Here is a 144,179-nt window from a genome sequence, read left to right on the forward strand (position 1 = left end):
TGGGTGTGCAGTGAGGTGTATGGTGTCTGTCTCCGAATAACAAACGGTTAGTACAGCAATTTTGGTGCGGGCAGGCGTGTGACGTTCGGTACGAACGCATTTGTTGGACCCGTGAAGTATTCGTTCCGTGCATAAAATGCGAACAATTAATCCGATAAGCGTAGTCAACATTTTAAATCAAGCAGTGGTGGAAAAATATAGTGTCGTGAGTGAGAATGGGGCAGAAGATAAGACATTTGCAGGTACATTGCTTGTAATGATAGCAAGAAAAATTATGATGGTAAAGTTTCTTTAACACATTAGATGTAGACACTGACAGAGTAAGCATGAAGATTCGACAAACGAAATGGATTTGGAACAGATAACTAGTCCATCAATTAGTGACAGTGAGCCTTCCACGAGCGAGTTTGAGATGTCATATCCAAGTCGGACTAGATCTGTACATGTAACAGAAGCTGTTGTTAACAAATACAAATTCAGGACCACGTTGCATTATTGAAAAAGAATGGGAAACGTAACATTGTTTCACCTGAAGCGAAGAAATTCAAATGCAATACGACGTTTGTGTATAAGGCTTTGAAATTCCATAACAAACCTCCTCGCTCTCATGTCATGTCACTACTAAAATACGAAGTACTAAAGACGTTCAACATTTATCGCACTAAAGGACTTACGGTACATGATTATCATTTAAAAGCGTGGATGTTACTGACAGCAAGAAAATTGAACTGTCCATTCCGTTCTTCTCGTGGTTTCATTAACAAATTTGAAAAAGAGCACAGGTTTCGCACACGATTACTCAATTTGTAACGAAGGAAGATGTTGAAAACGAAGGTGAATTACTTGATAATGCCCAAAATTTTGTGATTAAAATTAATAAAATAATACATGAGAAACCGTACTACAGTGAATGCATCTTTAATAATGATCAGTCTAGGTTTGAGTACGTAATTACCTCTGGTAGAACTCTGTCAGAAATAGGTGAGAAACATACCACAGCAGTCGTACAGTCTTTGGCCTCAGTGTCCCACGCATATACCATCCAAATTCACATTTCCCCAGTACGGCTAGGCACACACATATATGTATGTTTCCAGGAGCCTAAAGGCGTGTTCGGACCCAAAGTGAAACAACAGATAGCTAGATAGACACCTTTCAACATTGTTATTGATGCAAGTAAATCAGCTAAACTCACTCGCGAACACGTCAAGCATTGGCTAAAAGACGTGTTTATTCCTGGTGTGAAAGAGGATTCCCTGCTGTTGCTTGACTCGTAGAGTGAACAGACGGGTAAAGATGTGCGAGAATTGTTACATGGGAAAAATATTCGTGCTGAAGATATAACCCTAAAGACCACCAAATTTATTCAGCCTCTTGATGTATAATTTCTTCGGCAATATAAGCTGGTAATTCGTAGACTTGAGGATTAGTCTTGACATAAATCCATTGCTTATGGTACACCGAACAAGTTATATCACAGAATTTTCATAATGCATTCTGTTATGTATCATCAATTTTGTGCGCCAGTCCTAAAGGACATGCTTGCATATGCCTGCCAGAAATGTGGGTAATAGTTGGTTCATTCACAAATGTTATGGAGACTATGTTGCAAATAGAAAATAAAGTATATGGTCATGAAGATTGTGACTAACAAATATTCTGGAGATTATGTTGCAAGTAGAAAATTGTGTCATGGTCATGAAGATTGTGACGAAAGTGCATTTGTTAAGTGTTTGTACTGCTCCATGATGCTGTGTGCTAATCACTTCGTTATGGATCTCCACAATCACAACTGAAGAGCAAAAGGTAAGTAGGTTAATATTTGCTTATGTGCACCAGTTTATATTATTTTTCTGATAATTGTTCTATTATTTTTCTATTAATTTTCTAATTACTTCAAGACATATCCTTGTAAAGTCATATGTGTCGTTGCACATAACTTATATTACAGCATTTAAATGCTACGCATAATCGCAACACACACAGACTCATATATATAGCGCACTTCGAAATAGGTATAATTTGTTACAGTGCTGCTATTCCATTTTTCACTACAGGCATTTCAATTTAATTAATAATTTCTCTCATTACACTCAAGATCTAATTAGCATAATGGTTATTGTAGATCAAGTGACTACTACTGCATTAGTTAAAACCCTGCATTTGCTCGCACGACCGTGTTTCATAACACAAATTTAACTTGCACAATTTTTATATGTTCCTGTAGGTGAGAGAGCTCTTAACTCTGAAGTGAAAACGGATATTTAAACTTTGGTTACGGGAATGGATTCATGAGTAAATTCCAGTGCTTTTTGATTCCCCACATGACCCCCTTGCAATTTATCATATTTGACCGCGATTCAATATGGCGCCTTTCAAGATGACGATCATGCACTGGAAGTACTCCCGCATGTAGATGCCCTATCCCCGTTTACAATGTTGAAGTCAGATCTACCAAAAGCTTTTTCATTTTTGTGCCAAAAGGGTATTCTTGGAGATTGCCTATTGGATTTCAAGATAGCGTCGGTGTAGCAGCTCAACGAAGCATTTTCGCACCGAGTGACTATTACTACGTTACTTAGCAACTCGAACTGAATCTTGTCACTAATTTCCATCAAAATTCAACTCTCACGGTTTATGGACCTTCCTCGTAAGTGCTGCTCTTCACTCTACTTGCGACCACTACATCATAGTACACAACTGTGGTCTTAAAATAACATTCTACAAGTACTATTTGCATTATTCTATTCAACGTATAGGGTAATGTACATAATCCATAACACCCTCGGGCATATTGGTGTATTCCTTGACATGTAAGCATGCCTATATATTTTTGAGAATCTGCTATAGGTATATGTCCATAAGTATTGTAAATGTCAAAATTGAGTATATCTTCTTTTCCCAAAGGTGAGCATAGCTTCTTGTATGTCAGGTAATCGACTCTTTTCAGTTTTCGTAATCCGATTAATATTTCTCGCATCCAATATAATTTTGAAAGACCCCGATTTCTTTTTGTGTAATAACGGGCTACTGAGATATTTAGTAGGTTTTTAACTATGATTCCTTGAGCCTCCATCTCATCTAGTAACTGGCACATAATCCTTCTTTTTTCTTCTGACAATGGTCTCAATTTCGTTGTAATTGGCTTATCTTCCTTTAGCTGTATCTGATGTTCTATAATATTAGTTACCTTAAGTTCTTCTGAGAAAACGTCTCTATTTTCTATGAGCATTTCAATAACTCGCTGTCTAAAATCTTCATCTATGCCTAATTTATTTATTATCGGCTTAAATTTCCCTCTATTTTTTTATCAAAATCTAAAATTAAATTCTCTGGGAAATCATTATGAAACATACAAATCGGCTGTTCTATTTCCTCGCAATATCATCCTCCTCTAGAAAGATTTATTACAATCCCTACCTTCGAAATAAAATCTCTTCCTACCAGAATTTCTCGCAAAAGTTTTTCGAGAATGATAAATTTGTGTTTAGCAGCGAAATCATAAAATTTTATTGTCGCTGTAATTTCTCCACACGCAACCTTGGTTCTATCGGCTACTCTTAGGGTCAAGGAAATTTCTTTTACTTGCTCCCCATTTTGTCCCAATTTACCTGCGAGTTCTTTAGAACAAACTGAAACACAAGCCCCAGTATCCAGCAACATTTTCGACTTTACGCCAAAGACAGTACAATTGATAATAGGTGCTCTAATCTTACTGAAGACACTTTTTTCTTCCCCTGGCTATCCTCGCCGGCATCGAAAATCCGTTCTTTGAAAACACTATTAATATTTCCTATTTCTCTATGTTAGGATAGAAACATTGTACAACGTTCTTACAGAACTTGGAATACCGAGAAAGCTAATTGGATTAATTAAGTTATGCTTAAGTGAATCCCAAAGTAAAGTCCGGGTAGGAAAATTTTTGTCCACGAGCTTTCACGTCGAAAATGGCCTGAAACAAGGAGATGCGTTGTCGCCATTATTATTTAACTTTGTGCTGGAATACGCTATAAGGAAAATCAAAGATAGCAACCAGGGCCTAGAGTTGAACGGCATTCATCAGGTGATGGCATATGCTGATGATGTAAATTTAATAGGGGATGATAGGAGAACAGTAGAAATAAATGCAGAGATCTTATTAAATGCTTGCAGGGACATGGGTTTAGAAGTAAATGCAGAGAAAACTAAATACATGGAAGTGCGTCGGGACCGTAATACTGCAAATTGTGGAGGCGTTAAAATATTAAATAATACTTTTGATAAAGTGGATACTTTCAAATATTTAGGATCAATATTAACAGACGAAAATCATATTCACGAAGAAATTAAATGCCGACTAAAAGCAGGGAATTCGTGTTACTATTCGATTCAAAATCTCTTGTCGTCGCGAATTCTGTCGAAGAATTTGAAGCTTAAAATATATAAAACGATAATCATGCCTGTTGTTCTGTATGGTTGCGAAACATGGTCACTTACTCTGAGGGAAGAACATAGACTGAAAGTATTTGAGAACAAGATCCTGAGAAGAATATTCGGACCCAAGAGGAACGAGAATGGGGAATGGCGGAAACTTCATAACGAGGAACTACATAGTTTATACGGTTTACCCAACATTGTTAGGGTCGTCAAGTCTAGGAGGCTTAGGTGGGCAGGCCATGTAGCTAGAATGGAAGAAAGTAGAAACGCTTTCAAAGTCTTGACTGGAAGACCCATAGGAAAACGACCATTAGGAAGACCTAGGCGCAGATGGGAGGACAATATTAAGATGGATCTCGCAGAGATAGGAATACAAAGTAGAAACTGGATGCAGTTAGCTAAGGATAGAAGTCAGTGGAGAGCTTTTGTGAACGCGGCATTGAACCTCCGGGTTCCATAGGCCATAGAGTTAGTTAGTTAGTTCTATGTTAGGATAAATGTCGTACTCTGTATCCTCTAAAGTTTTTTCTCTCTTTCAAATTTTCTGTCATTTTTTCCACTTGGAAATTCCTATCCGCTACGCTATTTCTATCTTCTTTTCTTTGGACGCGCCCCACACTGTTTCTATCAACCGGCGTTATCGTTCCGGGAACTTCAGTGGTTTTGTTGATTTCTCGAAGGGAAATTTCCACTTCTCGTCTTCAAATGTGCACGAATTCTGCGAAATTAATAAATCAATCTCATCTCTACCGCCTATCAAGTCATGAGCGAGGTCTCTTGAAACATACAATTTTACACGTGCTTTCCTTCCTTTCATGTAAATGTTAACATACATGACACCTACAGTTTCTGTTTCTCCCTCAGACAACTGTAATTTTATTTTTTTTTCTTTCTTCATCTTTGCCCCTTTCGTTATAAGTTTCTCCACTAGGGATAAATTTATTAATGAAATTTCACTTTTGCTGTCAGCATATAATTCAATACTTTTCCCCCAAATGTTACAGAGAATAAGCGGTTCTTTTACTAGATTATTCTCTTCGTGGGTTTTATTTTCAGAAGAATGTGTTTTCTTGTGAACGACAGAGCTGTCCTTCTTATTTTCTTTTTTCTTTCTACAAAACTTACTAACATGCCACCGTTTGTCACAAAAATCACAAGAAAAAGACTTGCTTTCACGGCTAGAATTTGACATGGTCTCCTTTTGGTCATTCTGACCACGCTTAAAATAAGCAGGATCAAGAACCGAGGATAATAAATTACTTCTCCGCCCCATTTCGGCTCTTTCTAGCGCTGCGATCGGATTGCATGGTTTAGGTGCCTCTCGTTAGGATAGATACAATAATTCACTCAAAAGAAGATTCTGGATCTTCAAACTCTTGTTTTCTAGCTGTTTGAGAGTTAGAATTTCCTTGTTATATAACAGCTGTCTAAATCTGGGGTGAGGACGCTCCATAATGAAATCTACCTGTGATTTCTCATGCGGTGGATTTTCTAAACTGCTGAACATAAGCGCAACATATCTTGTGTACGAAGCTAAAGATTCATCAGCCTTTTGAAAACTATTTTGCAATTTCCCATTACCTGCTTCATAATTGAAACTAAAATATTCTATAGAATTTTTGAATTTCTTGTAACTAGAAAATGGTTATTTAAATGCAAACCAAACTTTCCCGCTCTCCAATGTCGGAGGGACAATTAATTCCAATAGCTGTTCATCGTTTAACTTTTTATTTTCCTTGAATTCTTCTAACTCGTCTACATACGCAAACTGATCCTCTCTAGGAATATCTCCTGTAAACTCGGGGCAGTTTAGCCTAATTTCTTCCACCCATTTACTTTGACTAATATTTGGCTCCATTACTTCATTATCTTCAGCAGAATTACTTCCTTCTTCACACCTGTTCTCTTCTCTTCGTAATTCCTGTATCTTAGAAATTATTTCATCTGCGCTAACTCCTTCTCTATATTCTAGCCCAAGTGCTTCGCAAATAGTTCTTTTATCTAGTCCCGTTGCCATATATAAAAATTTTCCCGAACATAATTTCATAAATTTATTCATCCCTTAAAAAATAAAAGCTCCTCTCAATTAGGGTGGCGAGCACCAAACTTGTATAAATTACTTCTGTAGTAACTGTTACTTCTTTAGTTTGGACTACTTTAGTAAATTACTTCCGTAGCTGTTGGAGAGCTCAATTTCTATTTACTTCTTTAGTTGTAACTAAAATAGTAACGCATTTTTACTAATGAAGTAAGCTATTCACTAATGAAGTAAGCGAAGTATGTACACTGCTGGAACGCGCATTTCCTTTCGTATCGGGGGCTAGAGCTTATCAGAAGATACGCCAATTAAAAAATGGCAGAGAACATGTGGTTTTAGTCAAGAATAGAAAGTTGTTAGAAAAAGCAAACGAGCTTCACTCGTTAAACATGCGTTTAATACGAGTGGAGTATAATGCAAAAATGTTGTTAATTGAAAGACAAAGAGAAATTATGGAAGAAGAACATAACCTTAAAATGGAAGTTATGAACAAGTTCAAGAACGAAATGAAACAAACTTCAGATTCCGGTTCTTCAGGCAAAGTGCTCGAGAAATTTATGTTTTTATAAATGAATATGAATATGTTTTATATGTACAAAACATATTTTATTTGCTTGATATTTTCCCGAATTGTTAATATGTTCTTGTTTTTCACATGATATAATATTTGTGTTTATTATTTCAGCATTAGTACATTTAATTTTTCTAATTGCCACATTCTAATATTTATTTGTATTAGCAAAATCATAAAAGCAGACATCTTGTTTTTCTTAGAAATAATCAAAATATCTTGATTGTATGAAATTGTGTACCAAAGTAAGAAATAAAATGAAAATGCTAATCCTCTAATTGCAAAAAAAAGAAAGATAAACAAAGTAAAGAAAGGAAGGAAAGAAAAGAAAGAAAAAGAGAGAACCACAACTATAAAATTATACTGTACATAAAAATAAAATGGCCCACGTTTCACTACAGAAATGACGATCCAGTGCCTTATTTATTAATTAAGAAGGAAAAGTCTTTACACTAATTTGATATTTTACCAGCAAATTAGGTGTAATTTTAATTAAAATACAGTGTAGTTCCGCTAATCCGAACTAATTGAGACCGAATTCTGTTCTGATTACGTGAGTGTTCGAATTAGCCGGAATAACAGTAAAATCGCTGTTCGAAGCGGATGAACGGGTCTATTGTGTTGCAATACACAGCGTATGGTATTTCAAAACACATTTTCTACAGTTTATGTACTGTACCGAAAAATGTTAAAATATTAAAAATGTTGAAAAAAATTGATGTATTTATTTTTCCACGTATAGTACGTAAAGTACATAATTTTATGTTACAGTACAGTACTTATTCTACAGCATTACTGTATTTCACTCATACTAAACGTATACGTTTCAATATTGTATAGTGCGTACTGTATTCCATTTCAAACTTTGCGTAATTGTCGTAATGTGGCTTAAGGCCTAAATACATTTGTTACAGGAAAAAATATATTTAACGAAAGTTTACTTTGTTTTCTGCGAAACCATGCACACCCATTTTCATCCTTTTAGTTATTAATTTCCTAAAACTGTGGATTTTCGCCACAAATAAATAAACAAGTAAATAAATAAATAAATAAAAATTTCCTCCTGGACCTATTCGGGTGAAGAGGATGTTCAGATTACCGAGACTCCATTGTAATTAAGTATAATAGGTCTTCTGACAGCTTGCCCTACAGCATCTACTTCTTGCTGAAATGCATATTGGTTGATGTCATTTACACCCACAGCACCAAGGTGAAACACACCTCCTATCCCAAATTTGTGCAGAACTGCAGCAGCCATAACATTCCTATACTTGTTTTGTTTATATCGCATTGTTTTAGCGAGAATTTGGAAACATTTCTTCCAAACACCGAATGGACGTTCTATTACACATCTTGTATCAATACGGGCTCTATTGTAGCGCCCTTCGACTCCTGTGTAGAGTCAAAACACAGGAGTCGTAAGATGTTTGGAGAGAGCATATTGTACATTTTCAAGTTCTGCAGCAACTCTCCAATAGTCCCAAATGCGTGTATCATACGTGGAAGCCAGCCAACGGCTTACCACGTTCAAAATCTTTATATTGGCATCACAAATTATTTGTGTATTGATAGAAAAGAAATTCTTGCGATTTTTGTATAGTTCTGCTTGTGTTCCAGAAGGACAAAGTATGGATATATGTACACAATCTATGGCCCCTATGACATTCGGCAATGCACCAATTCGATAGAACTCCCTTTTGTTGCTTGATATATTTTCTTGGTTCTGTGACATAGACACATACAGTGGCTTTATGGCAATTGAACTGTCTATCACACTGTTGAAAGCTCTTCCAGCAGTAGTACGATGGATGTTAGTGAAACCCCCTGCTACGATTTGATAAGCACCAGTGCGAAAGATTCGCAATCCACGAAGAAGTTGCAGCCTAGGAGACAAAGCACTTTTTCTGTCAGAATTATACTGCAGTAACGGATCCAGCATACCAAGCAGCGACTCAAAAGATTCCTTAAGAAATTGAAACCGCTCTTTGAAATCCTTGTTGCTACACATCGCAAATGAATCTCTTCTCTCCATTAAAACCCTCATTCTTGGGATGTCTACCACTTCCTCCATTTTAATATTTTCTTCGTAGTCCAGGTAATCCATAGAATTCGATATTTAACACAGAAAAAACAAAGAATACACCTTACTCTCTAACTTTACTCCTACTACTGCTTAGGAGTAAATTTTGGCCTTATTTAATCCTTAAGTTACTTATGTAGTAGCGTACTTTTTGATGGTGCTCTCCACCTGTTATGGAGTAAATAAATGTACTACGGTAGTACATGATCATTTTACTCCTGTAGTAATTTACTCATTTAGTTCAGTACTCTCGAGTGGAAGTCACCAATTTCCTTCTCTCTTAGTAAGTTACTACTTTAGTTTCACTTACTCTCGGTTGGTGCTCGCCACCCTTAGTCTCTATAGAAATAATTTTCACTCTGGTCCCTGTTCGGGTGCCAATAATGTGTGACGTTTAAATATAATAACACATATATCTCTATAATATATATAGTAGATAAAATATTATATATATACTTTCAAGTGAAAATTTTCAATCTTGCTTCGCTCCTTCCCGGTCTCACCCGGGGTGAGAATTAAAAAATCCTAACGGCTTCCTTAAACAGAGCTACACAAGTAACAGAAAAAATATAGAGACTATTCAATATTTTGGGAAACATTTTTGTATTTGTGAAAATTAAACGAGAAAAAAAATATTTATCCTTGGTATTAAATCTTTAATTAGTCCTCTTAAGTAATTTATACCTTCTATACATTTTATATACAAAATTAATATTCTTGACCTATTAAATTATACTCCTCAACCTAATTTCTTGTATACCGTCATTTCATTCATCCGAGCGGTCAATATCAATTCCGGAAGAGGACTCATTCGATCCCGGACCGAAGCAATCCTAGTATTCTATATTTGTCGCCAGCTCACTCGACAAGAAGACTGTTTTAAAATGGGACCTAGAAGAAGACTCACTCGATCGTCTACAGGTTAAAAATGAAATTTCTCTTCCAGCTCTAAGTCAGCTGTTCCTACCTAAAACTTCTGAAATAATAATAATAAAAAACATCAGCAGCTATGCATCACTCAGATAGCTGGGTTTTAAAAAATCAAACCGAATGCCCCCTCATTCAAGGGACAATCAAAAATGCATATCTAAATGCCCCCTAATTCAAGACACAATCAAAAATATAAGTCTAAATGCTCCTCATTCCAAAGGCAATAAAAACATAGTGAATGCCCCTCATTCAAGAAACAACCACAATATTTAAAAGAAATCTCCGCAGCCTCCGAAAGTGGTTCAAAAAAATTATCTGGTTCGTCGTATAACGACCGCCATCACCTATAATAAAATATAGCTAAAGTTTTTCTCTATCAAACTCCCTTCCAGGGTCACTTATCCCGAAAGAAGAGTTATCATTATTACATTAAAATAAACAGTCTCTATCACTCAAGAGAACTGTCCAATAAAATTTAGCATAATATTTTAATAATACTAGTTCAAAAATAAAAAGTAGGCTCCCTTATAATAGGAATCTAACAAAAATTTCTTATTTTATCCTATCTAAAAATATCCTAAGTTCCTAAGATTTAAAGCAAATGATAGGGTATGCTTCAGAGCCGACTACTCATTCAGTAAGTCCGGATGAGAGGTAAAAGACTTCATCCCTGCGTCCCTTCATTATTGGAGGCGCAAAGGGGGTAAGGATCTCTGGGAGATGTGTAGAGATCAGTGGTCGAGAATGCCTCCCCCACAAACATGGACCGTATTTATACGCTCTGCTTGGCAACTCACAAAGCAGCCAAATGTTCCACAAACATATATATATATATATATATATATATATATATATATATATATATATATATATATATATATATATATATATATATACCATTGTAGTCTTAAAAATAATCTTTGTCTTCCTCTTCTAACTAATGGTAAAAAGCAACTAAAGCGCAAAATATTATTAATAAAATAATTCTTAAATAACACCAAGAAATTAAAATTTCATGTCATTTAATAAAACCCATATACTATCATTAATTATGTAAAAACACAAAAAATGAATTTGTGATTTTACAATCAACATATGTTGCATGTGCAGTACAGCCGATGGACGCCCGAACAATAAATAAGTAAACGATAAGATTAGCATTTGTTTGGATTCAGTTGCAACTTAAACTGTATTATTTCACCGTAATTATTTTAAGTGGATAGTGACGATACTAACGTGAACGTACTTTGGAGGCTATTATTAGAACAAGAGCCGTAATCACATCATACCTAAACATGTATAGAAACCTGAAGATTGTCGTTAGTTTAGTATTATTTGTAACTCAAGGTCTCAAGTGAGTTCCTGGTGTCACATTGTTCGGGAGTAACAAGCTTGCAAACTACTCATTATTAGCACAGTACTTCAAATTTAATTTGTTTAAAAAAATCTCTGTCACAAAGATTAGAAAACTAACAGATAAAAATATTACAATAAAGTAAAAGGCTGTTTGCAGATGGTCCAAGGATAGTAATATTATAGTTTCTCTACTTGTAACATTTCCATTTTCAAATATTGATTCTTTACTCGTTGATTCACGAATCCACTTCCCAATCAATCCTGTTTCTAGTAGTCTTGTAATGATTGTATTTATCCTCGGCAAATAGGGGGAGTGTTTTGGTAGAATAAAAGATGCCTGGAATCTTCCTACAGTTTGTTTGGAAACATGTAACAGATAATACCCCTCTTTCGTCTTATAACGCTGTTGTTGGTGCTTTGAACCAGAGATAAACCCAAATAATATACTATTTCTTTTATATGGTATGTTATCTATCACAGGTATTAATGTGTTTACTGAGATAAAATTGATTTTCAACTTTTTTATGATTGGGGAATCATATGTTTTGAGTAAGGGTAACAACTGTGGGACTATGGTAATTACTTTTTTGACTTTTCTATATCTTCTAAAGTGTTCAACTCTTTCTCATATTGCGTGGTTACCGTATATCCCACTAAAGACTCCTGATACAATGTGCTCATAACAACTACCCCAGCAAGGGACAAGATTAACACAATCTTGAAAGCTCGGTTCCTGGGTATTCTAGAGACACCTCCTTGCAAATATATCGATATTACATACGAGAAAGAACTAACAGCGTTATGTAATGAATACTTCCTTAAAATTAAGAAACGCATAAATAGATCAGATATGTAATTATAAACAACCATACCTGTTATTAAGGACCATAAATTTATGTTAAATGGTAGAAACAAGCACATCCATTGAGATAATTTCTTCGCTCTGGGACAAATGAATCCAAAAGTGTAATAGAAGAATATTTTAGCATAATCAACTACTTGATATCTATGATACAGCATCATTATTATCATGGGACAAATATCTGAGAATGAATAAATGACTTCTCCCAGTGGTCCACTCCATGGCAGACGAATGTTGTGAAATCTTGGTTGGTTTCTTTCCACAAGAACAGAAGTAAAGTTAATAGTGTTAACAATGGATTCCATTATCTTACCACAAACAAGAAAATATTAAATAGTTCCATTTTCGATTTGATTTATCAGCGAATAAGGTTTAACGTTGTACATTCTTATAAGAAATTTGTATCCATAGAAATTTATTACTTCTATATCGATCAAATTAGAGTTTGACTCTATGTTTGAAGCAGAATCTTGCTTCTTTAGAGGCAGCAACCGATACGTTTGTATGAACGGATTATAAGACACGATATATAACGTAGAATCATTAGATATTCCTTTCAAAACAATTTTTACATTCAGGATCTTTTCCGACCAAAACAAATTAAACATAGTTTCTATATTCTTCATCACTATTTAGTCTTTCGTTAACAAGTATAACGAAAATGCTTGCTCTTCCATTCCAATTAAAAAAGTGTTTTAGCCTTAGAAATTGTTTGAGGGAGATTTCTTGAGTCATCTAACAAAAGTAGAAAGTGAGATATTTTTACATATTGATTATTGCTAATAACATATGATGCAGATTCATGGAGGTCTTGAATTATTATTGGTAAAACGCAAATATGAAACAAGTTAAGTACATAAATGTTCACTATATGCTTGTTTAGTGATTCATGTAAAATTGTAAACTGTGTATGTTGTTTGTAGTGGGCACATAAATGATGTGAGATTCCAATATAGTCATTATTAACTGGTATGTTTCTTGTGTAGTACGGAATAAAACATGTTCCTATATGGAGAAGAGTGCAAGGTAGGATACGCCATTGAGCAACCGTTTAATAACTGATCTTGTAACCTATTAGTTACGAGAATACCTGCAAAGAAATTTAATATTTAAATTGTATATTATTGCTACATATACGAGGGCCATCCGGAAAGTGGTACCCGTTTTGCAATAAAGACACAGTAATACATATTAACAAATATACACATTTTATTGGAAAGAGCATACTTTACACTACTTCTCCACATAATCACCAAGCAAATTGAGGCATTTGTCATACCGTGTGACGAGTTTTTGTATTTCAGCGTCATAGTCCTCCGCCGCCAGCGTATTGAGGTATGTAGTCATGCCTCGTTTAAGTTCTTCATCGCTGCTCGAGACACATTAGGAAAATGTTCACAGAGTTCATCAACTCTGACGCGCCGATCGTTTCTCACGCATTCGTCTACTGACCTCAGCAGTTCGTCTGTAATGACAGATGGTCTCCCTGAACGCTCCTCGTCGTGTATACTCCCCCTCCCCAGGTTGAAGTTGCAACACCAGCGCCGAACAGACGATTCGTCCATCACATTGTCTCCATACACCTCCTGTAATTAGCGATGAATTTCACAAGGTCGAACGTTTCGTACATTAAGAAATTTAATCACGGCCCTCACTTCACAACTGGCGGGGTTCTCAACGAGCACAGACACAACACAAGCACTGCTAGCGTCACGCAACCTCGCACAGAGCAGGCAGACAAGGCACTGACGCAGTCTGACCTTGCCCAGTGGCTCCCCGAGTCGTCAGCGCTTCATGCAGCGCAAACGGAAACCATTTTCCGGATGGCCCTCGTACAATTGGACAAACCTAATACAAATGTTAAATACATAAAAAAATATATATACTTAATGGGTATTAGTCCAAATGAACCTTTGCGTATGCTACCTTGCAACCTAGGCCCTCAACCAACTACAGAAGTTTTTAGAGGATTATAGAAATCTGTTTGAAAGAGCACACGTAATTAAAAAAATTTAAAATGCTCTATATCAATAGCTAGCGAGATTTTTGTATGTAGGGTAAGCATAATTATAATTATACACCTTGACTCGAGCTATGTACAATAATAATAATAATAATAATAATAATAATAATAATAATAATAATAATAATAATAATAATAATAATAATATAACAAAATGAATCACGATTATTCTTTTACACTGACAGAAAATTCTGCCACACTAGTATAGTCCCCTTTTCATACATACCTCAGTGGTAGAAACGCAACAGAAACGTTAAAACTGTACAAACATCTGCAATTGCGAGGCTAAACCTTCCTTTTGCATAGCACAAAACAGATAGCAGCGCATGTTCGTCTGTGATTGTTATGTGATAAATTTATACCAACATCATTTCAGCAATATCACTTTCATCAATCACTGGAGAGAAATCTTTAAAGAGATTCACATATTGTTTGTTAGGTAATGCATGTAATGTATAAAGATGGTGTTATTCGGGAAAACTGTACGTGATACGAAAATACAAATCGCAGATTCGTGTTTTCTTGAAAAAAAAATCAATAGAAAAACATGCAGCATTTTACAGCAAAAGAATAAATTTTGTGTTGTACCATCTTATTTCACAGTCACTCTCTTTCATTACCCGCCCGCCTCATTTAGCCTAAAGGTCATAATTGTAGAAAGCTCGAATAAGTAAAAAGTTATAGCAATTCACTAATTAAATTTTTTTTCTAATACGACGGCCATCTTTTTTCAACCTTTGGTTGTTCTTATGCGTGACCAGACAAGCATAAGGGTGCTGACCCGGTTCAGCACACAGGTGAGTAAACATGGCTGCAATCATTGACTCTCCCGCCAAGTGTGAGTTACGATGCGAAGCGTCATTCGTTTTCTACAAGCAGAACGGAATAGTGCAGCAGAAATTCATCGCAAAATGAGCCGTGTTTATGATGCACACTGTATGAGTGAGGCTGTTGCGCTGTCATCTGTAATTGTGTTGATCCATGACAACGTCAAACCGCATACTGCTGCCGTAATCAGGCAGCTGCTTGCTCAGTTTCAGTGGGAAGTGTTCCAGCACAGGGGCGTCATTTCAGACTTCGCTTGAGTAAGGGGGGGCCAAGAGCACCATCGACATTAGACTTTCACGTTTTGTACTAGTATATTAGTAGACATCGATTAAAGTATATGTATTCTTTAAACCCTTTGGGGGAGGGGGGGCAATTGCTTCCTCCTGCTCTTCCAAAATGACTCCCCTGTTCCAGCACCTGGCATACAGCCCAGATCTAGCGCTTAGTGACTTTCATCTTTTTCGGCTGCTGAAAGAACGTCTAGGAGAACAGCACTTTCTCACAAATGGAGAACTTCAAAATGTTGTGAAGACCTATCTCCATACGCTGGTGGCAACCGGTTATGAAGAGGGTATTGGAAAGCTCGTTCATCCATATGCCAAATGCCTTAATCTTTATGCTGACTATGCTGAGAAGTTACTGTAATTGTGCTTGACTTTTGGTAATAAAATGATTTTGTGATTCACATTTTTTTTTTTTTTTTTGTGTTATGCTCTATCGGAGGTAGAAAAAAAGTAGCCCTCGTATTTATAATCTAAATTACCTTTAGTCAGCCCTGTTTGTAGAAATACACTTCGCCATTGCCCATAAGAGTTTTTTCTTTTTAAGTTTAGCCTAATGAAACAATAGTACTCATGATTTGTAATTGCGATCTCCTTATGTAGTTCGCCAAATTTGTCTATTCTAATCCACACGTTGAAACAATGCTAATTGACCGAAGTCGGGAAATCCTTAACATCGTGATGAAGTATGTCTAACACAAGTATAAAATAACAGGAAGTTAAAACAGACAGGCTGAAATAAATATTTATATATAAGGAGAAAATAGGAAAAAAATCAATTGAAATTTCATTTTACTTGTTAATCGTGAATACGAGCACAAAAGTAATACTTGTATTGAAACATTTGAGAAATACCGATCAGATTTGAATACACTTTGAGTGGGAGCTTATATTTGTACTAATTTATGGTTCTCTAGTGCCTATTAGAGATATTTCTTTATTTTCACTTTCGTTTATTTTATTTATTTATTTCTCTCAATAAAGATGCTATTAATCTTACAGTAAGCTAAGCGTACAACTTAAGTTCCTTGACATGCATTAGGTGAGAAAATAATTTTTATGCTGGTTATGGTTACAAATATTCTTAGTCTATAGATATTATATCTATTTATAGAAAATCCTTTATTTGATGATGTAAATAGAAGCTTATGTTTATATTTGTCCATGTAAAAGTATTAAAACAAATAAATATATTCAAACAAACCTTCCATTCAGAAGAAGTATTTATCAATAAATTGTCTTTAGATCCAACATTGTGTCAACTTCGTAACAATGGAACACAAATAATAATTCTCTAACCAGTGTTGCCACAGTCCTAGCTCTGGAGTGGGCTGAAAAATAGTACCAAATTGAAACAAAAAGCGTTGAATTCATTATTTTATGCCAGTGTAATACATAGCTCTATAACACGAAACTAAAAGAGGCAGAGTTCTCCCTCCCTCTTCCAAGAGTCCAAATCAAGAAAGTGCTCTTTCTAAAAAGAAAATTACTTTTTAAAAACATCCAGATCGGAGGACCCCGAACAACCGTAGAAGTAGATGAAACTTTTCTCGCACGTAGAAAGTATAACAGAGGCCACAAATTCAAAGGGAAAACATTTATCATCTTCAGTATGTTTTGTAAAGAAATGAAACGAGCCTCTATTTCAAAGTGACCAGTAAACCAAAACGGTATTATGGCCATATATGAAAAAATATATATAAAATGAGGAACAAATCAATCATCTCCGAGTTCGTGTGTAATCAATGAGTTATAGTAAAATATTAAAATATAAATTATTGCATTTTATTCTCGCTTATTTCACGACCGAAGGAGGATAATAGAGTGTAAGAAGAATAGAAGGTCAGTAAAATAACATTAAAAAAAAAATGTAAAACCGTTCCAGAGACCTAGAACCTTCCCTGAAAGAAAATGAAATGAAATTTTTGAGTTTTACGTTCCACGGTTATGCCAGTTAGGCTAAAGGAGACGGTGATGATGAGAGACGAATGAAATGGTGAATTGAAGTGGGAGGAAACGGGAGAACCCCGAGAAAACCCACGCACACGGTGTTTGTCCACCACAAAGTTCACTTGGCGGGAGCAGGATTTGAGCCCGGGATCCCAAGCACCAGAGGTGAACGCTCTACCACTGAGCCACCGCGGCCCCTTTCCCTGAAAGACATCACAACACATTATTAATAATATTAAGTCACAATGGTATCTATTATTTCTAAGTAGTGCAGCACACGCACACATAATACACATACAGAAACAGAAAACATTTAACATTACACCTTATATGCAGTAAGACAGTATACAAACACAGAACACACATAAAGCAACAGAAACTACATAACATCACATCAAGTCTTACTGGCACTTCTGAAAATGTGACAAGTATTTGTTGAATGGTGCAGAATTGGGTAGAATTGTACCAACTTTTTCACAAAAGAAGCTGAAAATGGTACCAACGGGCCGATGAATGACAAAAAGGGCTGAATTTGGTACAATTGGACCAAGTGTAGCGACACTGTCTCTAACTCATGAAAAACTTCTTTTACGACCGTGAACAACAAATCAATTGTTAACACAATTGTTAAGATTGTTCTTCATTACTGTTGTCAGATTGGGCTACAAGTAGCGGATTGGGTAGGGTGACCAAATCGTCAACTATTAATAGAAAAAACGGAACACCTTTTATTTCTGGATAGGTTGCTCCCCTAAATATACTGTTTAGCCTCTCTCTCTCTCTCTTTTTTTTTTTCGAATCTCACAAAAAAAAAAAGGGGGCAAATTTACACTTTTTCGTTTTAAAACCTATTGAAAAGGTTGTGGAATTAATTAAATAACAACTAACTACCAGAAGCTAACAAAATATGAAATATTTGAAAACATTACTAAAAATATATGAGCGCTCAGGATTTATAATTACTCTCAGCATCGGATTCCACTCCTTTTATTTGCATTTTGTTACTTTTAAACATTATTTCACTTACATCTAGGTTTCTTTTTACTTTCACTTTTATAGTTCTATACCTTTGTAACCCTTTTGTAGTGTGTTACATCTCAGTCAAATCACGAAAACACTGTACTGTACTGATGACAGCGCCTCAATCTTTCACCACCGCCCGAAACAGAGAGTAAAAACAAGTTATATTTGTTCTCCATAAGACTTTCAGCCCCTTGCAGTGTCGTCTGATGAGTGGGAAGGCCTAGGAGGGAAAACAGTGCAACCACTACATCCAATATTGCAAACGTCGTAATGACGTTGCTCAGTAATTAGACATATTCCAATATAATCACATAGCTTAGAAAATAATAATATAAATTAGGAAATTTTAGCGATTCGAAAGTTTTTTTGTACCTAATGTACGTAAATACGGGACATTTTGGCGTCCCGGGAGAAGTTTTCGGCACACCGGGAAAGGTAGTGAAAAAACGGGACACTCACGTTTTTACGGGACGGTTGGTCACCCTAGGATTGGGTGATTTTTAAGTGCCCTCGCTAGCAAAATTTCAAATTGTGCCACACACTACTTTTATTTGTCTGCGGGCTATAACTCTTAAGAATACGCTATTTTCTTATTTTCATATGTGACATCACAAATTATTAGTTTTATATAATTCAATAAAAGTTTTGTTTCTGTAGTATTTTATTCACAATGAACAATAGTTATAGTAGAACTGATATATTCGATCCTAGTTCAATTGTAGTTTTAGTACTTCATAATCTCCAGATCTGACAACACTAGACTTTTGTTGAGTTTGTGCTATTATAGCATCACTGACTGTTGAGTTGAGTTGAGTTTGAGTTTAACGTCCCGTTCAGCAGTGAGGCTATATGAAACGTGGACCTACTGATTAACCTGGAATCCGAATCACATAAGCTGCCGCCGGGAATCGAACCCGGGTCTCCCACGCCAAAGGCGCTTACGCTAACCGCTTAGCCACGGAGGAGCTCCATCACTGACTGTGTTCCTGTCTCAGTTATGCCTAGGCTCATGGTTGTACGGAGCTGTATAGACGTGAACATCGCAAATTTGTGTTACTATAGGTCTATTATCCATATTAGAATAATGAGTAAATGAAGTTGGAATAAAAACATCCAAAATTCATGGCTCCCAGATAAAGAATTTGACAAAGAAGGGACTAAAATAAAAAACCCTGTTAAATGTCGTAAAGTGTATTTCAGAGGCCACAAAACTGACTTAAGGTTGGTTTAAAGGGACAAGTTTTGCCGATAGATGGCACTACAGTCTTCGTATCTCTCCCATGTATTTTTTACCTTTCACGAAAATTCACGATATCTCTTACAAATTTCAACCTAGAGACTCCAAATTTTTGGAGAAGGAACTTCATAACCTATCGAAAGCAATAATCCGTTTCGATTTTTTATTTAGAATTTTCTTCGTTGTTGAAATGGCTTGATTGTTGAAATGGATATTCACACCTTTAACAATGGAACTGCTTCAACAATGAAGAAAATTCTCAATAAAAAATCGGCACTGATTGTTCCCTTTAATAGGTTATGAAGCTTCTTCTCTAAAAATTTGAAGTCTGTAGATTGAAATTTGTAAGATAAATCGCGAATTTTCGTGAAAGGTAAAAAATACATGGGAGAGATACAAAGACTGTAGTGACATCTATCGGCAAAACTTGTCCCTTTACACTAACCTTAAGCAAACACATCTCCTAGAAATCATTGTCTGCACAGTTCGTTGCGCATTATAGTTCTATTGCTCCTGACGAAGTATGGAGTTTGTCCTAACACACCACCTTCAACAGTCCAAAACTGCGGTCGTCGTTTGACTGTTGCCAACCCAGACATCTTATGTATTTTCAAGTCCAGATGCCTCCATTCAATCGATAAGAATAAATCGGTTCGTAAAAGTAAGGCTGCAAAACAATTCACTTTTCGACTTGGGCTACAAATAGTTCAAATCCGCTACTTCGGAGTACCTCCTCGCTATTTTTTAATCTTCAGATCTGGCAACACTGTTCTTCATGCTTAGTGCTTGCTCACTAAACGAGACGAGACATAATTTTTGTGACAAGAAACAAGACAAGACTGAGGCTTTCTAATATAAATAGGCCTACAATTACTTTTCGAGGCGAGACAACTTGAAATCTTTTCTTGTGAGCAACACTGTTCATACTCTTAAATAAACAATTATTAAATTATTGAAACTCAAAGTGGTACAGTGAAACCGGTCTACATTGATCACCATCGGTTCCATTCAAAAGTGGCCAACTTTCAGAAAATAACTGTGATTGGTATATTTTTAGAATAGAATGTCTAGTATAACTTGTTTGTGAAATTTTAATAAGCAACAATATGTCAACTACTTTTAAGAAATAATGTATATATAGAGTAATCATAATAGTATACAGTACCATAAAAGATTACTACAGTATGTTTAATGACATTTTGCTGTCTCTAGAGTAAGAAAATTTAACAGAACTGATTAAAGAGTCAGAAATATTTTCTGTAGAACCTTTCGAAAACTAATCATTTATTAATAAATTAGTTCATTATAGACGTATTTCATTTATTCTTTTTTTTTCTTTTGGCAAATGTGCACATTCTAATTTTGTAGTTACCTACCTCTTGTTAATGAGCAACAAGTGTTTTGAGAAAATCTTAGCTTTAACGTTGAGATTTTTTCGGAATTACTAAAGCTCCCCACTGATGAAAGGAGCCGATATAGCTAGTGGTTTTACCAAAACAGACAAGGTAAACAAATACCTATAACCTTTTCCTGAATCCCTGTACCTACTTTTTGTTATTCACATCTTCCTGCACCACATCTTTATCAGGGTCGTCTTCTGGCTATTGACCTCCAAGAACAAATCGTGGGAATCCATGCTTTCTTGTCTCCAGTCACAAATACAAATACAGTCACGTTCACCTCTGGTGCTTGGGGTCCCGGGTTCGATCCCAGCCCCCGCCAAGAGAACTTTGTGGTGGACAAACACCGTGCGCGGGGGTTTTCTCGGGGTTCTCCCGTTTCCTCCCACTTTCTTCATTCCACCATTTCATTCATTACTCATCATCACCGTCTCCTTTAGCCTAACCGGCATAACCGCGGGACGTAAAACTCAAAGATTTCATTTCATTTTTTCAAATACAGTCACCTGCCTCTCATATGGGAATACGGAAGAGTTAAGCCACATTATCACGTTAGAACTTCTAGCTGTCATAAAAAAAAAAAAAATCTTGAAACCCTACCATATTTCACCCTGTACATATAGTCTTGAAAGGGTCATAAAACATTTTTTCCATGTTGCAAGGAGTTGAATGATGCGCAACTTTCTGGGACGTCTTGCTTGCTACCTGCTATCGTCCTCCCGCTGACATAAAAGATAAAAGAGTTTCGCCGCTTCCGAAACAACGGATTCTTTTGGACAGGGAGGGGAAGTGCGCCAAAATACACGTTTTTAATGAGGAAGTTCACTGTTTGTCCACTATAGTGCAGTGCTGCATGTGTGGAGAAATCTTTCTTGCCTTCAAGAAGTTGTAACATGTAAAGAGTAAATAGAAAGATCGGGTTGAAAGTTTTTTTTTTTTTTTTAATGACAGCTACAAGATTCATTTAACGTGGCAATGTGGCTTTAAGAAAAATAGCAAAATAGTATTTTGTGTTACCAAGATACACAGGTAAATTTATCATTATCATCATAGTATAAACATTGCTTCAATACGGTCAACATCCAAAATAGACAGGTGGCCAAATTAGAGAGATGGCCAAGTTGACAGGTTTTACTGTATTATTATTACTATTATTATTGGCACGTCTGGGACCAATGAGTTTAATTTTTAGATTTTTTTTAAAGTTCGTGTCTGGATGTTTTTCTTGCATGTTTTTCAATCTTCATATTCCTCTTCTACTCCAAATAGTTTTTATCTCTTACATTTCAAATCATAAAACAGCTGTGTTTCATTTGTTCTTAGTGATCTCTTTTCTTTTACGGCGTTATGAATTATAAGACCGATCTAAACTGATCCGCTAAGAGTAAAGTATTCCTTATGGATGTTTCCATGAGAGATCAGTTATGCCATATCTTAGGGATGTTTAGTTATGAAATATCAAAAAAGTCACCTGAGTCGTTTTTGAGAAAATTGCCAAAAGAAGAAAACGAAACTAAACCCAAATGCAAAGTATTATTATTATGTAGAACGATTTCTCTTGTGTTGCAATAAATCATGTTCCAGTATCAGGTCAAAAGAAGTAATCACTCTGTGTTCTTGACACCAATTAAAACTGACAAGTCGCAAATATGAAGATAATAATCCAAAAAACCCATTCTTTGCATGACGAAAGCAGATTAATGGAAAATATGTGAACCTTCTTCCCCTATAGAAAACGCATTTGAATGAATGTAATGACATAAACCCATAAGATATATACAGGATGTCCCATAAAGAACGCGACTTTTAAAAATATCAGCTATTTCTGTTCTAGTAAGTTGGCAGCACTGAACGTTACACGATTTCCATCTATTGTTTTTTTGTGGCTACGCATGATCGTCGTCTGTTTTCTTACAGCAACATTATTACTTACAATGGCGATATTTTCCGCAGAACGACTAACACGAGAACGCCTCGAGGGTTTCATGTCTACAACAAAACCAATTTTCTCAAATTTAGCAATCAATCTCATCACAGTAGAATTATTCGGTGCATTACATCCACCAAACATTCCATGGAGTTTGTGAACAGTTTCTGCATAGCATTCACTACATTTGTTTTCACTATGGCAAAGCTGTTCCGTCGTGAAACGCCCCATTCATACTCGTACAGAGATGGTCATCCTCCCTCATTTTGCCCTCATGAGGGCAGCCCTCACCCTCACCTCACCCTTATTTTAGTAGTTGAGGGTGAGGGCGTTGGAGGGTGAGGGCGATAAAGTAATTGAGGGTGAGTGTGAGGGCGTCAATGGAGGGTGAGTGTGACGACGTCAATGGAGGGTGATGTGTGAGGGAGGGTGAGTGTGAGGACGTCAATGGAGGGTGAGTGTGAGGGAGGGTGAGGGTAGGGCGTCAATGGAGGGTGAGTGTGATAGAGGGTGAGGGGCGTCAATTGAGGGTGAGGGTGAGGGAGGGTTAGGAAAAATGACCATCTCTGTACTCGTACAGAAAACAGATGACGATCATCAGCTATTCGGAGCTCCGTGACTAATAACCACAAAGAAAACAGATTACAATCCAGTGTTACCAGAACAGTCAGTTGGAAAAGCAGGAGATTCCAAGATTAAAAAAAAAAAACAAAAACAAAAAAAAAAAAAAAAAAACAGGAGAAAGCAGTAGACACATACATTGGTGGCGTTTGAATGTAAATCCGGAGAGGAGGGGGAAATAAAATTTGCCATTAAGGGCGCAGTAGTCAAAACAAGCAGTCCAGAATTCATTTCCGATGAACTACGTTGAGCAAATGAAAGGGAAAAGTCCCGATTTATATTAATATTATTTGATACGTGTGTGAAGTAAAACGTAGTGAAAGAGTAAAGTGGACTGGGAAAATGTCTTTTCATGCACGTAGCGATAACGTAGCTATATGGTACAGCCACACGTGATCGTGGCGTAAGACGATTTCTTGCTGACGATCGTGGAGAAATGATATAAGACACTCTTCCAACCCAAGTTCCAATCTAAACAACACTTACTTGTAAATCTTACTGAAACTCAAAAAAAACGCTAACCATAATGCATATAGAAGATGACGTACAGTTGTATTCTTTGGATTCATATTATATACAATAAAACTCTATAACTATTTGCGCCACAGAGCTTTGTGTATTATAACAGAGAAATTTCCTTTTTTTATGTGAGGAAACATTGAAAATTCAATATTAATAATAATATATTTCTTCAACTTCTCGAAGTAAGGAAAAAGCAGGCGATTGTTCACTTTTCATTTTCTCTCGCAGTAGATCAGTAGAACGGAGAAAAAGCAGGAGATCTCCTGTAAAATAAGTAGATCTGGCAACACTGTTACAATCGTGTAACGATCAGTGCTGCCAAGTAAATATTCCAACCTCCCATTCGTCCTTAATATACGCATTTTAATCAAAGCAACGTGATAAAAAGCCGAGTTCGAGATGGATGGTTCATTTTAAACAATTCAACCGTTTTCCCGCGATTCAATTTCATACAAGACCACTTTCATTTTTATACATTAGCTTACGTTGAGTTGAGTTGATTTTTTAGTTTAACGTCCCGTTCAGCAGCGAGGTTAGATGTAACGTGGACCTACTTACTAACGTGGAATCCGAACCAAGCGACCTCCCACCGGGAATCGAGTTCGGGTATTCCGCGCGAAAGGCGAGTACGCTAACCACTTAGACATTAGAATACATGTAAATGTTAACAAAACCCAATGAAGTACAACCTACTTGTATTGGGAATAAATTAGTAACCAAGATATAGGCCTAGCTTTAAGTGCACCAATAAGGAGGTGAATGCGTAATGAAGATACTTCTTAAGACAAGAACCTGAATTGAAATAGTGATGATATAATAATGTTGTTTATGATAAGAAACTATAACGGTAGTTTTAGTGATAAAATGTATTGATTCACAATGAAACTTTAATACATAACAAAGAAATGTACGCTCAAGATATCAAGTAAATTCAGTAATAACATAGTTATGACAAAATTATAAGATAATATAAGTGCAACTGTGTTAATGACAAGCAAAGCTGAGAAAATTAGTCATCATTCTTCTAGAGGTGTTATTTTCTTTCCTTATGCAATTCTATATCCTTATGCAAGTTTCTTCTATAATAATTTGTGATATTTCCACATTTAATTATATGATACCAAAGTAACTGAAGATGTGTAGTTACAACACTGGAAATTGTTTGTTTTAATAGGTGTTATGTTGTGTTATTACGATATCCCAAGTATTCATTCATTAGTACTGTCATCAGAAAGAAAAATGAGAATCACACTTCTACGTGTGGGGGAAATATATATATATATATATATATATATATATATATATATATATATATATATATATATATAAGAGCAGAGAATAGTAATTCCTCAAGGGTAAATCCATAAACGAAATGCAAATCTACTTAAGTATGAACATATATAGTGTATAATGTGCTCTGTTGTAATTGAAACTTTAAATAGCAATAATAAACCTCACTTTCTCATGAACAGCAAACAAATTATCTCGTACGGACATGTTTAAAAGACATAAAAATTCGTTTTACTTGAAGTATTGTTTAACTGTTAGGAGCAGATATGTTATGAAAACACAAACAACAATACTAATGCAGATTCTATTTGTCATTTAACAGTATTTTCTTACGTATACTCCGTATAAACAAACACAGTGGAGTCCCGATAACCCGAACATCCGGTTAATCTGAACAGGTCCAGAAGGAAAATTTTATTTTATTTTTTGTGGGGAAAATATGCAGTTTTTAGGAAATTAATAACTAAAAGAATGAAAATCCGTGCATGTTTTCGTTGAAAACAAAGTAAACTTTTGTTAAATACAGTTTGTTTCTTTAAGGTTGCTGTAAAGGGACAAGTTTTGCCAACAGATGTCACTACAGTCTTCTCTCATGCATTTTTTACCTTTCACGAAAATTTATAATTTCTCTTACAAATTTGAACCTAGATACTTGAAATTTTTGAAGAAGGAACCTGATAACCTATCAAAGACAACGATCCGTACCGATTTCTTATTTTGATTTTCTTCGTTGTTGAAAGAGTTATATTGGTAAGGATTTGGATAACCCTTTCAACAAACAAACCATTTCAATAATGAAGAAAATTCAAAATAAAAAAAATCGGCACAAATTGTTGTCTTCGATAGGTTATGAAGTTCCTTCTCTAAAAATTTGAAATCTCTAGTTTGAAATTTGTAAGAGAAATCGTGAAGTTTCGAGAAAGGTAAAAAATACATGAGAGAGAGATACGAAGACTGTAGTGACATCTATCGGCAAAACTTGTCCCTTTAAACTAACCTTAATGCCTGTATTTAGGCCTTAAGCCAGATTACGACAATTACACAAAGTTTGAAATAGAATACAATACGTACTGTACGATATTGAAACTTATAGGTTTAATATGAGTGAAATACAGTAACGTAGTAGAATAAGTACGTACTGTACTGTAACATAAAACTGAACGTACAATACTGGTAGTGTATAGTACTAGTATCCACCATAGTACCATATTCGCATACTAATATTACTTGCTACAAGACATAAATTCAGTTATTGTCTTTTGTCGAAGCGAAGAGAGTTTATTCGAAAAATAAAGGCATCAAGTTTTGCCAACATTTTAAATATTTTTCCAGTACAGTACATAAACTATAGTCAAAAAACGTGTTTTAGAATACTAGACACTATGTATTACAACATAATATGCTCGTTCGCCCGCTTCAAAGCACGATTTTACTGTTATTCCAGCTAATCCGAGCAATCACGTAATCCGAACAGGGTTCGGTCCCAATTAGTTCGAATTAGCGGGACTCCACTGTACTCTGTTCCTGATGTATGAAAAGAATGTCAGTTACCGAACAACATACATTTTTACTGGCACAAAAAAAATCCTTTTGCTGAACTTCCTCGTAAACTACTCATAAGAATGTATCCTCAAGCGTCTCATTTTCTTTTCGCTGGATGTAATTTATTCTTCGATGTATATCACATCCTTGAACAACATTTTAATTAAATATAATTAAAGTTTAAAAGTTAATGATGTTTAGGGCTACATTTCATTAACAATGTTATGTACCGTCATTTTGCTAGCATCGTGTTAAAGAGGTTGATGATAGCATGTTTTACTATCAATGTCATTTAATTTAGTAGGAATGATTTCAAAGTTTTAACTGGAAATCCAGTCGAAAAACGACCTCTAGGAAGACCTAGGCGCAGATTTGAGATCAATATTAAGATGAATCTCTCAGAAATAAGAATACAAAGTAGAAACTGGATCCAGTTGGTTAAGGATAGAAGTCAATAGAGAGCTTTGGGGAGCTCAGGATTGAATCTCTGGGTTCCATTGGCCATAGAGTATATTAATTTTGTTTACCTAGAATATCCTTAATTTTATAGTTCAGCGTCGATTAAAAGTTACTTTCTTGTGTAAATTTTACTCCCGTCTAAGCACTAGTTTTATTTGCTGAGATTCATATGTATCGCTTTTATCTAAAATGTATCGCTGTACCCTATTTAATCCCATCTAAAATGTTAATATCGCACTTTCCGAAATGACTATGTATTGTGGGTTCCCGTTAATAAATGATTTTATTACAAACATCAATGAAACTAAGTATTAATTTAATTCTTGACTTGAATTATTAAACTGTTACACAATTTTCTTTAAAAATTACAGACAAAATATATGTAAATTAAGAGATACTGTACACAGAGTGTCACAAAAGAAATTTAACCCAAACTTTGATCGCGTATATTTTTTGAAGTAAGAATGCTAGAGACAAAATTTTTGTGACAAAAGCCTACGGAGGTATTTTGAGAATAAAACCAATGAGACAAATCGTAACATTGAATTTTAGTAATTGTTTCAATGACCACAAGTGTGATTTTTTTTTTTAAATGGAAATTGCTTAATTCAATAGCGAGGAATATATATAAAAGAATTAATCGCCGTAATTCTTAATGTAAATGTTTAGTACTTATCAATGTTTATCGATTGGGACACAAACTGCATGTTGTTTTGCAGCGTTGACAGTTGTAAAGGCTATTTTTTACGTATTCGAGAAAACTAAAGTAAAATAGCGCATTCTCGCAACAATATTAACGGATTTTCCGATTATGAAATTGAAAATCTTTCTTCGCTAATTTTGACATTTCTTATGAGTATACACTTCATATACTGAACATTTAACAGGTTTGTTCTTTTGAAACTTTCAACTTTTGATTCTTTTCGAAAGTTTGACCAAGTGCGAACCAGGCCCGTATCCAGGGGGTCTAGGGGGACCGGGTTCCCCCTAAATTTTTACTGGCCCCCTCTAAAATTTTCACGGTAGGTTTGCAAATGAACTATAATATGGGATGAACTAATATTTTTTGGATCGCCCCCCCCCCCTAACTTCCACCGGGCGCCCTCTACATTTTCGGGCTGGGTACGGGCCTGGTCCGAACCCAAAATTTGATAGCTGTAGCTCGAGAACGAAATATTTCCAGAGATCTAAGTCAAATCTAGGCGGTCAAGTTTTATCTTCATGTATTGTGTTAACGAGACGTGAAATGTCTCGTCTCATACGGATTCTTGTCTTAAAAAAAAAAAAAAAGTGGGCGAGATCATTTTCAAATTCGAGACGAAACAAGAAGCATTACAATTCTCGTCTTGTTTTTTGAGACGATAAGCAAAACAAACTGAGAAATTTCTTTCGTCTCGTGGACAACAGTGGTTCACGGCTGCTGTCCTAAGAAGACATTTGAAATATGTAGCTCACCGAGTAGATGCTACAGAAATGAGTGGGAAACGAGCTCGACGTCGGCCAAAGAAGAAGTGAGGACAGGTGTTGCCACAGTTCTAGCTCTGGAGTGGGCTGAAAAAATAGTAGCAAATTGAAACAAAACAGGGCTGAATTCATTTTTGTCAAAAAAGTAAAATATTTTTTGCCCACGTATGAACATCCCTGATCTAACTTTAGGCCTATACATAATGTTTGTTACAACGCGTCGATATAGATCTCTAAAACAGGGTGTCTACTAAAATTCCAAAATGAAATTTCGTCACTTTTTCGTGACCTTTTCTTCACCAAATCATAAAATTTCCTAACATTTTCAAGAGCAAATTTGGGTGCGAATTAGGCCGAATTTTCATCTATGTGATAGAAACGTACTTTGCTTGCTATTTGGTAGCGTCTAAAGTCAACCATAGACATTTTTGGTGATGAATTTTGACATTTTATAGAACGAAATTTTCCAATTTGTACTTACATTTGTACAGTTTTTTAAAAAAATCGTGACCCAAAAGCTAAATTCCGTGACTTTTTCGTGACTTTCATGACTGTTTTCTGATTTCGTGACTTTTTCGTGATATTCGTGACTTTCGTGACCAATAGACACCCTGTAAAACGCAGAAATATTTGGGTATTTTTATATTCGTCAATATGGCGTCAGTAGTAAACAACTTAGCTTGGTAAACCGGCAACTACGTCAATGTATTTTTTCGTGCTATACCATGCCGTTGGGGGAAAAGGACAGGGCGCCTAAGTAAGGGGGCGCAAAATTCGGAAGGAAGAAAAAGAATATATATAATTGAAGGAAAAAGTAAGAAAAAGTGCTCAAAATCGAGGAAAACCAGGGTTTATTTATTTATTTTTTTTAAATATTACCCTTCGCGCAAACCATAGTCTATCGACCACAGTCATATGTACGGGGACGCCATTGTATATTCTCGCCCAGACGCTAATTTTCCACGGTACGGCCCTGGTGCTATTATTGTTTTGATGTAGAATCTTTTCAACAACAAGTAAATTATAGACTTACTTCAGCACCAGCTGGTCTTCTTCAGAATATGCAGCACTTGGTTCAACGTGTGTGTGTATTTTTTTTTTAAAAAAAAGAGAAAAACAAGAAAAGATTTCAAGATAAAATTTCCACCACACTGGTTCTTTCTCGTCTCCTTTCTAATGCGCCCATCTAGCGTCATTTGTTTCCCAGTATAGTTCGAATTACGAATTTTCCACACAAAGTTTTTTTTTTTTTTTTTACCGTTATACGGTGCAACGTCACAGAATGAACGTTCACCAGAATTTCTTAAGAGTCCAACACAGTATGAGTAACGTGAACTTTTGAAAATGTGACAATATTTGTTAAATAGTGCTGAATTGGGTAGAAATATACCAACTTTTTCACAAAAGGGGCTGAAAATGCCAGCGTGGTACCAACGGGACGGTGAATGACAAAGAGAGCTGAATCTGGTATAATTGTACCAAGTGTGGCAACACTGAGTGCGGAGATTATGTTAAGAACGATATGATGCGCAGTGTGGTGTCACAGCGGATATGACACAAGATAATCGCGCCATAGACGCACGCACTTACATGGCCAACATGTATGAAAGGTTTCTTTCATCATGCATCTTGAAAGAATTTTTTGCCCACACACGTACCAACATGCTATCCGACTTACTGAAAGTAGTTTGAGAAATGTGGAGACCATTCATCTTCAACGACCCTGGCATGCGACGGAGGAGAGAGTCACGTGATTTCTTCCGCTGTCGTGATTGGCGGACCTAAATATAAAACAGCCACCTTGCATGAACGAGCCCATACACGGTAAACATGCATGCAGAACGGCAAAAACATCAAGCATGTTTTCAGAAGATTTTGAAAACTTTCAACATGAATGAACGAGGCCATACACGATCAACTTGCCTGTGGTTTTATCATTTTTCATGCAAGTCGGGCTGTTTCTTCAGGCATGTGTTTACGTGTATGGGCCCCTATAGAAACAGGCGGAGGACAGTGGTCTTGGAAAGCTGACCCCAGCTAACTGAAAAGAATGTTTAGAAACAGGGTTGCCAAACTCCAGACTCGCGATGATGCCAAACACAGGTCTTAATTATGCTAGATTTTTGTAAATTATGCCAGATTTTCAAATTATCCTTCCTAACTAATTTTAAAGACCCGCCCCTACTTATCTTCATTATTTTAATGAAGTGTTTCAACTGTATTCATGTACAAAGCTAATATGACGCTGTCAGGAATGATAATGAAATAAATTGGTAAAAATGGTACATTATAGGGGAGGAAGGTTGAATTTATATTTTATGAATGGATAACATTTTAAGAAACATATGCACAATATGCCGCTTCCTACACAGCCCTGAAGCATTTCTTTTATTGTATTACTAGCTGTCCCCCTGATGCTCATATCCCTCCCCTCTCAAGTTTTAAATTGAAAGGGACTGAAACATCCTAAATAATCACACATTCAGGTCTCAGTTTGCAGTAATAAAACTATGGGTAAGTAAGTTTTGTTTTGTATAGTCACGTTTTGCTATTTTTGAACATTTCTCTGAATTCAACAACAAGTTACAATCACGGAAATACTGACTAATTTCATTGCTCCAACCATCGCTTCAACTAAGAAGAATAATTCCAGACAGTTCTTGAACCATCGTTCGTTCTTTTTCTGTTCACCAGAGGGAAGAATGAAATTATGCTAGATTTGGCCAAGATGCTAAAGTCAAGATGTTAGATGCTAAATGCATGTGAATTATGCTAGATCTAGGACCAAGATGCTAGATATTTCTTCACTGTTTAGAAGAAGTATCTTGTTCTTCAGTTGCCAACTCGAAGATTGGTTTGGAGCAGCTCTTGAGGTATCGCGATCTTCTGCCAACCTCTTCCTGGCCAAATAGTTGGGACAGCAAGTCCTCATTCTATAAAGACTATATACATTTATAAACTAATTGTAAAAGCATAATGAAGAGCATTTATCAACACTAAAGAGTACGCAAGTTCTTACGCAATATAGTATACTTTGAAAACAAATGTGGTTTTAAGTGCTTCCTTCGCGGATCTCTCGGTGCAGAATCATTCTGATAACTTCTTGATGAAATAAAGAAAATCAGAGAATAAATTTTGTACCCATACATAATTTTACAAAACAAAGTTGACAAGAAACAAATCTTGGAAATTGAGACGAGACAAGAATTCGTCGAAATTTTCCGAGACAAGACAAGGAACTCTTATTACTTTTCTTGTCTCGTCTCTTAGACAACGCTACCTTTACGCCAAGGTTAGTGAAGATCGGGTAAACTGAATGAAGATTGCATACGAAATAACATGTCCTTGAGATTATTATTACTATTTTAGGAAAAATAATGTATTGAGGACTTTGAATAAGTCCGAACCATTCTCTTGTCGTAGTCTGGAGCTCCTGGGTTTGATTCAATTGACCATTATCTTGACTGACATTTTTCCAGACCCCTTTTAACCCCCAGCACATAACGTGCTTATATCTTTAAATACAGTCCCTGGTCGATACAGTTCTCTCCCTTAAGAGGCCTAAGCACTACAAAATTTAAATACCAGTAATTTTACATTACTTCCTCAAACAGATAAAAGATAATCGAAATGTGGGTCAGAGCGCGCTAGACAATATTATTTTGCATAAGGTACCATTATCACGGGTCCCTCAGTAGCTTTCCGTTTCCAGCCATTTAGAAACGCGGAAATAAATATCGATTTTCTAAATGGCTGGAAGTCGGAAGCAGATAAGTGACTGGTGATAACGGTATCTCATATAAAATAAGCGAGGTCTTGTTCCACTTTTCGATTATCTTTTATCTATTTGAAGATATCACACAATTACTATAAAATTAGCGGTATTTTAATTTCTCCGTAATGGGGCTTGTTAAACACAGTCCTTCTATTTCATTATCATTGATCTCTAAATATTCTATGTGATTTTTTTTTTTCATGCTGCTCCCAATATTTGTTGAATAAATAAATGATGTTCACAACATAGGTGTTTGAAACTAGCGACAATGTTACGAACATCTGCTAATACTCTGTAACCAATAACGAAACAACACTTTATTACATATTGGCACAGATGCAGCATGTGCGAATGTCATTGTAAAAAAAATATTGTCAAAAGAAAATTCTGCAGTCTCTGTAATTATAAGACAATTATCTTCTTTATGTGAAAAATAAGAAATGGAATTGCGGTAAAACGAGGTTTAGCATAGTAACAAGTGTACATAATGCCTATTGATTCAGCAAAGTGCATATTGATTCAGAACTTTTCACACATTTCAATATCTCTACTAATATTTATGATTAACGGACTTGATCAGATGCATTGCATATGTTCTTCACATATTTGTCTTACAGAAATTTAGCTGTCAATAATTCAAAATCATTTATGAGTATGAGATTTCTTATAGCTCTAATACTGTTAGTGCTGAGTGGAAAATCGCAGAAAACTCCTCCAAACAATAATACAAAGCCTATTGTTCATCTGTTTGAATGGAGATGGCAGGACATTGCGGAAGAATGCGAAAGATTTCTGGCACCCTATGACTTTGAAGGTGTGCAGGTAGGACTAAAATAGTTGCCTCTGTAAAGTTAACTTCCAAAAGTTATTTTAGTGACATTTTTCAGTAAAGAAAAGTTTACATGTACATAAACGTTTGCAATAAATAATAATAATAATAATCAATAAGTTATTTGTGGACCTTAAAATCGCAGAAAACTACTACAATATTACTATACTATGAAAGGTAACCAAGAAAGTTCTGTTACTTTTTATGGAGGTCTGTGTTGAATTGGCCCTCACACCGTGAGTTGAATGCGAATGGAGAAAAAGCGAAGGTCAGTTGTTGGTGTGGGCATATTCAACATACTTCCTTGCTGTGGCACTTCAGTTACACCGTGAACTTGCGTAAGGGCAGAGTGAACATGGGTCCTCCACAGAGCGTCAAAAAGGGCATACATGCTGTACGAGTTCATTCTGGAGTCAAACGCAGCTGCAGCGGGGAAGAAGATATGTCTGGCCTTTAATGAGGTGTCGTAACTACGCGGACACTGCAGCGGTGGTTTAATCAAGTTTAAGAACGATGACCAAACACTCGGAAACGCACCGTGTGCCGTAAGAACAACACACACACACACACACACACACACACACACATATATATATATATATATATATATATATATATATATATATATATATATATATATATATATATATATATATATATATATACAAAATGAAGATCTTCAGACAGCAATTGAGGCGAACAGTGGCCAGACATGTGAGAAACTGGAACTACAATTCAGGGTGAGTATAGAAACCATTCGGCAGCATCTCCGTCAACTTGAGAAGTACCACAAGTTGGGTTGATTGGGTTCCACATGATTTGACTTCGGGTTAGAAGGAAACGCGAGCAGATATCTGTATTTCTTTGTTGTCTGTTCTGAGGAAGGAGCTATTTCTGGACAAGGTGTTGACGTGTGATGAGAAATGGGTTTTGTATGCAACTCCACGACGCCTTCATTATTGGTTGGCATTTCATGAACCGGTTCCAAAACAGCCGAAACCAGCACTGCACCAGAAGAAGTTCCTCCTACGTGTTTGGTGGACTGCTCGCGGCATCGTCCATTGGGAACTGTTACCATCTGATCAGAGCATCAATGTAGTTGTATGCTGTCAGAAGTTGAGCCATGTTCAAGAAAAACTCAAAACACTTGGAGCAACACTTCTGAATCGCAAAGGGGTCCTCCTGTTACAGGACGACGCTAAGCCCCACGTGGCTAGGATGACCCGGGACACCATTCTACTCCTTGGATGGGAAACACTATTTCATCCACCATACTCTTCGGACACTGCATCGTCCGATTATCACCTGTTCCATTTCTTGGACAATCACCTTAAAGGACACCAGTTCAAATCCTTAGTAGAGGAGCAATATGAACTTGATACCTTCTTCGCTTCACGGCCCACCAAACTTTACCGCAATGGAATCTAGGACCTTCCAGAACGTTGGCAGAAAGTCGTCGATGCTGATAGGGACTATTTTTTATCTTCCATGTACGTCGTAGATGACATATCGATTTTCGAAGGTGGTGGGTGAAAAAACAATATAATTTTTTTTGATTACCTTTATATGTTAGAAGTTAGCCCTTTCCCCCGGTCTACTGGCTAGCGCAGTGTATCAGGTTGGATTCTCGCGGAAACCTTTAACACGTAATGACGGTCTGGATTCCTTAAAGTACAAGAACACGTTTCATTTAACCTCGGTACTGGAAAGGGACTCTTATTTGAAACTAACCAACGAAACCTTCGTCACAAATTGTTCTAAAACACGAAGAGAGTACTTAGTTCCTTGATTCTAAAGACCAGTAACACTTACTTCATCGGACGACACGCTTCAGCCGGTTGACATCTCTCTGCACTGCATTCAGAAACTGGATGACTGCTCCTTAATCCGATCTGGACGAATTTGGGATAGTGAATGTCATGGTTCAAATCTTATTCCTGCAAAGACAGGAAACGTTTCACAATGATCACTACATTAAATGCTACAAGCATACACATCATTACAACAATGCAATCCTATGTCTTCAACTTGTCCTACTAAGAGTATCGAATGGGTTTTATTTGTTCACTCCTTATACAAAATTTTATAAAGTCAAAATGCACAGAAGAATAACCTTAATACGTAGAACATGTTTAATGCTTTATTTCTTTGTCTTATTTGATATAATGGCCCTTTCTTTGTCACTTCCTCTTACATACTTTGAATTAAAACTATATTGAATCGTTTGGTCTAATTTTTGTTTCGCCAAACCAATTATCACATTTAATTATGACAGATACAGTAACTGGTAAGATTTCAATCTGCTGTTTTAGGCGTAATAAGAAATTTGTTTCACCTGAAATAGTGAATAATAAAAAAATGCATAAATGGACAAAAATTATACTGAAAATGAGTTCGTCGCTTAGCAGTTCTGGCCCTTGTTCCTCGTGATGGTATGCTTAAAGGATGTACACTTTTATGTGCAAAAACTGTTTTCTGTTTTAAGCTGGCTTTAGAAAAAACATTTGACCTGTATGTATCTACGTTTGCGATTATATATCAAGAACCATTTGAGCATATTTTGCTGTAGTTTTCACTAGTATAATAGGCTATTTCCAAAGAAGGTTTTTACGTGCAAAATATTTTTAAAATTTTGATAATTAATTAATTATTACTTGTAATTAGTTGTTTGTTTCAAAGACAGAGTGAACTTGTTCCACTTAAATTCATAATTGATTTACTTGAATAATAATTCAAAGATAAATGATTGATTAGTCAATAATTATTACTGCATTAGAATTATTGTTTATAGTATTATTGTCCACTTGTATAATTATTTGTAATTATTGATTCAATGATTGGTTTATTTGAATAGTAAAAATTCCAATAGTTGTACAATTATTGTAAGAATATTTTTCTTCTTTTCAAACTCTTTCTCTTTACGGAATTCTTACTTCAACAATGTCTGGTTTACGTAAATAATTTATTAAAGGAATTATTGGTTTATTTAAACTATAACTCAAAGAATTATTGACCCATTTCAATAATAATTGGATGCATTGTTGTTTATTTCTATACTAATTCAAATATTTGCTGTATTATATTAAAATTATTCTAATAATTAATTATTTGATAAAGGAATGAATAGTTTGAACCAAGGATATTATAAAATAGAGAATCTGCGTATACAAAAAAAATCGTGAACCCACCCATACTTCACAGTTTCGCCACACCCACTCTATCCGCCAGGCAAACTAAGATCGCAATGTTTTGAGACAACATTCATGGTGGAAACGAGAGTAGCCAATCAGACGTGCCGATTCTCAGTTGGTTTTTGGTTTTATTGAGTTAATAGGATGAAGAATCATATGTGCAGATCCTCTATTTTATAACATCCTTAGTTTGATCACTTTAACCTAATATACTTTTCGTAATAGATGAATGACGAAATTCACAAACTTTATTGATAGAATATTCAAATACGTCATTATTCAAATTTTACCAGAGATGCTTTTAAGAACTTCTTTTTCATTACTTAAAAAGAGGACTATCATACCTAGGTAAACCATAAATGCAAAGCTTGATTTTAGTTATCTCCTTTTTCTTCTGTTACTATTTTGAGTTGAATGAATCTGTGATACAGAAAGTGAATTCCCTGTTCTCGTTTAAAAGTGTCTTTTATTTGGTTAATTTGTTAGGATGTTATTAATAATAGAAAAATATACGTGGTATATGCTCACTTTTGGTTGTAACTGTACAATATATTTTTAAAAAAATCTTTTATGCAGATCTCTCCTCCAAGTGAAAATGTAATCCTTGAAACTAGGCCCTGGTATGAGCGTTATCAACCTATTTCTTATAACTTAGTAACCAGGTCAGGCAATGAGCAAGAATTTCAGGACATGGTGAAAAGGTGCAATGCTGTGGATGTCAGGTAAGTAGTGGTAAAATTTGGGTTGCACAAAAATTATAACATAGAACTTCGAAAGATAATTATTTATTATTTCAAATAAACAAATATTTTTGAATAAACTTTTCTAGAAGAAGAAGTTCATTGACAACTATTGTCTTCAGTGTTCGAGAAATCAGGTTTCTCAGAACATAGTATGAAATCTATGGAATCTATGTCATGCAGTTTGAGACAGTATTGAGATGTTAATACAGATTCATCTAAATATACATGTTTACGAGTTGTGCAGTATCAAGACAAAGTATTGCAGAAGATGAAGTTCATCATCAAACGTATTTCTGTCAATGACGCAACTTACTCCTCTAAAATCCATTGTATTGGTATTATACACAGTAAATATGGTTGTGTTAATTCAACTCAATTTTAACACAGGGCAGTAGTTCCAGCGTGACTACAACTATGCGGTGTTAGTTCAACACAGACCCGTGGTGTTAGTGTTTAACACAGGGGGTGTGTTACGTTTTTAGCACACAACCTGTATTGAGCGGTGTTAAATTCGGATGTGTTAGTATTTTCGGTGTTGATTCGACACCGTGTCAGGGTCGATAGTGTGGGAAAAAGTGTTGAGTGTTACTTGTGGCGGTGTTGCACCAACACGAAGAAAGTAACACAGTGTTTTAATTATTTTGTGTTAATATTACACTATGTCAAATATCAATATAACACAGTCCCTGTGTTACTTCTACATCATTTTCTTATTATTTCAACACAATCTGTGTCATAATTCAAGGTGAAAGTCGTATAAGTAACACCGTTTTGGTGTTAATTCAACACTCCCAGTGTTAAAATTCAAGGTCAGACGATCAGATTAACACTGTTTTTGGCGTTAGTTCGACTCCACTTCTGTGTTACTACGACACCTATTTCGGTGTTGAATAACTCCGTGTGTGGTGTTGATGTAAACCATATGTTGGAAAATGATGTGGTGTGCATGCTTACGCTTACTGAAGATTCTAATTTTAAAATAAGAATTTTAAACTAGAGAACACTTCATATTAAAAATCTTCATGAAAATTTTTGCCGTCCTCTCCAACATTTATTATGAAGTATTTATTTCTTGATGGTGCGAAACACAATCTTCACCAACGTCTTGTTCAAGAATGATAGGAAACTCTTACCTTATAATATGTTTGCCTCTTACTCGTGATCCTACTTGTTTTCCGCCATTTTTGGTGAGCTCTAGTGCAGTGTAGAAGTGACACAGTAATACAACGTTGTTTCTCGCTGTTCACATATTTCTTCAGAGACACTACGTAAAACAATTGAAAAAACATCGCGCGGTTTGCATGTTGAAATTTTGCGTATACCTGGATTTGTTTAAGTATTTCTTTCTACTGTGTTTGTCTGTAGCTTCAATTCATAAGCCTTTATAGTTAGATGCCCAACATATTTGGCAATCACGCAGAAAACAACACCGAAGATTCTACATTTGTGTTAATTTAACATACAGGCTGTGTGTCATTTCAACTATCGGCATTTGGCACTCAACTCCAAATGGAGAGTGAGTTGTTCTAACCACCTGTTTGTGTTAATATTTTAACACAATCGTGTTAACACATAGGCATTTCGTTCGAATAACACAACGATTTTTTACAGTGTACTATTTGCAACTATGGAGATGTAGTTAAAATGTTTACTAATTCGTTTACTATTTCGTTTATATTTTGTTTTTTTTTTCTCGCCGCTAGAGTTAAGTACATTAGTTTTCAAACTTGAGCACATTTCTTTTCGTATTTACACTTTTAAGGTACTTTCAGCAGCTCATAACTCTGAAAGGAGACGTATTCAACTAGTGTTTAAGTCAAACCCTCCTACCTTCAATATGATATACAATATTACTTATAAAAGTGGTGTAGTATTTCTTTCTTGGAGCGTATCCATACCCCAAATGTATTTACATGCAAGGATTGACAAAATTAATGTTTCCTGAATTCTAAATTGTGTTCAGAAAACTTTTTCGTAACTTTAATATTGATTAAATAGATTGTGCTCTTAGTATAAAACAATAAACGGTGAAAGTTAAGTTTTGATTGATCTTTAATTAAAAGATTTACAATCCAGTGTTATAGGTACTACAGGGAATTTTCTGTGATTATTGGTGCATCTTTGACCTAGCTAGTACAAAGAGTTATACATTTTGGATAAATATTAGTATTTACATAAATGACCCGAAATATCACATGAAACTTATGGAAACTGAAATTAATTAAAGTGCATGGAACTGTCAGCGAAAGACCTCCGCATTTTCTGAATTTCTATAACAATATAAAAAATGCTGAACTTTGAAATCTGAATACCATTTCGCTCACTTCCAGCCTGTAGGACCTGTCGACGTCTTTCAGACTGAATGGTTGGCAAGACTAATTGATTTGATGAGACCAAACTGACCAGTGTGTCCAAAGAGATCCGAATCACTAGAATGAACGTTTTGAAGACAGTTTATATACACACATCAGTTTATGTCTTCACCTCTGCATTTTCCTGTTTTCATTTTCTATTTCAATACTTTCACTCTTGTTTATTATTTTAAAATCTCTGTCTTTCTAGGAAGTGAGCTTGGCTATTTTTTCTTTAAATACTAACTAATACTTTTGCAACAAATATTAAAAAGCTTAACATACGTACTTAAATTCGAATATGTGACACAAAGCTTCCACGGGATGCTCATTATTATGATAAGCAAGTCTCTTAAAGTAAGCGACCACCTACTCATAGCGATCACCTACTATTAAAATAGGGACACTATTCGATTAGAAGTTTTATTTTTATTAATTTAAGAAATCCGAAGTTTATTACTGTACTGAAGTAGGTTCGTCTACTTTGAAGTTATCTGAAAAGGAGATTGTATAGATCCTTACCTACTTTGTTGTTGATACTAGAGGTACGCGACGACTTGACGTCATGACAACGCCGAACACTTCAATCCTTCACGAAATATGAAGATGAGAAGACAAAGGAGGTAGGTCCATGTGAACCCTTTCTGAACAAAACCACCGACTCCGAGATCGATGATGAACCACAATTGGGACTTTTGAAGAAGATGCTTCGGGTTACATCGAAGTAGCCATGGCCCAAGAATTCAACACCAAGATATTGTTGTTGAGGCTGACATATTAGGAAACTTTACAGTCAAACCATTTATTAGCTAAATATCATATTCTACCTCGCCAATTTATCTGCTGCACTATCTACCTGTATTTGAAATTACGTTTTGTTAATTTCAACGGCAATTAATGTATAAATTAGGTTAAACCTACATCCATCGTTTAAATTCTTATGTGTTTGTTTTGAGCTTTTGAGTGATGTTTACCGTTCAAATTTCTAGTACATAAATACTAGTGCAGGAGAAAACATCCACTACATTCTTCAGCAACTTATTGTCTATATATTCAGATTACCTATAGTGCTCATGAACGTTATTATGATAGCAACATAACACATAACTCAGTTATGCCAAGCTCCCAATTCTGACCACCGAACCATTCAATATTGTTGGAAGTTTTCGGTCTACAACGTCTCCCTTCTAATGTACAGCACATATCACATGGGCCAAGACATGCAATGCTAAAAATATTTAAACATTTGTAATGAGAAATATTTTCTGCTATAACTTTTGCTGAAAACTTTATAAAAGTAAAAACCAATCTTTTCAATATATTTGGTTAGGCACATTATTGGCGTCAATCGTACAACAATCAATGTTGAAAAGACATTTCGCGTTACAAGCTCTCAGTTCTAATGCTGTTTAAATTAGGGATGGACGTAACCGGTTTTTATAAAAACCGGAAACCGGTTTCTAGAAAAATCGAAACCCGAAAAACCGACATTTCGGTCTTCTCAAAAACCGGTTCCGTTTTTCACCGAAACTGGTTTCAGTTTTCTCCAAAAACGGTTCGGTTTTTAACCGAAACCCGTTTCGTTTTTTCTCCAAAAAGCGGTTCGGTTTTCACCGAAACGATTTTGGTGAAAACTGTTTTGGAAAACACAAAAGAATATGTATGTGAAATCGGAATCGGTTTCTGGAGAACAACGAAACACTATTCTGATCAGAAATAGAACCAGTTTTGGAAAAACTGAAAGTGGTTTTGGAAAAAACTGAAACGGTTTCGTCTAAAAACCGTCTTTTTAGTTTTAGAAACCGGTTTCGGTTTTTCTGGAGACCAGAAACCGAAAAACCAGTTTTGTGGCCACCACTAGTTCAAACATTTTATGTCAGAATATAAGATTAACAGGTTAAGAGATTGAATTAAATTGGTTTCACAACAGACACTTGGGACAGAGAAGATAATGTGTGAAATATTTACTAACTCTCAATACGATAGAGGTAGGTGTCCTTATCTTACATAAGCACTTGCGATGAGATATTATTTGTATACACACACACACACACACACACACATATATATATATATATATATATATATATATATATATATATATATATATATATATATTCATATATACACACACACACACACACACACATATATATATATATATATATATATATATATATATATATATATATATATATATATATATATATATATATATGATTCAGAATTTAGAAACAGCCAATTATGTCTTTTTTCGTTGCTAAATATTTTGCTTTATGTGGCCTGGATTTGATATTTGATTAAAATAGAAACCAGTTGAGAATTCTCCAAGAGCATTCCCTGAACGAACTTAAAAAGAATTATTTTTTTTAATGGACTTTTACAGGTTTTATACCAATTGTTATATGTACTTTATTATTATACTCATTACACAATTCTTGTAATATATCTATCCATTCATAATTTCCTCGAGTACGGTACTAACAAGGGAACCTTCCGAAAATGATAGTTGCTGTGAAAGATATGGCCTATGCCAATTGAAAGAGCTGTAACAGAGATGAGCATTCCCAAAAAATTAGCTGCCCATAGCAATAGGTTCAAGAAATATAAGGGCTGGAAGTTCGAGAAACAGCAAGGTTGGACAAGGAGGAAAAGTGCAAATTCCGCAAAAAAGGGGGGTCACGGCAAAATACAATGCTGGCAAGTGATGTATAGAAAGAGACTTGCCACAATAGGGAACAAATGGAGGCCACCAGTAGGGTTAACAGTGTTGCCAACTGCAATAAAAGAATATGTTTTGCAAACAGCACTATATGAATTGAGTGCAATATTCAGTGTCATGTAGAACATAAGATATGGCGTGTATAATCAGTGGTACAATCTAACAAAAGAAAATAGAAAAAACAGAAGTACGAAAAATACGGAAAAGACGAAGTTGGCCATAATGCGCCACATTTGATCACGAGCTGTGCATATTAGAATGAACAAAACAAGAAGCATCGACTATGCAGGAAACCGACGTACCTAGAGTCGAAAAGAAAAACGAGTTCCAAAGTTGGCAGCACTGACCATGAAAATCCAGACAATTCTAATATAGTTAGGCCACTCGCTTCACAAAAAAAAAAAAAAATTCCGGCAACAGGCATCACTCGGAATGCATCAATGCTAGAGTGATTGAGGCAATGCCAAGTCGGGGAACATGAAATGGTTGGGTTGAGCCAACAACCTATAATAGAAGTAAACATTATGTCATGGTTGGATCGTATGTGGGAATATACAGAGTGTCCCACCAAACTTTGTGACCTGAAAGATTTGAGAAACGAACAAAAATGTGACGGATCCAGTTGTGCAGGAATGTACCTATGTCAGGGGATGATAAAAGTCTGTGAGAAGCAAGTACCCCCAGGATCCCCATCATAGGGCCCCAGGAGCCAACTTCAAACTTTCAAATGGCAATAGCGACCGAGTGGTACCTTTCTCGATAGATCATGGAATGTGCAACACATATAGGAAACATTTGCTATATGAAGCATGTTTTTCAAAATGGCCGCCACAAATATATGTTGTGTCTTAACATGGCATCGAACATTGTGATCTCAAATTGCTGCGAAGCGAAAAGAGATGTTGCAAATCCATTTACACAGGAATGTACTCATGTCGAGGGCCAAGAAAACTTTGTAAGAAACAAGTCCCCAGGGTCCCCATCATAAGGCTCGAGGGGTCAACCGCAACATTTCGAATGGGAACAGGGGGCGGATGATATTTCCCTGGATAGATACAACACCGCCTATAAGAAACATTTGCAATATGAAGCACGGATTTCAAAATGGCCGCCAAAAATGCACGTTGTTCTTGTTACCGAACAGATATTTTTGGCGGCCATTTTGAAATCCCATATAGTAAATATTTCTGATATGCGTTGTTGCATATTCCATGATTTATCGAAAGAAATATAACTCGACCGATGGTGCTATTTGAAAGTTTGAAGTTGGCCCCTGGGACCCTATGATGGGGGACTTGGGGGCACTTGCGTCTCACAGAAGTTTCTCGCCCGCTGACATGGGTACATTCCTGCACAACTGGATGTGTTACATTTTTTTTTCGCTTTGAAACTATTTCAGTCCCAGAGTGAGGTGGGACACACTGAATACATCATATAGGCGGTACTGCAGACAGCAACACACAGCAGATCAAGCCTTTGATTATGTTTACTTTCTACTGGTGTGGATATGTGATAGAAAGACCACCAAAGGTTCCGACACCTCTAGAGTACTGTTTCGAGACATTCACAGGCGATCATTGTACCATGTGTGACGGATTGGCAGTATTCCGCTGTGCCCACTGCAAATGTATCTTCTGTTTGGACCATTGTCTCATCGAACAATTGCACGTACAATGTGGACGAGCATGTACAAATGATGCGAAGGCTAATGCCTCTTGCTGGAATTTTCTTTTTGTGAAGCGAGTGGCCTAACTATATTAGAATTGTCTGGATTTTCATGGTCAGTGCTGCCAACTTTGGAACTCGTTTTTCTTTTCGACTCTAGGTACGTCGATTTCCTGCATAGTTGGTGCTTCTTGTTTTGTTCATTCTAATATGCACAGCTCGTGATCAAATGTGGCGCATTATGGCCAACTTCGTCCTTTCCGTATTTTTCGTACTTCTGTTTTTTTCTATTCTCTTTTGTTAGTTTGTACCACTGATTATACACATCATATCTTATGTTCTACATGACACTGAATATTGCACTCACTACATATAGTGCTCTTTGCAAAACATGTTCTTTTATTGCAGTTGGCAACACTGTTAACTCCACTGGTGGCCTCCATTTATTCCTTATTGTGGCAAGTCTCTTTCTATACATTACTTAGCATTGTATTTTGCCATGTCCCCCTTTTTTGCGGAATTTGCACTTTCCCCCCTTGTCCAACCTTGCTGTTTCCCGAACTTCCACCCCTTATATTTCTTGAACCTATTGCTATGGGCAGCTAATTTTTGGGGGAATGCTCATCTCTGTTACAGCTCTTTTAATTGGCATAGGCCACATCTTTCACTGCAACTATCATTTTCGGAAGGTTCCCTTGTAAGTTTCTTCCACATGTTTTGTTTAAGAGTTCTGTTAAAACGTTCTGCAGTATATTGTTTTACGGACACATGCTCAAAATGGAGGGCTCAAAATTGAAAAAAAAAATCTCAAAATATTATCTCCCTATGACTTATGGTTCCCGAGATATGACTTCTTTAAACTCCCGAAATCCGAACTTTTCTGGCCAATACCGTAAAACGGGGCTACTTTGACAGATTTTGGAGTAGTTTAGATGTGTACACGGGACACTTTCTGCAACCAGTGAATGATACTATTCTCATCATAACAATAGGTATCTAGGCTATCACATCCACTACTAAACCTAAGTCTTTACAAGTAAGTTTTGGCGGGAAGAAATTATGAAATACCAGTCAAAATAGCACCGGGGCTACTTTGACATCTTATGTATTTGTTACATAAGGTCAAAGTTACTCAACGTATGGAGTTATTTTGACATGGAATTTATGTAAATGTATAAAACACTGTTTTGATCATATGTAAGGTACGGTATGCTGTATACTTGATAAACACGAAATCTTTACTGTGTTGTGGTACATTATACATCACTATACAAGTTTTTCTAAAGCTTTACTTTTAATATCTTTTACTTTGGACATACACGATGCTTTACTTTACATTGTTACTTTATTTTTTATTCTACTTTATTTTTTTTACTTTACTTTACTTTTAACATAATTACATATGTAACGGTATGTTATCTTTACATGTAACAATGGAAAGAAAAACCTTAGTCGTCAACATCACAGTCGTAACAAGCATATTGAGGATATCTATGAAAGTATATGCAACAATTCTCATAGGAAGCACGAATTGCTCATCTGTCAAAGTAGCCCCGCTCTATGTCAAAGTAACCCTAAATGTCAAAGTAGCTCCGTTTTACGGTATCTGGGGGGCGGGGAACGATGGCCAGTTCGCCAGTGGCTACCGGTTACTATTTAGTACCAAAATGTTCACTATCCTCTTACGTATTGATCAACACCAATATAATCTCTCTATGACTTACAGTTCCCGAGATATGGATCCTTAAATCTCTCGAAATCGGAACTTTTTTGGCCAATATCTTGGGAGCGGTAAGAGTGACGCGAAGAGTTCTGTAACTTCTTAGAGATAGTTTCCGATGCTCTATCGAAAAAATGAAATGAAATCTTTAAGTTTTACGTCCCACGGTTATGCCGGTTAGGCTAAAGGAGACGGTGATGATGAGAGATGAGTGAAATGGTGGAATGAAGAGTGTGAGGAAACGGGAGAACCCCGAGAAAACCCACGAGCACGGTGTTTGTGCACCACAAAGTTCACTTGGCGGGGGCTGGGATCGAACCCGGGACCCCAAGCACCAGAGGTGAACGCTCTACCACTGAGCCACCGCGCCCCCCTCCGATGCTCTATCGAATAGAGGGCTCAAAACTGAAAAATTCGCAAATAACACACACACACACACAGAATTCAGTACGAACATTTTAAGTTCGTTGATAAATCAAAATCGTTTTTTGGATCTCACTCAACTTCAAGAGCTAAACATAACAATATAGTGTGGAGTTCTTCTGTACTATTCATTGTTGGGGGGAAGTTTTCTTGGCCTATGTTTAGCAGAAGGGGTCCAGCTCTTTTCTCTAAAAAATGTTACAAATTTTGCTAATTTCTGTCCACATTCGGTTAGTTTAGGGTAGGATTGGTTAGTTTAAGTTAGGTTAGGCTAGTTTAGGTTACGTTAGGTTAGTTTAGTTTATGTTATATTAGTGTAGGGGTCCCGCATAATTTTCAAAAAAAAAATCATAGAATTTCGCTTATTTCTACTAATATTACGTTAGTTTAGGTTAGTTCAGGTTAGCTTACGTTAGTTTATGTTATGTTAGGTTAGATTTGGTTATGTTATGTTACGTCTAAGCACTTGCATCACTCATTTCTCCTGTAAATTTTGTGTTTTTTACGTGCTTCTGGACCCCTTGTACTAAACATACCCCGTTTTCTTCTTCTTTTCCTTTTTTTTTCTTTTCTCCACTTCAAAGGATTACATCGAAACGATTACAAAAGTAAAAATAAGCTTTTCATTGTTGCATTGTTATGTTCTCAAAGATTTTGCATCGTTTATATTGGTTGTACAAAATATTAATACAATACGCTAAGCTTCCAGTTAAACAGAATTTTCCAAGAATTGTGTGTGCTATATATTTTAAATTATGCTTTATGCTTTATTTTCTAAAATTATGCTTTATTATGCTTTTAAAATTAGTTTCTTCTTGGCTTTTAGACAACCACAATCATGTTTAACCCTATAACCACACCGTGCTTTTATTAGGACATGTATCACACCGTGGGGTCATATACGACCCCAGTCTGGAGAGTCGTGCTATTAGACTAGATACGGTTATATTATGTTAGATTAGATCATATTAGGTTAGGTTAACTTAGGGTAGATAATGTGTGGATTGTTAGATTATATATGTTTATGTTGGTTATGTATAAATGTGTATATATTTTAGATTATATCTATATGTATTAGATTAGGTTAAGTAAGGTTAAATGAGGTGAGATTAGGTTAGGTTTATTAGGTTATATAATCTTATACATTTCACGTATCACATTTTATATATGTTGACATAATTCGTTTCTTTACCGATTATCCAATTAGTCTAAAATACACGAGTTTTACATTACAACAATATTAAATGTTTTCATTGGGTTTCAATTGTTTGATATTTTCATTGTTTTACATGGACATAAATGAAGCAGTTTTCATTGCTTATCATTGTTTACATTTTGCAATTCTCGCAAATGTTGTGTCGGTGTTCAGCACACACACTTCTCTTACACAAGTAACACACTGCTACTCCTTTTCTGCCTTTCTTCCGGCTACAGAAAGCACATCTACCTGGTCGTCCAACTGGTGTCACACATTGTACCGGTTCCTCTTCGATGCCAAGAACATGACGAATATTGTTCCTTAGCTCTTTTGGCAACCTCTCGTTATTTGCTCTCCTTTTCATGTGTTCTTCACAGAGTGCCAATGCAAGAGCCTTCAAGAAATCAGAACGCTTCTTCACTGTTGAACTAGATCCCGAATTGCACCTGAAGATAACGAAGCTATTTAGTGCCGCTGCATCTAACATACCATAAAAAACTCTGAGTGACCACCTACGTGTCTTCCTGGCAACTGTTTTTCAATGACAGTATTGATCAAATTGATCCACGCATCCTTTAGTTTGGTTGTAGAATAAGATTATTTCTGGTTTCTGCGTCTCATTCTCTATGTTTTCTTGATTATGCATAGACGATATCAGAACTACGCACCTGTTTTTTCTTGGTACAAAGGAGACAGCGGTTTTGTTTTCCTGAAAAAGAAACAATGAGGAATAAATTGGTTTCCCTTTTGTTTCAGTTACACATGGTGGAAGTTCTGGTTTGTTCTTCCTCATAGTGCCAACCATGGTGAGTCCTTTTCCCAAGAGCTTGTCACCTACCTCACAGGAACTAAACCAGTTGTCCATAGTTACATTTCTGTTTGTGTGGATGGATTGTGTGAGATTCAACACATATTCAGTTGGAATTGCAATCTGTGAATCTCTTCTCTCTTTTCCAACATATGGTTTTGCAGCACACATATACGATGTTTTGGCGTCACACATCATAATAACTTTTATCCCATATTTATCGGGCTTGCTGGGAATGTACATTTTGAAAGGGCATGTACCCCTGAAACCCAATAATTGTTCATCTATCGTGACATATTCTGAAGGAGTATAATATTCAGAGCAGTGACGCACAAAGATATCCCACACTTCACGGATGACAGCGAATTTGTCTACAGATTTCCTTTGATCCCTTGTAGCTTTATCATCAAAGCGCAAGTAGTTTATGAGAAATTCAAATCTATTTCTTGACATAGTGCTCCTAAATGCAGGTGGACCAAACGCTTCAGACCACATATCACTTATTGTCAGGTGAGAATTTTTTAGAACACCTGCTACATAAAGCAAACCAAATAAGGCACACAATTCAATTTTGTCAGTGGGGGATACATAACTCTGATCTGATTTGAAGACACACTTTTGACTTTCTATTTCTTCATTGGTAAAAATCACAATTGTGTTCAAAATGTCATCTGGAAAAGACAGTAGCAAAATGTCCTTTGCATCGGTTCTTTGTTTTTCTTCCTTCTTGGTCCCTGGGAGATGAATAACAATGTTTTTTCAACGTTCTAGTGGACTTTTGGTGGAAGGGTTTAGTGTACGACTTACTGCCATTCTTCCCATAAATGACTTTACGTTGTAACAAGTCGGCAACATCATCGTTATCAACATCAGCTTCAAATTCATCCTCCGATTGATCCTCCTGCTCCTCATTATCCTCATTTTCAGTTAACAGTTCATCATCATCTGATTCTTCTAAAATGCGTACAATATCTTCCTGGTTAGAAAACTTCCTTGATGCCGCCATTCGTAAAAAAAAAATGCCCACTAGAAAATGATTTGTTATATGGCTATTCAAAACAAACTACGTTTCATTAATCACACCGTGGGGTCATATATGACCCGAGCACTCAAAATAACACAGAACTTTCCGCACCAACACAACAATGCAACTTGCAGTGTCAACAGCATGCTCCGAACTGAAGCTAGACGAAGTGTTGGGTTTTCCTCTCACAACGGCGCTGGCGCAGAACGCATTTTATATGCACTGGGGTCGCCGGTGACCCCACGGTGTGATTGTAGGGTTAAGATACCTACCATATGTCTAAATTGCTGTTATGCTTTTTATGTTTTTGGGTTGCCCTACTAATAAGAAAAACAATGAAGTGTGAACGCAGAATGGTAAACAATAGTAAACAAAATTATCTGTGTATTATTTTCGGAACGACAAAGCAAAAATATTAGGAATGCGCACGAGACAAGATTTGAGACTGTCTCGTCTCGAAAATGTGCTGTAAAAGTGATGTTTCGGCTTGAAAAATGTATATTTTTCTATTGGAAGAGCTGTGTCTCGACTCGAATTTTGTAAGGAAAATTCTGTCTCGACTCGTCTCGTGCGCATTCCTAAAAATATATTTACTACACCATTACAGAAGAGTGGGATGATCAAACAATCTGGAATGAACATTGCAACTGAAAATAGATATATTTAAGCCTCAAAATATAACAGAAGCACACAATAATTTGCATTTCTGGAAGGGAATCTCATGACGTATGAACATGAAACGTCCTTCAATAAAACTGCAGAGACTGTACATTCTGAAAATGCTACTTTTCAAAAATCGAAAATTTCAATCCCAAATACGGATATCCCCAAAGTTGTTAATTCAGTTAATCACAAATCTTATATATACTATTTTAATTTTAATCTAATGTTCAAACCTTCCAGAATATATGCAGACCTGGTCCTCAACCATATGACTGCTGACCATCCAGTTAATGTAGGTACTGGAGGAAGCACTGCAGATCCACAAAATAGGCAATATCCAGCAGTTCCTTATGGACCTGAGAATTTTCACAGTCGGTCAGATTGCCCAACGGCTAGCGGAGGAATAGAAACTTATGATGATCCTTATCAGGTAAATATTTTACTTAGTAATGCAGGAGATAAAAATTTAAGGTGCCATTAAATATACACATATGAAGTGTTTTGAAGATATTTTGAGTATTACAAGAGACTCTAGCTACTCTATTACTATCTTCTATTACCAATTCTATTACTATCTTTTTAGTAACATATTAGAGCAGAACAACCAACATTTAGACACAAAATATATTTTTAAAAAAATTCCAAATCTTATACATTGTCAAAGTTTAGGAGAGTTGTAAGGACATCAATTGTCAAATCTTTCTAAAAAACTAATTTTTAGATATGTAAGACATAAAGGAAAGGAGCAATATCAAAAATTTAAACATACAACGTATATATATATGTGTGCTAACAAGGAGTACAAAGTGCCATGAGAAAATCACATGCCCGAATGCTCAAAAATTAAATTCTGCTGCATCTGCAAACTAGAGAGACCGCACTACTAGTAATAACAAATATATGCAGTTTGAAATTTGCAGATATTTCTCCCTTACCTGTAATCGTAGATGAATTTAGTTCACTTTGTTATATGTATATAATTCTATATAATAATAAATAGTAAACTGCAATTATTCATTTACTTGAATCTCCGAACGATATTAGTGTCCAACCCCATTAGTTTTAAGTGTCGATTGTATGAATAGTGAAGCTCTCGATCACGTTTGAGTCTAAGTTCAGCCCTTATCGGCGTGGGGATGAGTAGGGATAAAAATTGAAACGTCAAAAATCTAAACTATCTGTTGTTTATGATCGTATCACGGGAAAAACATGGACTTGTTTAAAATGAATTTTGACACATAAGTAGTACCTACTTTGTTACCCTAGGAGTGGGAAGTGATGAGATGTTAATATAATCAAAAACCATCGATATTAGTGTCCGATCCATAGTAGAGAACACTCGGTCGAAAAGGTGTATCAGCTTTCTCAGGCTAGCCATCCTGAGTTGTTTTTCTTTCTAGGTTCATCCACACCAAACAAATGCCGGGATAGCACCTAACATATAGAACCCAAGGCGCTTCCTTTCTTCACCCCTAACCTGTATAGTGTGCTCGCCAAGGGACGTCCCACACGATTAAGGTTATACATGCCAATAATGCCACTATCAATCAATCAATCAATCAATCAATCAATCAATCAATCAATCAATCAATCAATTGATCGATCTATCGATGAATCAATCAATCAATCAGTTTTCGAGGTTGCTGAGATTGAAGAGTTATACTCTATATGCTATTTAAGTCCAAATTTAGTCCCCATCACCATGAGGCATAGGGAGGAATGACATGTAAAGGTAATCGAAAACGACTGATGTTGTCCAGTCAATAGTTTTCGGTTTCGTTTGGATGAATTATGTGGCTTCCCGGCTATTTCTAGCATGTGTGCAAACAGAGGTTTTTCTTCCGAATTACCCTCGTAAAAGAAAATCAAAATTACTTTTAGCTACAAGCCACTGTGGAACTTTAAAATCTATCATAATAACTAAACAAAACAAAATCAACAGTAACTTTCAAGATTTAGTAACAAATCAACAAAGCACAAAATGTCATTTTCTTTTTAGTTTTGTACATGAAACAATTTATGAAACATGCTTCTTTCCCTGGCATTCTCACGGCATCAAGATCCAATAGGTATAGAACATCTTAATACTTCTCTTTCCTTCTTTGGATTTAACAACTTTGCATTTAATTCAGGGATGCTAATAAGTAACAAAATTTTACTAGCCCAAGATAAAAGCTACTAGTCCACATCCCAAAATAGAAATCATTTACTTACCTTTGAAATACAGAATAGTGATATTAAAAACTCGCCTGCACCGATGAACTCCTCATCCCGAGCGAGCGGGCGAGTGGTTATTTGCATTCCTGATTTAATTGGTAGTTTGAGTGATATTTTGGATAGTTTTGGTAATCGCTGATTGGCTATTACTGTAAAATTAGATTCAAGTAAACAATTTGTTCTTGGTTACGTCAAGTCTCAATCCTATCATAAGATCAAATCTTACTGAAGCCTACTAAGCAAATTTTCTGTATTACTCCTTTTTAAAGAATCCATTTCAATTCGAATGATACGTGTAATCTACTATGAAAAATATGAGATAGATAAGTGCTTGTTATTTGGTTGTAGTGTCGTGAATTAGTAAACCAATGTCGTTTGATTCTATGCCCTATAATTGAGGGAAAAAAATTAGTTTTCTTGACTGTATGTGCTTAATTATTTCAAACAGGTTAGAGTGTGTGAGCTTGAGGGCCTTCACGATTTCAATCAAGGAAATGACCATGTCCGACAACAAATAGTTCAATACATGAATAAACTTATCAATTATGGCGTTGCTGGATTTACGCAAGTATTACTATTCCCTTATTTTTTGTCATTAACAGCACCCAAAATTTTAATTCTCAATATTTAACTAAACGTTTTCTTAGACCAAATATTCAAACGTATCTAAATCAGTTTAGTCTAAACTAGCTCAAAATTGGCTAATATAGAACAATGTATGTAAGATGTGTACAAAATAAAAAAGAACAATATATATTCAGTACAATAGAGGGTGCATCATTTATATAATGTCCAACCGTGATAACGGAAAAACTAAAACATGCAGAAAAGAGAAACTTTGCACGAAAGAAGTATAAGGAGAGGGAAATATTTATACGTACTAAACAGAAACACCCAACAAATAGTGTTACCAATCCAATATAAAGTTATGTTTTTTTTTTTTTTTTTTTAAATGGCACTACGTCAGATTATTACATATTTCAAACTAACATTTCCAACAAAAGCATAAAATATCACATTTATAATTCAGTAGTGCAAATCAGGACCGTAGCCAGTCCAAAAATGTAAAGGGGGCCCGGTAGAAGTTAGGGGGGGGGGCGAGTCAACCATATTATAGTTCACCAAATAGTAACGTCAGCAATTCATCATATCTGCTCTTGAATGTTTAAGTATTTTGCATCTACTTAATTCTATTATCCCCTCTACACACACACATTAAGTTAACATTCTGTAATCTACATAAGAAAACGTAAATTTTATTAAAAAGGTATTACTAACTACACGAATTAGAATTAAAACATATATGTTTAAATAGTCCCAAATGTAATACTAACATTAAGATCAAGAACGAGAGATGATCTACTGTGAAATAAGGAAATTCAACTTTACTTAGGCCCTTGTTTAGGATTAACTTGCGAAGTTGCCCTTCCGTTTTTATCAAAATTTTTGAAAATTTACCTAGAAAAAAATGATAATTTGATTGCTTGTGTGCTTGATAACATGTAAGTGAAGTGTAATTTATGTGTAATATCTTTTGATAAGCGGTTATAGACGCAACTAATTCGCAAGTACAGGGAAGTACTTGTCTCTAGGTTCAGAACGGTTGGATTGTGAATAATTTTCGAGTAAACATGCCTGCAAGTATACAGGGTCTTTGCGCTGTATGTGAATTCACAGTACTAACATTTGTAAAGCATGATATTGATAATGAGGTTAATCTTTTGAATATTCATGGCTTAATGAATGAAAGAACAAAGACCACCAACAATCGTTCACGAGTTTCTGCTTGAGATAGGAGAGCTCTACAAACCTAAGTACGTACTAAGGTAAGTGCGAAGTAGACATAACCTAACCTAAAACCTAGTAGTGCGTTATCCCACTTTACTTCGCCTTCTCGCTTCGCTCGTTCTTTCCTCTCAACTCCGTACTTCCATTAACTACCCAGAACCGTGCTCCGCGCGGTCCGCCAGTCTCTCCTTTAGGTTAATAATGGATTTCAATATGTAATTGTGGTTCCTTCCCCGTACTCACACCCTCCACGTAACGTAACAAAACATAAAATAAGTAAAGTTTAAGTAGAAATTGATGCTTATAGATTTTATTGTGATTTTTGTTGACAATTATGTGGACGGGTAACTTTGAAGTAATTCACTTGTTTACAATTACAATTGTATTTTTTTTAATATTTATACTAAGTTCTTGTTTAAAATCTTAAATTAAACTCGTTTGATACAAATGAACCACCTACACACTATACCAAGAAGACACATACCAAAACAACTAAAAAAATACTATGATGTTATTCAAAGTTATACTGAGAAAAAAATGTATGCGGCATACGTAATATCGTATGTTACATTTGTAAATCCTGAAGTTTTTGGACTTAACGTACAGCAAGCGTATAACTGAAAACGCATGTTTTATAATACTTTATGTATAAGTGTTCCATCTGTACGTACTTTCCGTATGAAACAATATAGGGAACAGGATCTCACATACAAATGGGCGTATATAACATATAGCTGACGAAGGTAACATACATATATGTATGTAATATAAGGAAGAATGTTAGACATAAGACATCCTGAACGGCATGATGTAACATCTAAGGGCAGTGCCTATGTAGGATATGGATAACGTATTCTCCGTTCTGATTTTTTTAGTAAGCAAGAGGTTTCCGTATATTTATACAATATACCACTGTCCAGAGAACGGATTTTTCTCAATGTAAGTAAAACGCATCTAGTGTCGAGTAAAAGCATCACTGCTTCTTTCATGTTGAATTACAACATTATTACGCGTACGCAACTAAGAAATAGTTCCAATTTACAACGTTTTTATATGAAAACTAGCTACTTCCACTGGATCTCTTACTCCGAGTACAATACAAAACATTTTGCTACTTAATTTCTCCTCTAAATCTTGCAAATTTTTACTAGTCCTGGCTCCACAACCCGGAATTTAATCCTTAAACTTAAACGTTATATATATTCACTTGCTCAGTTACTCATCCAATTAAGGTAATTTAGTTTAACTTTATTCTTCTACTAGAACAAACATATGAAAGTCTTTGCACCCATTACTTTTTCAGTGAATGTTCCACCACAGTTCTTGTTTTACATATCACACCACAATAATTTACTAGAATCAATCGCCTTTAACGGAACTCGGAGCTCTTAATGCGCTTCACAACTAATTGTTCCACAATTAATCTAAGGATTGCTGTTGACGAGGATTTTGCAATGCATGTATGTACTACAACTACACAATAGAATAACAATAACCTACCGCCGTTACTGCAATCGACAAAAGATAAACGCTTTGTTCCTGCTACTGTTTTTATGATTTGGCTTGCAGTAAGCACTTCACACTTCGTCCCCTACCTCGCAGATCGCTATTACAACTGTGGCATGAAGTATTATGAACATATTGCTTTTTTTCGTAAAAACTTGCTTCAATATGTATTGTGTCATTTCATATCGAGATTCGAGAAGACTGATAAACTTTATTTTACTCCTTTAAAATATGTTTAGAAGTGTTCGTCAAGTAGTTAAAATGGAAAAATTCTTGGAATAATCTCTTTTATATTACATTTTATTCTTAGTGTTTACACATAGAATTAATCGAGATTTTTTTGCAAACCTTCCATGAAAATTTTAGGGGGGGCCAAGAAAAATTTAGGAGAGTCCGGCCCCCTTGCCCCCCGTGGATACGGGCCTGGTGCAAACTAAGGATGTTATAGTATCACAGACATTTAAAGTTTGGAAGCCTCTATCACACATGCAGCACAACAGAGCTGGACAGTATAATACACATCAAAAGTATCTTTGTGTTAGATATCATGGTCATGATATTACTTGTTTCGAATGAATAGAACGAAATTAGAAAGGCTTGAACATTTAATGTTTTTTCCGAAATGTTTTATTTTGAAAACATGGTTAGCAATTCGAACAGAAATCATTTTGCCGTTTACAGCACTTCGATATCTCAAACCGTTTCGGAGATACGGAAACCATTGCTTAAATTTGCAACACTACTTAAATCATTAATTGCCGGAACTTATAATTATAGATACTAAAAACTATTGCTGTAATGCTATAAAAGAGAAGGAAAACAATCATTTAAAAAGAATCACAAATATGCTATTATTAGCCGTGTTGCAAACTTTATCAATATTTATCACAGTGGAACTTAGAATACTATAAGTTCCGCTGGGGTGATTCCAATAATGACGAACAGGAAACTTGAAATGTTCTAAGACCCTCTGAGGTGATTCCAATAATGACGAACAGGAAACTTAAAATATAAGTTTCACTGGGGTGATTCCAATAATGACGAACAGGAAACTAAAAATATTATAAGTCCCACTGACGTGATTCCAACAATGACTAACAGGAAACTTAAAATATTACAAGTTCTACTGCGGTGATTCCAATAATGACGAACACGAAACTTGAAAAGTTGTAAGTCCCTCTGGGGTGATTCCAATAATGACGAACAGGAAACTTAAAATATTATAAGTCCTACTGGCATGATTCCAATAATGAACAGGAAACCTATCCTTCGAAAGTCATTTAATTCCAGAAAACCGCTTCTTGCTATCTATCACCGTTTTTGTTCTATTAGTAATCAACGTTCAGACCGGAAATGGTTTATTTCTACCACTTCTAGTTTGAATAGAGGGATAAGGGAGGAGACGTAATTTTTTCTTGTGGGCACGGTGGTTCAGTGGTACAGCATTTACCTCCCTGGGGTCCCTGGTTCGATCTCTGGCCAACTAAGTTTGTGATGGACAATATCGTGTTTTCTCAGAGTATCTTCATTTCCTCCCACATTCTCATTCCAGCAAATCTTCCATCATTATTCCCTGCCTTTATCATTGTCTCTCTTAGCAAAAAATCTTTCATTTTTACGTCCCACTATTACGCCGGCTAGTCTAAAGGAGACGGTGATGATGAGAAATACATGACATGGTGGAATGAATAAAGTGGGAGGAAACAGGAGAACCACGAGAAATGCCACGCACATGGTGTTTGTCCACCACAAATCTAACTTGGGACGAGCTCAGATCGAACCAAGGACCTCAAACACCAGAAGCAAAAGCTCTACCACTGAGCCACCGTGGTCTTGATCTCTGCTAGATTAGGGGTCCAAAATCATGGCACAATAAAACTGAAAGATTTCATATCATTTAATTTCAAAGAATATTTTCTTGGGACATAGTAGAGACCTGCACGGGCCGGGTCTGGCCCGAGGCCCGAAGCACGGCCCGGCCCGCGGGCCGAAACAGATTTTTTTTTCAGGTCGGGCCGGGCTGGGGCCGATTAATTGAAATTCTTTAATAATTATTTACTTTCGTTAAATGATAATTAGAATAAAGGCAAACGTTGAAGAAGTGTGTCCGTAAAAAATGTTATAAAATGAAACTTTTAAAATTTATCGGGCCCGGGCCGGGCTTGGGCCAAAAATTTTAAAAAATTATCGGGCCGGGCCGGGCTCGGGCCGAAAATCTCCAAAACGTTTCGGGCCCGGGCTGGGCCGGGTCTACGTACATTCGGGCTGGATTGGGCCCGGGCCGAAAAATTCAGCCCGTGCAGGTCTCTAGGGCACAGTTGACTAAAGAAAAGTTTGTGGATATTTCTTTTTTCAATTTTGATCTAGTATGTTTTGTCTAACAGACTGACGGATATATGTAGTTATTTTATAAAAGTGTCAATATTTATGTATCTCATAGTTTGTATAATTAAAAAAAATAATAATAAAAAAAATTAGGTACATACACTGAAATGATCTTAGAGAAAGACGTATAATTTCTTTCTAGGTCTACGTACTGTAATATGAAGGCAATTATCTCTTGGATATTTAATCACATGCTATTGAAATCTTTAATATATGCTTTGATGAATGAACTGGAAACTTTTCTTTTATCTGAAATTTATCACATATACTGTATAATGAAAGTGATTTAATTTTTGTAGAATTGATGCAGCGAACCATATGTGGCCTGAAGATCTGGAAGCCATTTTCAATCAAGTCAACCATCTGTCAACGGAACATGGGTTCACAGCTGGGCAACGACCTCTCATTTACCAGGAAGTGATTGACACAGGTAAAATACATGCTGCTGTGATTGTTGCTTAGAGATCGCGCTTTAAAAATGTTGTTTAACTTCACTTGCGAAAGAGATGTTTTTTTTTCCTCTATGAAATTCCCACTTCATACATACTTTAGGGAAAAATACTGTATGTGTGAGAACGATGTGAGATTTCGTAAGTACACAAGGATTTAGCTAATTCCTTTGTGTGGATGTTAAAAACCTAATTAGGAAGTTATGGAAGCATTCCCTACTACAAGAGATAGTTATATATAAATAAATGTGAGATTATCATGGTAGAGTTCACCAATTATTAGAATCACGCAATCAAAAATTATAATATTGTAGTAGTATGGACCTGACTTGATGGAAGTTTGGACTTTGACCCCAACATTTGTGACGTCATAGGTCAAAGATCAATGACCTTGGCCCGGGATGAATAACCTAGGGGTACTTAGGACCACCCCCCTTAAAATTTGGAAATTGCCAAATCTAAAAATTGGGTATGGTAGCCTAGGACCAGGGTATGTACCTCTATTAGTATTAGGGCACCACCTCGTTCCCTTTCATGGGGAAAAAATTGCCAAAAAGTTAAATTTCGGTTTTTTTTTTACCTAACTTATCCCCTTTGATGAAGTGTTATTACCTTATATAGTTATATGAGCGTATACAGGGGTCCATTCCCTTTCATAAGATAAGGATATATTGGTGCACCCCTTTAAATTTTTGGAAGAGGTACCTTGGCCCACCCCTTAAATTTTGCAAATTGCCCATTTAAACATTTGGTATTATAGCACTCGACCCTAATATGTACTATGATAAATTTGAGTGGTGCACCTCGTTCCCTTTTAGGGGTACAAAATTGCCAAAATATAAACGTAAGCAATATGTTGTGCCACGTGTTTGGTTTTGGCCCAATTTACCCTCTTGAATGAAGTCCTATTACCCTATATGGTTATATGATTATGTATAGGGGTTCATTCCCTATCATAAGACATAGGTACATTGGTGCACCCCTTTAAATTTTTGGGAGGGGTACCTTGGACCTACCCCCTTTAATTTTGGAAGTTGCCCATTTAAATATTTGGTATTATAGTATAGAACTCTAGTATGGATCACTATAAATTTGGGTGGTCCACCTCGTTCCCTTTAGGGATACAAAATTGCCAAAATATAAACGTAACCAATAAGTTGTACCACGTGTTTGGTTTTGGCCCAATTTACCCTATTGGATGAGGTCCTATTACCTAATATGGTTATATGATCATGTATAGGGGTCCATTCCCTATCATAAAACATAGGTACATTGATGCACCCCTTTAAATTTTTGGGAGGGGTGCCATGACCAACCCCTTAAATTTTGGAAATTTTTCAATTTAAGCATTCGGTATCATAATACATGACCTCAACATGTATGATGATAAATTTGGGTGGTCCACCTTGTTCCCTTTCATGGGTAAAAATTGCAAAAATATAAACATAAGCAATATGTTGTACCGCGTGTTTGGTTTTTGGCCCAATTTATCCTCTTTGATGAAGTCTTATTACCTTATATGGTTATATGATCATGTATATAGGTTCATTTCCTATCATAAGACATGGGTACATTGATGCACCGTTTAAAAATTTGGGAGGGGTATCTTGGCTTATCCACTCAATTTTAGAAATTGTTTAATATAAGCATTTGGTATCATAGTACAGGTCTTCAATATGTACTACTATAAATTTGGATGGTCCACCTCTTTCCCTTTCATGGGTAAAGAACTACCAAAAATCAAATTTCGGAGGTTGTTGACCCCCTTTGATAAGGATTTAGCACGTTATATGGGTATGTACAGAGGTTTATTACCTTTATATGTTTATGTTCCCTTTTAAATTTGGGAATTATCAAATAACAAGTTGGTGTCCCTCTTATGGACAAATATTAAAATTTTAAAGGTTATTGACCTATTTTATCTTTCTTGATACGGTTTTATTATTGAATGAGTACAGGATTTATTACTTTTTTCATAAGACACAAGTGTATTTGTGTACCAATCTTAAATTTTGGGAGGTTTTGTTACGATTAATTATTATCATTGTATTGAAATCTATTGGTAAATGAAACCTCCTTTCAATGTTTCCGTAAAAGTAGGTGGCAACCCTGCCTTTTCACGCTACTACGTAGTAGCTCGCTGCCGAGACCGGCTGCGCGAGTGAGTAGCTGACGTCACAGCGATGGCTTCCTCTCCGTGGATGACGAGAGGACCTTCCTGTTGACTGGAAGACTGGTGAGTGTAATGTAGGAGGAAATTAGCTGTATTTAAAAAAGAGAATGGGAACGTGAAATAGTATTATACATTAATAATTTAACAGTTGCATTTTTGTTGTGTTAAACACTATGGGTTTGGAAGAATTAAAATGTTGCAAATGAAGGTAAACATAATATGTAAATTGAAGTAACAGGTATTTGATTTAAATATTTACGAGTAAGTTGTTACCATCTTTGAAAGCCTCATAAGCTTTAACTGGAAATGTTTGATTCACAGAAGAGGTGGGTGAGTTAGTGAAAGGTTCCTCTATGTTAATCCTCTTTTGGTGTTTTGTTTTATTCTAAATTTATAGAGGAGTCAGTCACTCACACTATTCATTATCTTTCTCAAGGTAAGCTTCCTTTTGATTTCAAAAAATTAATGACAAGAAACGAAGAATTTAAATTAAAGCTAAAATTAAATCAGACTTAGAATTTTGAACATAACCCCTCCCTATTTCGGAACTTTGAAGGAGGATTTCATAAAATAAAAGGGAAAGGATTTGTTAAGTATTTTTATGAAAAAAAAAGTATTTTTTATATATGGTTAAAGGAAAATTGAAGTAGCATTTTTATGGAAAGTATCGATTGCTCCATTACACGGAGTGCAAAAGTAAACTTGAGTTTCGGTGAATTTCTCCAGTGATTCCTCCTTTGAAAAAAAAAAGTTTTGAAGGTAGGAGCTAGGGCTGGTCTACCGAGATAGAGGTTTACATGTTGCGCTGAATTATGTATGTTGTGGTTATTCGCAACAGGGCACATTTCTTATTGTCATATCAATAATTGGTAATTCTTCTTAAAATTGGATGGTATCTTATTCATTGGGTAAATCATTGTCAAATATTAGTATGATCACGTTGTCAGTTATTGACCTATGATGGGATTAGGAGTCCAGGACATTGGTACATTGAAACTTTGTAGGATAATTTGAGAATTGTCAAAATGAAATTACGTCATTGGTTTTGATTATTCCTGCCTATGGACCAAATATAAACGTAAGCAATACGATGTACCACGTGATTGACCTTGATGAGGTAGTGTACAGGGATTCATTTCCTTTGTTGTGGTACTTCTTAAGTTTGAGTACACACTTGCAGAAAACAGTTGGTTCTACTCAGGTAAACAATTGACGGACATTATTACCCTTATTGAACATATAATGATGTGATTAATTCTAAGACTTAGGTATATCGAGAGAAGTATTCTTTAAATTTGGGAATTGTGATAAACAGAACTTTAACATAAGGCGCGAAATTTGAAACAATACTTTAAACTTTAGTCACAGTTCATAGTCTAAGATCATTGGTGGTGGTTGATTTGCCCTTGAGCTTTAGAAATCTGATAGCTAACCTTATTGAATCTTATGACCCATAGTGTAAAGACAATACATGCTACAAGACTTTCAAATTTAATCACAAGTTGATGTAATCTGACACTGGCAAAGTTATTGTTGATGCAATTTGATTGGCTGATTACCATCTTTCATGCAATCTGATTGGCTGATCACTATCTTTCGTGCAATCTGATTGGCTGATGATGTTCAAATCTTTGCTCTATTCAGTTTTAAGTTTTGTTTAACATTTAAAAATCTTGGTTTGAACACTTTTGCTCAACATTTTGTACTCACTGATAAATATGATCAAAACCATCTATTTGTTAATCGAATACTTAAAAACCGGATAATGTTTGACGGTTAACCGTGAAACGTGAAATTATTTGAGTTGACATTTTTGGTTTGAAAACTTTTTGTTTGAAATTTTTTTCAAATTTTTGTTTGTATTTTTTTTAAATTTTGTTTGAATTTTTTTGATTTTTTTTTCAAAATAATGTTTTTAAAAATTTTGTGAAAATTTTTCGTTTGAAATTTTTTTGTAATTTTTTCAAAATTTTTTTGAAAATTTTTGTTCGAAATTTTTGTTTGTACATTTTTTTCAAAATTTGTTTAAAAATTTTTTTCTAATTTTTTTTCAAAATTTTTATTTTTTTTCAAAATTTTGTTTATTTTTTCGTTTGAAATTTGTGTGAAATATTTTTTGTTTAAAATTTTTTTCGTTTCAAAAATTTTTTGTTTCAAAATTTTGGTTTCAAAATTTTTGTTTGAAAGTTTTTTGTTTGAAATTTTTGTTTGTAAACTTTTTGTTTGAAATTTTTTGGTGAAAATTTTGGTTTCAAATTTTTAAGATTGTGCACTCATTGATAAAGAACCGGAACTGTTTAGAACAAAAACATCTGGCAATACTGTTTATCATGATGCAATAGTACACGTCAGAACATGGTGTTGTACTTGAAATGAAAAACACAAATCATTGGAATGGGTCATTTTATTACACTGCACATACATCCATACCAGATAAAGGATCTGGATATTGTCGATACAATGTATTTTAACTTCTTGCACTAGTTTGTCTTTAGCGTATAATTGTAATTCCAACTGAAGTCTTTTAAAGTCTATTGCAATGTCAATTGGTGGAAACTCAATGTCCATTTAATCACAAATAAACTGTTTATCAATGCAGGTATGCACCCACGAACGATGTTGACAAACATCACAACATCTAGATACATGTTGTACAATATGCATGACACTTTTCTCAGAACAGTACTTTTTTAGGAATATACTTGTTTTGTTGCACACTTCCACTGAATGTTTAACACACTGGAATACATTGATGAAGTTTTTCCATTCCGTTTGGGTTAGATACACCATATTTCGGGCTTCATGCAATGTACTCTTTTTACATAACAGCACCATCTTCTGTTATGTAAAACTGATGACGTTGCATTATCATGTTCTGACGTGTACTATTGCATCATGATAAACAGTGTTGCCAGGTGTTTTACTTCTAAACAGTTCCGGTTCTTTATCAATGAGTTCACAAACAAAAATTTGAAACCAAAATTTTCCAAACAAAAAGTTTACAAACAAAAATTTCAAACAAAAAATTTTAAACAAAATTTTGAACAGAAAAAGTTTGAAACAAAAAATTCCAAACAAAATTTTCAAACAAAAAATCAAACAAAATTTCGAAACGAAAAAATTTCAAACAAATAATTTTATGTTTCACGGTTACCCGTCAAACTTTATCCGGTTTTTAACTATTCGATTAACAAATGAACGGTTTTGGTCATATTTATCAGTGAGTGCAAAACGTTGAACGAAAATATTCAAACCAAGATTTTTAAACAGTAATCGATAAATGTTAAACAAAACTTAAACCTAAATGCAGCAAAGAATTGAAAATCGTCAACCAATCAGATTGCGTGAAAGATAGTGATCAACCAATCAGATTGCATGAAAGATAGCGATCATCCAATCAAATTGCATCAACAATAACTTTGCCAGTGTCAGATTACATCAACTTGTGATTAAATTTGAAAGTCTTGTAGCATGTATTGTCTTTACACTATGGGTCATAAGATTCAATAAGGTTAGCTATCAGATTTCTAAAGCTCAAGGGCAAATCAACCACCACCAATGATCTTAGACTATGAACTGTGACTAAAGTTTAAAGTATTGTTTCAAATTTCGCGCCTTATGTTAAAGTTCTGTTTATCAGAATTCCCGAAGTGTGTACTCAAACTTAAGAAGTACCACAACAAAGGAAATGAATCCCTGTACACTATCTCATCAAGGTCAATCACGTGGTACATCATATTGCTTACGTTTGTATTTGGTCCATTGGTGGAAATAATCAAAATTAATGACGTAATTTCATTTTGACAATTCTCAAATTATCCTACAAAGTTTCAATGTACCAATGTTCTGGACTCCTAATCCCACCATAGGTCAATAACTGATCACGTGATCATACTAAGATTTGACAATGATTTACCCAAAGAATGAGATACTACGCAATTCTAAGAACAACTGCCAATTATTGATTTAACAATAAGAAATGTACCCCTTCCAAAATTTAAGATTGGTACACAAATACACCTGTGTCGTATGAAAAAGGTAATTAATCCTGACTCATTCAATGATAAAGCCGTATCAAAGAAGATAAAATAGGTCAATTACCTTCGAATTTGAATATTTGGCCATAAGAGAGACACCAACATTTTTCAAAGGGTCCTAGAAAACGTTTACTGAATTTTGTTATTTGATAATTCCCAAATTTAAGGAATGGTTCTATGTACCCCAACAAAATTTGATAGGGAACATAAAAATATAAAGGAAATGACTCCTGTGCACATCCATCCTTATCAAAGGGTTCATTTACATTTTTGACAATATTTTACCCATGGAAGGGAACGAGATTTATAATGGTATTTATTAAGGTACTATACTAGTATACCAAATTTGTCATTTTCCAAATTTTAAGGGGTGAGTCAATGTACCCCTCCTAAATTTTCAATATACCTATATCTTAAGAAAGAAAATAGACCTCTGTACACGTCCATATAATCATATAAGGTATTTAAGATTTTATCAAATGGGGTCAATAACCGAACACATGATCGTACTAATTTTTATCAATTTTCTAACCCTAAAAGGGAACAAGATAGATCACCGAAGTTTATAAGTAGCAATACATATTAAAGTCCTATATTATTATATCAAAGTTTAAATTGGACAATTTCCAAAATTTAAGGGTGTGCCAATGTACCTCTACCAAAAATGTAAAGTGGTGCATCGATGTACCTATATCTCAAGAAATAAAATAGACCCATGTACATGCCCACACAATCACATAAGGTAATAAACATCATCAAAGGGGTCAATAACCTCCGAAATTTAATTTTTGGTAGTTCTTTACCCATGAAAGAGAACGAGGTAAACCGTCCAAATTTATAGTGGTACATATTGAGGTCCTGTACTATGATACCGAATGTTTATATTGAACAATTTCTAAAATTGAGGGAGTAAGCCAAGGTACACCTCCTAAATTTTTAAAGGGGTGCGTCAATGTACCCATGTCTTATGATAGGTAATTAATCCCTATACATGAACATATAACCATATATGGTAATAGGACCTCACCAAAGGGGGATAACTTAGGTCAAAACCGAACACGTTGTACAACTTATTGCTTACGTTTATATTTTGGCAATTTTTTACCCATGAAAGGGAACGAGGTGGACCATCCGAATTTATCATGATACATACTGAGGTCCTGTACTATAATACCAAATGCTTAAATTGGAGAATTTCAAAAATTTAAGGGGTTGGCCAAGGTACCCCTCCCAAAAATTTAAAGAGTACATCAATATACCCATGTCTTATGATAGGAAATGAACCCGTGTATACGCCCGTATAACCATATAAGGTAATTAAACCTCATCAAAGGGGATAAATTGGGCCAAAAAACAAACAAGTTGTTGTACTAAAATTTGGCAATTTTGTACCCTAAATAGGAACTATGTAGACCACCTAAATGTATAGTGATCTATATTAGAGTACCACACTAAAATACCAAAAGCTTAAATTGGGCAATTTCCAAAATTTAAGGGGTGGGTCAATGTACACCTCCCAAATTTTTAAAGAGGTGCACCGATAAACCCATATCTTATGAAAGGGAATGGACCCCTGTATACGCCCATATAACTATATAAGGTAGTAACATCTCATCAAAGGGGATAAATTAGGTCCGAAAAACCCGAAATTTAACTTTTTGGCATTTTTTTTACCCATGAAAGGGAACGAGGTGGACCCCCAATACTAATAGAGGTACATACCCTGGTCCTAGGCTACCACACCCAATTTTTAGATTTGGCAATTTCCAAGTTTTAAGGGGGTGGTTCTATTTACCCCTGCCAAAATTTTAGGGGGTGGGCCAAGGTACCCCTGCCAAAATTTAGAGCGGGTGGTCCTAAGTACCCCTAGGTTATTGATCCCGGGCCAAAGTCATTGACCTTTGACCTATGACGTCACAGATGTCGGGATCAAAGTCCAAACTTCGATCAAGTCAGGCCCATACTACTATTGTCATATTACTACATCTCAACGCCCGTTACTCCTCGTGATAAACCTGAACTAAAGCGAATGTTTCGATTTTTTTTGGTAACCGAGTGGTAAAGCGATTATCTCGGTCGAATTCGTTAATGGTGGCAATCCGTTAACATCCTAACGTATAACGGCGACCTACACCATTCCGTTACCTCACACGTTAACTCTCAAACGAAAGTGAATTTTTGAATTCTGCTGTTTTGGAAAGATAGTAGAAGTTAAGTGGCAGCAAGTATTAATATACAAAGATAGTAGAATACCACCGTTAGGTGCCAGTGAACGTATTTCAACCGGACATCTGTCGGACGAAATTGAAACTTCTAGTATGTGATTCTTGTTTACTGTGTACCAGCGTTTTGTAATATTATGGTTCTCTCAATGTAGACTATAAAGCTGAATATTTCTTTGTCCTTTGTACAAATGTACACCATTGGATTGTTATACTTTTAGATAACTATAAGAAAGATCCCTAGGTTATTCAGGATTTTTATAATGCATATTCTAAAGGAAGCAGGACAGGGTTAGTGAGTACTTATCTACTCGAAGATGACAAAACATGACATACACATATATACAGTGGTGGATCCAGGATATGATCAAGGGAGGGGCTAAACCATAGTTTGTCGCTTTATCCAGTGTAAAGCAGGATTGAAGTCCATTTTATCCAGTGTATATCTGAGCGTCAAGGGAGGGCTATAGCCCCTATAGCCCTCCCCTTGTATCCGCGCCTGCATATATATGTAAACTGAAAGCAGTGGCGGACTTACCTACGGTGTCGCCTCTAGGCACAATTCGGCCGTCCGCCCCTTTGTGTATCACGAATATAGGAAACGTAAATAAAATGAAATGAAATCTTTGAGTTTTACGTCCCACGATATGCCGGAGACGGTCATGATGAGTGATGAATGAAATGGTGTAATGAAGAAAGTGGAAGGAAACGGGAGAACCCCGAGAAAACCCACGCACACGGTGTTTGTCCGCCACAAAGTTCACTGAGATCGAACCCGGGACCCGAAGCACCAGAGGTGAACGCTCTACCACTGAGCCATCGCGGCCCCTGAATATAGGAAACGTCTTAACGTAATAGGCGATATTTAATATTCCGTCATTGGCATGCTTTTATTCATGCATTCATAGGCGTCTCTGGCGGGGGGACGAGGGGGTCGCGTCCCCCCCAATATTTTGAAGTACAAAATATTCAATATTTCATTCTAATTTAATTTATTTACTAACCACAGAATAACAAATAATAGTAATAATAATAATAATAATAATAATAATAATAATAATAATAATAATAATAATAATAATTATTATTATTATTATTATTATTATTATTATTATTATTATTATTATTATTATTATTATTTGGAATATATTATTCAGGCTGTGGAACTATTATAGAAATGTCAGAGTTCTTGATATACCTTATTGGATCCGTGAAGGTAAGCAGAAAGGTAACAAATGGAATCGAAGATAATAAATAGGTTGGGCTAGATAGCACCATTGTAATCACTTTCTTCGATGTCCCCCCCAAATTTTACATGCCAGAGACGCCAGTGCATGCATTTGTCCAAGAAAGGCATAGTGAAATACATTGTTTTGAATTTTTATTAATACGTTTTGAGATGAAAAGATATTTTGCCATTTAAGTGAGATTGAATATGGATCAATTAATCGCTGGACGCAATACCTTTCTTGGCAAAATTCGATTAAAATTTGCTTAGTCTATATTATGTACTATATTTTAATGTAGTATATTATGAAAACATATTCATACCTTCATTTTCACATTCACCAGTGAAGATGATGGAAAATAATATAGCTCAGAAGATTTGTAAGTTTTGTTTACTGCACTGAAATAGTAAACAAAACGCACACAAACGGGAGAAATTCACTTACACTCATATTTTTACTTGTTGACATAATAGTTTATAATGATAAAAATAGTGTAAAAACTATCATTAATATTATTTGTATGTGTAACACATAGTATTGTTTACAAGTTTTACTACCAAAACAAAACTGTTAAGCTGAAAATATATTCTTACATTAAACGTTTACGTGTAATTTATTTTTAAACGCCATTAATTTATTTTAATTTTCCTACACTTCAGGCTCCTATTATTTTCCAAAAATACATGTTTCAAAGAAATAAAATCGTAAAATAATCACAAAACATCGAAAATTGTGCAGTAAGACTTATAAATATTACAACTTTATTGTGCAATCTGCAGACTACAACTATTCTACTTGGTAGTAAGACCATCGGACTATCTACGTCACAAAATGCAACGTTTCCTTGTTCACTTTATGTCTAGGAATTATAAAGAAGGCTATGCTATAGCCTACTATTAGGGCTGTTTCTAATTCCGGAATTCCAGAATTTTTTGGAACGGAAATACCAATTCCTGAATCGGAACACAGTTTCAAGACGTTCCGGAATTCCGGAACATTTTGGAATTTCGGAACATTTCGGAACTTCTTATTGAAAACGTAATTTTTGCTGTTACCCCGAACTGAGAGGTGTGCGCAAAGCTTAGCTTTGAAACTGGATATTGATTCCGCTGTGCTGAAGGAAGGAGCTTTTGGTCCACGGCAACTGATTTGTTTCATTCTCTAGATCCGTTCACTGTGAACGATTGCGCATAAGATTTGGAACTTTGTCTGGTTATCCTTAGTCTCAATCATAAGTGATGCAGTGTAAATCCCGTGATTTTGGTGCAGAAATTGGAACCTAGAAATTCGATCTAGTTCTTCCCTTTTTCAAAAAGTACATTTTTTAAGTAAACGATTTCGTATATTTTTTTCAAATGAATACCGACATTACCTTTTCCATTTATACAAGGGAATCCTAACAAGAAATTGAACTGCATATCCTTTGATGTATGGCCATTGTTAAGTATAAGTACCTGAAGGAGGGGCAGAGAATCATTTAAAAGAAAATACGATTTTCAGTAGCTAAAGGGATAGGATAGTCTGAAATATTTGAAAAAAAATCTGACCACTATTTCTGGTGGCCCCACACCCCTGCTTACTGGGAGGGAAGTTGCCATTATTTGTCAGTAATCTAAAGAGGAAAATGATTCCCAACTCACCGACGTCCGTGCTTTGTTGCTAGATTTTTTTCTTGATCGTTGGTTGATGTCAGCATTTTGATTTGTTATAATCTTCAATACTGCACAGAATATTATTTTGCTAAGTCAGGTGTTTCCGTTTTGTGAACAAATAGATCCTTTCGTTGGCTAAAACTACATGTGTATATGCAACATGACGTAAACACTAGCGTATAGTTTTCGTGGCATTTCAGTATGCCATGGCATAGCATACGCTATGAAGCAGTGTCCTTTTGGAAATAAGACCCTTTTGTATTCAAGAATCTGAAATAATACCCTACAAGAGGTAAAAGCGAATTTACATGAAGTACCCAAAGCATCGAATTTGTCGCGCCAAAATCAAAGCCTGGCTTGTAAACTTGTTTCTAATCTTTGGTAGGCCTCGGTACGTTCCCGAAATGTAGACGCTTACGAGCATATGTGTTCACCACAGGAGTATGGAATTGGGAGACCGTCGTTGGATTGGACCACATCTAGCGTATGAGCAACGTTGTTAATCGTAACGGGGACGTATAGCCTAGTTGCTGACGTCCCCATTACTCCCCCTACTCATACTCACATCTAGCTCATGTGGTTCGGATTCCACGTTAATCAGTAGGTCCACGTCTCATATAGCCTGCTGAACGGGACGCTAAACTAAAATCAACTCAACTCAACTTACATCTAGCATAAGCTATACCCCTATCAACGCCTAACCACAGGCACATGAATGCTTTAGTGATACACAGGAGACTCCTCTGAGTCACCGGTGTCCAACCTGCTTCCAATTTCAACGTTCCTGTAATGAATGCTTTTTATATGGACACGCGCGCTCTCGTACACTATAACAGATTTCAGATGATAAGCGGCATGGCCTTGAGTTGGCTTCACGCGGCGTCCAATTGGCTTTGAGCGGTGTTGACAATTCGCGACAAGCAGTCCGCACGCTGACATCTCGCGCTACTGCGAATCTTGACAATACCAGAGGCGCTTATTAGAAATATTGTGTTAGCACATCAACTGCTCACTTTACGAAGTAGAGAAAAGAATTACGAACACATACGTGAAAACTACATCTTTTTATGTCAACTGGTTGTTATGATACACGCTTTTAAAGGTTTCCATATAAAACAATTAGTAAAACGAGCGATGAGTTCCGCGTCTAATTTCCAGCGGATTTTTCTTCAATTTGGAAATAGAACTCAACTTTTATTACAGAATAATCATGGGTGTAACCAGCAGGTTGTTCTAGGGGAACATTACTTTCAAGGGGAGGAAAGCTTTTTACACATTTAAAAGAGAACAAATGATCTCTTTCAGAATATGAAAGCATTTTAACTCACCATACATACTATACACATGTTATATTTTCACGATGCTACCTTATCAAAAGACGGATGTTGACAGTACTGAGTTGAAAACCGGATTGTAGATGAATCAATAACCTATTCATAAGAAAACAAATGCTGTTTATAGCAGTCTGTTTATCTGACTTTGTATTTATATGGGTTAAAACAGTAAAGAAAAAAAAACTCGAAAAAATATCAACTCAGATATTATTATGCAATAATCTAATAGAGAGTTCATACGGTGTGCTCTCAGTTAGGGAAATGAGAATATAAAGCATATGGTTAATTTTAGTTGTTTTAATTAGGTACAGAAACCGCATTGATGATGTTTGATTTTTTTAAAAAAAATTTCATATTTTATTATAAACGTCCCTCATTTGCATTAACTATTAAATAAGTTATTAAACACATACCACGAACCTCATTTTGGAGTTGGAAATAGTTGGTAAAGACAGGGCCCCCTTTTCCCCCGTGGCTACACGCCTTTGGAATCTGATTCATTTATATATATATAATATGCCTAATATCGTAAGAACAAAGTATGGGAAGTTCGTAATATTGTTTTGATATTTACTTCGGGATAAATTTTTCCTTACTCGACAGAAAAAACGCAGTTTTTTTTCTTCTCGTTTCACTACCTTACATATATGCGACCACTTATTCCCTCTTTCCTCCTCCAGCAGGGATTCAAAAGCACCAGGCGTCTGAATGGTCTCGTAAATTATCGTAACCCAAAACAAACTCGATCATTAAGGAATCAGACGGATTGTTTTTGTGTGACTTAGACCAAGTCCAAGAAAGTTATTTGTTATGAAAACTGAGAAGGAAACAAAGGTGTTAGTTGTGTTGGAACGTAAGTTCTCTTCTAGCATAAACAGAATTCATCAGTGTCTGGGTTACTTTTTTTCGTTGTAGTTCGTTTCTTCTCCAAAATTATAGTTGACAATGTCTTTAAGCAAACCGAGTACAAGTGCTGAGCCTTCTTAAAAAAAATAAATAAAAATAAAAAATAAAGTGCTACGAAATCAGTCTCGAAGAATTATTTTTTGTGTTTACATTTTTTTAGCCCATGATAATAAATTTACAAGACTCAGATTCAGACAATGACGAAATATTAACTGACATAGTGAAAGTACTGTTGAAGACGAGTGTTTAGCATATCCACTGGAAAAGTTAATAGGTAAGTAATTTAATTGCTATATATAATTCTAGGATGCACAGTCAAAATTCTTGAGTTTGCTGGAATAGTATATTTACATTGCGAATAATGTTGCAAATATATGTGTCATAACCTCAACTGGAGGAAGAGCGAGAAGGGAAAGGGGAGTCCATGATCCGGCAACACCGCGCGGAATATCGCGCACCATTGGCTATTGCCCGTGATGCTTTACATCTGAAATACACAGTACTTTCGAAGTACTCAATCCCATCTCTTCCGTTGTTCGGGACTTACCCGAATTCGCAAACTCGTTTCATTGCTCGGTACTGTCCCGAAGTTTAGACTCTGTCGTAGTCTTTCCAGCAGTAATAGATTTTTCACAACGAGTTGGAGGTTTCGTTGAACAGTCAACGAAACAGAAGTGGGAACAAGTCACAATGAAATCTTATATAATACGTGGAAGTACTTTAAACGCATAAAAGGAAAGGACGAAGTACGGTGTACAGTTATTAATTGCTCGGCTGTTGTTTCTATAAAAGGTGGCAGTACAATAGGGCTGTTCCTAATTCCGGAATTTTTCGGAACGGAAATTCCAATTCCGGAATCGGAACACAGTTTCTAGACGTTCTCCAATTCCGGAACATTCCGGAATTAGATGAATTCCGAATTCCGGAATACGAAATCGAATTCCGAACCCCCCTACCTACTATATTAAAAGCTGGCACGGAATGTTTCATTAATGCATTTTTTTCAAAAATAAACTCTCCCAATGAAATTAAATTGAGGGTCACATTATACTATAACAACTATAAGTACAAATGTTCCTATAATTTACCGATAAAAAAAATTCTTCTGGCTGCCGCTCCTCAATGGCTGCGTCCTCATGCACGTGCCTAGTGTGCCTAATGGTAAGTTCGCCACTGACTGAAGGTATTTTAAATTTAATTCGTAAGGTAGAAATTTGCTCTCCTATAAAAAGAGCATGGAACCGATTCTCCTACGGTAGTAAGGTCGAAATTTGCTCTCCTATGAAAAGAGCATGGAACCGATTCTCCTACGGTAGTTAAACATGAAGTTGGTAGACCCGGATGGTGGCATTAGAAAGGTTCAAGTCTCCCGAACAGAGTAATGATGTCCCGAAATTTTGAACACGAGTCCCTTCTACACGTCTCACGAGTTCGTCCACATGGAGTTTTTAGGCACGGGTTGTGGTTCAGGTCTCCTAAACATAGCAATAACGTTAGAAATCGGGCCCTGGTCCCGAGGCCCCAGAAATGAAGTCTTGGGTTTTCGGGCACGGATTCTCTCTATTCGTCCATTAAACATGGAGTTGTAAGACGCAAGTAGTGGGATTGAAAAGTTCTTGCTCCCTTAAGCACAGTGATGATGTCAGAAATCGAGTCCTGGCCGCCCCGAAGTTTTGGGTTCTGTCTTTCATTTTGAGCAATCAAGTATTGAAATTAAGCCACAGCAAAGGTTTGCAACACAACCCGAAACTTCGGGCCCGGACCCTATTTCTGATATCATCGCTGTGCTTAAAGAGCAAAGACCTTTTCAACCTCACCACCCACGTCCACCAACTTCCTGTCTGACACGGTCTATCTATCATAGGAGGATTTTAATGAAATTTTCTCCATGATCTTTAAGCCACACCGTTGTTCGAATAACAAAAAAGCTAGAAAACCTCAAAAATGAATTCCATCACCGGAATGGATGGTTGTAGATTTTTAGTAAGCGAATGTCCACTCTATATAGAACGGATCTGTTTTTCATCCTAGCATCACTCGTTCATGAAAAGACACTTGTCAAAAGTGAATGATGCTTTTGTAAAAATGCTGTCCTTGTAAAAATGCTTTTGGTGTGGGACGGTATGACGAAATTGTTACTCGCAAGTATGTTCATAGTTATGAAATGTGAACTATAGATATTGTTGATCAGAACAATAGCAATCCTCTAAGGTCAACAGCAGGCCTCTGAGGCACTTCATATGCGCACTGGGAGCATTATTACAACAATCTATTCAGAGTCAAAGCTTTGCTACATATTTTCAGACTTTTAAAATTTTCCTAGCAAGTCCAAGGTTTCTTTATTATTTTAGTATTTTCTGTGGTTTCCAAATTCAGGGTTTTCACTGCAGCGAAGTTAAACTACCGCTAATTTTAAAGTTTTTCTGTAATATCTTCAAAACAAATAAAAATATTCGGAAAGCAGAAACATAGTGAACTAGACAATACGATTTTGCATGTGATACTTTTACCACAACTTACCTATTTGCTTTTGGTGTGCCGTTATTTACAGAGCCCACAAAAAATGCTAAATCTGTCTACAGTTGCAAATCGAAAGCTGATAGATGAGTTGTGATAATGGAATTACATACAAAATAATATTGTCTAGTGGACTACGTTTTTTGCTTTTCAAATATTTTTATTTGTTTTGAAGATATTACAGAAAAACTTTAAAATTAGCGGTAGTTTAATTTCGCTGTAGTGAAGATCCTTAATGAGTTTTGTTAGAATTAGCTGCTCCTACCTGCTTCTTGGCAAACAAAGCGAGCTTCAATGAGTCCAGACAGTCGCGTAATACTCACAGAAACTCAATAGTCTCGTTACTTTGCGTCATCTTAGTGGGTGTTAGTGTGATCAATGGTATTGTGAAGATGTCAACTATATCCATAGCTCCTCTCCCAATAGGAATACTAAGTGAGGAAGTTCAGGAGTCTCGAAACAGACTTCAGGAGGTATCGCTAGAAACGGTACCGAAAAAGTCTAGAAAAGATACAAACTTAGATTTCCTACACATATTTTGACATAGTCTGACATGATAATTTCAATATGCCCAAAAAGTATAATATTCCAAACGAAATGTTTCAACTTTTAAATAGCATCAGAAATCTCATGATTGGGTACCAAATTGTTTTGAAGGTGATTAATTTCAAAATCGAATTTTTGTTTTTGTGACTCTCATTGTACTTGATTGGACAACTCTCTATTTTTTTTCAAATATGCGTATTGCGAGATAATTTCGTTTTTGTAAACAATGTCTTACACGGACTGACTTCTGGTTAACTTCATCGTTCGCGTTTTTGCTGGCCAAAAGCATGTTTATTTTGTTTAAAATGACATCTTTGCTATGCAATTTTAATAAGAATAACATTACCACAAGTTCTGAATTATTTATTATTTTTTATACCGACCCATGATGATATTTGTAAACCTATTTTGAAAGCATACTCATTAAAATGTCCACTTTCTTTCGCCGCCTACATAGGCAACCCGCATTACGGCCATAAATGTTAGATTATTGCACACATTACGGCACAACAATCAGCAATAGCCTAATATGTCTTCAAAAAATACCATATTGACAAAAAGCATGCTTTAAATACGCCTGCAAATAGTTTTGCCGCGTTTTCTCGTCATTCCGACCATTGTGCGACATCCTCATACAGAGACATACCTGATCAGAAAACCCTCAAGTTAGACAACTCTAACGTTTTGCAACGTTGTAGATTGTATATAGTTCACCTGGTGAATAGAAAGGACAGGTTTGGTGGTTCTCTATAAAACTTACTAATTAAGACTAGAATTCATTTGGAACCTCCTAAGTATGTATGCCTTCTACTTTGATGGGAAAGAACTTTAAAGGTTATGTCACACATATGAACTAAAATGTAATTTGCACCTGTATAATTTGTTTGTGGAAAATATTGTTTTCATCAATTCTCATCCACGCTCGTGAAAGATTCATTTAAATAATTTTGGAAAGCATTTTCTTTACAGAATCGCGTATGTAATTTTCTCGTTCACTCCTATTATCTATTTCTATTAAAAATAATATCTACTGTAAATGAATATTTTGATTTCTCTTTGGCAACAATAGTATAAAATTAGCTATTTTTGACCTAGACAGGACTTTTTTTCTTTATAAATTAGCAACCCACATTGTGTATATCAGCGAGCATATCCAGAAATTTCTTGAGGTGGCGTAGGTTTGGTTTATATATATATATATATATATATGTGTGTGTGTGTGTGTCTGCGTGTGTGTGCGTGCGGTGGTAGGTGCGTATGCTATTAAAGTTGACATTTCTGCATTATAATTAATCCATTTTTTTAGATCCTTTTATTGTAATGTATTATATATTAACAGACATGTCTAGCTTCTTTATACTCTGAAAGGAGAAGGGAATGAATATACTGAACTGGTGTGTATATATTGTTATTATTTTCAGGTATTGAAGCAATTCACGCTACTGAGTATACCTCATTCGGTAGAGTGACCGAGTTTAGATATGGAATGGAATTAGGAAATGCTTTCCGAGGGAACAATCCAATCAAATGGCTGGAAAATTTCGGTAAGTTTTCATTCTGGATTCATAATAATAATAATAATTTACAGAAGTGGTTCTCAACCTAATTCCTAACACGACCCCCATTCTATCACATCCTCTTGCCAACGCCCTCTTATAATTTCTGATTAGTAATAAGTTTGTGTGGGATTTTTAACATACCCACTGCGGAGATCTCACGATATCCATCTATTTCTATAATAGTAGAATCCATTCTTTGTACATAGTGAATACAGTAACTTTCCTAAAAGCGAATGGATTTAAACTAAATTTGGTCAGTTTTACCTATATTACAAATATCGAATCCGATCCTCTTTCACTTAAATTGATTTTTAAACAATTCTGCACTTGTTAAAATGTTTAGTAGACGTATTTTTGTTGTTCTTAACAATATATGTAAAAATGAAACTATGCCTGTCAGAACAAAATTAAAATAAACTAACATTTTCTGGTATTAGATTCTAATTATATTTATCTCTTCCGGTTTTAGACTTTAATTATATATATTTGAGACCCCCATAGGGATCGCGACGCCCAGGTTGAGAATCCTGATTTACAGTAAAGTTTGCGATATTATTACCCTTGTTTATTAATAGCTTCTATGGTACCTTATACCACAGAAAAAATGAAATAGATAAAGAAACACTTTCTTAATGTGCACTGCAGAAATCTCCTTTTATAGTCTAAAAGGTGAAAGGACCAGGCCCAATCGACGTTCCATAAGGTCACAAAGAGTTGGTGCTGCCGTCTATGTTTGTACGTGGCGACATAGGTTGTCATAGTTATGAGCATGTTTTTATGTTTCACTTGTCTGTAAGTTGTAGGCTCAATGAGGAAAGATCAGATACAAAATTAACTCAACTGAATATCTGTCTGCTACTCATTTGTTTCCTCTATTGTAGCCATCAGTAACTTAAATCGAAGCAATCATGTGTTAGTGTTTTTTCCCGGTTTTTGAACTATAGTATATCCAGTGGCGTATTTACGATTTTGTTTCGGAGAGGGCTTTGCTAACTTTCGGGGAGAAAGTGGGGCTTTGCCTGAAAATGTGAAAATTCTGCAAGATATTTCATATACTTTACTATAGGTAGGGATGCATTCGAGTCGAGTCGAGTCGAGATTTAAGCCTGTCTCGACTCGTCTCGAGAAAATGTTGTCTCGACTCGTGTCTCGACTCGAAAATATGTTTATGTCTCGACTCGTGTCTCGACTCGACAGTCTGTGTCTCGACTCGACTCGAATTCGAGTCGAGACGTCTCGAAATTCGAGTCGAGACAAAAGGTACGAGTTAAAATATACGCACACATCAGCCAGACCATCATGACTACCTACCTAATTGTCAGTATGTCGACTTTTGGCATGGATAAAAACGGCAACACGTCTTGGCATACACGCAATGATCCTTGATAGGTCGCTGGAGAGAGCTGGCACCACATGTGCTCACTCAGGTCACCTAATTCCCGTAAATTCCGGGAAGGGGGGCGATGTGTTCTGACGTCACGTTCAATCACATCCCACAAGGGACATCACTCAAATGTCCGGCTCCAATTTCAATGAAACTTTTTTTGCTGATAGAAGGCATGTATGCATCATTACTTGTGATGAAAAATTTTTGCCATGGTGCATGTTTTCTACTTTTTTTTAAAATAACTTTTAAGAGTTGTGATATGGTTATTAGAGATTACTACAGAAGTCCCTTACTACCCTTTGTAAACGGAGCGTTAATGAAGAAAAGTGAAGAAAAACCATGTGGATACATATAAGTCCTGGGGGGAAGTCGTATGGTAGATATGACCTTGATGGCAGCCATCTTGAAACCCGCCATTTTGAATTAAGATCAAGTTTTCAAAATGGGAATAGGGTAATATGATACATAATTTCGGGCTAGAATTTAATTAGAAAAATAATGGTGAGGTTAGTTTTAAGATACACCCATTTGGGGGAAAGTTACAGGCATATTAATTGTTTTTACTTACTGTGTGCGTAAGTCCCTTCTTACTTTCGTCTCAAGACCTGTAAATCGATCGCAACGGCAGAGCCCGGTTTCGCACTAGTGTTTAGAAATCTTTAAACTCACTTGAGGCAATATTTGTGGATTATTGTATTGTATTTTGCCTTTAATTAAATTTGAACCCACTTCATGATCTTGTGTAAAGTATCACTAAAAGAGAATTTCTGTTTTTATGGAGAACGTAAGCATTGCAATTATAAAAGGTGAGTAAGGTGCGTATGTATTTATAAGAAAGTTTATTTTACGAGTCTTTTGTGGTTCCGCCAACCTATTCTTTAGTTGTTGTTTTTTTTCAAAATACTCATATCTCATAAATAAAAGAGCTATTATAAAATCTCTTACCACTATTCTTTAATACTTATAAATTTTTATTTATTGTAAAAGCACTGGCGAGATATTTCTTATCACCCACTAAAATTATGGTGGAGCTCCTTCGTGGCTAACGGTTAGCATACTTGCATTTGGCGTGGGAAACCTGGGCTTGATTCCCGGTGGGAGTTCATGTGGTTCGGATTCCACGTTAATCAGTAGGTCCACGTCTCACATAGCCTCGCTGCTGAACGGGACGTTAAACTCAGAATCAATTCAACTCAAAATTATGGTTTTGACTTTATTATGATGTTATTAGTTTAAACGCCCAACTGCCCAGTAATTATAAACATTGACTACATTATAAAATTGTAATTTGTAACGACTAAAATATTAGAAATTAAAGATTATTCTTTGGGTTTTGGAACATTTTGAAAAACGTGAAAAACTGGTACTGCACCCATACAACACACCTTTTGGATTTGTCATAACATGTCTTACATAGCTTTGGTTCGATTCTCAACACGGACTGCAACTACCCGTTAAATTGTGCATCCGAAAGGCACTCTTTGTTAAACCTCGCTTATCACCGCTCATCTTAATAATATATATAACTTCACAGCGAAGCAAATGTTGCATTTCTCTCTTTCATCCTAACACAAAACAAAACTAACCACAGCTGTGACACGAAGGAGCTATTTCGAAAAGAAACAAGCTGTGCTTCATAGAGATGTGTACCAAATGATAGAAGTATACCGTATTGTTTTCTTTCCTGTTTATTGATATCAGTTGGTGTTCTTAATGAGTTTACTCTTTAGTTTAGAAAGAGTATATATGGAATTTGGACATATGTTGTACGTATTCTCCTGAGAAATTGATGAGACCAGAAAAGTTATAAGGAGAGATAGAATAGGTTTAAGCGCATCTACGTGACTTCATCAAATATTTATTCTCCATAATGGTACCACGCGGAAAACTTGGTATAGGCCTACTTTTATCTTTGCCTCCCTCTGTTAGCTGTTTCGTATCATATATATCGGATGGTTTTGATATTTCTTCTGATCATTAAAACATCAATGGTACTGTGCGTGCAGAAATGCAAAAGCACAAGGTAACTTCCTATTTGTTTTGGAAACAACAAATCCATTTCACGTGTGCGAGAGAAATTGAGCACAGCAAGATCGGGTGTTTACTCACGGTCAGTTCGCAGCAGGAGTCCATGGTAAAAGATTTGGCTATCTCGAAAACATTCGTAAAACCTTACAAATACAAAAGACTGCGCTTCAAAGAAAGTTTAGACACAGATGTTTCAATTTTCTTTTAGCATCTTTCTTCAGCAAAAGAGTCGGTTCATTGTATTCGAAAAAGGGAAGGGAGAAAGGGTGAACTTATATTTTATGTGGGGGGTAACGTTGTAAGTAGTATAAACAATACATACCGCTTCCGACTCTGTACTGAAGCACTTCCTTTAGCGGTATATCACTAGATCTATCCTGACCCTCATCCCACCTCAAGTTGTAAAGTAGAAAGGGACAGAAGTATTCAACATGACTGCGCACTTGAGTTTCAGTTCACAATACAAAAACCAGTGAGCGAGTAAACAGTCTTTTGTAGGATCGTGTTTTACTTCTTGAATTTATTTTTGAACATTTCTATGAATTCAACAACAGAACGCAGTAGAAATACGGACTAGTTTTTATTCCAACCATTACTTTCGCTCCAACCCAGGGATGCCACATTTATGATTTCGTACTAGGTTTAGTGATTTTACTATTGAACTAGTGATCTAGTACGTACTTTGGGTAAATAGGCACATTCTAGTGATTTTTTTTTTGCATTTTTTCTGATGCAGACAAATGAGAAGGAAATGGTTCTTAAAATAAAAGGAAGAAGTATATTGCAGTTCAAAACAAATGTAGAAACCTTAAATTATTTTTTCTTTTCCCTCTCACTGAATGAAACCCCTGCTGTGTAACGACCTTAGGTAAACAACGGCTATCTTTGGTCCGCTACCTCCTTTTGTTAGCCGACATGAGATGGGTTACTTTTTTTTCTGGAAGAAAGTGAAGAAATAATTATCCAGTACATTTACGTTTTGTCAGGCACACAGGCGCAGTCTGTACTTGTTTCCTAACGAATTTTAGCAACATAACATAAATGAAACATATGTACCAGAAAATAGAGGCAGTACAAACGAAAATTTTCATCTGTGACACATTTGATGAGAAATATAGTTAGATGTCACGTGCAAGCACTCTAAACATGTCCTATCCTGTAATTCTATTCGTATGTTTATGTAGGTGAGACTGAGAAATCAAGAAACAATAATAACTGGTTTTCTTCCAGGGGAAAAATCTAAATGTGAAGGGGTGTTACACTGGGACTTTAATTGCGTCCTTTGTACAAGATTAACAAGTTATAGCATTTTTTTAATATATTTTAGTTCTTGGGGAGAGGAAGATGGAAGCGAACCCTCGCAAGGACCTCTGCAAGGAAACATGAATACTATCCGCCACTGTTAGTTACATTACACAAAATAGTTTTATATATATATTGAGTTTTAGTCAGGGTTTTCATTCTGCAGGAGAGGGGGGATAGTAATACCTGACGAACATTTTCTATTCTCAGAGTATTGCAATGATAGCATTTCCTCCATTATAACTTGGCCAAGGTAGTTGCATTATATGTAAGAATTAAGTTAGCCTAAAAAGCTTAAATTTCTATGGCTGTTTTACTCTGTACCCATGTTTCTCATTTTCGGTCTACGGGACTCTGTGTCCGGAAATTTTCGATGACTCCCAAGTCGGAAAATGAGTGTATCAAAGCCATATATATTATATCTATGGTTATATGAGGCATGGATCTACAGTTTAAAGTGGGATACCGGTAACAACTTCATGAGCTTCCACCGTAAATCGAACCAGAGTCTCCCGCGATCAAGGCGTATGTGTTAACCATACAGCCACGAGGAAATTCACATAAGCACACACACATATATATTGTTGAGTTGATTTTGACTTTACCGTCTCTTTCAGCAGCGAGGATATATGAAATGTAGACCTACTGATTAACGTGGAATTCGAACTACATGAGCTCGCGCCGGGAATTGAACCCGAGTCTTCCACGGCAAAGACGCGTACACTAGCCGCGAAGTTCACACACACACACAGAATCAGAGTCCTCACACACCAAGGGTGAGAGCTGTGCCACTGAGTCACAGCGGCCACGGGGCTAGGTCGAGTCCACTTTACGTTCATAATTTCTTAGTACATAAATGTTACGATTATGAAATAGATTTTCCTTAATGAGCTGCATAAAAACAAAAGCTTTCGAAATGCATTAAACAATTAGCTCGATTTGAGTGTGAACTTAAAGTTATATCAGAGTGTAAATACGGATACGCACCAAAGCTCGAAAACTTAATACACTATTTCTCCTATATAGTCAGCATGTATCAAGCAATCGTTCAGCTTTCATTTGAGAGGATGGAAATCGAAGGCCCCTGAACAACTATGTTACTAATGTGCGGAATGTATTTATCTTACAGTGAACTGCTTTGATGCCAAGTGGCCTAACTCCAAAATTGAAATTTTCCAGGAGTGAAAGTTGAAGTTCAATATCTCATGAACAATCCATATTTCTTTTATGTTGGAAACCAAAACCATAACTACTGTATGTAGTTCATTGTTTTATAACTTAGTGTTTACAAAAATCCTTTAAAAAAATACTTATTCATAGAAGTGAATGGTACTTATCTGTACTAGTTCTTGGCATCCAAGCAGTCCATTTATTGTAATACTAGCTTAATATACCCATTCTTCGCATGGGGGTTGTATTTGGAAGTCAACACCTGTGGAAGTATCACCATTCATTTCAGTGACCGCGAAAACTATGGATTTGACACTAGTATCAATCAATATGGGCTATTTATACATGTCTCGGTATTCCTCACCCGCTGACACCCGGCCCGCATACAGTAGTAGCTGAATTTGCAAGTCATCGCTGATGTAAGTGTCACCATTGATCTCAGCGACCGTGAAAACTATGGATTTGACACTAATGTCGATCAATTTGGATTACTTTTACTACATGTCTCGCTAAACGCGCCCCCTGAGATCCCCTGGTTCCAATTTTGACAAAAACGCTTCGCCTTAGACTGGGACCTGGACCAAGGTATCCGTGACCAAAATTTGGTAACTCTCGGTCAACTTGTCTGGTCCCCAGGTCGGTCCCAGTAAACGTCCCCCCCGAGACCCCCCTGGTTCGAAATAAAAAAAACGCTTCGTCTTGATCTGGGGCCTGGACTAAAGTACCCGTGACCAAATTTTGGGAATTCTCGGTCCAATCGTCTAGTTCCCAGGTCGCACACAGACAGACAGACAAACATACAAACAAACTCTTTATTTTATTTATATTAGATAAGATATACTATGTAAAATAGTCTCGTATCATAATATGTGATTTACAACAAATGTTACAATATATATTATCCGTAGCTCGTGATATGCTGCAACATATTAAAGCCTCAGAATAGTTGGGCAAGCGAATAATCCAGAAGTTACGTAACCCTATTGCGTTCATGGGAACGAAAACACAATAATGATAACTATGCTAAATTACTATAGACTACCAACTGCTCATTCAGAGAATTTATGAAGTTCACTTTATCACACTAGTTTTACACAAACTAGATTTAGACTACGGATAATAGTTTTATACAAACTAGATAATCAATTGTTATTATTATTATCATTATATTTGCAGTACAACCAAATACAACGACATTAACTATTAGTTCTAATTAACTGAATTGAGCTGAAAATTAAATTTTGATCTTTAAAGATTAACTATTAATTTTATGCGTTCTGTACCTTTCTGAAGGAATAAAAGCTGGAATTTGTTTCAAGGCTGTTTCTGAGTGAATACTTTCTTCAAAATAATATTAAAAATTATAGAAAGATTTTCGAGACATTCGAGTCGAGTCGAGATTTTTAAGAGCCGTCTCGACTCGACTCCTGTCTCGACTCGAAAATTCGAGTCGAGAAATACGTTTGCCTCGACTCGTCTCGAATTTTACAAAGTGTGTCTCGACTCGAATCTCGACTCGAATTCGAGTCGAGTCGAGTCGAGATTCGAGACATGTCTCGACTCGAGCGCATCCCTAACTATAGGAAGTAAGATTTCGGGGAGCTTAAGGCCGGAAGCCCTCCCCCTAAATACGCCACTGAGTATATCTAAGTTCGGATATTAATTTACTTGCCTATTTTCATGTCTATGCACACTGCAACTCCTTTCCCGAATACCAGTTGACAGTTAAATGAAAAAAATTCATACAACTGACATCAGGGGCGGATCCAGTGGGCGGGCGATCGGGGCTTACGCCCCCCCAGAAGAGGAAACTTTATTATTTTATATATAAATAAACCCATCCATAAAGAGATTGTAGCTCTTAAAAGTAGCTCTAAGTAGCAGTATTACTACCGACCCCCCAGAAGTCCGTCCTGGATCCGCCCCTGACTGACATTACATCAGAAAGTAGTTTCTGAGTCGTGAAACAAGAGATGCTATTGTATATACCATTAGGCTATGCAACTGGCACATCAGATTTTTCAAGTTTGCTTCTTTTCTTCCGGCAAGTGTATGGTTTATATAATTCTTGTCTTCAGTGATGCCAATTTAATGAAAAATTCGTTAAATTTAGGTAATTTAACTTCCATCATCATAGTTACATGAATCATTTTCCCGATTAATGACTTTCTGGTTGGGAGTTAGAGTTGAAATGATGATTTGACGAATTACAAATCTAGTGACTTTATCCTACAAACAACTTGACTTTCTGTAATGAAGTACAGTTACTGCCCCTTCGCCCCCCAAATTCTGCTTTGTCTTCTGTTATTCTCTAACAGAGAACAATCGAGACGTTCCAGGTACAGTGAAACCTGTCTATGTTGGCCACCATCGATTCCATTGAAAAGTAACCACCTTAGACAGGTGGCAACTTACAGAAAATAAGTGTGATTGGCGTATTTTTAGAATAGAATTTCTATTAGTTGATTGTAACATTTTAGTAAACAATGTCACGACAGCTACTTTTAAATAATATATATACAGGGTATTTCAACATCGACAACGTTTGGGAGCTGATTCTTGACACCGAGCTAAGACAAAAAGTATAGACCAACCTGGGTGTACAAATGCTTCCTTTCGGAGTTATAGGCTGCCGAAAACATGAAAAAATGAACTTTAAAATTCCATAGCTCCAAAACTATGGGAGCTACCGTAGTCGGGTAAAGATTTCACTTAGGAACCAATGTGTGCCTATCCAAAAATACATGTTTCAGAATCCTAAGCTACTCACGCAACAATTATTATAGAGGGAGCTGGGCTATAGGCATATAATCTGAAGTACTCACCAACTACCTTTATAAAAATTGTGGCAGAAATACATCAGGATTCTGAAACCTAGATATTTCAATAGGGCACATACTAGTTCCTAAGTGAAGTCTTGACCCAACTACGGTAGGTCCCATAGTTTTGGAGCTTTGAACCTTTAAGTTTCATTTTTTTCATGTTTTTGGCAGCCTATAACTCCGAAAGGAAGCATTTGTGCACCCCGGTTGGTCTATACTTTTTGCCTTATCTCAGTGTCAGGAATGGCATTCCAAACGTTGTCGGTGTTGTTTTGAAATACCCCGTATAGAATAATCATAACAATACACAATATTTAAAAAACTACTACAGTATGTTTAATATATGTATGTATTTTGTTCTTTTCGACACATACGCACATCCTAATTTTCTAGTTGACTACCTCTTGTTAATGAGCTACAAGTGTCTCCCTCAGAGTGAAAAGATGTTTTGAGAACATCTTAAAGGAATTCATATCTCAAAACCTCAGCTACCCTTTGACAAGTCGCCAGGTGCCAACAGTTGACAATTGAGATGTTTAGCTTTAAGCTTGAGAATTTTTCGGAATTACTAAAGCTTCCCATTGAAGAAAGGAGCTGATATAGCTAATGAGTTTACCAAAACAGACAGGGTAAACAAATACCTACAACCATTTCCTGAATTCCTGTACGTTTGTTTTCTTATTCATATATTCTTATTCCCCTTCGTCAGCGTAGTGTTCTGGCGATTGATCTTCAAAACAAATCGTGGGAATCTATACTTCTTTGTCTCCAGCCACAAATACAGAACATCTGCCTCTCATATGGGAATATGGAAGAGTTAAGAAAAATAACAAAACGGTATTTTGCGAGGCCAAGATACGCAAGTAAATTTATCATTATCATCATAGGGCAAACATTGCTTCAATGCGGCCAACTTCCAAGATAGACAGGTGGTCAACTTACAGGCGAAAATGCTGGTTCAAGAGGAACCAGGCCAAGATGAGCAGGTGTCCAATTTAGAGAAGTTGCCAGTTGATAGGTTTTACTGTAGTAAGATCAAACTCAACATATTCTTTCATTATTATTTACCCAAAGTAATAGCAATAATACAAGAAATTACAACAACCATAATAATAAAACTAATTGATGGAGGAACGTTTTGTTGAGTTTGACCTAATGAAGAAAGTTTAAAATGCATTTTCCGTAAAATAATAATAATAATAATAATAATAATTCTTTTTTCTTGCTTTCTACCCGGAACGTCTCTATCCAAACCTACAATCTCTAGTTAGCACAACTTTCTTTAAAAGATGACATTTAAAACAGCATTACAGACAACAGTAAACCAACTAGCTTTAGAAGGGCGAGGGAAGGAGTGGATGTTAAATTTTTATTAACTTTCTTTTCTTTTTTTTACTTTATGGATTTAATTTTTATACATTTTTAGAAATCATACCATAATTGTTTTATAGTGTTAATTGTGCCGAAGTATTACAGGTACGAGACGAGTCGAGACAGGATTTTCCTGACAAAATTCGAGTTCGAGACGGCTCTTCCAATAGAGAAATATATATTTTTCAAGTCGAGATATCACTTTTACAGCACATTTTCGAGACGAGACAACCACAAATCTTGTCTCGTGCGCATCCCTAATTACAGGTTCACTTTTTATCGACTTTTCACTCAAAATAACAGTATTTATTTCATGTACCGGTATTCTTTAACGATATTTTGAGTCAAGGTTTGGGCAAGCCTGTTTTTTATGTGTCCCAGACCTCGCAACATTAACTGATCAAATGAAATAAAATGTAATCTTTAAGTTTTACGTCCCGCCGATGAGAAATGAATGAAATGGTGGAATGAAGAAGGTGGGAGGAAACGAAAGAACCCTGAGAAAACCAAAGCGCACAGTGTTTCTCCACTAAATAGCTCACAAGCTCACTTGGCGCGAGCTGGGATCGAACCAAGGATCCCATGCACTAGAGCTGAACGCTCTATCACTGAGTCTCCGGGGCCCCAACATTAACTGATGTTTAAAGGTTAATTGATTAAATACACTTTCTGCAGTGTGTGTGTGTGTGTGTGTGTGTGTGTTTATTTTTAAGCAAATTTATAGTAATGAAGTATTTTTTATTTTATTTTTGTAAAAGGTGAGGCGTGGAGTATGCATCCGTCTGGCGACGTCGTGGTGTTTATTGACAACCACGACAACCAAAGAGGAAATGGGGCTGGAAGTGCCAGTATTCTAACGTACAAGGATGACAGGTTATACAAGGTAAGATATTTTCATTATTTACTAGTAACACTCACAAAGCCCAGAGCTATAAAGCTATTAAACTAAACTAACCATTGGGATGACAGCCCTTATGGATCCGACTCGCTTTAATGCCATCTGTTAGCGATCGGCTCAACTACGTCTAGCCTAACGACGAGCAGAGGCGTATTGGAAGCTCTCTGTTTTATTTTCTCTAACAGGTTATTAAGAGCTTCCTAGACCTACTGGCTGTAACATCTATTGATGTGACTCCCCAGTTAGCCTCACGACACTGGCAACGAAAATTGGAAAGTACCAGGTGGAAATCGAAGCCAAGACCATGCAGACGTGAGTCAAACGCTCTGACCACTAGAGTACAGTGTCTCTGAGACGTTATGAAACGTTTGTTGGAATCATCTTTAAATATTGTAGTCACACCTTCTTACGGGAATTCTGCTGATAACCATTCAAAGAGTCACAACATCCTGTTTACCTCAATGTTGTGAGAATTGAGTTCTAGCATTCCTGGTATTTTGCCCGCGGAAATATTAATTTATTGCGTATCATGTGGTTGATGAAATATGGTGTTTTTTTAGAGTAGATTCAGTGTCTCATCTGCATATTATCTCTACCCACATCTCTCTATTAAGCTGGAAGTTATAGAAAATTATTACTGCTTCCTGTGTTAATATAGAGCAAAAAGAAAGAGAGAGCGAGAAATAGGTTTTTAGTATGGATTAAAACTGTCAAGAATAACTTTTGTCTCTACCTTTGTTCCTGTATGTGAGCGGAAAGTGGTGGAAATCTACGGTATCTGTCTCAAAAGCTTATCATTATAGTGAAAAAATCGTAACAGATAACGAGAAACAATTATTTGAATTAAATTCAGTAGCGCAAAAACGGATCCCATATCTGAATTTATTCCTCGATTGCAACTGAAAGTGGTACAAAAAGTTATCACTTCAGGCTCAAATATTAATTCACATACAGCGAATGTCGTAATAGGAGGCGCCAAATGCATTCTAGTTTGTATTTCAACTCCAGGAATATATATTGTCTGAGTTTTATTGTTGTATTTATGACGGTCATCCAGAAAGTAAAGAACGTTTTGGCATTGTTAAATAAAAACAAAAGATATCAGCACAAAACTTTATTTACAAAGACACAGGACCTTACTCTACTTTTTTATTTAATCGACACAGTTTTCAACATACTTGTTATAACGTTTGACCAGTTTGTCAATGCCGATGTTATACACATTTGCCACCAAAGATATGAGCAAGGCTGTTACTACTTGCTTGAGTTCCTTATCGTGTGCGAACTGTTTTGCACCCAAAAAAAAATTCTTAAGTTTCAAGAATAAGTGAAAATCACTTGGTGCTAAGTCAGGGCTATAAGCAGAATGACCACTTTAGACGTTGAAGTTCCTGCTGTGTTCGTGTTTATGTACGAGGCCGGGCATTGTCATAGATCAACAACACTTTTGTTCACAGCATTCTACGTCTCTTGTTTTGGATGGCGCGTTGAAAGTCGTTGGAGAGTTTCACAATACGCTTCTCAGTTTATTGTTGCTCCTCTTGGGATGAACTCCGTACTTCACATTTGGCGGGATTTTCAACTGACACCGACATTTTGAATCGCTGCAAAAACAAGTAGCGTCACCGCACAAACTCAGCTCACACTCAGGTGAAGGAAGGTGCTAACTGCCGTGTATGCGATCGCAGTGGTGAGGAGTCGGCACCGCGCGAGATGCGCATCGTTCTGTACTTTCTAGAAAGCCGTCGTAAATATTAGTAGTACGAATTGGTACAAGCGCCGGCTTTAAAAAGGATTTTTATATAATTCCCAAGCCGAGGTGAACCCAACTCAGAAGCAAAGCTGATGACCACATCCTCTGTTGTCGAGCTGAGCCTGTCCTGGGCCAAGCCTGGTCACCAATTATAGGGATCTTTAGTTTCTAAGCGATGTTCTACTTACCCATAACACATACAAGGCAAATCGAGTTTGTTCCTGATCAAGTCCGGCCACAACATATAGCATTTTGCATTCCCTAGGTCATAGGCTATTTGCCCATCAAATTTGGTTCAGATTCAGCCAGCAGTTCCGAGAAATGGAGTCCAATATACAAGGCAAGTTCAGCGGGGCCTGTTTCTGACTCACGAAAGCCACCAAATATAGCATATTAAATTTATTTGGCCATGGGATACTTGAGCACCGAATTTGGTTCAAATCGGTGTCTTCCCGTTCTGCCTAAAGGCCCTCCAGCACTTTGTAGAAAATATTTTAAACTATCTTATCTTTAGACAGAACAGGAACCCTCGTTCTGCCTAATATTTCAAGACCAAAAATTGTGTGCAGGGAGGAATTTTCTAGGGAATTTTCCTTTAGTATACTAATTGTAACAAATTCTGTAAGAAGAATAACTATATTTTCATGTTTCATCACAAATTTTAGATGTTATTCTACTAAAGTTCTGCTATTAGCAGTGTGTTTCTCATCTACTTTAGTAAAGTGGAATGTGATTTTTTTTTCAAATACCGTACCTGCAGGAAAATGGAAAATTGATTGACTCAGTGGCAAGAAAGCCGTTTGACATTGTAACTGAAGCGGACATAAAACAAGCTTACATTGGTCTAATATGAAGTCATTTTACAAAAAAGAAAAAAAAAGTAGTTCCAGTAGTTCATTGCCAATATGCTAATACTAACAGTACGTAAAAGGTGCCACAGTTTAAATATCCTAAAGACATGCTAGTCTTTTATATCACAACTTCATTTTCGGCATTACCTTATCAGCTGATTTGTCTTCTATATAAGATTCTATACTATATGCAATAGTATCATATGTACGTCAATTTTCACACTTGTGTTCATATTTACGTATTTTCATATTGTTGTTAATGTGTTCCATAATTATGAAAAAAATGATAAGTTTCTGGATAGATAATGGTAGATAGTGTCTGTAGTGGAGTACGGTAAGCGTAATCATTATTCTTATTCCATAACCACTCATTTTAGAGATCAGTATGCCAATACAAAATTTTAACCTGCTCATAACAGAGATTTGAAATTAACCCAATACTAGTGAGCAAGGGCGCCCATCAGGGGAGGCAAGGTGGGGTGCTCGCCCCCCTAAGAGGAAATCGTACTTGGGAATATCGAAAACCCAATAGAATTTTTACATTAGTTATAGTAAAATTTGAAACTATATTTGAAACCTCGCTTATATTTGCCCCCCTTGGAAACCACAACATGGGCGCCCTTGCTAGTGAGTAATGATTACAAAACTGAATACTTCTAAATTTAACGGACACTATGCTTAGTGAAACCTCGAATCGCTGCAGAATGTCTTTTGTTAAGCTTCGATTTGTTTTATGTAATTAATGTTTCTCTCTTTTCCAGAGATATGGAATCATTATGACAATGTTAAGGGAAGAACAACTGATGTTGTAGAGGGATGGAACTCTAAATTAAACAGAAAACTGACAAAATAACATCCAAATATTTTGACATTTGTGCAGCTTGTACAAGAACAAAGTGAAAATGAAGTTTCTATGTTAATGTTGGAGGTAGGAAAGAAACTGAAGGAATATATAGAGAGAGACAATTTACAGGAAAGGAAAAAATATATTCTTTTAACTTGGGAAATATGATATACGTCCTTTGATAAATTTAGCATACAATATGATGAATGAAAAAAAAATCTTAAAATGAGGATTAGGAATGAGTCCCTATCACATATATTAACATTTTGAAAGTAGTTATACGAGTCCTCTCTCGTACATTCAGACGAGCTATAATATTATGAATAGTGTCGAAGCACCTTTTCTGATGTCCATGCATTTCACTTTATTACATTTCTTATACACACATAAGATTACGTTTACTAATCGTCATTAGCACATATTATGTCCGTCGAAGTATCTATCGAATATATTTGTCCCATTTCTGGGGTTAAGATATCAAAGTTTTGTCACTGATATGGGAGGTGTAGATGCAAAAGTGGCAATCTCCACTCGGCCGAATTTTTCAAGACGAGCGATTAATTAATATCTCGTAAACCCCATAAGATTTTAACCTACAGATATTTTGGCATAGTATTAGAGGGTTGAACATATATTTTCCCCAGAGAAAGTCCCTCATTTTTTGTAATTACCGTTTCAAAATTGGAGATTTCGTTTTGAAAATGAACGTGGACTAGTGAACTAGTACAGACTTGTTGACACATTAGAAACTAGTGAGCAAATTTGGAACGATTCCAGGCAAGCGACACGGTCGCCATGGCAACGTCTGACGCAAGCGGGCCTCTGATTGGCTGAAGTGTAGATTGTCACTTTTGAACCGCACTGGGTAGTAGAGATTGCAAGTTTTGCAAAAATTGTGATATTCGCCTTCAGTTTTTACTGGAAGGATGTATGTTGTGATCCAAACAGACTTCACCGCTCGGTCGCGGACACTTAAAACAATACAGTCCCACCTCTAATTCAATTTCTCAAAAAATTGGAGATTGCCACTTTTGCATTTACACCCCTCATATCACGTTGACTAATGTTACTTATCCTGTCATTCACTTCCTATTCCATTCATTGACGATCTTTCAGTTAATATCACCTTATACTACCAGATTCACACATTTAACGTGAGATTCACACGATGTATATGTAGGAACGAGAATTTTCCAAGATCAGAAGAACTTTCGTTTGTATTGAGAACACGACTACTGAGGTGGAAACACTGGTCAAGTTTGAGGATTCGTTCAACATTCCCATTTTACATTTATCGGACATCTTGGAACTATAGCAACCAAGGACCGTTCGGGGTAGGTACCAAGACCCTTTATACATATTTATTCAATTCTCCAATCCACACATATTTAGATCTTAATATACATATATTCAATAATCATTTAAACTTTCAAATCAAAAACCCCGACAAATTAAATTTTTAGGTTGCAACACTTCACCTAAGAGAGAATCCGAATATATCGCACATTTACATATAACTAACTGACCGCACATAATAATAAGATTAGTATTCCCAAGCATTTTATTAAGACTGGTAGACATTTAAAACTAAATACATGGAAGTGTGTCGTTACCGTAATACACCAAATTATAGAGGAAAATCATATCCACGAAGAAATTAAATGTCGACTAAAAGCAGGGAATTCGTGTTACTATTCGGTTCAAAATCTCTTGTCGTCGCGGATTCTGTCGAGGAATTTGAAGCTTAAAATGTATAAATCAATAATTATGCCTGTTGTTCTATATGGATGAGAAACATGGTCGCTTACACTGAGGGAAGAACATAGACTGAAAGTATTTGAGAACAAGATCCTGAGACGAATATTCGGACCCAAGAGGAACGGGAATGGGGAATGGCGAAAACTTCATAACGAGGAACTACATAATTTATACGGTTTACCCAACATTGTTAGGATCGTCTGCGCAGGTATTGTAGCTAGAATGGAAGAAAGTAAAAATGCTTTCAAAGTCCTGACTGAAGACCAATCGGAAAACGACCATTAGGAAGACCTAGGCGCAGATGGGAGGACAATATTTAGATGGATCTCGCAGAGATTGGAATACAAAATAGAAACTGGATGCAGTTAGCTAAGGATAGAAGTCAGTGGAGAGCTTTTGTGAATGCGGCGTTGAACCTCCGGGTTCCATAGGCCATAGAATTAGTTAGTTTAGACATTTAATTCGCATGGCAGGGACGTAAACACAGAAATATGTACAGAGGTTGTTCAGCCTAAGTTTGCCCGGAAGTTCCGATCCCGGGCAGAATGGACTCACCCGACCTGGCTCGTGGCATCCTGCAGTGTGTTGTGCAGTGGCTTCCTGGGAATGGAGTTGTTTTTCCGCGCGGACGAAAATAGCGCACAAAACAGGATAATTGTTGTGTGTGTTGTGTTAAATTGGCTTCCATGTGTGTGGGTTTCCGTTCTCTGACCCAAATGCCGCCCAAACTTTTGGGAAGGCTATGTTGCGGCTCCTCATGACGCCCACTTTTCTGTTTCTGTCATTAGAAAACAGTGCAAGAAGAATGGTTAGAACATCAGTTTAAGGGGAATAAAAAATGATATTGAAAAGTACAAGGGCAACGAAGCTCCACCATTTAAATCACGAACGAAGTTGTCTAGGAAGCGGGAATGCACCAAGGTCACCTCCACCATGCAGAGGAAACATCGCAAAATGGCAATGCAAGAAAATCCGCCAACACAAAGGTGTATGGCTAATCGTCTTGACGTGTCTTTGGGGACTGTGAGCCGGACGTTACATCATCAACTCAAGCTGGAAAAAGTCATGAAAGCTAGCGGCCATCTTCTCACGGTTGCCCACAAAAAGGAACGAAAGTGTAACGCCCGGAAGCTGTACGAACGGCATTTGGCAAAACAAAAGTGGATGTACATCGTAACGTTCGATGAACTTTTCCGACTGCGGCAAACCGAAAGCCATCATGTACCGAGAGAAAGGCGCTAAGAACTTCAGAAGATGGGTCCGTGTTTGTAAAGAATTCTTTCCAAAAGGATTCATGGTCGTTATTGGCTACTGTTACCGAGGTAAACTGAATATTTGTAGGGTGGCGAAGAACTGGAAAATAAATTCGCAGTATTTTCAAGAGCAGATTATGCGGTCTACAAGCATGAGGGCTATTGTTAGGAACCAAGGGAAACACATCGAGCACTTACACACTTGGCGCCCTGGATTCTTCTAAATTTTTAGACAAGTCGAAATTGGCCAAATGTAGACTGAACAACTTCTGTTTAACTATACGGTTCTAAAAGGTTAACACTAATTTAACACTAGAACAACTATAACAACATTGACTTTTATGGTTACCAATGGAAACAAAAATAGAAAATAACTGATATTCTAACTCAGAATTCTGAACGGATAATAAAAAGAATAACATTTTATCGTCTACTGAACCATCGCTCACTATCGCAGTCCGTCGAAATATGATTGAGAAACGTTCCCTTAACCTCCCACATCAATGAATAACTCTACGAATAGTGTATCGCGACATCACAATTAGTAAATCAAGTTCAAATGACATATGTTGAATTGACGATATGCGTCAAGTTCAAAACAGGGGGAGGTGAAAATAAGAAAAATCTTGAAGAAGAGAATAGAAGGATATATTGAGAAGAGAAAAGAAAAAGAAAAAACGGCGCTAAGGGAATAAGCTAGGACACTAAAACTACAAAGATAAGTGGTCGAATTTAGACATATGAAATTCACAGCCAAATATACTTTCATATGCCGAAAAAGATGGCCTACTAAAATGCCTGACCCAACGGGGCCTCTGAGTGTCTTGTAGTCAACCATCGCACAAGGAATAAACCCTGTGGAATGATTGATTATTAACCGTTTCCGGTACCAATTCACTCAGATTACGACCGATCCAGCCGGAAGTGTCAGTGTGGTCCCTAATTTAGAATTTCTGAAAAGAATTTTTCCGATCCCTCAGAAACTGAGAAGAGTTCTGAGTATAGTATGGAAACTAGAATAAAGTGGATAAAGTATTCTAACTAGGATTTACCAAAATTAAAAATTTAAATATAATAAATGTTGTACTAGTAAGTTATGTGCAAAATCTTACTAGGAGTTTCCACATCCGCAAGGGCTCCAACCTTGAGGTGTCATTTAATTTCAGTTGCTACCTAGTTTAAAAGTAAGGAAAATGAAAATATTTGGAGGGGGAGGATCGACATCTTGGTACAGATAACGAAATTCCACTGTAAGAAATTTTCTATATTAATCGATCCTATTCACAGCGTCACCTCTGTAAATAGTAGTGAACTTAGCTTAATCAGTTGACGTGAAAAAATTTTCAAAGTTGGAGAGTAGTATCGCAAATGTAAACTGAACGCGTATTTGTTAAATGTTGTCTATTCTGCAAACGGTTATTCTGTTCTGTGATTAAGTGAAAAATGTCTGGAATCCTTTGATATATGACCATTATTCGTATTGTCAGGCCTGTTGATTTGATGGCCTCTATGTTTACTATCAAATGTCAAACCACAAATGAAAATACCAATCATCATTTTTACGTAACACACTATGCTCACACAAATATCCTGGCGTAATGATTAATGTACTAAATGTACTTAATGTACTAAATGTACTTAATGTACTAAATGTACTATTTATCATTATGTAAACACAATCCATATGTCGTAGTAAAATTCACAACCGGGCACATATATACACTGGTGTCCTATTATTTCTTCATACCCTCTATCATACACATTACTCACTTACATATCTATTCATTTCTATAACGTCGATTTATTTTTCAGACATCCTATACTCTATCATTACGCCCAAGTCTGTTCACAGCAGTCTTGTTATATAACTAAAATCAACACATTATTCTAATACGTTCATGAACACGCGTGAGCTTGTGTGGACTGATATCAGATTCTTTCAAAACAAATCATAGTATATTTCACTTTACGGCTTCGGATTATTTTATACGCGATGAAAACTCAATATTCTTAACTACATTCAATTATATATCAGCAAATGTCAACGATGAGATCGTTCAGAGAAAGCAACGGAAAGAGAGAATTTAAAACTGTAGCCTGACAACAAAAATAATGCCATATAGACATACTTCAAGTTAAGGGGAAAAGCAAAATTGACTATTATTAATAATTTGATTACTGGACTGTATAAATGACTGTGCTTTTCAGGAAAGTTAATTGCAATGTAAATTATCTAAATACCTATTCATATGGGCCAGAACAAATATTTACTCATCATTAATTGCAAAAGAAGGGTAATTTTCGTGTTGGCCAGTTTACTAAGTATCAGAGTAACAAAAACCTAGTGGCGGATAATTCAGAACTCAGCACGAGATGTCATTAATAGTACGCAAACTAATTTTGCACTAGTAAATGAAATTTGTACTTTGTCATCGATAACTATGACTAATCTAGGGAGTGATTACGGTACAGTGTTACTATGACTTTGAGATGCGAATTGGTTTATGCGTTTAGATTGACTACAAGAGATGACTAATTAAGCAATACACTGTCCATAAAGAAATAAATAACATTTTCACTTACACATCACTACGTTCAACATACTAAAATTTACACACACATACATGCTACACATATTAAATCATCTTATCACCCAGTTCAACTGCACATAAATCAAACAAATTACTGAAAGTACCATCCTAAACCGTCTCTATGCACTATGATAAAGGAAGGAATAATCAGACCCAAATGGCCTTTCTACTAATCATGGTTTTCCAATTTCTTTCAATCCTCTAGAAACGACATATTGAAACTACTAATAGTAAGGGTCCCTTTCCTGAAAGGAAAATAACCGTTTTTTGACCCTTTATTCGGCCAATAATGTGTTGGACGCCGTGATCAACTCAGGAGTAAGTGAGAGTTCTAGGTCTAACTTACACGGACATTGTGAAATTCAATTTACCTACAACGGAAGCTACACCTACCACCATGTTGCTAATAGAAAAAAAATCACGTATACTACAGATACAGAACTATAAGTGGACTGGCCTATCGTACCCTACGCAAATTTGGAAGGGTAGGAAGGATATTTTTAATATTTAGGTCACTGAAACTTCATTTGAAAATCACTTGCAACTAAGAATTAATACACTACACTGTAAATCTTGTATCCATCACCACCGATATGCACCAACATGGCGTTCCTGACTTAAATTCCTATTTTACGGTTTTCGGACTGTCTAGAATAAAAATTTCAACACTGTGAGACTCCCAAAGGCTTCTTGGATGGTTCATTTCTTAAATAAGACTAATTTTTCCTTGATCTTACTGCTTTTCTATTCCAAACTACTAAATATTTCAGAAGCGAGACTAGCAGGTTGTTCCTCGATGCCTTCCAGTTAGCAAAGTGACAAGAAGCGCACCTTAATACTAGAGCTTCGGAAATTGTCCCAATCAGAACAAAGAGTTTTGGCGGCGGAAAATATAAAGCGAATAGAAAATAATAAAAAAAAACTGGATGAAACCGGATTTGTGGGAGGATACGGACATCTCAGAAGGACGAAGGGGATCTAAATTATTCTGCCAAATATCAGATTGGTGGATAATTTTAAAGAATTTCTATCCAATTGCGAGCCTATGTTTTCGTATAGTATTAAAGTGTATAATTTGAATACTCGTCCATTTGTAATGCCCATATACAAGGTTTACATTAAAATAATGTATAAATAAAGATATCATTCCCCAAAATATAATTCTTGCTATGTTATTCAGTTTCCACATTAATTTTGGTTTGAATAAGAAACAAATGAATATACTACATGGACCGAAGAATATACATATATTGAAAAATCTACAGTATACAGCACGTTCAAAAAATATTTGGCCCCACTAAACAAAAATTTCATTACCCCAACTGTAATGATACAAGCAGGTTCAGCTAGTGTAATATTAAAATCCTAGGTTTATATATTTGTTGGCAATCCTTTCGACAATTGCATCTTACTCGACAATTGGGGCTGCGGTGGCTCAGTGGTAGACCGTTCTCTTCGGGTGTGTGGGGGTCCCTGGTTCGATCTCAGCCCGCGCCATTGGACTTTGTAGTGGACAAACACCTTGTGTGTGAGTTTTCATGAGTTCTCCTGTTTCATCCATATTTCTTCATTCCATCATTTCTTTCATTTCTCATAATCACCGTCTTCTTTAGCCTACTCGGCGTAAACGTGGTACGTAAAACTCAAAGATTTCATTTTTCCTCGACAGTTCCAACTACAACCGATAATAGGATCATATCTCGTAAACAGTGCGAGATATTGGAAAAATAATTTTAAAAAATCCCCTGTATAATACCCCTTGTCGGTTTTCTTCAAGCTAAATACATATATACCTCATTTCATTTCCTACGACAATTCTAAATTTAAAATCGGAAGTAGGATCATGTCTTTCAAGCATTGAGACATATCGAAAAGTAATCAAAAATCTCCCCTTTATGATGTCTATTTCCCTTTTTGTTTTTATCAAATTACATACATGTATCATATTTCACCTACCTACAACAATTCTAACTCCAAAACTGTAAAGCCTTCCCCGCTCGTCTATGGGCTAGCGTGCACGACTTTGGTTTAAAGGGTACTTTTTCGATTCCCAGAGGGAGCATACAGAAAGAATAGTTCAGATTACACTTTAAAGTGTACGTGCACACCTCATATAGCATCTCTACTGCAAACGAGCGGTAAACGATAATCAATTAATCAATAAAAACCGGGAGTAGGATCGAATCTAGGAAACGGTGCCAGATATTGAAAAAATAACACTAGTTAACAAAGGTTTCGTTACATAAAAGGAAATACCTGTTCTTAAAGGAACTTTTTGCGCTGAATTCGAATATGCACTCGGTTTTTCTCCATCACGTACGATTTTCCCTAACAGAGGGATTTTCGGGAAAATCCCTCAAAAATTTCCCTTTTCGTTTATTTTACACCCCAAGATCTTGTCCCCTTGCATATACTAACATAGAAATTATACCTAAGTATACTTCGATTCATATTTAACAAACCCTCCAAGTTTCGTAATAATCGCTTTATTCTTTCTAGAGAAATAAATATGTTTGTATGTATACTGTGTGTACTGTTTATTGCACCTTATAGTAATGCTTTCAGATCTCTTAAGTTGAGGTAAAACGTTTTGCTTTATTACCACAAACACATATATAAAATATAATACAATATAATTTACAAGTGTGACAATTTACAATAAACAATAATACAAATGTACCAAAAGGTCATGAAAAGACAATCAAAACTATCACAATATATGAACTTCCATTGGGTTACAAAAACGTACACTACTTCCTTCTTTTGTAAGAAATGTTGCATTCTCTAACAAGACCCCAACAATAGTCCACCATCATTGAAGGATCCCATCGTCCCTGGTACCTTTTCTCCATTGCCATTATATCTTGGTGGAATCTTTCCCCCTGTTCGTCGCTGAGAGCACCTAGGTTAGCAGGAAAGAAGCTGAGGTGGGAGTGCAAAAAGTGGATTTTTAAAGACATCCTACAACCCAACTCTTTGTATTTCTGTATCATGTCCTGTACGATTTCTGTGTAACTCTCAGCTTTGTTATTGCCCAGAAAGTTGCGCACAACACACTTAAATGCTGTCCAGGCAGCTAGCTCAGCACTGTTTAACTTGCTGTCAAAGCTATCATCAAGCATTAATTTCCTAATTTGGGGACCAATAAACACTCCCGCTGAAATCTTAGCATCACTCAGGTTAGGGAACTTATCTCGCAAATACTTGAAACCTTCACCCGATGTGTCCATGGCTTTGACAAAGTTTTTCATAAGTCCTAACTTGATATGAAGTGGCGGTAGTAATATCTTATTAGGATCTACCAAAGGAGCGTATTTGACGTTGCATTCTCCAGGTACGTAATTCACTCTAGGTTCCCATTCCTTCACTTCATAATGTTTGTCATCAGCTCGGCTATCCCATAAACATAAAAAAAACATTGGTACTTCGCGTAACCGCACTGCAGTCCTAATAAAATACCAACTACCTTGAGATCACAACATATTTGCCAACAATGGTCCTTGTAATTTATAAGATTTAGCAAAGTTGACATGGTGTCATAGGATTCCTTAATCTTCACTGAGTGCGCAAGTGGTATAGAAGGTTTTTTATTTCCATTATGTAAAAGGACAGCTTTAAGGCTGACCTTTGACGCGTCGATAAATAACCTCCATTCTTCTGGAACGTAAGGAATTCCTAACTCCGCCATCAACCCATTTATATCCGTACATACGCACACATTATCTTCCATTGAGAAATAGCTTGAAAATTGAACATGCCTTTTCCTGTACACTGATATGTTCGTTTCTGCATCCAATAAGTTCCACTGCTGGAGCCTTGATCCCAGAAGTTCCGCCTCTTGTTTTGTCAGGTGCAAATCACGGACTAGGTCATTAAGTTCACATTGCCGGATGAAATGTGGCTCGCGAACACAGTCAGGGATGAACGTTGGATCCTTGGATGTACATGTTGATGTCGATGGCTCATCAAGGTCATGATCATCATCAGAGTCTTTTGGCCATATCTCTTCCCAGTTGGTAGGGGGCTCGGGAAGTGGAAGTTCTTTTGCATTCTGTTACATTTGATAACAAATATTGATAACCATTTCATGAACAAAACGAAAAAACTTGGAGAATTGTATATATATGTATTAAGATAAACATATACTGTACGTTTTAAAAAAATATACGTTGGAAGTACATTCTATTTTTATACACGTTTCTAATTTACAGAGAGCAATACAAGTGTGTTGTTGACTATTGTAAATATTCATTTTTATGTCTGTGTAGTAATAAAGCAAATCGTTTTTACCCCAACTCAGGAGATCTGAAAGCATTACTATCAGGTGCAATAAACAGTGCACACAGTATACATACAAATATATTTATTTCTCTAGAAAGAACAAAGCGATTTTTACGAAACTTTTAGGGTTTATTAAATATAAATCAAGGTATACTTAGCTATAATTTCTATGTTACTATATGTAAGGGGACAGGACTTAGGGGAATAAAATATCTGAAAAAGGGAAATATTTGAGGGAATTTCCCGAAAATCCCTCTGTTACGGGAAAACTGTACGTGATGGAGAGAAACCGAGTGCATATTCGAATTCAGCGCAAAAAGTTCCTTTAAGATCAGGTGATTTTTGTCATGTAACAAACAAAAAGTTTAAATTTGTTAACTAGTGTAATTGAAAATATCTCTCCTTTTCACTCCTCTTGCCGATTCTTTTCAAGATACGTACATAGGCCTATACCAAATTTCACGTCCCTACTACAATTATTGTAGCTCCAAAACCGGAAATAGAATCATATCTCGCAAACGGTGCGAGATATTCAAAAAATAATCGATAAAGTCTCTCCTTTATGATACCCCTTTGTAGATATTCATTACAATACATACAGATACCAAATTTAACCCACCTACGACAATTCTAACTCCAATCGGAAGTAGACTTAAACCCTGCAAACGGTGCGAGATATTGAACACATTGTCGAAAAATATATCCTTTTTATGATAATACCCATTGCCAATTTTTATCAAGGGGACTTTCACTTGTGTCTGTAAAGGGACATGTACAGATGTTATGAGGAATGAGAAGGAGATTTATGCTCATATGTGAATGATGCGCTGTGTAGAAAGCGCAGGTTCAGCTAGACTATATATTAAAATGCGAGTTTTATATGTTTGTGGTCAAGAAAAGTTTATATGCATGTGGCCAATACTTTCGACAATGATATCCCGAAAACCACAAGTGTTACAAACGTGTCGTTTTCGCTGCTCGATTCCAAATTTTCGTGTAAATTTAGCAGTCTCATTCATTTATTTTTTTAAGAAAAACTTGTCTTTATTTTTCTAGTCAACGATTTAGGCGTCGCGTCGTTTTGGCCCTCTTAGTTTAAAATATTGCCACCAGGACATTAAGATAGAAACCCTTGTGAAAGGCAACCAGTAGACGAGTTACGTATGGCGGGTTAATCTGAATGACAAAACCTATTGCAAGCTGACAACCTCGAAGGCTTGTGGACCCACAATGAGGCTTACTCGGATATGGAATTATAAGAAAAATATTTGCATTTGGTATAATCTATTACTTATCGAAGTTGGCCACAAACTCACCCCAACCTCCTATTTGTTAAAATACTACATCTATATGTTTGTCTAGCAATTCACTCCCTTTGAGTCCTCCTGTCCTTTACTTGTGCCCGTAAAGGGGCTTGCACAGATATAGTGAGAAATGGGAAGGAGATTTACGCTCATATTAGAACTGTGCGCTGTGTAAATTATGCAGGTTCAACTGTTTACAATTAATATTATAGTATGTATGATGCGTAGTAGTTTGCTACTTTTGTAAGTGAAATATTAAAAATATCTTGTACTTTAAAACCAATCTACCATTTTAATTTTTTCTCTTCTATTTTTTTTAATAGTAGAATCTATCTACGACATTTTCACAATTCTCCATCTTTTTCTCTCTTACTTGCAAGTAATCTGATTTTCACTGAAATTTATTTTGTTCATATAAGTGTAAATTCAGTGAACCAAACTGTTTTTCTATAAAGTCTATATATATATTGACACTTTGACAGTGTTCTGTTTTCTCTCACTCTGCCATCTGGTAATGATGGAATTAACGATTTAAACAAAGAAGTTAAGAGAAGAAACACGCCGTCAAACATTCTATGTATGTGAGTGAGTGTGTGTAAAAGTAGTGTAAACTTCAAACTAGCATAGTAATGGTAATAAGTTCATTTTGACGCATGTATATAAATCTCCACCTCAAAATGAAAAGATTTAAATTTGTAAGAAGTGTTGGAATAAATGTGTTTAGTATGTAAGCTAGAAGTATTCGAAACTGTTGTGTGCCATAAACAAGTTTTCATTTTTGCTAAGTGACGCAATTAACAAAAAGAAAACTATTCTAGAACTTACGGAAAAAATAAGTGACGTGTTAAGAATTTCAATTTTATCGCTTCAGTAAACGCTGAAACACGAAGAAAATAAGATACCTATGCAGTGGACCTGAAAAGGTAGGGAGATGCATGACGTTACGCTTCCCCCGTGCCTATCTTTCCCCATTGTATTTTTAAGAAGTGGAAGGACGCATTAGATATTTTCTAGAAGTGGCGGAACGACGTCCCCCGCGTTCCCCCTCAGTTTTACCCTTGCACTTATGTCGATAATCCCAGTGTAAGAAGACCTAACTTTCTGCTAAGGTACACAGGAAGGAAGATTGGTAAAAAACTTATTTAACAAATGATGGACACTTCGAACAACGCCATCTGGACAATGAGTGATGTGTGTGCAGTTGATGTTGCTTCGAAAGGCATAGTTAATCGTTACGAGTCTTAATTCGTGTCATTTGCCGTATTAAACGTTCGCGATGTCAGCAGAACTAATATAGTGTGGGGCTCATTATGGACTTTGAATAATCATTGTAAGATTAAACCTAAACTAATTTTATAGCATGTAAAATATTATCAGGTATGTTTGTGCTATTATCCAATAAACAGTTGAAGGACTGTACTACTTTTTAATTTAATTTTTCAGTAGTGTCATCTTTAGGGGAAAAGTAGAGTAATCTCATTAACTATTTATCTCCTATAAAACCCTATATCATGTTGCACTAGCAAAGTATCAAAATTTCGCTTTACAGTTTTGGGTTTATTTCTACAGTAAATTGGTAGTTCGGAACTACTATTTTATTTAAACGATCTCGTATACTTTCTCATTGGAAGATGAGGTACAGAGCGGGGCTCCTGAAGTCGAGACGTAGCTTACTTTCGGTCGGATAGAAGTACGTATATTCAATCCTGTAATATTCTCTTGAAGTTCCCGTAGTTGAAGTTTCATAGCTGTGTTCTCTTCGCGGTGCTCTTCTGGTTTCGGGGCCCAAATAAGTTTGTGATATTCTGAGTTATTGAAAATAAAGAATCTGTAACATCACAAGAGGGGAAATTGAATAGCAAGTGCTTGCGCCTCATGACAACGCCTGCTCCTCTAGACTTTTTGTATTTTAATGTTGGTCACGCAATATAAAACTACCCCTTACGGTATACCAAAATTGGTGCCCTTAATTCTTTTCTATTTCTCCGTTTACACCCCCCAGAAATTAAAACTGGCATCGTCACTATTAAGAGTATTCCAGTGAATCCCTGTATCAATTTCATCCGAATTTAAAATACATTTCCCTGAATGTATTTATTACGCGTTAAGAAATAGTTATTGTGACTCAAGCAAGTTTTCTCTGCAATTTGTTTTACTATTGTTGACAGGCTCATAGCCAGAACATGAAGGCGTGGGTGAAGAGGGTGAGATTATTTTAGGAGGGCTAGTAGGGACAGACATACCGGTGATCGTGAATAGCGATTGTCAAATTTGATTTATGACCCTGTTGTGTTTAGATGAAAGGAAGCCGTTCTTTTGTTTAATTAATTGGTTTTTATAACCCTGGCGTGGTTGGACTGGTTCCTGGAAGGTTCATTGTTAGGAGGGTTGAAGTAGTTACTGGAAGGTTGAATGACCTGTATCACGTAATTTCTTTATCAGGATCGTTTCTATAGGAAACTCAGGTTATGTATTAGATCATATCTTTTAATGTCTCGTAATAATTTATACGAACACTGTGTGAACGTATTAAGAATTTGTTGTTAATTATTTATTTTCGTGTAATTTACTCGATGAACACTTAAAGTGTGAACATATTAAAATTAAAATTAATCTTGAACGCAGGTTATTTATCAGATCGATTTTTAATAATTCAATATTATTATTTTTTAAATGGATCGTATTTTTTTATTCTCTCGGAATAATTTACTCGGACACTTAAACTGTAATTATTTGTTCTTTCGCATAGATACGAAGCTCATTTACATAATGTAGAAAAGCTATGCTGTGATCATATTAAACATGAGAGGGAATTAACTTCATTCATGCGGGACATGTTTTTATTCATTCGTAATATATAAAATATTACTTGTTTTACGAGGTACATGTACTTTTCAATTATAGGCTATGCTGGTACATATACAGAGCATGGTCTTCGTGCGTCTTTCTCGGCTGAACTCAGAAGTCTAACTGAGCTTTTCGCGGGCTTTCGGAAACCGGTTGCGTGAAAGTGAAAGTTGGCGTTGTAGGATAATGAGCTTACTGGTGGGTGTTGTAACATGAACACAAATACAAAAGAAGACCGCCACACCGGTGGACGGATATCACAGAATGCCAACGGGAATGCAAAATAAGATTGGGTTAGTGGAATACAAAAGAATGTTGGCATGATGACGGATGAACCTGTTGAAACATGATGCAGTACCGAACGCAAATACAAAGGAAGTTTGACACCATGATGGGTATTGATAATAGAATATTAGTTGTAATGCTTTTATCTGTTCGTAGATGATATGTTTTTACCGCTCTGTAGAAACGCTTACAAAATCCTCTACGTTCAAAAGATATAGGATTCCGAAGTGTTTGGACGTAAGGAGGATAATTCGGATTGTTTGACGAAAGTTTATGTAAATTCCTTCGTGAAAATGAAGCAGGAATCTTCAGGTTTTCCTACCTCGTGTCAAACTAAAGAAGACAAAGAAAAATATCCAAGAGTATTATGACTACGTAGGCATACAGCTAAATCATGACAATATCGGAACGAATCCAGGTTTAAGGAATATTGTTAGAATAGTCCTCAATTCACTTTACGAAACCTACAAAAGGAAATAACGTACAAAAGTACAAAAGGAAATAACGTACTAATCATTGTGGGAAACACTTCATCATTATGTACAAAAACATCGAGAATGAAAACAATCCGTGGAAATTTTAACTGAGCCGAAAGCTTCGGCAGGTATTTTACAATCTTCACAATCTATGAGTGTTCTGAGGTTTCACAGAAAGTGGTTGAGTTAAAATAATAATATGAGATTTTGAAATTTTTAAAAACGAAATGGAAAAGACATTGGTAAGGCTCTGACTTCATGACGTATTGACGACAGATGCATGACTAATGCAGGATTACATGGACAGTATCATATTTGTGTAAGCACGTAATGATAAGCTCAAACTTACAATTGCGTTTTACTTAGGAGAAGTAACTAATGAAGTTCCGGAAGGGTGACATGCTGTCATTTCATTACAAGAATATAATTTCGTTATTACAGATGATACATACGCAGTTATTTAAATGGGATGGAGAGCTCGTTGATATAATTCATATATCTGGTTGTTTCCCCTAAAGTGGTGTACTATACATGGACAAGATTAGTTGAAAATTAACATTTCATGGCTATGCATGTGTGTGTAATGAAAAGTATCAACCTTTACTTCGAGAATTAAGAAATCATTTTGAGGGTAGTCAGGGTGTTATTTTAGCAGGATGTAAATCAGCAACCGATATCACCGATCTTTATCGGGCAGGATTCTTTTGCCTTGGTAAGATAAAGAAGCAGGCTTGCGAAAAATTAAAGCAGTTGGTATTGGCAGGTAAGACAAATGGTTTATTTAATAAGATCGTTATTGAACTATTAGGTGAACTGAGGAGGACCAAGTTCTGAGAGTTCTGGGAAACCTATGAACTTAGCAGGATCAGGTTTTGAGTGTTCTTGGGAAAATGTATTTTACGGGTGTGTCAAAATTTTAAGTCGTGAAGAGAGCATTCCGTAATTATGCGTACTTTGGAATTAAGGGAAAAGAAGCAACCATCATGTGTGTCGGCCTTAATGAAATCGAAGATCCGGAAAACATCTGTTTGATTTCGTATTGGTCCATACATTAAAGGATGCTGATAAATACAGTTTTGTAAGAATGACAATTGAGAGCATTGTGTCTAAGTTAAATAACCCTATCCATATTCCTTGACGCAGAAAATCCTTTTCTTCATAGTAGAAAACATTCTCAATAGTAATGAGGAGTTCCTGAGATGACATCACGTTTAAGGTGCATAGTGTGCATATATATACTATGAATAATATTTTGTAATGAATATAAAATATGAAGTATTTCATTGTTTTACAAGGGTACAATGGACCTACTTGTGAGTAAATTGTAAAACCTAAACAAATAATAAAAATATAAAAGTGAAAGATTTTCTTTCTACAATATTCTCTTCATATATAAAGGCATTTCTAATATATAAAAGTTTATATTATTTATTTGACAGACTTGCTTGCCAGCTGGAACTTACTGCGATGTCATTAGCGGAGACAAACAAAATGGCCAATGCACAGAAAAATATGTCGAAGTAGGGAATGATGGTAAAGCATATATTCAGATTCTCACAAGTGATTTTGATGGTGTTATGGCTATTCATACAGAGGTAAGTGAAAGTTAATCGTGCATAAGTAAGCCTACCTTAAGCGTAAGCATTTGGTAGTTAACATAAAACATCCTAGACCTCACGTGTCTCTGTTGTTTAGTAGAAATTATTTTAATTGCTTTGTTTGTGTTAAACGTATTTAATACGCATAGTGTTGATTGAATAATTCAATAATTTGTTGTTGATTAATTATGCTATTCGCTTGACGTGTTGCACTTGTTGCACTTGGTTATCAATGGACCATTTTCTGGCTAAACGTAGAAATTTTACATGATCTAGTAAACATATCCAATAAGAAAGTACACAGTAAAAAATGATTGTGTTAATTCAACTCAAATTTAACACACGGCAGTGGTTCCAGCAAGACTACCGCTATGGAGTGTTAATTTAACACAGATCCCGCGGTGTTGGCGTTTAACACACGGGATGTGTTACTTTTTAGCACATAACAGGTGTTGAGGAGTGTTAAATTCGGATCTGTGTTAATATTTTCGGTGTTGATTCGACATTATTTATTTATTTATTTATCATTCACCCAAAACAGAGCTATTATTCCTTTTACAATAGGCATTGTAATAATTGAAATAAATATCAATACTCATTAAAAAATGAAAAGGGTAAGAGAAACAACTGTAATATAATCAATCGCAGTCGTCATTATATTATATATAATCAATAATATACTATAATCAAAGCTTTCCAAACTATAGATCCATGACATACTGATTGCCAAACTGTCTTCCTTCTACAACTTTTCCCAGTCAACTTTATCTTGGCTTAGCTCCTATTTATCAAATAGAAAACAAAAAGTTGTCACTAATAACACATGCTCCAATACGAAACTTGTCCCCATGTGGAGTGCCGCAGGGTAGCGTCCTAGGACCTCTTCTGTTTTCCTTATACATCAACGATTTACCTGAACACATCACCCATTGTAAATATCACTTATATGCAGATGATATACAATGCTATTTAACCACTAATCCCCTAAATTTAACGACCGCGATTGATCACTTAAACAGTGACATTGAAAGCATCTGCACATGGGTACGTAACAATGGACTGCAAGTAAACCCAACCAAATCAAAATATATCATGCTTGGTTCTCGTAAACTACTCTCTACAATCAATATTACAAGCCTACCGAATGTTCTTGTAAACAACATAGCAATTCCTGTAAGCGATGGCGTCAATAGCCTAGGACTCCAGATCGATAAATTCTTAAATTGGTCAGACCATATTAATAGAGTATGCAAGAAAGCTTACGGCTCCCTTCATTCTCTTCAGCGTTTAAAAAACCTTCTTCCGGAACCCACTAAAGCGTCCCTAGTTCAATCATTGGTAATCTCTCATTTAGATTATTGTGATGCAGCATATGTTGATTTAACCGAAGATCTGGCAAAACGTTTACAGCGCATTCAGAATGCCTGCGTTCACTTCATATTTAATAAAAAGCGCTTCGACCACATCTCCCATTGTTATCAGCAACTACTGTAGGATGACGCAATCTAAATACCTGCCTCCGCATTCATTCTCTAACATTTTTATATAAAATAATTAATTGTAAAAAAAAAAAAAAAGCTATTTATATATCGTCTAAATTTAAATTTCTCGGCGATACTCATCCACTAAATACCCGTTCTAAAGGAAACACAGCACTCGCCGTTCAAACGCAAAAATCTAATTTCTTTTCCAAATCTTTCACACTATATTTGCTACCAAAGTTTGGAATGACACCCCCAAAAGCATCAGAAACTCTGGTTCAGTGTTGATTTTTAAACGTCGGCTTAAATAATATCTTTCTAATGAAGGTCCTCAGTATAAAAAAAAAAAAAAAAAAAAAAGTTACCCACGAAACTATTCCTTGCGTTATCATGCAGTTGTTCGTTTTTTTTCTTTTTTTCTCTCTTTCTATTTCTTCTTATTTTCTTTTCTATTCCCTTCTGATACATGTGTATGAACGTATACATTATACACAATCACTTAAGTATGTGCATCATTTTATCTATACATAGTCAATCATATGAATGTATTTTATATGTTATATATAATCATGATTGATTTCTTTGTTTCTCCTTTTATAGTGTGACGTGAATAGAGACTAGGATGAAATTCTTTATTGTTTATTAAAACAATTGATTTAAAATATACCTAGAAAGTTGATTCACGGAAATGATCCTCTTATTTGGACAAACAAAGTGAAGTGAAAGGGAAAACAACAACTATTTCTGACCATAGAAAAGTAGACCTGTGACGAGATAGACAAGGACTACCTGATTGACGTCACAGAGAAATAACAATTTTGTGGGTAAGAAAGACCAGAAATAGAGAACAGGAAGATAGAAGAGAATAACAAATTGTGTATAAAAACACTAGTAAAAATTTACTAGGGGTCAGTTGATTATTCTCGGATGAAACTATACTAGTCGCGTTATCCGTACTCAGTACTCGCGTAGACTTTGTCCTGCTCTCCATTCCATTGTTGGATGTTATACTTGGAAACATGTAAGTTGGAATTATTCTTTATTTGTTTCTTAAGATGCATAAGATTACAACCAGAGATAGCATATATCCGAATCATATTCCTCAAGCACCTTAGGCCTATGTGCCAGGACTTGTAATTTGACATTGTACTATTATCTGAATTTGCATATGAAATTGATTCAGGTTTTAAATACGCTTATGTCCAAAACTATTTGATTTAATGGTTTAAATACATGTTATTGATCAAGATAATGGACAGGAGTAATTTATAGCATTCATTGCAAATAATTGTACATCTTTCATGAGTTTGTTGGTCCAAGATATTGTGCCGACATTCGCGTCGTGCTTTTATGTAATGATTAATTTAGTTGTGAGGGCCAACTAAGCTCATCTTTATGATTCATTCAGATTACTGTAAATAAAATGATAGACTAGATTCCTATTGTCATTATTGATCTATTTACCAGTAGTAATAATGAAAATCCCCGTTCTTTCCCGTGACATGGTAGTAACATGGCAATATTGAGGTATTATTTACATATTATAACTATCAATGCCACTATACTATCGTAAGTATGATTAGCTCACTCATATTGAGGGAGTGAATGAACAGGGTACTTATTTCATTATATGTATATCTTATTTTGCTATGCATGTATTTACATCAAGGTAATAAATTCCCCCTTTTATTTGTTAATAGTTTAACATGTCTTCAAGCATTGTCGCTTGTTTATTTTAGTGTTTATTTTATATGTAATAAGTTTCATTTTCACTTTTCATGTTTTATTTTCTGTATTGTTTTGTATGTCGGTAGCTCTTTAACGTACCTAAGTGTATATCCTTTTTATTCTCGTCGTAAAAAAAAAAAAAAAAAAAAAAAAAAACTTTATTATGAGGTCCGATTGTACAAGAAAAATGTAAATGGTTGAGTGGAAGAAAAGGTTATGCCTTAACTCCGCCATTTTAAATAAGAAATAAATAAATAAATCAATAAAGAGAAATGCAGCAAAATTTGTGTCCCCTCCCACACACTCACATGTACTTATATACATATACATACTTGCATAGACATACATTCACGCATACATATACATATACAACTGAAGTATAGCCCTTTACATAAAATCGATATATATATATATATATATATATATAAGAATAGACAAGTAACAAGATACATAGCCTGTAGAATTATTTATCTAAATATATATATATATCGATTGGTCAGGGTCGACTATGTCAGAGTCGATAGGGAAAAAGTGTTGAGTGTTACTTGTAGCAGTGTTGCACCAACACAAAAAGTAACACAATGTGTAGTGTGTTAATAATTTTGTGCTAATATTACACCATGTCAAGTATCAATATAACACAGTCCCTGTGTTATTTCAACATCATTTTCTCATTATTTCAACACACAATCTGTGTCATAATTCAAGGTCAAAGCCGTATATGTAATACCCTTTTGGTGTTAATTCAAGACTCCCTGTATTAAAATTCAAGGTCAGACCACCAGATTACACCGTTTTTGGTGTTAGTTCGACTCTACTTCTGTGTTACTACGACACCTATACCCTATTTCGGTGTTGAAATAACTCCGTGTGCGGTGTTGATGTAACCATTTTTCTGGGTTGGAAAAACTTGTGGTGTGCACGCTTACGATTACCGAAGGTTCTAGTTTTAAAATAAGAATTGTAAACTACAGAACACTTCATTTAATTTTTTTTGTCATTCTCCCCATCATTTATTGTGAAGTATTTCTTGAAGGTGCGAAATTCTACTTTCACCAACGTCTTGTTCAAGCATGATAAGAAACTCTTACCTATATCCTTATAGTATGTTTGCCTCTTAATCATGTTTCTACTTATTTCCCGCGATTTTTGAAACACAGTCCCTGGTGTTGACTGGTGAGCTCTAGTGCAGTGTAGAAGTGACACAGTAATACGGTGTTGTTTCTCGCTGTTGGCATATTCCTTCAGACATTTTAAATAAAACAATTGAGAACACTTCGCGTGGTTTGCACTTGAAAGTTTGCGAATACCTGGTTTTGTTTTAAGTATTTCTTTCTACTTTGTCTGTAGCTTCAATACATAAGTCTTTATAATTAGTTGCCCAACATATTTGACAATCACGCAGAAAACAACACCGAAGTTTCTACACTTGTGTTAATTGAACGTTGTGTCATTTCAACTACCGGCATTTGAGACACAACTCCAAATGGAGAGTGAGTTGTTCTAACCACCTGTTTGTGTTATTATTTAAACACAATCGTGTTAACACATAGGCATGTCGTTGAAATAACACAATGATTTTTTACACTGTAGTTCAGATATAATTTTGGCCAATTCTGCAACACAACGTTGCCAATTTCTAGCCGTTTATGGTTAGTAGTAATTTAACACTGTCGTACATTTTTCACTCTAAAATTATGAAAAAAGAAACTTCTTTAAAATAGAAGTTGATATTTTGTTGTAAGGATTCAATGTTGTATTGTGATATTTATGGCAATGATGTAGATTCTTTTGGAAAATTAGATAATTGTAAATAAATGACAACCCTTTTGTTAGATAATAGTTAGTAATATTGTAGATAGAGTTTAATATTATTGAGGGTTGATGAGGAACCGACAGTTGAAATATAAGTTAAAAATTAGTGAAAGTAAAATCGCAACAAAGCGAATTACGAGAAGTTGACTGTTTTCATTATTATGTATGGTACGAGTTTTGTTCTATTCACTGTGTTAATTGGTCGCAACTGCTAGGAATAGGTCAGAAATGTATCAACACTTAATTTTCTTATGATTACCTCTCATTTAATAATAATCAACAAATACGAAACAAAGTAATTAATTCCGTTAGTAGAAGGTAAAAGATGTGGCATGACAAAATACTAGGCAAGTGACAACATGCTGGGTATCTGTGTAAGAAAGAAGTAAAACATGGTAATCATTAGAGTAACAGAGACAAAATGAAGATACAAAAATTCAGATCTATCAATTAATCAACCTCGGCCTAATTTGATTAGTTAGCTCTCTGCTGTTATCACCAACGAGTCATCAGTAGTCTGAACTGCATGAAACTAACAAGGGACTTTTTTTTTTTTTAGCTGAAACAACAGTAGTGGTAAACAAACCAAGTTCTTTATGGGCGAATATCTAAAGACAAATCTCACCAAGTTAATCTAGCTCCCGTTCTACCATTTTTGGTATGTCCATTAAGTACTCAATACAGTGTCCAATAATTTCAGAAAATGTATGCATGGCTTACTTTAGAAGTACATTAATATAATTTATGACCTTATCCTGTTAATAATGAATGTCATATATTACATTACTGTGTTTTAAATTATTCCATGCAAACATTTTCTGCATGGACTAATCAATACATTAATCCATTCATATAGGATCAATATTAACAGATCAAAATTGTATCCATGAAGAAATAAAATGTTGACTGAAAGCAGGGAATTCGTGTCATTATTCAGCTCAAAATCTATTGTTGTCGCGAATTCTGTCGAGGAATTTGAAGCTTAAAATATATTAAACGAGCCTGTTGTGTTGTATGGTTGCGAAACATGGTCACTTACTCTGAGGAAAGAACGCAGACTGAAGGTATTTCAGAAAAGTGTCCTGAGACGAATATTTGGACGCCAAAAGAAACGGAAATGAGGAATGGCGGAAACTTCGTAAAGAGGAACTACATAATTTATACCGTTTAACAAAAGATTGTTAGGGTCATGAAGTATAGGAGAGACAGATGGGTAGGTCACGTAACCAGAATAGAAGAAAATATGAACACTTTCAAAATTTTTACTGGAAATCCAATCAGAAAACGACCATTAAGAAGACCAAAGCACAGGTGCGAGAATAATGTTAAGATGGATCTCTCAGAAATAGGAGTACAAAGTACAAACTAGATCCAGGTGGCTAAGGATAGAAGTCAGTGGAGAGCTTTTGTGATCGTGGCATTGAACCTTTGAGTTCCATAGGCCATAGTGTTACTTAGTTATGACATCTATTATATTTAACTGGTCGTATATGAAAAATGTATGTAGCTTTAAATGAAAAGTTTTAAGGAGAACTCTAGTGGAAACAATGTAACATTTCAGGCTCGCTTCAAACATATTTTTCATAGTATCTAATACATTATGTATTGCTTTGTGTTTCAGTCCAAGCTTTAGTCTAACAGTAAGGAGAAACATAATACTGCTGACAATAGTTCTGACAACTGATCACAGTAACAATACTCAGCAGTTAATGGAATAGTTTCTTTCGTAAATTGTGTAAGAAAGTTTCGTCTTAAACCTCTGTAAAAACAGTAATAAAATACTTTAAAATACATTAATATTTCATGTTTTCTTATTGCTTTGTAATCTAGTGATTAAGTTGTGTCTTTATCGTTGGTGTACAAAATTTGAGCTCAATTAGTAGTGGGAATACATATTAAAGATTACAATTTTATATCTATCTATCTATTTACATAAATAAATAAAACTGTAAGTGACTACGTTTGTGACTTAACAACTGTTGAACCATCCGACTGATCTCGATCAACACAGATGAGGTTCGGACCTGGAATGTTTTTTATCATTTCACTTTGACTATGCAGCTTAAAGGGAGGGAAAGGGGAGGTATACAAAGACGATAGAAAATAACCGATATTAGTGTCGAGTCCATAGTTTTCGGAGTCAGTGACACTTCCGATACCGTATAAATCCAAATTCAGCCCCGGAACTTGGCGGGAAGGAAGAGAACTTTATAAAAATGGTCGAAAATGACTGATATCAAAGAGCGCTTCAGTAATAGTAAAAAGTGATTGACTAACGGAACATGCTATTAAATTTGCTTTAACCTAGCGAAGCGGTTAATTTTATGTTAGCAATAGTATAAAGTTACGTAAATCATTTCAATGAGCGTATTTATAAATAATAGTTTAGCACGAAGAAAATGGCAGACAACATGAAGAATGGACGACCAATTATGGGAATGCCTAGTACGATCCGATGAGCAGGGCCGGATTTAGCATTTTGGCGCCCCTAGGCCCAATAATTTTTCCGCCCCCTAGTCTGGTTAAAGTTACTTACCTAAAAACCTTTATTAAAAAATTATATCAGGCCTATATGTTAATTGCTTAAACACCACTCCACGATGCAATTTTATCATTGCAAGTTTTTTGAGGAATTTACTTGGTTCTGGGCTTAACAAAATACCGTTAATGTATTAACAAAAGATTGGTGAATAACTTTGGTTTTGTTCAATTTAGCCATTTGGGCAAATAAATAAAAAAAAACTCTAATAAAGAATGCTTTATTAGCCTGATTTTTTAATCAATTCCTATTGGGAAATCCGGCCCTGCCGATGAGTTCTCTTGCACGTTATTTCTAAGAGTCCTTTTATGTGTGGTGTTACCCAAAGAACCGTATGCTATTAAATGTCTCGTCTCTACCATGAAACAGAGCAAGGACAGAGTCGCCATTTCCTGGTGTTCTATGAGTTCTGTGATTATTATTAAAGCCCGAAATTAATGGTGAGATAAAAACCCGAAAATGGCTGGCAAAATTGCAAAATAAACACCCAAAAATGACAGGTAAAATGGAGAAATAAAATAAACAAGCAATCACGAACTTTGTGGAAAAAATAAATACTAAAATATGTAAAATCTATAGTATTAAATATTCGTTTACGGGAATAATTTAGTTTCCGGGGGTGGGGTATAATCAGCAACGAAACATATACAATCTATATATCAATCGATTCAGCTTGACAAAACAAATCGATCGGTACCAAATTTAACTACTTCCGGTTAACCACTTCCGGTTTACTGAGCCCAATTTAGTTTCCGGTGGTGGGGTATAATCAGCAACGAAACATATACAATCTATATATCAATCGATTCAGCTTGACAAAACAAATCAATCGGTACCAAATTTAACTACTTCCGGTAAGCACTTCCGGTTTAATGAGCCCAATTTAGTTTCCGGGGGTGGGGTATAATCAGTAACGAAACATATACAATCTATATATCAATCGATTCAGCTTGACATAACAAATCGATCGGTACCAAATTTAACTACTTCCGGTTAACCACTTCCGGTTTACTGAGCCCAATTTAGTTTCCGGTGGTGGGGTATAATCAGCAACGAAACATATACAATCTATATATCAATCGATTCAGCTTGACAAAACAAATCAATCGGTACCAAATTTAACTACTTCCGGTAAGTACTTCCGGTTTAATGAGCCCAATTTAGTTTCCGGGGGTGGGGTATAATCAGTAACGAAACATATACAATCTATATATCAATCGATTCAGCTTGACAAAACAAATCGATCGGTACCAAATTTAACTACTTCCGGTTAACCACTTCCGGTTTACTGAGCCCAATTTAGTTTCCGGGGGTGGGTTATAATCAGCAACGAAACATATACAATCTACATATCAATCGATTCAGCTTGACAAAACAAATCGATCGGTACCAAATTTAACTACTTCCGGTTAACCACTTCCGGTTTACTGAGCCCAATTTAGTTTCCGGGGGTGAGGTATAATATGCAACGAAACATATACAATCTATATATCAATCGATTCAGCTTGACAAAACAAATCGATGGGTACCAAATTTAACTATTTCCGGTCAACCACTTCCGGTTTACTGAGCCCAATTTAGTTTCCGGGGGGGTATAATCAGCAACGAAACATATACAATCTATATTTCAATCGATTCAGCTTGACAAAACAAATCGATCAGTACCAAATTTAACTACTTCCGGTTAACCACTTCCGGTTTACTGAGCCCAATTTATTTTCCGAAGGTTTGGTATAATCAGCAACGAAACATATACAATCTATATATCAATCGATTCAGCTTGACAAAAAAATCGATCGGTACCAAATTTAACTACTTCCGGTTAACCACTTCCGGTTTACTGAGCCCAATTTAGTTTCCGGGGGTGGGGTATAATCAGCAAGGAAACATATACAATCTATATATCAATCGATTCAGCTTACAAAACAAATCGATCGGTACCAAATTTAACTCCTTCCGGTTAACCACTTCCGGTTTACTGAGCCCAATTTAGTTTCCGGGGGAGGGGTATAATCAGCAACGAAACATATACAATCTAAATATCAATCGATTCAGCTTGACAAAACAAATCGATCGGTACCAAATTTAACTACTTCCGGTCAACCACTTCCGGTTTACTGAGCCCAATTTAGTTTCCAGGGGTGGGGTATAATCAGCAACGAAACATATACAATCTAAATATCAATCGATTCAGCTTGACAAAACAAATCGATCGGTACCAAATTTAACTACTTCCGGTCAACCACTTCCGGTTTACTGAGCCCAATTTAGTTTCCAGGGGTGGGGTATAATCAGCAACGAAACATATACAATCTAAATATCAATCGATTCAGCTTGACAAAACAAATCGATCGGTACCAAATTTAACTACTTCCGGTCAACCACTTCCGGTTTACTGAGCCCAATTTAGTTTCCAGGGGTGGGGTATAATCAGCAAAGAAACATATACAATCTAAATATCAATCGATTCAGCTTGACAAAACAAATCGATCGGTACCAAATTTAACTGCTTCTGGTTAACCACTTCCGGTTTACTGAGCCCAATTTAGTTTCCGGGGGTGGGGTATAATCAGCAACGAAACATACACAATCTATATATCAATCGATTCAGCTTGACAAAACAAATCAATCGATACCAAATTTAAATACTTTCGGTTAACCACTTCCGGTTTATTGAGCCTAATTTATTTTCCGGGAGTGGGGTATAATCAGCAACGAAACATATACAATCTAAATATCAATCGATTCAGCTTGACAAAACAAACCATTCGGTACCAAATTTAACTACTTCCGGTTTACTGAGCCCAATTTAGTTTCCGAAGGTGGGGTATAATCAGCAACGAAACATATACAATCTAAATATCAATCGATTCAGCTTGACAAAACAAATCAATCGGTACCAAACTTAACTACTTCCGGTTAACCAGTTCCGGTTTACTGAGCCCAATTTAGTTTCCGAAGGTGAGGTATAATCAGCAACGAAACATATAAAATCTAAATATCAATCGATTCAGCTTGACAAAACAAATCAATCGGTACAAAACTTAACTACTTCCGGTTAACCAGTTCCGGTTTACTAAGCCCAATTTAGTTTCCGGGGTGGGGTATAATCAGCAACGAAACATATACAATCTAAATATCAATCGATTCAGCTTGACAAAACAAATCAATCGGTACCAAATTTAACTACTTTCGGTTAACCACTTCCGGTTTACTGAGCCCAATTTAGTTTCCGGGGGTGGGGTATAATCAGCAACGAAACATATACAATCTATATTTCAATCGATTCACCTTGACAAAACAAATCGATCGGTACCAAATTTAACTACTTCCGGTTAACCACTTCCGGTTTACTGAGCCCAATTTACTTTCCGGGGGTGGGGTATAATCAGCAACGAAACATATACAATCTACATATCAATCGATTCAGCTTGACAAAACAAATCGATCGGTACCAAATTTAACTACTTCCGGTTAACCACTTCCGGTTTACTGAGCCCAATTTAGTTTCCGGGGGTGGGGTATAATCAGCAACGAAACATATACAATCTATATATCAATCGATTCAGCTTGACAAAACAAATCGATCGGTACCAAATTTAACTACTTCCGGTTAACCACTTCCGGTTTACTGAGCCCAATTTAGTTTCCGGGGGTGGGGTATAATATGCAACGAAACATATACAATCTATATATCAATCGATTCAGCTTGACAAAACAAATCGATCGGTACCAAATTTAACTACTTCCGTTTAACCACTTCTGGTTTACTGAGCCCAATTTAGTTTCCGGGGGTGGGGTATAATCAGCAACGAAACATATACAATCTATATATCAATCGATTCAGCTTGACAAAACAAATCAATCGGTATCAAATTTAATTACATCCGGATAACCACTTCCGGTTGGCTTTGCCTAATTTATTTTTCGGGGGTGGGTTATAATCAGTAACGAGACATATACCAACTGTTAATCGATTAAGCTGAACGAAGGAAATCGAATGAAATCGATTTTAGCCACTTCCGGTTAACCACTTCCCGTTTAGATTTATAGAGCTACGAATATTACGCCATACCTGAGTAGAAAGTGTCAGATGAAAGAACCAGTGTGATACAGCTGTCGATAGTTTCTCTGGTTTCTGAGTTTTCTATAGGTAAGTTTTCAGTGGAGTAAATTTTATTCTTGATGAAGTTCATTTGTTGTCATTTTGCATTCTGAATTTCGGGAAATGTCGATGATCATTTTCGTACAAAGCAGAAAACAGGTGAAGCGTTTTGTACGTTGTTGCTACAACATGTGACATTCCAAGGTGGCGCGAATACTTATATGGAATACCAATGGGGTGATAAACATGGAATAGTAATCCATAATTGTATCTTTCACGATTTTCTTCTATTTTCCTTTTTATTTTGTATCATACAGATATGCCTACATCCAAAAAGAAAGACTGTCATCGGAAACAATGGGCAAGTAGCCATCTTCCAGGTCAGAATAGGCCTAAGAAAATGACATATCTAAAAAGGCGAAGTATTATTATATTCCCAGATCTACTCTATTTAGGCTTCAAATAAAAATCCGGACGTTATACTTCAGGGTGCTGGAAAAACCAAACTTGGACGCAAAACTGTATTACCTACAGAGTTGGAAAATCCGCTAATTAAAATTAGTGAAATATTTATTGCTAATTGAAAGAATATATTAGATATTCACGAAGACTAACGCTAAGAATATGGTAGAAGAAGTCTAAAACTAAATGTCTGATAAGTCCTGAGCAAGTAATACCAGTTCGAAATTCTAGTAAGCAGTTAGGCAGCAGAGGAAGAAAAACAGAAACAGTTGCAGTTTTGACATCTTCACCATATAAAAATGCCCTCCAGCAGAAGGAAAGAAGCCCAACAGACAACAAATAGAAAAAGAAAAAGCAAATAATAAACAATACATGTATAGGACAAGGAAAAAAATACAAATGAGCCCACAGGTACCTCAAGATATCATGAATTAAGTAACACACTTTTAAAACGACACAGGGGAAGTTCTTCCAATCGATCAAAAGAATGTAATATCAATTTCGAAGTCTCATCTTTAGACTTCTTTCAGCCATACGATGAAGTTATCCCAATAGTACTGATGCAGAATGTTTTTTTTTTTTTTGTTTTTGTTTTTTGTTTTTTTGCGGTGGATAATTCCCACAAGATAATCATAGAAAGCAATGAGTGATGTGTTTCATGTGTGAATTACGATGCCACATAGAATGCTTTGGATATGATTGAGGATGTTGTTAGATTGGTGAGTTTTGTAAATAGATTATTACAAGTATTCTATATTTAGACCCATTTACTTAAACATAAAAAAACACATGTTATCAGTAAATCATTGCTATCTATCTTAGTCTCATTCATGTGACGATTGTAACTCCTTAGTGTTGTAGTAAACATTCTACTTTACCTTCTGAAATATATTTTGCTGATATTTTCAGTTTTGGTGACGAGTAATTACTTAATTAGTAAAATGTATTCTATATTTGTATCCTTTCCTTTAATATGCAAAATAGGAGTATATTATTATGTACGTAAATTAACCAAAAATGTAATATGTAAATACATAAATATTGCAGTCTCTATACATAGGATTCAACCTTTTGATTTGTTCTTCTTTAGACCGTGGAAAAACTTTATGAGACATTTTTCTGACATTGTCCTTCTCTACAACCGTAACAGAAATTTACATCTCCGTAATAATATCTTTAAGAACCTATCACCGATTCATAATACTTTTCTCTCCAGATTTGCCAACCTTATTAGGTATGCGTTTCACAAAAGCGGTTATTTGGAAGAAAATTCATCTGCGTTTGAAAATCCCGTAACATTTTGTTTCAAAGATTCTGCAGCATTTTACGATTTGTTTACAGTTATTTCTGTCATAAGCGTACGTGATGTAAACGATGTTTATACATTACACATTTCTTTTGCGGAATATGCTTGCTGTAAAACGCTTTCTTGATAAATTCATAATTATAACAATTGAGGACATATGAAGTTCTGGCGTAGTGAGAGGTGGATGTATCCCAGGGCCGGGGGGCCTGCCCCCCAGTTTTCAGAGTGACGAAAATAATTTAAGCTATTATGTATATATTTTTGAAACTTTATAGTAAACTCATGATATAGTTATCATAGTCTAGGGTCTGGCAGGTTCCCCAGTTTTTACCTTCTGGATCCGCCACTGGGCAAGGGGACTCACTTTAAATATACACACCGACTAGAGAGAGGCGAAATGACTCTCACCCTGAATAGTTAGAGACAGGGGGCTCACTATAAATAAGCGTGTTAGGTGAGACAACAGACATGGCGTCAGTGTTGGAAACTTGAAAAAGCTGTAACTTTGTGGCCTCAATGCAACACAAAGAATGCGATTGGAGGTAAATTTGCGATAGATCTCGAAACGCAAGATATTCCTTGACATGAGTAAGTCATAATATCATATCTTCATGTCGCAAAAAGATTAGATATCTCTATCGTCTAGTGTAGTCCGCCCATTCCTCGGCTGGCCCCAACTTCTCTTTTCATATGAATACCTACTTTGCACATCACAAATAATTTTTACATTTTACTACACTTTTATTTTAAATTAAATTTAAATAACTAAAGGGAAGTTAACATTTACACGATACACACTGATTTGACTGACAGCATAAGTGTTCAGCACTTTTAGAAGTTACACCAACGCTTACTGAGCCCAGTGCCGGCCACTAGTGCTCTGAAACGGGTGAGGTCAGGCTTCATCGGGTCAGGGCTCGAGTCGAACCTCCTTGGGTCACAGGTCGGGTCAGGGCTGCTCTAGCCACGGGTCGGCTCGGGTCAACTTTCTTATGCGTCGTTTCGACTAAAACCTATTTGGGTCATGAGTCAATTCGTCCCGACCCTCTCGACCCGAAGTAGTAGTTAACGTGCTAGTTTTTAACAGCTGCTGTATCACAAACCCCGCAATGTTTTAGGGCCTGATTGTCTCATAGACGGACTTTTCAAGTCGATAAACATGAAAAAGAATGTCTGTTCATGAAAGTTTAGCTTTACGTCTTTTTTATGCAAAACACAAGTTTGCGGGAGTTACCCTGCCATATTTTTTATGCTGGTAGGTTTAATTGAGTACATCTTTTTAAAATTGGTGGAAGGGGCCCACCTGTTTGGGGGGCCCACCCTGCATTTGCAGGGTAGCAGGGTGGGCCAGTCCGCCCCTGGTAATCACCGTATTGGACCCGGCATTTTGAATGTTGTAATTTTGACGTCAGAATCTGCATAAGCTGTTTTAAATCCCCCTGATAGTATGTTTTCTTCTACATTAAATGATTGTTTTCTGTCTATGCTTGAGACAACCCCTACCATTCAAAGGGTGATTCTTACTCTTAAACCAGCACCTTTGCCAAAATAAAAAATACATGTCGATTATTTTTCGATGTTCTACAAGTATGCAAAGTTTCATTCAAATCGGTGAGTGACACTTCCGTAAGTCTCCTTGTAAGTATTCACTCATTACTCTGGAAGATTTAGAATAATACACATTGTTTCTATTTGTAAAGAAAATAACATTTCCTGTTATAATTCGTCATCTGAAATAACCTTGAAAATTGTCTTTATTCTTTAAAATTAATATTAAATATTTAGATGAACAATTCCGCATAGGTTTGCAATATAATATGGCATTCTTGTTGGCAAAAAAGAAGTAAAACAGCACTTAGGGTATTACAATATATGAAACGCGAAAGTTCAGCAGGGACACGATTGTTATCCATTCCTTTGATAATAACTGGAAAGCCGATAACTGCGTCGCCTTTTTAATACTTGCTACGTTGTAGATAGAAAGAAATATGACACCTCAACAATATACTTGTAAAGAACTTTGAACACAAAAGCAATTTCTTTTATTTTTCTCGTCTCGTGTAACAGAATTCATTTGAAATTTGGCGTTCTGAGTAGGCACACTGAGATCGAAAATTGTCTAGTTGTCAGCATAATAGTTTTTGTGTTCATATATTTTGAAGAGTTTACACACATTTCTGTGTTTTCATTTGGTGAATTCGTTAAAGAAATTTGATCGATTGTACTAAAATAAGTCTTTTCATTATGATACTGAAACAGAAAGGACTGTCAAGCAATGAAAGAAGTGTGTGGCATTGGGAATTTGTATTTGAGGGGTTGCACCTAATGAACTTTGAAAGGAAAATTCCAACAGAAAACTTTGCAAAAATAATATGTGAAGAGATTGGAATCATTCCTAGGAGAGGATCGTCTTCAGTGCCTGAATGTCCCAATTGCAACACAAGCAGTCACATGATAGAATGGTCCGAGCCTGCGAAATTACTTGGCTTCCGTTACCATTGTAAACTGTGCAAGCGTAAGTTCAATCCACTTAAGAACACTATATTTGAAGGATCACATGTTACTTTTCTGCAGTTTTTGAAAGTTGTGTTTTGTTTTGTAGTAAAATCCACCAACTCAGAGATCATTAAGTACACCGGACTTTCATCTTCTACTGTGTGTGATTGGTTGAACTTTTGTCGTGATGTGGCCAGTGCTTGTATTTTTAATAGTTATGAAGTTCATGGTCCTATAGGTGGAGATGGAGAAGTTGTTGAAATCGATGAGACTTTCATATGTAGACGAAAAAGAAACAAAGGAGGAAACCGAGGTAGGCTTTCAAAAAGTCAGAAACAAAAGATTTGTTTCTTCGGTGGAGTGCAGCGTAGGAAGAATCCTAAGCAAAAAGGTAGAGCTTTCATTATTAGGGTCAGAAACAGAAAAACCGAAACCTTAGATCCTTTGATTGTAAAGTACATTGCTCCGAGGTCAACAATTTACTCTGATAAAGCTACAGTCTATTCTAAAATTAGTCAACGTTTGTATGAAAAGGAATATAAACATGACACCGTTAACCATTCGAAAGGCGAATGGGTAAGAAAAGAAGTATTTACTAATACTTGCGAGAGTATGTGGCGATATCTGAAGCAAAGCATTCCCCAGCAAGCATTTAAGAACATCAAGATGGTTGACAACTACATAGCTGAATATCTTTACCGAAGACAAATTTTTGTAGATAATAAGTTAGATGATGGTCCTAACTTTCGAATTTTTCTGGACGATATTGTGAAAGTGTATGCTGGTTTCGGAAGAAAGGGATTAAGCCTTGAAAGGCCTTATTCCGATGTAGACGAAGAAGAAGATGTGAGTAAAGATATTACAGTAGGAAGCGATACTGAAGAAAGTGATCAAAGTGATATCTCAAGTGTAAGGTCGTTTCCAGTTCCTGAAATAACTAAAGAAGACATGAGAAAAATAAGTCAATATACGTCAAAAGATGACGAGTATTTAATATACAATGGTAATAGATCGCAATGTTTTGTCAGAGACCTAAAGTTGTTAGAAGACAAATGTTGGTTGAATGATAATGTAATTGAAACTATTCTTTCCTATCGGGAAGAGACGCATGATAATACATATGCTGAAGCTTGTCCTGTGATCGACATGATAACTGGCACTTACGGACCAAACAACTACGAAAGAGTATGGACAAATTTCACTCTAGAACGTGATCTTCTCTCACGGCGTTTTGTCTTCTTTCCGGTAAATGTAAATAGAAACCATTGGGCATTAGTTGTTGTTGACAATGAGGAAAGAACAATTTCGTACTACGACTCTTTAGGTGGACTCGGCAGAAAATATTGCATTGCAGTTAGAAACTATTTACAGTTCATTGTTGAAAAATTGGGAAATACAACTGATATGGCAAGTTATATAATTAATTCACGTATTCGAAACATTCCTAGACAAACAAATGGATATGACTGTGGGATGTTTGTGCTCCTTTACGCCGAGTGCATTATTAAAAACTTTAAATTTACTTTTGACCAGCAACACATGCCTTTGTACAGGAAAATGATTCAAGTAGAACTAATTGCTTTGGATTCTTAGTAACATTAGCTTTCGTGTTTATTGAAGATTAATTTATCATCAGTATTGACAATACAGATTGCCAAGGGAGAATTTTAATTTCAACGTAGTAATAAATAATAAAGTTGTTTCTGAGCTATATGCAAGTAGGAAATAAATTCACCTATAAAATGTTTGAATTAGAATTGGATCGTTGATTATACTCGTATGCTAATTTAATACCGATATAGGGTATTTATTTCAATATAACTAATTGTCTCATATATATTAAAATTAGTTATATTTTAACCTCTTAAATCCAATCCATCAACTATATTTTTCTTCCAAGTGTCAAGTGTTTATTGTTTATCTTGAGTGAGTACGAAATTGACCTTAGTCAGATAGCTGAAGAGAAATCTAAGATTTTGTCAGGCACACGCCAGAAATTCCGCAAAGACAGTTAGCCATTATTCGTGCCAGACGAAACGACTAACAGCCTATGATTTGTACAAATCGTCATCAAATACCAATCTAACACATTTCTATCTTTATATGGAAAACAACAGACACCAAATCAACCATAACTTACCTACAGCGAAGCTAAAGAAGAACAAGCTTGCTAGAGAACTCAGGAATGTAGCCAAAATAAAACATATCAAAGAGAAAGGGATATACTTCAAATTTTTAAAGAGGAGAATTGTCAAGAAATCAGCGATCAAAACGGAAACACAGCGCATATATCGCGAGAACACATTTAACATATTTTATCTAGATGTTAAATTACGAGCGTAGCATCGTAACATGCAATGTATGGATAATTACTAGAGACCGGATTTTTTTAGGAGCACAGTGTGCAAAAAGTGCGTTATTTTATTTTTAAAAAAGGTGCAAAATTTACAGGTAAATATTTATTTTGAAGCAGTGCAGAAGTTAAAGCAATATAGACAAAAACATTCGACACAGGTATAAGATCATCTACGAATTTAACAAAGACTGTCAGCCTCGCGCTTTTGTATTAAAGAAAGCCGACGGAACAATTGCCACTAATGATTGCGGGGGAAGGGAAAGTCACATAGTAGAACCAGATATTCCAGGGTTACACATTCATCTCCTTATCTGGAACAAGGTGGAATTGCCACAATCAGTGCCGGATTTAGGTTTGATGGGGAACTAAGCTAGTAAAATGAGCCCTTTATACGTCAAGCTTTCTTCTTCAGCGACAAAATATCGCCGGTTTTTAGGCTTGAATACGAGTATATGTTTTATTCTAATTTATGGACCAAATGAATATCTAAATACAAGCAGGGCCATTACAAGCAGGGCTGGGAAACAGGATCTCCATTATAAGTGGGGATGGATATCAGGGTCTCATTACAAGTGGTGCTGAGAAATAGAGCCTTATTACTTGCTTCATAAAAGCCTAGTACATAATAATACAAAAAAGCGTTGTTGTATGTGCGTTTTATGTTATTTTCTTTTTCTTGGTATTTGGAAATTTCACTGCAATCAGTTTTTTTCTTTAAATTTTTTGGGCCCCCAAGCGAGTGGGGTCCTAAACTATAACTTGTTTAGCTTATATGTAAATCCGGCACTGGCCACAATCAATCATTGTTCCAATCCGTACGAAAATTGACAAAACTGACTGTAATAACTATCAAGGCATCTCTCTTCTGTCAACATCCTATAAATCCTCTTAAATATTCTGCTTGCAAGATTGATCGAATAAGCAGATGAAGTTATTTGAGCTTATGAGTGCGGATTTAGGCGAAATTGATTAACTATCGACCAGATATTTACCATTTCACAAATACTCGAAAAGAAATGGGATTACTATAATCCAGTTCATCAATCATTTACTGATTTTAGAAAGTCCTACGACTCGGTTAGAAGGGAAATAGCCTACAATGTTCTTAATGAATTTGGCCCACTAAAAAAGTTAAAAATATGTTTAAATGAATTCAAAAGCAAAGTTTCCTATGGAAAATACTTTCCCACGAGCTTCCACGCTAAAAATAGCCTAAAACAATGAGATGTGTTGTCATAATTATTTGACTTCGTTTTGCAATATGCTACTATATGGAAACTCAAAGAGAGCAATCAGGGGTCTAGAACTGAATGTATTAATCAGATTACGGCATATGACGATTATGTAAATCTGGAAGGTGATGATTGAAGAACAGTAGAAAGAAACGCACAGGTAATTTTGTTAAACGCTTGCAGGGACGTGAGTTTAGAAGTAAATGCAGTGAAAAAAGATACATGGAAATCCGCCGAGATCGTAATACTGCAAATTATGGAAATGTCAAAAATCAAAGAGTTCTTTCGACAAAATGGATACTTTCAAATATCTAGGATCAATATTAACAAACCAAAACCATATCTGCGAAGAAATAATACCTCGACTGAAAGCAGGGATTTCGTGTTATTACTCACTTCAAAATCTTTTTTTTTTATCTTCGAGCATTCTGTCCTAGAATTTGAAGCTTAAAAAATCTACAAAACGATAATCATGCCTGTTGTGCCGTGTTTTCGAAACTGATCACTTACTCTGAGAGAAGAACGCAGACTGAGAGTATTTGAGAATAAAATCCCTAGGTGAATATTCGGACCCAAGAACGACAGGAATGGGAAACGGCGGAAACTTCATAACGGAGAACTGCATAATTTACATTGTTTACCAAACATTGTTAAGGTTATGGAATCTAGGTAGCTCAGGTGGGCAGGTCAGGTAGCCAGAATGGAACTAACTAAGGATGATTCCATACCGGGACCAAGTACCTGGGGAAACCTTTATATCGTCTGAAAGTTCTTGACATGAGAAGTACGAAACCGTTTTCAAATCACGGGCAAACCCGGAAACTGACCCTATATGGGGCTAGTTTTTTGCTGTTTGTGACCCTATGTATAGTATATTCAACAGAAATAAAAATGAATATTACGATGCATCACACGTAAGCCCCTAAGCCCATCATGTTCCTGTTTCGCTCACTGCTAGAATGTGACTCGGGTAAGGGTTTGATAATATCACTTTACACCCAAACGTACCCATTTCATCAGTGTTGCCAACGAATTGTAAATACAACGTGACAGATAGTTTCTGTACCACTCGATGTATATCCATGAAAACGCGGCATAAACATCATTCGTCACTAGATAAAATATACTTCGGACATATTCCTCTTCCAACAGTGTTGCTTCCAATTCCGACCCCAGTTTAACAGTGTTGCCAACCAAGTATAAAAATAAGAAATTGTATAACACTTTCCGTACGATGAGACGTTTATACACCAAGCTTTGCAGAAACATCACACTAACTATAGCAAAAAGATGTTGAGTGTGTCCGTCTCTCAACAATTTTGTCAGTGTTGCCAACAAGTGTAAACATCACAATGTTGAAAATGGCGTGAATGTCATTGAACGAATATATGACAAAAGTGATAGAAACAGCATTGAACAATGGAAAAGATAGTGTGAGTGTTCCCATCTCCCAAGCACCTCAGTGTGGCGGATATAATTAGACTGTGGCCCATACTAGGTTTGTTAGTGAACCCACAAGCACCATGTGGCCATGTTTGCCAATGCGGTAGACTTCATAAGAAAATCTTGGATATTCGCATTGGTTGGCAACACTGCCACACTGGGGTGCTTGGGAGACAGGGACATACACTGTTTTCAATTGTCCAATGCTGCTTCTGTCACATTTCTCATATATTATTTCAATGGCAGTCACGCTATTTTCAACATTGAGATGTTTATACTTGTTGGCAACACTGACAACCTAGAATTTTTGGGAGACGGACACACTCAACATCTTTTTGCTATAGTTCGTGTGATGTTTCTGCAAAGCTTGGTGCATAAACGTCTCATCGTACAGAAACTTTCACAATTTTCTATTTTTATACTTAGTTGGCAACACTGATAAATTGGAGTCCTTGAAAGAGGAATATGTCCGAAGTATATTTTATCTAGTGACGAATGATGTTTATGCCGCGTTTTCATGGATGTACATCAAAGGTAAAGAAACCATTTGCCACGTTGTATTTACAATTCGTTGGCAACACTGACGAAATGGGTACGTTTGGGTGCAAAGAGATATTATCAAACCCTTACCCGAGTCACGTTCCAGCAGTGAGCCAAACAGGAATATGATGGGCTCAGGGGCTTACGTGTGATGCATTGTAATATTCATTTTTATTTCTGTAGAATATACCATATATAGGGTCACAAACACCAAGAAACTGGCCCCATATAAGGTCAGTTTCCGGGTTTGCTCGTGATTTGAAAACGGTTTCGTACTTCTCATGGCAAGAACTTTCAGACGATATATAGGTTTTCCCCTGGTACTTGGTCCCGGTATGGTATCATCCCTAGTAAGTAGGATCGCTTTCAAAGTTTTAACTGGAAATCCAATTGGAGGAAGACCAAGGGGCATATGGGAGTACAATATTCAGATGGTTCTAGCAGAAATAGGAATATAAAGTAGAAAGTGGATCCTATTGTCTAAGGACAGAAGTGAATGAAGAGTTTTTATGAACGCAGGACTGAACCTCCAGCATCGATAGGCCACATAGTTAGTTAGTGAGTGAGCAGGCCTTTTTTTAAAAAGAACAAAACAGAAACTAGATGAAAAAGCAATTACATGAACAGAGAACAGCAAGAATTTCTATGTTTTTTCTTTGGTTAGATTGTTACACCTGCGATTACTAGGGTCACCTGTGTGAAGTTGGCCCCCACTATCAAATTTCGATTCGAAACCAAAATCAGTGGTTTGTTATTGATTGTTTTAAAGTAAAACTTGTTTGTTTCAAAAAAGTAATGAGATATTTATCCAATAAGGTTGGGAGGACACTGACAACTTCACACTGTCCTCCCCTACAATTTCAAATTTTGGTTTTAAAGTAAAGCCAATCATTTGCTTTTCGTTTCAAGAAAAATGGCTTGTTTCGAAAATGAAAAAGATATATTTAGAAAAGAAAGTTGGGATGTGGCCAAATTTATCCAGATCCCCCTACTACTAAATTTCGATTGGAAACTAAAATCAATCGTTTGATATGCGATTGTTGATTATTTTGAAGAAAAATAGTTATTTTCGAAACACATAAAAAGTGTTTATAAAAGAAATGGGTGATGAAACTTCACATTGGTCTCACTTTCAAATTTCGAATCAAAACAGAAGCTAACTGTTTGTTATTGGTTATTTTGAAGAGAAAATATTTTTTTCTTTTTCTTTCAGAAATAGAGAGATTTACAAAATAAATTTAGATGGTGGCCTTCTCATCAAGTTTAAAATCAATCGTTTAATATGGGTACCTAGTTGATTTTTTTGAAAAAAGTAATTTGCTTCGAGAAACATAAGTATATATTTACGAAAGAAAGTTGATGAAGGTGGTTTACTTCTCGTTTGTTGTTGATTGTTTGAAGGGCAAAAAAAAGTCACTTTTCGAAATACAAAAAGATATATTTGAGGATACATTTGGTGGTAAACTTCCTCTGGTCTTCACACTGCTTTTTCTACTTTTAGATTTCGATTCAAAACGCAAGCATTTTTTCTTTCTTATTGATTGTCTTCAAGAGAAAAAAAACATTAAAAAACATAAACATTAGTTTATTTCAAAACAAAGATTATTTACAAAATAAAATTGAGTGGGCCATTAACACTGCTCGTTCAAATTTCTAATTTCAATAAAACAACAAATATACCTAAAATAATTTTTTAATGACGTTGCCAAGAACGTGCTCATATTATTGATGAATCTTTGTCACACAAATAATGTTTCTTTGAAGGCATTTGACTGAGTTAATTGTTTGCCAGATTTATGTTTATTTAAAAGGATTTTTTAAAAAAGTAAAAGTAACATAAATAAGAAAACAAAAAAGGGCGAGAAAATAGGGGTAGCCGGAAGTAGTTAAAATCGATATCATTCTATCTGTTTCGTACGGTTGAATCGATAGATTCTGTTTCGTACACACAGCGGGGAAGTAAGTTAGGCACAGTAAACCGGAAGTGGTTAACAAGAAGTAGTTAAATTTCATATCGATCGACTTATTTTATCAAGCTGAACCGATTGATATTTAGATTCCATATGTTTCGATGCTGATTATACCCCACTCCCGGGAAGTAAATTGAGCTCAGTAAACCGGAAGTGGTTAACCGGAAGTAGTTAAATTTGGTATCGATTGATTTGCTTTGTCAAGCTGAATCGATTGATATATAGATGGTATATGTTTCGTTGCTGATTATACCCCACCCCCGGAAATTAAATTAGGCTCAGTAAACCGGAAGTGGTTAACCGGAAGTAATTAAATTTGCTATCGATTGATTTCCTTTGCCAAGCTGAATCGATTGATATATAGATGGCATATGTTTCGTTGCTGATTATACTCCACCCCAGGAAATTAAATTAGGCTCAGTAAACCGGAAGTAGGTAAATTTGGTACCGATCGATTTCTTTTGTCAAGCTGAATCAATTAATATATAGATTGTATATGTTTGTTGCTGATTATACCCCACCCCCAGAAAGTAAATTAGGCTCACTAAACCGGAAGTGCTTAACCGGAAGTAGTTAAATTTGGTATCGATTGATTTGTTTTGTCAAGCTGAATCGATTGATATTTAGATTGTATATGTTTCGTTGCTGATTATACCCCATCATCGGAAACAAAATTAGGCTCAATAAACCGGAAGTGGTTAACCGGAAGTATTTAAATTTGGTATCGATCGATTTGTTTTGTCAAGCTGAATCGATTGATATTTAGATTGTATATGTTTCGTTGCTGATTATACCCCACCTCCGGAAATTAAATTGGGCTCAGTAAACCGGAAGTGGTTAACCGGAAGTAGTTAAATTTGGTACCGATCGATTTGTTTTGTCAAGCTGAATCGATTGATATATAGATTGTATATGTTTCGTTACTGATTATACCCCACCCCCGGAAACTAAATTGGGCTCAGTAAACCGGAAGTCCTTACCGGAAGTAGTTAAATTTGGTACCGATTGATTTGTTTTGTCAAGGGGAATCGATTGATATATAGATTGTATATGTTTCGTTGCTGATTATACCCCACCACCGGAAACTAAATTGGGCTCAGTAAACCGGAAGTGGTTAACCGGAAGTAGTTAAATTTGGTACCGATCGATTTGTTTTGTCAAGGTGAATCGATTGATATATAGATTGTATATGTTTCGTTGCTTATTATTCCCCACCCCCGGAAACTAAATTGGGCTCAGTAAACCGGAAGTGGTTAACCGGAAGTAGTTAAATTTGGTACCGATCGATTTGTTTTGTCAAGCTGAATCGATTGATATATAGATTGTATATGTTTCGTTGCTGATTATACCCCACCCCCGGAAACTAAATTGGGCTCAGTAAACCGGAAGTGGTTAACCGGAAGTAGTTAAATTTGGTACCGATCGATTTGTTTTGTCAAGGTGAATCGATTGATATATAGATGGTATATGTTTCATTGCTGATTATACCCCACCCCAGGAAATTAAATTAGGCTCAGTAAACCGGAAGTAGTTAAATTTGGTACCGATCGATTTCTTTAGTCAAGCTGAATCAATTAATATATAGATTGTATATGTTTGTTGCTGATTATACCCCACCCCCGGAAACTAAATTGGGTTCAGTAAACCGGAAGTGGTTAACCGGAAGTAGTTAAATTTGGTACCGATCGATTTGCTTTGTCAAGCTGAATCGATTGATATGTAGATTGTATATGTTTCGTTGCTGATTATACCCCACCCCTGGAAACTAAATTGGGCTCAGTAAACCGGAAGTGGTTGACCGGAAGTAGTTAAATTTGGTACCGATCGATTTTTTTTGTCAAGCTGAATCGATTGATATATAAATTGTATATGTTTCGTTGCTGATTATACCCCACCCCCGGAAACTAAATTGGGCTCAGTAAACCGGAAGTGGTTAACCGGAAAGAGTTAAATTTGGTACCGATCGATTTGTTTTGTCAAGCTGAATCGATTGATATATAGATTGTATATGTTTCCTTGCTGATTATACCCCACCCCCGGAAACTAAATTGGGCTCAGTAAACCGGAAGTGGTTAACCGGAAGTTGTTAAATTTTGTACCGAATGGTTTGTTTTGTCAAACTGAATCGATTGATATTTAGATTGTATATGTTTCGTTGCTGATTATACCCCACCCCCGGAAAATAAATTGGGCTCAGTAAACCGGAAGTGGTTAACCGGAAGTTGTTAAATTTGGTACCGATCGATTTGTTTTGTCAATCTGAATCGATTGATATATAGTTTGTATATGTTTCGTTGCATATTATACCCCACCCCCGGAAAGTAAATTGGGCTCAGTAAACCGGAAGTGGTTAACCGGAAGTAGTTAAATTTTGTACCGAATGGTTTGTTTTGTCAAACTGAATCGATTGATATTTAGATTTTATATGTTTCGTTGCTGATTATACCCCACCCCCGGAAAATAAATTGGGCTCAGTAAACCGGAAGTGGTTAACCGGAAGTAGTTAAATTTGGTACCGATCGATTTGTTTTGTCAAGGTGAATCGATTGATATATAGATTGTATATGTTTCGTTGCTGATTACACCCCACTCCCGGAAACTAAATTGGGCTCAGTAAACCGGAAGTGGTTAACCGGAAGTAGTTAAATTTGGTACCGATCGATTTGTTTTGTCAAGGTGAATCGATTGATATATAGATTGTATATGTTTCGTTGCTTATTATTCTCCACCCCCGGAAACTAAATTGGGCTCAGTAAACCGGAAGTGGTTAACCGGAAGTAGTTAAATTTGGTACCGATCGATTTGTTTTGTCAAGGTGAATCGATTGATATATAGATTGTATATGTTTCGTTGCTGATTACACCCCACTCCCGGAAACTAAATTGGGCTCAGTAAACCGGAAGTGGTTAACCGGAAGTAGTTAAGTTTGATACCGATTGATTTGTTTTGTCAACTGAATCGATTGATATTTAGATTGTATATGTTTCGTGCTGATTATACCCCACCTTCGGAAACTAAATTCGGCTCAGTAAACCGGAAGTAGTTAAATTTGGTACCGAATGGTTTGTTTTGTGAAGTTGAATCGATTGATATTTAGATTGTATATGTTTCCTTGCTGATTATACCCCACTCCCGGAAAAAAAATTAGGCTCAATAAACCGGAAGTGGTTAACCGAAAGTAGTTAAATTTGGTACCGATCGATTTGTTTTGTCAAGCTGAATCGATTGATATATAGATTGTATATGTTTCGTTGCTGATTATACCCCACCCCGGAAACTAAATTAGGCTCAATAAACCGTAAGTGGTTAATCGGAAGTAGTTAAATTTGGTACCGATCGATTTGTTTTGTCAAGCTGAATCGATTGATATATAGATTGTATATGTTTGTTGCTGATTATACCCCACCCCCGGAAACTAAATTGGGCTCAGTAAACCGGAAGTGCTTAACCGGAAGTAGTTAAATTTGGTATCGTTCGATTTGTTTTGTCAAGCTGAATCGATTGATATATAGATTGTATATGTTTCGTTGCTGATTATACCCCACCCCCGGAAACTAAATTGGGCTCAGCAAACCGGAAGTGGTTAACCGGAAGTAGTTAAATTTGGTATCGATCGATTTGTTTTGTCAAGCTGAATCGATTGATATTTAGATTGTATATGTTTCGTTGCTGATTATACCCCACCTCCGGAAACTAAATTGGGCTCAGTAAACCGGAAGTGGTTAACCGGAAGTAGTTAAATTTGGTACCGATCGATTTGTTTTGTCAAGCTGAATCGATTGATATATAGATTGTATATGTTTCGTTACTGATTATACCCCACCCCCGGAAACTAAATTGGGCTCAGTAAACCGGAAGTGCTTACCGGAAGTAGTTAAATTTGGTACCGATTGATTTGTTTTGTCAAGGTGAATCGATTGATATGTAGATTGTATATGTTTCGTTGCTGATTATACCCCACCCCTGGAAACTAAATTGGGCTCAGTAAACCGGAAGTGGTTGACCGGAAGTAGTTAAATTTGGTACCGATCGATTTGTTTTGTCAAGCTGAATCGATTGATATTTAGATTGTATATGTTTCGTTGCTGATTATACCCCACCCCCGGAAACTAAATTGGGCTCAGTAAACCGGAAGTGGTTAACCGGAAGTAGTTAAATTTGGTACCGATCGATTTGTTTTGTCAAGCTGAATCGATTGATATATAGATTTTATATGTTTCGTTGCTGATTATACCCCACTCCCGGAAACTAAATTAGGCTCAGTAAACCGGAAGTGGTTAACCGGAAGTAGTTAAATTTGGTATCGATCGATTTGTTTTGTCAAGCTGAATCGATTGATATTTAGATTGTATATGTTTCGTTGCTGATTATACCCCACCTCCGGAAACTAAATTGGGCTCAGTAAACCGCAAGTGGTTAACCGAAAGTAGTTAAATTTGGTACCGATCGATTTGTTTTGTCAAGCTGAATCGATTGATATATAGATTGTATATGTTTCGTTACTGATTATACCCCACCCCCGGAAACTAAATTGGGCTCAGTAAACCGGAAGTGCTTACCGGAAGTAGTTAAATTTGGTACCGATTGATTTGTTTTGTCAAGGTGAATCGATTGATATGTAGATTGTATATGTTTCGTTGCTGATTATACCCCACCACTGGAAACTAAATTGGGCTCAGTAAACCGGAAGTGGTTAACCGGAAGTAGTTAAATTTGGTACCGATCGATTTGTTTTGTCAAGCTGAATCGATTGATATATAGATTGTATATGTTTCGTTGCTGATTATACCCCACCCCCGGAAACTAAATTGGGCTCAGTAAACCGGAAGTGGTTAACCGGAAGTAGTGAAATTTGGTACCGATCGATTTGTTTTGTCAAGCTGAATCGATTGATATATAGATTGTATATGTTTCGTTGCATATTATACCCCACCCCCGGAAAGTAAATTGGGCTCAGTAAACCGGAAGTGGTTAACCGGAAGTAGTTAAATTTTGTACCGAATGGTTTGTTTTGTCAAGCTGAATCGATTGATATTTAGATTGTATATGTTTCGTTGCTGATTATACCCCACCCCCGGAAAATAAATTGGGCTCAGTAAACCGGAAGTGGTTAACCGGAAGTAGTTAAATTTGGTACCGATCGATTTGTTTTGTCAAGGTGAATCGATTGATATATAGATTGTATATGTTTCGTTGCTGATTACACCCCACCCCCGGAAACTAAATTGGGCTCAGTAAACCGGAAGTGGTTAACCGGAAGTAGTTAAATTTGGTACTGATCGATTTGTTTTGTCAAGGTGAATCGATTGATATATAGATTGTATATGTTTCGTTGCTTATTATTCCCCACCCCCGGAAACTAAATTGGGCTCAGTAAACCGGAAGTGGTTAACCGGAAGTAGTTAAATTTGGTACCGATCGATTTTTTTGTCAAGCTGAATCGATTGATATATAGATTGTATATGTTTCGTTGCTGATTATACCAAACCTTCGGAAACTAAATTGGGCTCAGTAAACCGGAAGTGGATAACCGGAAGTAGTTAAATTTGGTACTGATCGATTTGTTTTGTCAAGCTGAATCGATTGAAATATAGATTGTATATGTTTCGTTGCTGATTATACCCCACCCCCGGAAACTAAATTGTGCTCAGTAAACCGGAAGTGGTTAACCGGAAGTAGTTAAATTTGGTACCGATCGATTTGTTTTGTCAAGCTGAATCGATTGATATATAGATTGTATATGTTTCGTTGCATATTATACCCCACCCCCGGAAACTAAATTGGGCTCAGTAAACCGGAAGTGGTTAACCGGAAGTAGTTAAATTTGGTACCGATCGATTTGTTTTGTCAAGCTGAATCGATTGATATGTAGATTGTATATGTTTCGTTGCTGATTATACCCCACCCCCGGAAATTAAATTGAGCTCAGTAAACCGGAAGTGGTTAACCGGAAATAGTTAAATTTGGTACCGATCGATTTTTTTTGTCAAGCTGAATCGATTGATATATAGATTGTATATGTTTCGTTGCTGATTATACCCCACCCCCGGAAACTAAATTGGGCTCAGTAAACCGGAAGTGGTTAACCGGAAGTAGTTAAATTTGGTACCGATCGATTTTTTTTGTCAAGCTGAATCGATTGATACATAGATTGTATATGTTTCGTTGCTGATTATACCCCCCCGGAAACTAAATTGGGCTCAGTAAACCGGAAGTGGTTGACCGGAAATAGTTAAATTTGGTACCCATCGATTTGTTTTGTCAAGCTGAATCGATTGATATATAGATTGTATATGTTTCGTTGCTGATTATACCCCACCCCCGGAAAGTAAATTGGGCTCAGTAAACCGGAAGTGGTTAACCGGAAGTAGTTAAATTTGGTACCGATCGATTTGTTTTGTCAAGCTGAATCGATTGATATGTAGATTGTATATGTTTCGTTGCTGATTATACCCACCCCCGGAAACTAAATTGGGCTCAGTAAACCGGAAGTGGTTAACCGGAAGTAGTTAAATTTGGTACCGATCGATTTGTTTTGTCAAGCTGAATCGATTGATATGTAGATTGTATATGTTTCGTTGCTGATTATACCCCACCCCCGGAAACTAAATTGAGCTCAGTAAACCGGAAGTGGTTAACCGGAAATAGTTAAATTTGGTACCGATCGATTTTTTTTGTCAAGCTGAATCGATTGATATATAGATTGTATATGTTTCGTTGCTGATTATACTTCAACCCCGGAAACTAAATTATTCCCTCGTTTACTAATCGAATAAAATATTTCATTTTGCATTTTGTACTTACCACTTAAAATTCTGGAAACTTGCGCCACCAGTGAAGTAACGACATCTAACAATTCATTCGCCATTCTTCAGTAATAACAATGAAACAATAATTTAAAAACACTATCACATTTTATTCACACGCGGTTACATTAGCACAAACATTCAAAGTACAAGAAATACTAAAGTAAAATCATTTTACACTAAACTAGCAGTTTATTTTCCCTTACGAAAGGTTTTTCATATTTTTTCTCTGAAATTATTAACATCTTTTCAAGATTTTTCAAAGGAAAGACTTTGTCTCCTGTCAGAAAGAATTCGCTTTAGATGTGAAAATAATCTTTCCACATCTATAGATATCACTGGAGCATGTTTGAAACATGTAATTTGGGAAGGATCCATCACTGTCAACAGTTGTATCAGCATCACCTTTCATAACACTAGCGATGTCCTTCAATTTTCGGGGGCGAGGTGGCTCAGTGGTAAAGCGTTCACCTCCGGTGCTTGGGGTCTCTGGTTCGAGCCCAGCTCGCGCCGTGTGGACTTTGTGGTGGACAAACACCGTGCTCGTGGGTTTTCTCGGGGTTCTCCCGTTTCCTCCCACTTCCTTCATTTCACTCATTTCTTATTATCGCCGTCTCCTTTAGCCTAACGGGCATAACTGTGGGACGTGAAACTTAAAGATTTCATTTCATTTTTCCTTCAATTTTCCAAAATCTGGATTATCACTTACAACTCGATCACACTTACACCGAATGTACTCACCCTTGTCACCAGGTACTACAGTCAGATCGTTGAGGGTATCATTGAAAATTTTCAGAGAACTAGCAAGAGTCTGTTGTTTTTATTCAAGCTTGGCAATAGCATCTGGTAACTTTGCAAAATGTGTTGCAACGGAGACTGTCCTTTTTCAAGGAATTCTTCTTAAGCAAACTTTGAGCAACCTTAATTGAAGACGCATCATCCTCATCAAAAGTATCAATGATTGTTTTGATGAGTTCAAAGTTATGAACATAATAGAGAACAGCTGTAATCCATGTACCCCATCTCGTTAAGACAGGCTGTGGTGGAAGCGGAAGTTCAGGAGCTAATTCGAGAAACGCACTTGTTTGCGAAGGAGCTTTCAGAAACTTTTTTTCATATTTGACACAAGAAGGTCAACGTCAGAAAAATGAGAACGAACTTCCTCTGCAATTCTATGTAGTGCGTGTGGCAGAGGTGACATGCAGCATACGTGGGAATAGAACCTTAAGGCCTTTTGCTGCACTTTTCATGTATGCAGCTCCGTCTGTGACAAAAAGAAGGACCTTATCGTATTTTACACATTCTGGCCACAGAATACTCAGAGATTTTGTAAAATCTTCTGCAATTGTCGTGCCATTTACTTTTTCCAGAACTTCTGATGCAATCAAAAATGTTTGTGTGCCTTCTTCCCTCCCAAAGTTTCAATTACAACGTTGGCAATGGAACGTTCTTAAATATCGCAAGTTTCATCAATTGATTTTTTTTTTTTTTTTTTTTTTTTTTTTGTCAGCAACACTTTTACGGATATCGTCAATAGTTCTGCTGTACGCGCTATCAACATAAGTCTTTCTCAAAAATGATTCACTTGGAGCTTTTTGTTTCGTGTATTTCTGGAGGAAGTTTCTAAAGGAAACATTTTCTAACTTCCATAAAGGAATGTCTGCGTTAATTAGAGCTTCACACAGATCATTTGCGAAACTGTTAGTACGTGAAGCGGGATTCGTAACTGTTCCAAGAAGATTTTGAACCTTTTCACCAGCTGATTTGCGTGTCCTTGCAGAATTGTGTTTTGCAGTGCTTATATGGTATGTTACAAAATAACGCTTTTCAGCGGAAACCACAGTTTCACATACTGTAACTTACAAAACAGTACAGAAACGTCTATTGTAAACACAGTACGCCCGAACTCACTCCCAAATTTTTCCAACTTCTGTTGCCTAGAAAGACCAACTTTCAGCATCTTGAAATACTGAAACCCACATAAATACAAGTCCTGTATCGCACACGCCTAAGATTCACAATAACTGCCCACCTGGTTACTTCTTGAATGTAAACATCTTCATTTGTTATTCCAAGAACCGAACATTACTTCAAAATTCCAAGAACTGAATACGCACTAGCATCCCCGCTCCTCAACTTGTCACATTCCAACGGGAACAGACCTAGTGGCGTAAATAAGGGCCCCGCAGACCCCGCATTGCGGGGGGCTCAAGTCATCAAGGGGCCCCCAAATCGTGAAGTAGGACGTAGAGAAGGGGCCCCACTCCACGCTGTCTGCGGGGAGGTCCCCAAGTCTTTAGTTACGCCACTGAAGACCGGTTATTATCAGACACCGAGATTGCTTGGCCAGATAAGAGCGACCCAAATTTGTGGTATGCTGTCATTTATGAGTAAATAAAGAGTAGCGGGAGAGAAAACCTGTGACAATGGCAACAAATTGCTTCTAAATTGTGAAATTGCACTTTTCCTAAAAATATCATGAAAATTGCAATAATGGCGCTTATGGAATTTTGACATTAATTCCGGGCTTTAATTATTATATGTACATGACACATTACTGCCAGCAATTATATGGACATTTTAGATGATCAAATGTGCATTGTGTTATTTCTTCTGGTGTCTGGCTTCCCTGGTTTGATCCCCGGTCAAGTAAATTTGTGGTGGACAACATCGTGGCCGTGGATTTTCTCGGGTACTCCCGTTTCCTCCAACATTCTCATTCCATAAATTCTTCCACCATCATTAAATAGCCTCTCCATTGACCATCACCACTTCTCCTTTAACCTAATGGGCTTAATCGTCTGACATTAAACTCAAAGATGCCATTTTCATTTGCATCCTATGATTCAGATTTTTTTTTCTCCTTCTAATGATGCAATTTTCAAAGGTAAGAGTGAGCCAATCTCAATTGCTGGAGCTGTTGAGCATGAACATCGTGACGAATTACAACATCTCCCATAGACAATCCTGAGCTCTCGACATTATTGAACGTTGCTGTCCATTCTGGGGCTTAGACTCAGGAGCAGAAATCCTCTTCTATCTGCTCTTAGGGATCTGACTGCTGCAATGCCAGAGGCGGATCTAGAAATTAAAAACTACGGGGGGGGGGGCAACCAGAACCCAGACTATGATAAGTAGGGATGCGCTCGAGTCGAGACATGTCTCGAATCTCGACTCGACTCGACTCGAATTCGAGTCGAGATTCGAGTCGAGACACTCTTTGTAAAATTCGAGACGAGTCGAGACAAACATATTTCTCGACTCGAATTTTCGAGTCGAGACACGAGTCGAGTCGAGACGGCTCTTAAAAATCTCGACTCGACTCGAATGTCTCGAAAATCTTTCTATAATTTTTAATACTATTTTGAAGAAAGTATTCACTCAGAAACAGCCTTGAAACCAATTCCAGCTTTTATTCCTTCAGAAAGGTACAGAACGCATAAAATTAATAGTTAATCTTTAAAGATCAAGATTTAATTTTCAGCTCAATTCAGTTAATTAGAACTAATAGTTAATGTCGTTGTATTTGGTTGTACTGCAAATATAATGATAATAATAATAATAATTGATTATCTAGTTTGTATAAAACTATTATCCGTAGTCTAAATCTAGTTTGTATAAAACTATTGCGATAAAGTGAACTTCATAAATTCTCTGAATGAGCAGTTGGTAGTCTATAGTAATTTAGCATAGTTATAATTATTGTGTTTTCGTTCCCATGAACGCAATAGGGATACGTAACTTCTGGATTATTCGCTTGCCCAACTATTCTGAGGCTTTAATATGTTGCAGCTATCACGAGCTACGGATAATATATAATGTAACATTTGTTGTACATCACATATTATGATACGAGACTATTTTACATAGTATATCTTATCTAATATAAATAAAATAAAGAGTTTGTTTGTGTGTTTGTCTGTCTGTCTGTGCGACCTGGGGACCAGACGAGTGGACTGAGAGTTCCCAAAATTTGGTGACGGGTACCTTAGTCCAGGCCCCAGATCAAGACGAAGCGTTTTTTTTTAATTTCGAACCAGGGGGGTCTCGGGGGGGACGTTTACTGGGACCGATCTGGGGACCAGACAAGTTGACCGAGAGTTACCAAATTTTGGTCACGGATACCTTGGTCCAGGTTCCAGTCTAAGGCGAAGCGTTTTTGTCAAAATTGGAACCAGGGGGTCTCAGGGAGGCGTTTAGCGAGACATGTAGTAAAAGTAATCCAAATTGATCGACATTAGTGTCAAATCCATAGTTTTCACGGTCGCTGAGATCAATGGATTTCCATCAGCGATGACTTGCAAATTCAGCTACTACTGTACGGGTGTCAGCGGGTGAGGAATACCGAGACATGTATAAATAGCCCATATTGATTGATACTAGTGTCAAATCCATAGTTTTCGCGGTTACTGAAATGAATGGTGATACTTCCACAGGTGTTGACTTCCAAATACAGCCCCCATGCGAAGAATGGGTATATTAAGCTAGTATTACAATAAATGGACTGCTTGGATGCCAAGAACTAGTACAGATAAGTACCATTCACTTCTATGAATAGGTATTTTTTAAAAGGATTTTTGTAAACACTAAGTTATAAAACAATGAACTACATACAGTAGTTATGGTTTTGGTTCCCAACATAAAAGAAATATGGATTGTTCATGAGATATTGAACTTCAACTTTCACTCCTGGAAAATTTCAATTTTTGAGTTAGGCCACTTGGCATCAAAGCAGTTCACTGTAAGATAAATACATTCCGCACATTAGTAACATAGTTGTTCAGGGGCCTTCGATTTCCATCCTCTCAAATGAAAGCTGAACGATTGCTTGATACATGCTGACTATATAGGAGAAATAGTGTATTAAGTTTTCGAGCTTTGGTGCGTATCCGTATTTATACTCTGATATAACTTTAAGTTCACACTCGAATCGAGCTAATTGTTTAATGCATTTCGAAAGCTTTTGTTTTTATGCAGCTCATTAAGGAAAATCTATTTCATAATCGTAACATTTATGTACTAAGAAACTATGAACGTAAAGTGGACTCGACCTAGCCCCGTGGCTGCTGTGACTCAGTGGCACAGCTCTCACCCTTGGTGTGTGAGGACTCTGATTCTGTGTGTGTGTGTGAACTCCGCGGCTAGTGTATGCGTCTTTGCCGTGGAAGACTCGGGTTCAATTCCCGGCGCGAGCTCATGTAGTTCGGATTCCACGTTAATCAGTAGGTCTACATTTCATATATCCTCGCTGCTGAAAGAGACGGTAAAGTCAAAATCAACTCAACAATATATATGTGTGTGTGCTTATGTGAATTTCCTTGTGGCTGTATGGTTAACACATACGCCTTGATCGCGGGAGACTCTGGTTCGATTTACGGTGGAAGCTCATGAAGTTGTTACCGGTATCCCACTTTAAACTGTAGATCAATACCTCATATAACCATAAATATAATATATATGCCTTTGATACACATATTTTCCGACTTGGAAGCCATCGAAAATTTCCGGACACAGAGTCCCGTAGACCGAAAATGAGAAACATGGGTACAGAGTAAAACAGCCATAGAAATTTAAGCTTTTTAGGCTAACTTAATCCTTACATATAATGCAACTAGCTTGGCCAAGTTATAATGGAGGAAATGCTATCATTGCAACACTCTGATAATAGAAAATATTCGTCAGGTATTACTATCCCCCCTCTCCTGCAGAATGAAAACCCTGACTAAAACTCAATATATATATATAAAACTATTTTGTGTAATGTAACAAACAGTGGCGGATAGTATTCATGTTTCCTTGCAGAGGTCCTTACGAGGGTTCGCTTCCGTCTTCCTCTCCCCAAGAACTAAAATAAATTAAAAAATTGCTATTACTTGTTAATCTTGTACAAAGGACGCAATTAAAGTCCCAGTGTAACACCCCTTCACATTTAGATTTTTCCCCTGGAAGAAAACCAGTTATTATTGTTTCTTGATTTCTCAGTCTCACCTACATAAACATACGAATAGAATTACAGGATAGGACATGTTTAGAGTGCTTGCACGTGACATCTAACTATATTTCTCATCAAATGTTTCACAGATGAAAATTTCCGTTTGTACTGCCTCTATTTTCTGGTACATATGTTTCATTTATGTTATGTTGCTAAGATTCGTTAGGAAACAAGTACAGACTGCGCCTGTGTGCCTGACAAAACGTAAATGTACTGGATAATTATTTCTTTACTTTCTTCCAGGAAAAAAAAGTAACCCATCTCATGTCGGCTAACAAAAGGAGGTAGCGGACCAAAGATAGCCGTTGTTTACCTAAGGTCGTTACACAGCAGGGGTTTCATTCAGTCAGAGGGAAAAGAAAAAATAATTTAAGGTTTCTACATTTGTTTTGAACTGCAATATACTTCTTCCTTTTATTTTAAAAAACATTTCCTTCTCATTTATCTGCATCAGAAAAAATGCAAAAAAATCACTAAAATGTGCCTATTTACCCAAAGTACGTACTAGATCACTAGTTCAATAGTAAAATCACTAAATCTAGTACGAAATCATAAATGTGGCATCCCTGGGTTGGAGCGAAAGTAATGGTTGGAGTAAAAACTAGCCCGTATTTCTTTCTACTGCGTTCTGTTGTTG

At 36.2% G+C, this 144,179-nt stretch overlaps 1 protein-coding gene across 1 annotated transcript; it reads left to right on the plus strand.

The window, feature by feature from the left end:
- The first annotated feature begins 33,243 nt into the window (after positions 1-33,243).
- On the plus strand, positions 33,244-113,928 carry LOC145671754 (alpha-amylase-related protein-like). The gene is made up of 9 exons (XM_081740960.1): positions 33,244-33,417; positions 37,192-37,337; positions 50,173-50,362; positions 52,598-52,713; positions 58,128-58,258; positions 76,315-76,437; positions 87,291-87,415; positions 107,113-107,268; positions 113,917-113,928. The coding sequence occupies exons 1-9, from the start codon at positions 33,244-33,246 to the stop codon at positions 113,926-113,928; spliced, it is 1,173 nt and encodes a 390-aa protein (XP_081597086.1).
- Positions 113,929-144,179: the final 30,251 nt, after the last annotated feature.

Source organism: Thermobia domestica, chromosome 15 (genome assembly GCF_964235325.1).
Source record: "Thermobia domestica chromosome 15, izTheDome1.hap1.1, whole genome shotgun sequence".
NCBI classification, from domain to species: Eukaryota; Metazoa; Arthropoda; class Insecta; order Zygentoma; family Lepismatidae; genus Thermobia; species Thermobia domestica.

Bases quoted from the DNA above. Each gene is read 5' to 3' on its own strand.
- LOC145671754 (XM_081740960.1), top strand. From the start codon at position 33,244: ATGAGTATGAGATTTCTTATAGCTCTAATACTGTTAGTGCTGAGTGGA. The intron at 52,714-58,127 runs GCAAGTATTACT...TAATTTTTGTAG, and splicing joins TATGGCGTTGCTGGATTTAC to AATTGATGCAGCGAACCATA. The intron at 87,416-107,112 runs GTAAGATATTTT...TTTATTTGACAG, and splicing joins AGGATGACAGGTTATACAAG to ACTTGCTTGCCAGCTGGAAC.